Consider the following 140084-nt stretch of genomic DNA (forward strand, 5'->3'; position numbering starts at 1 on the left):
CAACAGAGTTCAACACTAATTCAACAGAGTTCAACAACAGAGTTCAACAACAGAGTTCAACACTAATTCAACAGAGTTCAACAACAGAGTTCAACAACAGAGTTCAACAACAGAGTTCAACAACAGAGTTCAACAGAATTCAACAGAGCAGAGTTCAACACTAATATTATAATATTAGTGGGGCAGATTTGTGAAATGATTGTGGGTTTTGTGGTAAAAGCACCAAAATTGGCATATATGATGTTAAGGACCTACGAATTGATTTTAGATATAGTACCAAGCAGGATTTTTTCTGAGAAGCCCATAAAGTGGAAAAATCCAAAATGGCCGCCGGCCGATTCGAAATATCTGTTAATTGTCATATCTTTATGAATAGTCAACGCAGAAACCTGAATGAAGTGTCTTTTTGTATGTTTCTGTACATGACGAATCCAATGGAACCATTATTTGCTTTGAAAAATGCATATAAATCAATATAATGGTCAATTTCAGGTTGAAATTCAAGATCGCCACCATTCGATTTGTCGATATCGAGCAAATGTCATATTATACACAGTAATTCATATCACACCATGGATGAAGTATGTTGTAGATTTATTCACATATGTCAGACAAAATGGCACCACTAATTAAGAAAAGCCGAATTCATAGTGACCAATGGCAATGCCAAGTTCTATGATATCGACCAGATACATAAACAGTCGACTTTACTTTATCATATTTTATACTACGAGTTGGAAATTCTAAATCGTATTAAGATGGAGGAAAAAATACCACACAAACTAAGTGACATATTATATAGATCTACACATTTGTATCCAATGCATATATACTCTATGCATTATACATTAAATAACACTTCCCATACCATACATCATTACATTGTTGCCGATTACTTTGAACAACACCATGAATTTTGCACTTTTCAAGTTTCTGCTGGTTCATTTATAGAATATTTACCCAGCGTCGAGCCTTAAACATATTCACACTTCTGTGTTGATTATGACATGTTGGACATTGGGTTTAGATATTAAGTAGTACTTAATAAGTACACTCTGGCTGAAACATTTCCCTCAGTGCGAAAATGTGTATGGTTTTTCTCGAGTGTGGATGTTTATGTTACATTGAAACAACTATTAGTTGCTCTCATTGTGGTCACAATTACCACTGCAACGACAGAGTGATGTACATTTAAGAGCAGCTCTAACACACTTGCATAGTCCCCTACAACCTTTCTGGCACCCACACCTGAGCAACTCGGAACAAGATGCCACTGCCTCTGGTAATACCGTCCATAATGGTTGCCAACCCTGTGTGGCACTCTTCTGCCAACCACATGTCTCTGGTGATGGAAGTACTGGACAACGGACAAGTGCCTGTCCCCACACATGTCCACCTTGGTATACTGCCCGTTTTGTGTGCTGTAACAGTGCTCCTATGGTGTCGATGGACCTCGCTTTTGTAGTGAAGATGTGTTTCCTAGCTGAATCAACGTTAGATTCTGTGCATGTGCGGTTGTACAACAGGACGACATACTTCTCGAGCACAGACATGCAATCATTGAGCGACGTCGGGTCCGTTAGCAAGGTAGAGAATACTGGTGTCACTTCAGTGAAGGACTTCCTCGTGTCGAACGCAGTCTTTTTCCCCCGACCAGCGAATGACGACACCGTATCACAACCAGTGAAGGCGTGAAACATAGGAAGTGCACGTGCCTTCTCACTACCAAGCTCAGTGGCGATATCGTGGGCAGGAATGTACCTCAGGTGCTTGCTTTCCAGTGCCAAAAGCAACCCAAATTTCAGTGTTTTCAAGGCGTGCCACAGTAGACACTGCCAGGACGAGCACGTCTGTATCCACAGTACGCAACATGATTCGGCGATACCCTCTCCTTGCTGCATCAACTGTATGAAGGAGCATCCGTGTGTCTGCCTCCTCATGCGTACATGGTGCTAGAGATGAGATGTCCTGGTGAACTCTCGTGCAGAGCACATTCTGACCGCATGTTGTATACACATCCTTTTCCGCAGAAAGATGTTCTACAACCTAAATTGGCAAAGAAAAGAAGCTAGACTAAATTTCATGTCATTGATATTGTGTAGTTTACAATCGATTCTACATGTATATGGTTTTTTAAAAAGCCAGTGAAATACTGAAAGCTTACCTGGTGTGCCAAGAAGTCGAATAGTTCTGTCTTGTTGTCTGCCAATCTCAAGAACTCTTGCCAATTTCCTGGGATCATGTTGGATGGTGCAACACGCCGCCGAACACCTTTTCCTCGATTCTCTCTCGCAGTGGTCTTCAGACTCTCTTCCAGGTACACATCCCAAATTATGTCAATTCTCATCATGTTGCGCAGCTGTGCTTTGACATAAGGCAGAAATACCTGTGTAGCATATTCTTGGAACGTTTTGATGCCAATGGGCCTGAGCATGTTGATGATTGCAGCACCATCCAATATGATGACATCAACTAATGGAGCATCCCCACATGATGTGCAGCACCTTTCCAGGCATTCAACAAGATCAGACTTCGACCCAAACCTTAGTTTGCCCAGCTGCGACAATGACGGAGGGTAGGCATGATTCTCATGCTGGAAGAAATTGTCCAAGTCTCCGTCACGGGTTTGACAGGCAATGTACAGTCTGGAAAACAATGCACAGTCACTCTTGAGTGATGTCACGATCTGTTTCGCTTTGGACGGAACTCGACATGGTGGTCGGCTGAACAAAGGCATCTGATTTTTACATATGGGATCAGATACTGGTGTAATTCGCTCCATCACTCGCTCAGTCATGTACTTGTCATACTGTTCCTGGCCTGTCTTCTCTATCGCACGCACAGTTTGGACAACAGCTGGATCAGCAACATCTCGGCTGTCAAGTACCAGGAGGTCATCACTCTCTTCCATGAATGGATTTCCCATGTCTTCTATTACTCGAACAAGAGCAGCAGTCTCCTTAGCAAATGCGACTTGTGCCGAAGCAGTATGCTCGTGGTTAGGTCGATATTCTCCTTTACACCATCTTCTGTCTTCCTGCTGCTGGCATTGTATAATTTGACAAGGCAATTTGAGTGGTACTTCGCTTCCTGGGCCACAAGGTCACGAGGACTGATTTTCGCAATCGACCTTTGATCCTGTATTTTTAGTGCACATTGCCTAACCCTATGTGTTAGTTTTGGTGTCATCGCTTCATGCAGAGGCGCCATCTCCGTTCCAGATTCATCACAGAAGAAGCATTTTGAATCTTCTGGAGAATCTCTGTGTTCAGCCTGCCTTAACATGTATGGTATTTCTCCAGGGGTATTGGTACATGCAGTTGGAAGTGAAGCTAGTTCAACTCTGGCGAGACGACTGGCACAGCACTTCAAGCGGCATGATGCATGCCATTGGGCATGATTGCGTGCCAGTGTGTGTCCAATACCATCTCCTTCATGAAGCCTACTTATGTCGATAGGTAATGGCTGGCTGTCCAAATTGAGAAAACTGTTCAAGTTATCACCGAGAGTAGGATATCCAGCACCGACGTCGGGACGTTTTGATTTGGCTGGACAGTTCAATGGTTTGTCTGAACGTTCCTGGCATAAAGCACAAAGACTCCAGTCAATAGGTTCATTTGTGGCCGCAGGTGATCTTAATGTCTCTCTATGAACAAGCTTGCACTTCTAGCGTGTCGACATGATTTCAGTCACTTCTGTTCAGTCACCTACAACGAAAAAAACATTAATATTATAACGACAATAACCTATTTCGTTTTCCCACACCTAATCACTACAAGATCCTGCAAGGCACGATGGACAATCTAAGCCAAACGATGATGCAATGAGGTGAGGGTATCATTGTATTCCTCCTGTTTGGAAAGACATATTCATACGATATACATATTTTGGGGAAGATATGACACTCGGTATGGGTGCCGCATGACACAAATCACAACCATGAAGGAGCTGGGGCTCCCACGTCGATCGGAAGAATGGACGCGACAAAAAGCTGGAATTCATCCGAGTTGCTTTATTCAAACCAAACACTCAGGCACTCTGAAAAGCCCGTTTATCGGGCAGCAATATATATACATATTATCCCGGAGCGTTTGCCCAGGAAAGGCGAGAGGGGGCGTGGCCCAGCGTCCTGGCTGCGGCCTGGCAAGTTGAGCGCGGGCCTGCCCGGGCGTCCTGGACGAGCCCGGCATGGTGATCACTCCGCGTCCTTGATAGGTGCAAGGCGATTGTGAAAACCCAGCGGTAGCCGCTACACACGTCCCCCCAGAATCGACTTGCACCGGCAGGGTCAATTTGAGGGGGGTCCTGATGACCCGGCCGAAGCGACCCCTGGCGGGTCGTGGGAGGGGGTCCGGTGTGGTGGTGGGCGGTCGAGTGGGGGGCACCGTGGACGGGGGGCGGCCTCGCCGCGGCGGAAGGGCCACCCGTGGTGGGTGGTCGACGTCCACGTGCGCTGGCTTGAGGCGGTCCACCGCAATCCGGTCCGACCTGCCGCCGATGTCGATGACGAACGACTTGTCGTCCCGTCGCAGCACCCGGAAGGGCCCGTCGTACGGCGGCCGGAGTGGCCCCCGATGTGCGTCGTGACGCACAAAAACATACTCCGCTGTGCGAAGTGCTGGGGGGACGTAGGACTGGGGTCACCGTGGTGGGATGTTGGCACGGGGGCAAACCGTCGGGCGGCCTCCTGGAGGTCCGAGCGCTGGTGAGCTGCGGACCAGGGACTGGTAGCGTCGGGCACGAATTCGCCCGGGAGGCGTAGCGCCTGGCCATAGACAAGCTCGGCGGTGGATGCCTGGAGGTCCTCCTTGGGGGCCGTGCGGAGGCCCAAAAGGACCCACGGCAGCCGGTCGGCCCAACCGCCGTCTTGAAGGCCGGCCATGAGCGCGGCCTTCATGGAGCGGTGGAATCGCTCGCACAACCCGTTTGCTTGGGGGTGGTAGGCCGTAGTACGGTGGAGCTTGACCCCCAGGTTGCGGGCGACCGCGCCCCACAGCTCGGAGGTGAACTGTGGTCCGCGGTCTGACGAGATGTCCGCCGGTGCGCCGAAGCGGGCGACCCAGGTGGCGATGTAAGCCTGCGCCACGTCGGCGGTGGTGGAGGAGACGAGGGGAACGGCCTCCGGCCACCTGGTGGTCCTGTCCACCATGGTGAGCAGGTGTGTGAACCCCCGTGACGGGGGGAGGGGGCCCACCAGATCCACGTTGACGTGGTCGAAACGTCGTTCGGGCACGGTGAAAGGTGCCAGCGGGGCCTGGGTGTGTCGGTGGACCTTGGCCCGTTGGCAGGCCGTGCAGGTGCTGGTCCAATCGCGGACGTCCCGACGAAGGCCGTGCCAGACGAATCACGCCGACACCAGCTTCTGGGAAGCTTTCCAGCCCGGGTGGGAAAGGCCGTGGAGGGAGGCGAAGATGCGGCGTTGCCAGGTGACGGGCACGATGGGGCGAGGCTGGCCTTGGGAGACGTCGCAGAGCAGGACAGTGTCCGCGAAGGGGATGTCGGCCAGGCGGAGGCCCGTGTCCGCCGCCCGGAGGGCTTGCACCGTGGTGTCGGTGGTTTGGTCTGCCGCCATAAGCGCAAAGTCCACGCCCAGGTGGACCGCGTTCGCGCTGGCCCAGGAAAGACAGTCGGCCACGGCGTTGTTTTTGCCGGCGATGTGCCGGATGTCCGTGGTAAACTCCGACACGGCGGAGAGGTGGCGCTGTTGGTGGGCCGACCACGGCTCCGTGACCTTGGCCATGGCGTAAACCAACGGCTTGTGGTCGACGAACGCCGTGAAAGGTCGGCCCTCCAGGAGGTGGCGGAAATGGCGGACGGCCAGGTGTAGACCGAGGAGCTCCCGGTCAAACGTGCTGTATTTGAGCTCGTTCGGCCGGAGCTGCTGGCTGAAAAAAGCAAGTGGCTGCCAAAACCCCGTTCACCCATTGCTCATGTACGGCGCCCACCGCGTAGTCGGAGGCATCCGTGGTGAGGGCGATGGGAGCGTTGAGCACCGGGTGAGCGAGCAGTGTTGCGTCGGCGAGGGCCCGCTTTGAGCTTTGGAAGGCCGCATCCATTGCTGCGGACCATGCGATGTCGTGCTTGGCCGGCTTGCCCCGGAGGGCTTCGTAGAGGGGCCGCATGAGTTGAGCAGCGCGGGACACGAAGCGGTGATAAAAATTCACCATTCCCAGGAATTCCTGCAGGGCCTTTATGGTGCGGGGACGCGGGAACGTGGTGATGGCCTCGACCTTGGTTGGCAGCGGCACGGCCCCGTTCTTGGTGATGTGGTGGCCCAAAAAATCAACGGCCGTCGTGCCGAAGTGGCATTTGGCCGGGTTGACGATGAGGCCGTGCTCGCTGAGGCGCCCGAACAGTGTTCGGAGGTGGAGGAGGTGCTCGGCCCGGGACGTGCTGGCGACGAGGATGTCGTCCAGGTAAACAAAAAGGAACGGCAGGTCACGCAGCACGCCGTCCATCAAGCGCTGGAACGCCTGAGCCGCGTTCTTGAGACCAAACGGCATCCGCAAGAATTCGAATAAGCCGAACGGCGTGATGACTGCCGTTTTAGGGACGTCGGCCGCCCTGACAGGTACCTGGTGATATCCCCGTATGAGATCAATTTTCGAAAAAATGACCCGTCCCGCCAGACGGGCGGAGAAGTCTTGGATATGCGGGATCGGGTACCTGTCGGGGGTGGTAGCGTCATTGAGACGGCGGTAGTCGCCACACGGGCGCCATCCACCCCCCGGCTTTGGCACGATGTGCAGTGGCGAGGCCCACACGCTATCGGAGCGCCGCACGATGCCGAGGTGCTCCAATGCGTCGAATTCGGCCTTCGCCACGGCGAGCTTGGCTGGGTCGAGGCGGCGGGCCCTGGCGTAGACCGGCGGGGCCGTGGTTGGTATGTGGTGCTCGATCCCATGCCGTACTGCGACGGCCGAAAACGTCGGCCGCGTGAGGGCCGGGAACTCCGTGAGCAGGCGAGCAAACTCGTTCGCCGCCGGGACGGCGCATGCCAGCTCGGTCGGCGCGGAGCTGCTCAATGTGCATACCAGGGAGCTGAAGGTTTCGGCGTTGATTAAACGACGCCGTTGGACGTCCACCAGCAGTCCGTGTGTGCAGAGGAAGTCGGCGCCTAGCAGAGCCATGGGCACGTTTGCGGTTACAAACGTCCAAGCAAAGCGTTGGCCGCCGAAGCAGAGGGTGACGTTGCGCGGGCCGAAGGTGCGGATGGTCGATCCGTTGGCCGCAACCAAGGAGGGGCCGCAAACCGCGGATTGCCTGTCCTGGTCAGAGGCGGGTATGACGCTCAGTTGGGCGCCGGTGTCGCACAGGAAGCGCCGTCCGGACGCTTTATCCGTGATGAACAGTAAGTTGCCCGTGTGGCCGGCGCTCATGGCTGGTAATGAACGCCGGCCCGGCCGTTTCCCGGCCTGCCGAAGGTGCACGGGGGTCGGCATGTCCGGGCCTTCTGTCCGAACCTGGCATGATAGTAACACCACGCTTGGTCAGGTGGAGGCCCCGGTCGTCGTGCTGGAGGTGGTCGGCTCGGTGTAGCGGCCGCCAATTGCGTCGGCAGTTCGGTCGTCGACCGTGCCGGGTGCTCGGGCGCCATGGGTGTTGCGTCGGACAGCGGTGGGTCCCATGTCACCGCTGCGATCCGCTGACCTGCGGCGGAGATCTTGTCGGCTTCTCTGGCAAGGGCCCGGGGATCTGTGATCGTCGTGCTTGCCAGGGCGAGGCGTACCGGGTTAGGCAGCTGACGGAGGAACAGCTCCCGGAACAGGAATGCCGGAGAGTGCTCGCCGAGCAGTGAAAGCATGTAGTCCATTCGCTCGGAAGGGCGCGTGTCGCCGAGCTCGGGCAGGTCGAGCAGGCGCCGTGCGCGTTCCGCCGATGGGAGGGCGAAAGCATCGAGGAGAAGCTTCTTAATCGCGCCGTATTTGTCAGCGGCTGGCGGGCTCTCGAGGAGGCTCAGGGCGCGGGCCGCGGTGGCCGAACCGAGCGCTGCTACCACATGGTGGAAGCGGGTGTCGTCGGCCGTGATGCCTCGCAGGGCGAACAGGGAATCCGCCTGTGCGAACCAAACCGCCGCCTGAGCCTCCCAGAAGGTAGGCAGTTTAAGGGCGACTGCCGTGTCCATGTCGGTAGGTCACCAATGAAGGAGCTGGGGCTCCCACGTCGATTGGAAGAATGGATGCGACAAAAAGCTGGAATTCATCCGAGTTGCTTTATTCAAACCAAACACTCAGGCACTCTGAAAAGCCCGTTTATCGGGCAGCAATATATGTACATATTATCCCGGAGCGTTTGCCCAGGAAAGGCGAGAGGGGGCGTGGCCCAGCGTCCTGGCTGCGGCCTGGCAAGTTGAGGGCGAGCCTGCCCGGGCATGCCCGGGCATGCCCGGGCGTCCCGACCGAGGCCTGGCAAGTTGAGCGCGGGCCTGCCCGGGCGTCCTGGACGAGCCCGGCATGGTGATCGCTCCGCGTCCTTGATAGGTGCAAGGCGATTGTGAAAACCCAGCGGTAGCCGCGACAACCATGTTATTGTTTTTTTTATTGATGGTGCGACTGTGGCTGAAATATGTATACTGTCTAATATATAAAATACTGTTACAGACACGACTTTGATGTTAGGGTGGGCCGAGCGGAATGGCCGCCGTGTCCGCACAAGTTACCCGATTATACTCGAACGTTGACTAAATCGCGCTATGCTAAATCAATGATGGAAAAGACACAACGGCTGGATTAAAATGACACGACACCAAGGGTTCAGTTCTCAAGACCTCCGGAGGAGGTTATATTAGGGCGGAAGGTCAGATTACAACTACAAGAGGGACAGCATAGAAAGACAGGCACTTAGACACACTTATCTTATTCCCTGACAGACGACAGATAAACAGGACAAAAACTGACTCACACGGGGATTGATGGCAAGGAAAGCGGGCAGTCGATGGCTCAAGGTGCACCGTTCTCGGAGGGGGGTGCACCGTTCTCGGAGGTACTGCAATACCGGGTCGATGCGTGGAGCTCGCTCAGCGCTTGGAAGGTCGCGACTTGTCTTCTTCAGTCGGGGGCGCATCTCACGTCACGTCCGGTAAGTGGCCGCGTATATCCGGCGGGGAGTGACACGCCCTCGGCTCGTTAGCTCCGCCCCAGATGGAATCGGCCCGTTGCTTCTCATTGGGTGCGTGCGGGGGGGGGTTACCTGCTCCGCCCTTGACGAGGGGCTGACAGGGAGCCCCTTCGTGGTAACCCCGTCGGAGCGCACATGGGTAATGGCGGCTAACCGAGCCGGAGTGAGGACGCACACTCCCCGCGCGCGCCGTTGTTGTAGTTGTTGTAGTTGCTGTTGTAGTTGTTGTTGTAGTTGTTGTTGTAGTTGTTGTTTGGGGAAGAAGATGGGAGGAGGTATGGGAAGGTCCTAAACTCACTACTGGTGCCATATAATCACATTCTGGTGCAACGAAGAGTCAGAATTAATGGAAACTAGTCCTTAACTGACATAGACTAAGAATAACTAGCAAGATGTCCTATAGTTGTCTACGTGAGATGCGGTGGACCTGGGCACGACATTTAATGGGGGAAAAAGGGGCAGGTCGGTTCTACAGAGTGTTATTTACAGGCAATGGGACTAGGGAATGGGGGATTGGGGATAGTTGGGGAGTATTGGGGAAATAGGGGAGTATTTACAAGCGGATATTGAGGCCAAGTCCCATATCCGCAACATTGCACCCTTCTCTACCCTCGGGGCGTCCCGACCCGATAAATTTTTACCTACTTTAGTGTGGCACTCAGATGTAGTTCCCTCTACTATTAACTCTACCCTGAGTGCGACAGTTTTACAAATATTCACAAATTAGTAAATATGTCCCCCTGCGACGTTGCACCCTTCTCCTCACAGAAACACGCCCACAGGATAACCGAATCCGGAAAGAATTCGCAAACTAAACATACAGCCGGTAGGGAGCATTATTTACAAGACTACGCTGCTATTTACACTACGATCCAGGACCTGTTTTTGGAGGAACACATGCAGATGTTATGCATAGAGAGAGCACGCATGCCAGCATCGATACACCAACCCACGAGTGCTCTGTGGCCTTACGGCCTTTAATAACGTGCAGAGCACCCCTTCCCAGCACCAAAAGCACCACCCCATCACACAGTCAGCACCATCCGGTGCAGTCACCATTGTTCATTAAAATAAAAACAACAACCCCTAACCCTGCAGGTGTCTCTTGCTCTTCGTGTGGTGCACTTGGCCTTCTGGCTTCTTTCAAAATAAAGAAAGGCGCCAACCGCGTCCATTTCCTATTTGTGGCCGTCAGGGGGCCAACTATTAGTGGTTCACCTTGTATGGCATAGGTGCCACGTTGACCCAGAGGTCCATCGACGGGTGGTGCTTGGCCGCATAAGAACTGCGGTCCATGGTGGGTGGCCACAAACATTGCGGTCCATATGGTGTATCGATCCAGGCAGCAAGCAGCGAAAGTGCAGGCCCACAACTGCGTAGCCAGCACCTCTCTCTCCTCTCTCTCTGCCCCAAAACCAGATCCTCGGAGGTGGGAGACAAAAGAAGAAACAAGTGAGTAAGGTGGTAAGGGCGCAAAAGTGCACGCAATACAAGGTAATGCACACTGGGGGCACATGGGAACCAGGTGAGACAGGTACGTTCCTACCGTACGCTCCCCCCCCCCCCCCCCACCAGGTAACCTACATGGCCCCTCCCTTACCCCTTACTGTATCCACAAAACACAACACTACCCATAAACATCTATTTTACTAATCAACAAACGTCCCTACTGTCTTCCCCGTTCCTCCCATAAACCAAATTCGTCTTCTCTCCCTCCTAACCAATCAAATTTGCCATTTTCAACTCTCATCAAAATTTGCCATCTCCAACTGAACATCATAATTTGCTATCACCAATTCATCATCAGTCCCTCCTAGGGAGGGAGAGATGGAATCACCCCAATGTCTCATCCACGTCGTGATGCGTCTCACAAATCCACAGCAATCTCATTTCCTGCAACAAAACAAAGAAAACACAGGTGTGGAGTCATCATCATCACCACAGGTAAGTGGCTGCGTATGGTGCGACAGGTTCATCAATCCTAACTATTTCCTAAATGACTTTAACAACTTTACATTACCCGGGGTCTTTCTCCGGCCAAACCATTGGCCCTCTTACACTATGGGTTCTAAAAACCAATTCCCATTGGCCAAACTGTGGTGCTTTTCAATTTGGGGTCTCACTCCCCCGATTCATCTCCCGGTGCCCTCGCACAATTTCTGGGCTGTGGCGTGTACCTCTCCCAGCGGGTCTACCCACCTGCACACCTCCACCACTGCAGTTGCCTCCGAGCTTACCTGCTCCTTACCCTAACCTAACTACCTGGGGAAGGCCCTCTGGCGCTCTCCCCACTCGGTGCCCTCTCTGGCACTGGGCTACCCGGGTCCGTCCTCCGGATCCTCGGGCCCCATCCACAACTCTACCGGCTCCCAGAGCCCACCTGCGGCCTCACCTGGCCGACATCCTCACAGTGGTGGAGTGCCCAACCAACTACACACACTAACAGGCTACACGCCCAGCCATTTCCACAACACTAATGCACCCATCCACAATACCATTCTGTCACCCGCACCACAGATGCCAATATCCAACCACAATTTACCTGTACCCTCTACCTAACACTTACACTACCCGCCCCGGGTATCCGTGATGGGGGTCCACTCTTCCCCCATTCACACCTTCGCACCATGCACACCACTCCGTACCACTTACTCCAACTCTCTCCACACACCTGTACCTGCACACCTGTGCTCTCACACCTGGTGCCACCTGCACCCTTCTCTCCCCAAGCGCATTCGCGCTGATCCACAACACTCACTACTCACACACTGCTCCACACACCTGTCCAGTTGCACACCTGTGCAATCACACCTGTTCCATTCTCACACACACGGCATCATCTCAGCTAACTACTCCCTTCTGAAACTTGCGCTTCCCAGTCGTCCCTTTAAACTATTGCGCTCCCTCGTCATTATCATCCACACTAAACTACCTGCGTCCCCACTACAGGTATCAGTCACTACCTAACCTTATCGTCACCTAATGTCATCTTCTAGGGCCCTACACACATATAACCTAACCCACCCGGGCTAGTTTTCACTGCCATACACCCCATAAGCTATTGCTCCTTTGCCCCCCCTATGGGAAGGGGTGGCAGGGATGCCAGCCTTACCCACCGGGCCCATCGCTCACTACCAATTTTGCACATCAAATTTCGACAAATCAAAAATTTGCCAATCCCACTCCTGACACCAATTGTTACAGACACGACTTTGATGTTAGGGTGGGCCGAGCGGAATGGCCGCCGTGTCCGCACAAGTTACCCGATTATACTCGAACGTTGACTAAATCGCGCTATGCTAAATCAATGATGGAAAAGACACAACGGCTGGATTAAAATGACACGACACCAAGGGTTCAGTTCTCAAGACCTCCGGAGGAGGTTATATTAGGGCGGAAGGTCAGATTACAACTACAAGAGGGACAGCATAGAAAGACAGGCACTTAGACACACTTATCTTATTCCCTGACAGACGACAGATAAACAGGACAAAAACTGACTCACACGGGGATTGATGGCAAGGAAAGCGGGCAGTCGATGGCTCAAGGTGCACCGTTCTCGGAGGGGGGGTGCACCGTTCTCGGAGGTACTGCAATACCGGGTCGATGCGTGGAGCTCGCTCAGCGCTTGGAAGGTCGCGACTTGTCTTCTTCAGTCGGGGGCGCATCTCACGTCACGTCCGGTAAGTGGCCGCGTATATCCGGCGGGGAGTGACACGCCCTCGGCTCGTTAGCTCCGCCCCAGATGGAATCGGCCCGTTGCTTCTCATTGGGTGCGTGCGGGGGGGGTTACCTGCTCCGCCCTTGACGAGGGGCTGACAGGGAGCCCCTTCGTGGTAACCCCGTCGGAGCGCACATGGGTAATGGCGGCTAACCGAGCCGGAGTGAGGACGCACACTCCCCGCGCGCGCCGTTGTTGTAGTTGTTGTAGTTGCTGTTGTAGTTGTTGTTGTAGTTGTTGTTGTAGTTGTTGTTTGGGGAAGAAGATGAGAGGAGGTATGGGAAGGTCCTAAACTCACTACTGGTGCCATATAATCACATTCTGGTGCAACGAAGAGTCAGAATTAATGGAAACTAGTCCTTAACTGACATAGACTAAGAATAACTAGCAAGATGTCCTATAGTTGTCTACGTGAGATGCGGTGGACCTGGGCACGACATTTAATGGGGGAAAAAGGGGAAGGTCGGTTCTACAGAGTGTTATTTACAGGCAATGGGACTAGGGAATGGGGGATTGGGGATAGTTGGGGAGTATTGGGGAAATAGGGGAGTATTTACAAGCGGATATTGAGGCCAAGTCCCATATCCGCAACAATACACTTCATCCATGGTGTGATATGAATTACTGTGTATAATATGACATTTGCTCGATATCGACAAATCGAATGGTGGCGATCTTGAATTTCAACCTGAAATTGACCATTATATTGATTTATATGCATTTTTCAAAGCAAATAATGGTTCCATTGGATTCGTCATGTACAGAAACATACAAAAAGACACCATTCAGGTTTCTGCGTTGACTATTCATAAAGATATGACAATTAACAGATATTTCGAATCGGCCGGCGGCCATTTTGGATTTTTCCACTTTATGGGCTTCTCGGAAAAAATCCTGCTTGGTACTATATCTAAAATCAATTAGTAGGTCCTTAACATCATATATGCCAATTTTGGTGCTTTTACCACAAAACCCACAATCCTTATGGATATTTACACAAATCTGCCCCACTATATAACAAATATCATGAAACATTTACATTTTGTAGTCCATTGTATAATTTAAATAAACATAAATGCAAATTTCGCATGTGGAAAAAGTAAGTACACCCTTGGCTCTAATAGGTGGTATTGCCCCCTTTGGCAGAAACAACCTCAAGTAGGCATTTCTTATAACTGTCTACCAGTCTCTAACATCGACTGGGAGAAATTTTTGCCCACTCCTCCATGCAGAATTCTTTCAGCTGTGCGATGTTTGAGGGGTTTCTTGCATGCACAGCTCGTTTCAAATCCCCCCACAACATCTCGATGGGATTTAGATCCGGGCTTTGACTTGGCCATTCCAGAACCCTCCATTTCTTTCTTTTCAGCCATTCCTTGGTGGAATTACATGGGTTTTTTTAGGGTCATTGTCATGTTTCAAGGTCCACCTTCGGTTGAGCTTCAACTCTCCGACAGATGGCCTCACATTTTCCTCAAGCACCCTCTGGTACAATGAAGAATTCATAGTGGATTCTATGATGGTGAGCTGCCCAGGCCCTGATGCAGCAAAGCTGCCCCAAACCATAATATTTCCAACACCATGCTTTACAGTTGGTATCAGGTTCTTGTGGTCAAATGCTGTCTTTGGTTTTTGCCAAACATGTCTTCTGGTACTGTGGCATGTATGTATGTATGTATGTATGTATGTATGTATGCATGCATGTATTCATGTATGCATGTATGCATGTATGCATGTACGTTCGCTCTACACCCATTGGTTGGACAGCTGACCTGACGCCACCCACAATTGTATCCTGAAATACTTAACCCAAAGTACCCAGAGGACCCAAAACACTCCCTACCCCTCCCGGAAGACCCAAATGACCCCAAGGACCAAAAATACCTCAACGACCCAAAAGACCATGAGGACCCAAAATACCCAGAGGACCTAAAAGACCCAGAGGACCCAAAAGACCCCAAAGTCTCAAAAGACCCCCAGGACCTTAAAAGACCAGAAGACCCAACAGAACCCAAGAGCCTCAAAAGACACAGAGGACCCAAAAGACCTCGAGGACCCAAAACACCCAGATGACCCAAAAGACCCAAAGACCCCAATGACCCAAAATATCCAAAGGACAGAGGACCCAAAAATGATGTAGACCCTGAGGACCCAGAAGACTCAAAGGACCCAGAGGAACCAAAAAACCGAAAATACCCCCGAGGACTTAAAAGACCCCGAGGAACCAAAAGACCCCAAAGACCCAAAGGATTGAGGGAACCTAAAAGAACCCGAGGACCCAAAAGACCCCTTGGAACCAAAAAGAGCCCAAAGACCCAGATGACCCAAAAGACCCCGTGGACCCAAAAGACCACCAGGACGTCAAAAGACCCAGAAGCCATCTAAGGACCTTAAAGAACCTAAGACATTTTAGACCCCTTTTGCCTTTAATTAAGACCCCTAGCTTTTACCTTTAAGACTTTTTCAAAACTTTAGATATTTTATATCGCTTCAGGCCTTCACCCTTTATGTCCATTTAGACCAGCCCCTTAGACCTTAACACCATTTTGACCCCTTACACCCTTTAGTTTAGACCAAGAACTCCCAAATCCATATGTCAATGTAACTACGATTCGAACGTTCCCTTTCGACCTTTAGACCATGTAGACCATTTTAAGGACACACCACACAAACATCTAGACCCTTTCGACCATTTTAAGGACCCACTACACAAACATCTCGATGTTTAGACCATGTAGACCATTTAAGGGCACATCACACAAACATCTAGACCTTTTCGACCATGTCGACCATTTTAAGGGCACACCACACAAACATCTAGACCTTTTCGACCATTTTAAGGAGATACCACACAAACATCTCGACCTTTAGACCATGTAGACCATTTTAAGGGTACACCACACGAACTTCTCGACCTTTAGACCATGTAGACCGTTTTAAGTACCCACTACACAAACATCTCGACCTTTAGACCATTTTAAGTACCCACCACACAAACATATCGATGTTTAGACCATGTAGACCATTTTATGGACCCACCACACAAACATCTCGACCTTCAGACCATGTAGACCATTTTAAGTACCCACCACACAAACATCTCAATGTTTAGACCATGTAGACCATTTTAAGTACCCACCACACAAACATCTCTTGTCTTCTTACAAAACACAGACAATACTTAATTTTTTAGAAGGTGATGCGTAAACTCGACCAACCCAGGGTCAGGTTACCTATAGTAATTATAATAGTTTAAAATACGTTGTTGGTTTATACTTCAAGGTCACGTGATCAGTTCGTATGAAGACCCTCGATATTTGGTCACCTTTGCATTTGTACAACGAACCAGTCACCACATCGCAGGTACTCCATTTCGGAACAATTTTTTAATTGAATACACGACGTGCGCAGATTTGGTAATTTAACACGGCGTGTGCACCGGAGTGACGTAGTGGCCACGTGACACGATCTGCACGCCGTCATTGGTTCCCGCGTGGGGATATCGGCAAGGACAAGGAGCATCCGGAGGGCGGTGGTTGATGAGTGAGCAGGTTGCTTGGTACAGGTGAGGTCGGTCATGGCGACTCTGGATTCCGTGGATTCACCTGGAGATGGGAGCGAAGTGGGAATTCGGAGTTTATAGTTTGAGTGGGAAGATTATATTATATTATTATTATGAAACGTCTGAAGGAAGAACGGGGCTCGTTTCGTCTCGTCGGGACATTGAACATTGTCATTGATCTGATCGATGATTCATTACATATTGGTGTATTTACTGTTAATATATCGATGATATGTTTGAATTATTTGCTTATTTCTAATGGTTTTGTCGTTGTTTTTATCATTTTTCTGTTTGGAAGTTGATGCCGCATTGCGGCGGTTTGGGACAAATTCAAGGACGAAGGAGGAATGAAGAATGAAGGGGTTTGGGATAGAAAGGGAAGAGTGGGAGTGGTGCGGCAATTTGGGTAGGGATACTACATGAGTAGGGGTCTATGGGGGGAGGATTGGTGTGTTGACGGGGGGGGGGGGGGGGGTGGCTTTAGCTTTGGTTGGGAAGGTGGTGGGGTGTTAGCTTGGGTAGGGATGCATGTGTAGGGGTTTGAGGGGGTGTTTGAGGTTTGTGAGGGGGGGGGGGTTGGTGTGTTGGCCTTTGGGGGAGGGAGGGTGTGGGGTGTTAGCTTGGGGGGAGGGTGTGGGGTGTTGGTTTTTGAGGGGGGGGGAGGGTGTGGGGTGTTAGCTTGGAGGGAGGGTGTGGGGTGTTAGCTTGGAGGGAGGGTGTGGGGTGTTAGCTTGGAGGGAGGGTGTGGGGTGTTAGCTTGGGGGGAGGGTGTGGGGTGTTGGCCTTTGGGGGAGGGAGGGTGTGGGGTGTTGGCTTTTGGGGGAGGGAGGGTGTGGGGTATTGGCTTTTGGGGTGGGGGGAGGGTGTAGGGGAGGGGAAGGGTGTAGGGGGGGGGGGGTGTTATCTTTGGTTGGGGAGGTGGTTGAGGGTGGGGTGTTGAGTGGCAAATGTCCCTCTTGTAGTGCCCATCATAAAGGATTATAGCAAGTTGGGGATACCTGGTGATGTGAGCTATGATGGAGGACTATTGAAGGTTTTTAAGAGTCAGACCTCCTGCCCTTTTTGGGAGTCACCTGTGGTGCTATACACCTGTTTGAGCACCATGTAAATGTGTCCCTGATTTGCTCCAATCAGTTTTGTTTATTTAATTTGTTTCCCTCGTACCAATCCCAGAGACTTTGGTTCCATTGTGATTGCCTTGCCTCGCACTTGCTCCTAATCATTCCACGTTTGTGACGACATGGCAGAGTTAAAGGTTGGCATCAATGGGTGAGTCCAACACCGAACGTGCGAGTGAACTCGGTTTTTTAACCTTTACTTTGTTGAAATCGTGAATGAGAATGCAGGATTGTACCTTTGGGTTCGATATGTTATTTAATAAATATTCAGAGCCACTTTACGATGGTTCGTCCGCCCGGCTTTGTCCGCTGTTGTCCTGTAGGTTCGGCAGGATCGGGCGCCTTGTCCTCCGGGCGTGTCTCCTGAAGGGCATAAAGGTCGTGGCCGTCAATGACCCCTTCATCGGCCTGGATTACATGGTAGGCCCATCCCTGATGCAGACCTACATTCCAGAGGAGCGGATGTTTACCTTGTACGCATTGTCATGTGACTTGCTGATCGGTGTGGATGGATCCGTGATGGGGGTAGTGCTGTTTGGGTGTTGCCTAGGGAATACGGTTGTTGCCATAAATTTGACAGGTGTGCCACCCTAGTCCACCACCGTCAAATACGGTTACATTTCGCCAAATGAGTTGTGGCAGGTCGTAAGTCGGGTCCAAAGCACCTGGCTCGAGGTGGTTATGCGCGTCCATTTTTAGACGGGTATTGTCGTGATATTACCTGTTTGTGTTGGTAACGCAATGCGAGTACCTGTTCATCCGTTCACTCTGAGAGCAGATATTGGTGTAAAGAGGTGTTAACCCCAGGTGAGGATTGTAAACACGTGACATGCCATGAAATTAAATCGAATATTTTGAAGTGATCATCCCGCTTACCCTAAAGGGTACTGGCACACAATGGCCTGCTCTTGTCAGAATTTAGATGTTACGTGCAATTGATTCCAAATTTATACCATTTTTGGCTTTCCCACCACAGGTGGACAGAGGTTACGGTTTCGTGTTTGTCTGTGAGGAGGATGTCTCGTAGTTACGGGCAAATTTAGATGAAACTGGACAGGTTGGGTGTGACGCGGACGAATGGATTAGATTTTGGTGAAGATCCGTATGCCGCCCATCAGTGGTATACGAAACGTAAACCGTTCGGCCTGGCGGAGGTATGCGCTCTGCGGTGCGCCGTTCTTGTTTTAACCTTATAAATCGCTTTTTGTGCTTTTTCGGGTTACCTTTTGTGGAATGACCCTCCAGTTGTGCGATGTTTTTAATCCCTCCGCAGGTCTACATGTTCAAATACGATTCCACCCACGGGCGGTTCCCGGGGAAGGTGGAGGCTGAGAACGGGCAGCTGGTCGTCGAGGGTCACCCCATCGCAGTCTTTCAATGGTGAGTGTTACGGGCCAGTTTCCACATCGGTTCGGCCTCCTCTCGCAATAGTGTGCGTGGGTCACGTGATGGGGCCTTGATGTTTTCTATTGCACGGCGGTAATGATGGTGTACGAGCTAACGCGCCATCCCACCATCGTGTGTAATGCGTGCGATCGCATTCCCTTGTATAGTTTGAACCAGGATGCTTTGTTGGAATCTTGAGGTCTCATTGCAGGCCATGCTTGTTTATTCTGGTTTTAATCAACATTTTCACTGTGGGAGGAGGTGTTGCATGGGGTGTGTGGAGGGGGCATGCAATAAATACATCGATTACCAAGGGGCCTACACTATGATGGTTATAAAGACCCGTCACATGCATCTCGTGATATTTTCATTAAAAAAAACAAAAACCCCGCCATCTTTGTAACCCTCACGTGTTGCTGATCTTTCACCTATTGAGAGAATGACGAACTCGCGTGTGCTCTGTTACCTCATCGCTCATTTTTGATTTGTTGGCTACACACCGCATCACTCACTCTTGATCTGTTGTCATCGCTCATTGTTGGAATTTGCTACACACCGCATCACTCACTCTTGATCTGTTGTCATCGCTCATTGTTGGAATTTGCTACACACCGCATCACTCACTCTTGATCTGTTGTCATCGCTCATTGTTGGAATTTGCTACACACCGCATCACTCACTCTTGATCTGTTGTCATCGCTCATTGTTGGAATTTGCTACACACCTCATCACACTCTTGATCTGTTGCTTCATCGCTCATTGTTGGAATTTGCTACACACCACATCACTCACTCTTGATCTGTTGTCATCGCTCATTGTTGGAATTTGCTACACACCTCATCACTTGCTCATCTGTTGCTTCATCGCTCATTGATTGGAATTTGCTTCACACCGCATCACTCACTCTTGATCTGTTGTCATCGCTCATTGTTGGAATTTGCTTCACACCTCATCACTCCCTCATCATTTGCCTCATCGCTCATTGATTGGAATTTCTACACACATCACTCACTCATCTGTTGCCTCGTCACTGATTGCAATTTGCTACACACCATCACTCCCTCACCTGTTGCCTCATTGATTGGAATTTCTACACACATCACTCACTCATCTGTTGCCTCGTCACTGATTGCAATTTGCTACACACCATCACTCCCTCACCTGTTGCCTCATTGATTGCTATTTGCTTCACGCCATCACTCGCTCATTGATTGGAATTTGCTTCACACCTCATCACTCCCTCATCATTTGCCTCATCGCTCATTGATTGGAATTTCTACACACCTCATATCTCCCTCTCGATCTGATTGGATGTGTTTGTAAAATGTAACATCGTTAACTCGAGTAGTGACCGTCTATGTATTTCGCAAGTCCGCAAGAGTCGAGCCAAGCATTTGCTTTCAGACGACGTGAATCGGAATGAGGATTCATTTGGTGAATACAAAATGGCCTTGGCATGCACTCTAACTGCAGAAAGCTTTCATTCACGTGTTTGTACCAGCGAGGCAGACTTAAGTTTATCCACTTGTTCCGCAGCATGAAACCAAGCGAGATCCCTTGGGGAGACGCCGGTGCAAAGTACGTCGTGGAATCCACTGGGGTCTTTCTGACCGTCGAGAAGGCTTCGGTGAGTGGTTTGGCTTCGGTGAGTGGTTTGGCTTCGGTGAGTGGTTTGGCTTCGGTGAGTGGTTTGGCTTCGGTGAGTGGTTTGGCTTCGGTGAGTGGTTTGGCTTCGGTGAGTGGTTTGGCTTCGGTGAGTGGTTTGACTTCGGTGAGTGGTTTGACTTCGGTGAGTGGTTTGGCTTCGGTGAGTGGTTTGGCTTCGGTGAGTGGTTTGGCTCACCTGCTGTTCTCGTCCCTTCGTTGGTCGAGTGATGGATTACACCAGTTGGGGGGGGAATTCTGGGTGCTGCCTCAAGCCCTGGCCTTGCTCGGAGAATGGACGATGCCTAATAATGTGAGATCAAGTGGCGAGTGTGTGCTTCGCAAGCAGAGACTCTGCCTGGTAATCCAAGATACGGTGCAGGGTTAACCAGAATACATAACTGATAGGATGGCTAGTCTGAGAGTTTCCTTGTATGGCAGTGTCTGTTAACCATGTTGTCCATCATACCTTTGGCCTTCATTGATCTTGTATGAAGGACTCCAGTATGAATCCTGATAAAACTTGGCAAGGGGCATCAGCTGTAAGAATGCCTCGGCCTTGTGGCTAAAACGACCACATTTGGAGTTTATTATTTTGAAGGATGATTGATGATGATCCATAAATAAAGGATGGTCCATGACCATCACCTGCAACTGTGAGCACCCCGAGAAGTGAGCGATGTTTCATTGGAAGTGATGCTCGAGCATCCGAGTTAACGTAGCTTTGTGTGCGCAGGCCCATTTGCAGGGTGGCGCCAAGCGGGTGGTCGTCTCCGCACCATCGCCCGATGCATCAATGTTTGTTATGGGCGTCAACGAGGAATCTTACGACCCCGAAACCATGTACATCGTCAGGTGAGTCACAGAATCGTTCATTTCCATTGTCACAATGTCACATGGTATTTGCACCTGTTTGGTTTGTGAATTAATTAGGTAGGTTATTGTGCTCGGATATTCCCTCTGCTAATGGTCAATAACCTGTGCACGCTGGTGCGACCTTTCTATATTCCAGCGTCCCTATGAGTGCTAGTTATTTAATTAATTTTTAGTATTTTGTTTCCTGATGCAACCACCATTTGATGATTCATTGATTTGATTGATATTGATTTTTGATGCAACATGCATTGATGTTTTTGTATTGATTATGCTTGAATTTTTTGACACCTGATGTTACCTCTGACACTTTTTTTTTTTCTTTTTAAAATTTGCAGCAATGCCTCCTGCACTACCAACTGCTTGGCTCCTCTTGCCAAGATCATCAACGACAACTTTGGAATTGTCGAAGGCCTCATGGTAAGAGTGCTGTTTTGACCATAGCGATGTTTCCAAAGATTGTTGAGAATCGTTCCTCGGAGAACGCTTGGATTCGGAAGAGGGTCAGAGAGCGGTATTCAGGATTGCAAAGCAGATAGCGAAAGAGAGGTGTGATGTGATGGGGGTGAGTTGCTTGAAGGATGAAGTGGGACAAATCGTTGTGGACCCAGATGGAATTAAAGGAAGATGGAAAAGATATATGGAAATGCTGTTGAATGCAGAGAATGAATGGGATGGCAACATGGAGAGTAACCCAGTTTTAGGACCGGCAGAGAAGATAACTGAGAAGGAAGTTGAGGAAGCGATAAAAGCAATGAAGAGTAGAAAAGCGGGAGGGCCGACGGGAGTTGTGGGAGATATGTTGAAGGCAGCAGGAAGTTGGGGTGTGAAGAGAATGACAGATCTGTAATCTGGTGGTGAAAGAAGGCCACATTCCAGTGGATTGGGAACTGAGTACCCTTGTCCCTCTATACAAGGGGAAAGGTGACCCTCTGGAGTGTGGCTCGTACCAAGCAATAAAGTTATTGGAGCATGGAATGAAGGTATTGGAAAGGGTGTTGGAGAGGAGGATAAGGAAGAAGGTGAAGATCGACAAAATGCAGTTTGGATTTATGCCAGGAAGAGGAACGACAGACGCGCTCTTTGTGAGGCAATTGCAGGAGAAGTACATGGAGAAGAGGAAGAAGTTGTTTCTTGGGTTTGTTGATCTGGAGAAAGCATTCGATAGGGTTCCACGCAAAGTATTGACATGGGCATTGAGGAAGTTAGAAGTGGAGGAATGGTTGATCAGAGTTGTGATGGCAATGTACAAAAGAGTGCGCACAGCTGTAAGGACGAAGGACGGGAACAGTGGTGAGTTTGAGGTGAAGGTGGGAGTGCATCAGGGGTCGGTACTAAGTCCACTACTATTTGTAGCTGTGATGGAGGTGCTGGCTCGGAACATAAAGGAGGGTTTACCGTGGGAGTTGTTGTATGCAGATGATCTGGTGTTGATTGTGAAAAGTATGGATGGACTGAAAGAAAAGATGAACAAGTGGAAGGAAAGTATGGAGACAAAAGGTCTGAAGGTGAATATAGGAAAGACGAAGGTGATGGCAAGTGGTAAAGCATGTGGTGAGATGGAAAGAACTGGGAAGTGGCCATGTGCTGTGTGCAGGAAGGGTGTCGGAGTGAACTCCATTCAATGTACAATGTGCGCTGAGTGGGTTCATCAAAAATGTAGTGGTCTGAGAGGGTCATTAATGCTTCAGTCACATTTGGCTCGGCGGCCGTAGGGTCTAACAAATCTACGGCCACTAGCAATTATAGGGCGGCCGCAGTATTTCCACGGTCACACAATGTAGCAGTCACATATGTTTTTATTTTTCGGGTAGCTGCACGGGGTATTTAGAAATTGTGGAGACCGAAAACGTGGGGGTGCCGTACAGTCTTTGATTTGATGTCGCATGGTGACCTTAGGGCGTCCCTGCGGCGGCCATAGAATTTTCAAGGCAGACGCAAGGTAGCCTCAAGGTGCCCGCAAGGCGACCGCAGGGGGGCCCTAAGGCGAACGTGCGGCCAGACGGACGGTAACGAGTGGGTATATATACCAGTTCTTTTTCATATGTATAACAGCACTTACAGTTGTCATGGCTATGGCTTGTCGAATTGCTACGGCCAACCTAGAAATGAAAAAAGTTATAACTCCGCGCTATAATTCCACGGCGACCCCTACGGCCTGTAAAAGATAGCCATACGCCCTAGGGCCACCCTGAGGCCACCTCAAACTCTGCGGCCGCCGCACGTTTCTGTCAATTTAGGGGGGGTATGGCCGCCGTATCCTAGCCGTAGAGCAAATGTGACAGGAGTAACTAGTGTGGCAGCTACATTCAAATGTAAGGTGTGCACAGAGGGAGCTGCAGATGGAGGAAATGTTGAGTTGGATCTTGGAGACGGCGTGAAGCTGGAAGGTGTGAAAACATTTTGCTATCTCGGAGACATGCTGAATGGAGAAGGTGGATCAGACTCGGCAACGGTTGCTCGAGTGAGATGTGCATGGAAGAAGTTTCGGGAACTGAGTGGCGTGCTGATGATGAGGGGAGTGTCGTAGAAGCTGAAGGGAAAGGTGTATGCTGCATGTGTGAGAAGTGTTATGATTTATGGGAGCAAGACATGTCATGAATGTAGAGCGAGACATGTCATGAATGTAGAGCAGCAACGAAGGCTGGAAAGGGTGGAAATGCGAATGGTTCGGTGGATGTGCGGAGTGTCGCTGAGAGAGAGGAAGACAAATGATGAATTGCGAAAGATGATGGGAATAGAGCCTGTGATTGATGCTGTGAAGAGGAACAGGTTGAGATGGTTTGGTCATGTGTTGAGGAAGGATGAAAGTGACTGATTGAGAAGAGTGATGGAAATGAATGTAGAAGGAAGTAGAGGACGGGGAAGACCGAGAAAGACTTGGCTAAAGACGGTGGAAGAAGACATGCGGGCAAGGGGGTTAACAAGGGGAGATGCAGAAAATAGGGCAAAATGGAGAAGATTGTCATGGGGACCGCAAGGCTAACCCCGCTCTTGCAGGGAAAATGGCCTTAAAATGCATGTTGTTGTTGTTGTTGATGTTTCCAAAGATTGTCTGCCGTGACCAGAATTCGTGGTCTCGCTCCTAAATTGATGGTTTCCTTCGACAGACCACGATCCATGCTTACACCGCCACCCAGAAGACAGTGGATGGACCAAGCGGTAAAGCTTGGCGGGACGGGCGCTGCGCAGGCCAAAACATCATTCCGGCCTCAACTGGCGCCGCCAAGGCCGTGGGCAAAGTCATCCCAGAACTGAATGGGTCTGTTGAAGACGCTAAGGCTGACAAAGTCCATTTGGTTTTGGGGAAGTGTGATTGGTGGCCTGTGGTTTTGATGAAATCATCTAGTTTGATGACGTGCAATGGAAGTTCTGAATTTAACCGGAAAGCTTGGTTCCTTATCTGCGCCATACTGTCCTGGTTAACTGTTTGTTGTAAACTTCTTTGTTTTGTAAACTCTCTGCATAGCTCGAGCTGCTCACGAGTTTCTTTTTACCTCCCCTTGTATGATTAAATAAGCCGGGTCACCTGATCAAGATCGGGTTGCTTACACTTTAGTTACCTATAAAAAAGATTGATGTTTAAAGCTTAGGAAACATTGACCCGAGAGTGCGCCACGGCAATAATGGGCCAAATGGCCTCATTTCCTTGTTTGACTTCAGATTCTTGATTGTTAGATGCACAAACGCAGCAAATTTCCTTCGGGGGTTGGAGGGGATTTTGAAGATTTTGCTTGTACACCCAGTGTAAGGATGCAAAATGTGGTAATTGGTCAAGTTGTGTAGAATTGTGCACAAGTCAAGGTACACACCTCTCGTGTTATTAAATTATTTATTTTCCTTTGATAATCACCTGGTCCCTGGTGTTGGGCTAGCGGCTAGGGTGCCAGCTTAGGATCCAAGGATCCTGGGTTCGAATCCCGGTCGATCGCTCAATTAACGCCAGGGGGGTTGACTCAGCCTGTCATCCTTCTGAGGTCGGCAAATTGAGTACCAGTACACTGGTAATTCCCTGTTTATCGTAAAAAGGCGACAAACAGGGTTGGCGGCAGGAAGGGCATCTGGCCGTAAAACATTGCTTCAAAAAGGGGACCAAAAAACAACAACAACCACGGTCCCCGAAAAGGCCAACCCCCGCTATGCGGGGAAAAATGGCCTCTAAACGGTGGTTTTTTAATCACCTCTATCTCATGCAGGAACTTGCACATGTATCACCTGTAGTACTAGGATGTAAAGCCTGGTGTTGGCTTAACGGTTAAGGTGGCTGGTTTAATATGTTAGGGTCCTAAGGTTGAGTTCTTGCCGAGCCGTTGAATTAACACCAGGTGGGTTGATTCGGCCTGTCATCCTTCTGAAGTCAGCAACATCCTTACCAGCTTACCATCTTACTAGTGACGGGGGCGTTGCATCAGTGGCACAGCCTCGCTCCCAGCAATGTCACCAGCAGCCACGAGCTCTACGAACTAATAATAATTATTATAAACAAGGATATAAGATAATAATGAACTTTTACCGAAATTCCAAGAATATTTATGCAATCGATGGATTGGCACAGTATATGGGATTTTAACCTGAGATTCCAGCATTTTGTTCTCAAATGGGACAAACCAAAGGCTGGTTCCCTAAATGGCCTAGTTTGAGAATGTTTTGCTTGATTGATCCCGAACCTGCATCATTTGGGAACGGAACCCTTACTTTGGGAATGTATCGACGATCCTGCTCTGCCCCCTACCCCCTTCCCCCATTCACCCCAGAAAGCTGACTGGCATGGCGTTCCGTGTGCCGGTTCCTGACGTGTCTGTCGTAGACCTGACGTGCAGGATCTCTCGCTCCGCCACCTATGATGAAATCAAACGAGTGATGTACGATGCTGCACACGGAGCCATGAATGGCATTCTGGGATACACGGATGAGCAGGTCATTTGGGATGTGGAGTCTAAAGTGTCCGCATTGATTGGTTTGCTGGAATTTCAGTTGCCGATGCTAATTTGATACGGACACTCATTCGCTTGTTCTGCTTGCCAGGTGGTCTCTACGGACTTTGTGAGCAGCACCTTGTCATGCGTATTTGATGCTGGTGCCGGAATTGCCCTGAACGACAACTTCGTCAAGCTTGTTGCCTGGTTTGTCTCGGGGAGGTTAATTGGGCGTGTTGTGGTGGAGGCAAGGAGGGGCGGGGGGATCATCCGCCATTAACATGTTGACTAACAACTCTTATCTTATCAGGTCATCCGCCATTAACACGTTAACTAACAATTCTTATCAGGTCATCCACCATTAACACGTTAACTAACAATTCTCATCAGTCATCCGCCATTAACACGTTTATCTTATCAGGTCATCCACCATTAACACGTTTATCTTATCAGGTCATCCGCCATTAACACGTTTATCATATCAGGTCATCCGCCATTAACACGTTTATCTTATCAGGTCATCCACCATTAGCACGTTTATCTTATCAGGTCATCCATCATTGTAGCCTATCAGGTCATCCACCACCAGGTCATCCACCAGGTCATATATCAGGTCATCCACCACCTGATTTATCATATCAGGTCATCCGCCATTAACACGTTTATCTTATCAGGTCATCCGCCATTAACATGTTTATCATATCGGGTCATCCATCATTGTAGCCTATCAGGTCATCCACCACCAGGTCATCCACCAGGTCATATATCAGGTCATCCACCACCTGATTTATCATATCAGGTCATCCACCATTAACACAGTTTATCTTATCAGGTCATCCGCCATTAACACGTTTATCTTATCAGGTCATCCACCATTAGCACGTTTATCTTATCAGGTCATCCGCCATTAACACGTTTATCATATCAGGTCATCCGCCATTAACACGTTTATCTTATCAGGTCATCCGCCATTAACACGTTTATCTTATCAGGTCATCCGCCATTAACACGTTTATCATATCAGGTCATCCACCATCAACACGTTTATCTTATCAGGTCATCCGCCATTAACACGTTTATCTTATCAGGTCATCCGCCATTAACACGTTTATCTTATCAGGTCATCCACCATTTTCACGTTAACTAACAACTCTTATCGTATACACAACTCTCGTTCGTCAAGCCGAGTATGCATGTGCATGTACTTTATTTTCAGTTTATCTGTGAGCAAATTCAAGTTAATTTCTCATCCATTACTCTGGTAACCCCACGTTATGAGAACTCCTAGCGGGCAGTGGGACAAGATTTTCGATTCCGTATGCCAGGTACGACCTTTCTGGTCGGACTATTTTAGCACCAAATCGACGTTTGTGCTCAGTTAACGTTGTGGTTAACGTTGGTATTGCCCTCGGTTAACGTTGTGGTTAACTTCTTGAAAATTTATCCTGTAATGATGTAAATATGAGGGGGGTGGGGGGGGGGGGGGGGGTTCGACATTCGATCCATTCACACAAACATGGGTGTTTTGAACATGCTTTCGGGTTCCTTGAGCATTACATGTGGTTTGTGAGTTTGGTCCTTTCTACCTGCTTTGCATCCCAAGCTTCACACGTTTACTTTTTGGAAACCTTTGGGGAGATTAGCTGTGACTCCGCATTTTATTGTTTGGCCTTTGTGAAGCGTCGCTCGGCGAGGTGCATCCATCAAACGTGTTCATGTTGCCCTGAATGTGTTAACCAGGTGTCGAGCCAGTCATGTGACGACGCGTGTGATTCCGTTTCAGGTACGATAATGAGTTTGGATACAGCAACCGCGTCGCCGATCTCATGCTCTACATGTGGTCACAGGAGGTTTGAGCCCCGGAGATACCTGTTCGGCCGCTCCTTCCACGAACCCCGCTTTACCCGTCTCTGCTGCTGATGTTGCGTAGTCTCAACCCTAGGGGCTTTGTGTACCTTCTGCACTAGATGCTGCTACCTTTTGGGGGTGTTACCCTGGTTATTTGTGCCTCCCTGCCCGAGAACCTTAAACATTCCGTTTGTTGTGGATCTAATGTATTAAAATGCACACTGGAAACACTCCGACGCCTTTCCTGGATTCATTTACAATTCCTGATTGTTTCCTTGAAACAGTATTCCATCATTTAAGAGGTTTGTGCTGCTGATTACATTTAGACCCTTTTTGGGGGTTTTTTATTTATTTATTTATAATTAATTTTTTTGGAATATCACGATGGCTGAGGTAATGCACACACTGTTCAGCTGTCTGATCTATGTTCAATTCCCGGCCTGACTATAAACTATGATTGGTGCTTCATTATAGCTGGATTTGTTTTAATATTAAATGGTGGATGTTAAAGATCCCACGTGATCTTTCCATGAAGAGCAGGTGAGTTGTGACCAGCATATTGAACCAATTACAAAATTCCTACCCTTATTCCAAGGTGCATTTGGCCCTGCATCGAGTATGGTGTCATTGTCAGTCAGTGGACTGGACATACCTGGCTGCCTTTTATTTTTTTAAATTATTTTGAAGAAGAAGAAACCTGTTTTTAACTAAAGGAATTTTGAACACTAGGGCATGCCCGTACTATATATATATATCTAAAATTATATCCCCCCCCCTCTATTTACATGAAATGGTTTGGTCCATGAAATGTTTTGGTCCATTCGCAACGCCAAACCGAACGGCGAACGCTTTACATGAAATGGTTTGGTCCATGAAATGTTTTGGTCCATTCGCAACGCCAAAGCGAACGGCGAACGGCTTGCGAGTACAGTGACAATCCCCCCCCCCCCCCCCCCCCCTCTATTTACATGAAATGGTTTTAATTAGTTTTAAAACATAGTTTAACGCCAACATAGCGGCAACATAGTTTGCCAACGTGAAATAAATGAATACGCTCTCAAATGTGCCGTCCGAGGCAGAGTGTGTTCGGCACACGCGATCGTTCGCTGCTCTCTGATTGGTTGAATCGTTTTTTGGACATAGCTCGGTAAGTAATTGTCCGATTAATATGAAACCTTGAAAAGGCACATCCTCGGGTCCCCAGCAATATACCTGGCAAGTTAAAAGTATATCGGACCGGTAGTTGTCGAGAAACAGCGGTCGCATACACACACACAGAGATTACTGGAATTATAGATAGATGGCACACTGGCACAGCTTTATATTCCTTGGTTTTGATGAGTGCACAAGGTTGGCATTTCATGTACGAGACTGCTCGGAGCATTAGCTCAAATTGGGAGGTTCGAACTTTGGTCAAATCATGCCAAAGAATTTTAAAATGTTACTTTTTCCTTGTTTGGCAGAGGATTCAAAACGGATAAAGGAGGTTGGCTTCTGTTGAAGTTCCTTGTGATGGAACTTGCATTGTAAAGTGGAAGTACCACGATCTTTAGATTTGGATCTACTGGGACATGTAAAGTTTGAGGTCTTGACCTTTGTTCCTGTTGTGGTGTGAGGGCTGTTCTTCTGCCTCTGCCAAGAAGTCACCGGAGGCGTTATGTTTTCAAGTTATCCGTCCATGATGGATTTTCGTTGCCACGATAACTTGAGAACAGCTGAAGGGATCCGAGTCAAACTTGGCGCAGGTGTGTATAATGAGGTAAAGATGAACCGGTTCGATTTTGGGGTCCAATGTCAGATATCCCGTCAGGTAAAAATCTTGTTACCGACCTAACTTCTGAACCAGTCATGGGATTTTCACCAAACTTATTATAAATTATGATGCAAAGATGAACCGATTATATTTTGGGGTCAAGAGATCAAAGGTCATGGTAAGTAAAAATGATGTTGCCGCACTAACTTGTGAACAAATGACTTGTGAACCAGTCATGGGATTTTCACCAAACTTATTATAAATTATGATGCAAAGATGAACCGATTATATTTTGGGGTCAAGAGATCAAAGGTCATGGTAAGTAAAAATGATGTTGCCGCACTAACTTGTGAACAAATGATGTTCCATCATTTCTCCCAATGTTCCATCATTTGTTCACAAGTTAGTGCGGCAACATCATTTTTACTTACCATGACCTTTGATCTCTTGACCCCAAAATATAATCGGTTCATCTTTGCATCATAATTTATAATAAGTTTGGTGAAAATCCCATGACTGGTTCACAAGTCATTTGTTCACAAGTTAGTGCGGCAACATCATTTTTACTTACCAAATGAACAAATTTGTTCACTTACAAATGAACAAATTATAACAAACTTGTTATAATTATATATTATGATCCAAAGATGAACTGATTGGATTATGGCATCAACAGGTCGGAGGTCATGTCAGGTAAAAATATGAACTTGTGACCAGCTGAAGGGATTTAAATCAAATTTGGTACAGGTATGTATCATGATGTAATAATGTGGGTGGAGACATATTGTCTGTCATGACGTCGAAGAGTCGTTCTAGTTTTTATTAGTTTTTTTTTTGTGTCTAAGTGGCTCCACACAGTTGGGTCAGTTCATGTGAAGAACCTCCAGGGTGTCTACTGTCCAATTAAAACCCGACCTTTACTTTTCTTTACAAAACAAATTTCCTCTTACCTTTAAAAAAAAAATTTTGGGGACCTTTCTAAGCTCGTGTTGCACCTTTTTGTTTGAACACTTCACCAAATGGCGACTTGTGAAACCTCCAGGCTCGGCCTACAGGTGCTCGGCCTCAGCATGCACGGTGGGCTTTCATCCACAGGTGAGAGAAAGGATTTGCAATCTAATGGTCGGTTGTGATTGCAACACTAACCTATAATTATAGGTTGATTATAATCAACGGTCCTCACCTGACCTTTTTAAGGGACACATATTCTGACATCACAAGTGGCAAAATAAGGTGACAGGTGCGTTTCAGGAAATGATCCTCGGAGAAAGAAAACTCACTCCAGTCTTTCCCATCCTGTTTCGATTTCACCTGAGGGGACCATAGGTTTGGATATCTCGGTTATGGATTTGGGCAAAGTCATCCCATAACTGAATGGGTCTGTTGAAGACGCCAAGGCTGACAAAGTCCATTTGGTTTTGGGGAAGTGTGATTGGTGGTCTGTGGTTTTGATGAAATAATCTAGTTTGATGACGTGCAATGGAACTTGTGAATTAACCGGAAAGCTTGGTTCCTTATCTGCGCCATACTGTCCTGGTTAACTGTTTGTTGTGTAAACCTCTTCGTTTGTTTTGTAAACTCTGCATCGCGAGAGCGCCTCACGTGTTTCTGTTTCTATACAATGTATACATTATTTACTTTACTTTGATAAATCACCTGGGCTAAGGGATTTGCGTGTCATAGAGCAGCTTGCACATGTTGTACAAGGATATCGAGGGATATTGATGAACTTTTATCAAAATTCCAAGGATATTTCTGAAATGGATGGATCGGCACAGTATATGTGATTTTTATTTATTTATTTTGTATACAAAATCGAGGTTCGTGTAAGAGCTAGCGCATTAAACACACAGCACGTAAAACACCAAAAACATAAGCGGACACAAGACATAACTAGCTGGTATTCATTGAATACTTACTCTGCGCAACTTGGTGTGAGCCAACTCTTCTGTTTTTGAACATTTTTTTTTTCTTTGATCAAATATGGCTGCCAGACCACGTGAGCAATGACATCATAAATTTATATTCGCTAATATAGTTGTTGCATAGATCACGCTCTATACATTTCAAACTGATCAGACGAAGTGCTGTCCATGTCAAATTATGACTAATTATGGCGCAAATTCCAAAAGGACATTTTAGTGGACTGACATGCGGAACAGATCTGTGAAGTTTCCTCTCGATTGGATCACAAATGAGGGAGGGGCTCGGTTTTAAAGGTTCATGCTTAAAAACGTCATAACTCTGAAACCATGTGACGCATGACGTCATGCTCGCTGACTTTTGTGTTCGTCATGGGTATGCGATTCTGCCTGCAAAGTTTGGCCTCGATCTGTTCAGCCGTTGCAGAGAAAAAGGGGTTTTCGTGTTGTCACGAAAAACAATATGGCGCCCGAACCACGTGACCTGTGACGTCATAATTACCATTAAAATATTCCACAGACCGAGTCCCCCCTGTGGTGAAAACTTGATCTCAATCCGTCCAATTATTGCAGAGAAATTGTTTTTTTAAAGGAAATTAAAACTTAAAATGGCACTGAGTTAAGGATCATCAGAATTATCAGAATTACCAAAGTTCAAAGTGCCATAACTTTGTCAAAAATGATCGAAACGTCGTGAAGTTCGAACTTGATCTGTAACTTATCATGAGGAAACCATGTGCCAAGTTTGAAACCATTAGCATTAAGAGTTTAGAAAAAAAAGTCCGGAAAACTGTTCTTTGCGTGACGGACTGACGGACTGACGGACTGACGGACGGAGGGACGGCGTGCAAACCTATCTATAGACCCCTCCGGTGTACACCGGTAGGGGACTAAAAATACTTTAAGACCAACCTCGTTCCCCAGGCCCTGGTTATCTTCAACGAAAATCGTCACCAAACACCAGAACCAATGAGATTGGAGCATTTGAAAAAATATTTCAAAAAAGCTTATTACGCGTTTCGGAGGCTGAAAACGGCGTCAAATCTATCTATAATTCCAGTAATCTCTGTGTGTTTGTTTGTTTGTACGTTTGTACGTTTGTTTGTCTGTGACCGCTGTTTCTCGACAACCACGGGTCCGATATACTTGAAACTTGCCAGGTATATTGCTGGGGACCCGAGGATGTGCCTTTTCAAGGTTTCATATTAATCGGACAATTACTTACCGAGCTATGGCGATTTAGCCGTTGGCCGTTCGCTTTGGCGTTGCGAATGGACCAAACCATTGCATGTAAATAGAGGGGGGGGGTTCTGTGGTCGTTGCGAATGGACCAAACCATTCATGTAAATAGAGGGGGGGGGGGGTTCTGTGGTCGTTACTGCCACGTGGTTTCAAAGTTTTTTTTTGTTGTTGTTGTTTGCACGCATGTTTTTTTGCACCCACGTACGGGCACGCCCTAGGATGTTTACACACACACACCCCTACACAAATTTTTTTTTTTTTATTTTTTTGGCAAGGAACGGGCACCCACGTACGGGCACGTCCTAGCTTATATATAGTACGGGCATGCCCTAGTATTCTAAAATCGACGAAGAATTATTTTTTAGAAATCTCGCAGCCGTAGGGGATAGTTTTTCATGGCCGGAAATATCCGAAGTTGAGACGGAATTCACCGAATTAATCAAGAAGGAAATTATATAAATTTTAATCTCATCCAGAATGCAAATGGTGTCATTTTGAACGAGGTACGGTACCTACTACACCTACCTACTACCAACTACCCAACCTACTGATGCCATAGTGATGGGTAAAATATAGAGTCCCTGTATAAAGAGAGTTGCGCCATGCGCTGACCCGAGATTTCTGGTCACGTGATTTCGTGGCGCCATTTTGTGTCTAACTTCACCGTGCGTGAACGTCAGCTTGGTACGGGAATGTTGTTTATTGCCAAACAAAATGACTGGTTGTTCTGCTTTTGGTTGTTCAAACCAATCTGGGAAATATAAGATGTATAGATTTCCAAGTGATAAAGTCAGAAGACAAATTTGGGAAGCGAAAGTCAGACGAAAGAGCTGGAAAGCGATCGACTCCTCGAGACTCTGCCAGGTAGGCCCACGCCACTTGATGATCGATGTTCAAAAGCAATTCTATCTGCTCGGTTTTTTTTTGGTTGTCTGTCCGTTGAAAACCCTTTTAAAGGGAAGTGATTTATGTTTGTTTATAATCTTCAAGGAGCTGACCAAAAATGCATTTCCGTGGGAAGAACCCTGCTCAATTTTTTTCGGGTAGTCCTAGCGGACCGCATATTGTCATTGATTGATGAAATGTCCCGGTACAGTGCCATTGCCTGGTCTGCGGTTGGGTAGTCTGCGGGCAATGTCACTGTACTGTTTCAGAGGGAATTAATTTTGATTTTATAGGGGTGGGAAACCCATGGTCCGTTTTGTTTTCAGTTGTCTGTCCGTCCATTCAAAACTTATTCCGAGGCAAGTTATTTTTTTGGTTTAAAATCTTTAGCCTAATCGGCAATCATAAAAGCAATTTTAGGGGGGGACCTGCTCAATTTTTTTGCGGGTTGTGCAGCCATCCATACGTCCAAAATTTGACGAGTTATTGTTTGCTTTGTACAGTGCTCATGCGTCTTGTGGCATATTTGCTCAAATATTTCCCACCCCGGGATTTATGGCCAAATTGTAGTGATGGAAGATTTTGCACATTGGACAATCCCTATATATTTAACCTGGTGACAGCTATCGTTCCCAAAACATACAATATGAGAGTAGTGAACAGAGTAGTGATGAGTCTCACTTGTGAGGAGTGAACGGAGTAGTGATGAGTCTCACTTGTGAGGAGTGAACGGAGTAGTGATGAGTTTCACTTGTGAGGAGTGAACGGAGTAGTGATGAGTTTCACTTGTGAGGAGTGAACGGAGTAGTGATGAGTCTCACTTGTGAGGAGTGAACGGAGTAGTGATGAGTTTCACTTGTGAGGAGTGAACGGAGTAGTGATGAGTTTCACTTGTGAGGAGTGAACGGAGTAGTGATGAGTCTCACTTGTGAGGAGTGAACGGAGTAGTGATGAGTCTCACTTGTGAGGAGTGAACGGAGTCGTGATGAGTCTCACTTGTGAGGAGTGAACGTAGTGGGATGAAGTGTTGGTCTGGTCAGAGTGTTGTATTACGGGCAGAGTTTTCTTACGGTCTGAATGTATGAATCATGTTCTGTACTGAATGTATGAACCAAGTTTTGTACTGAATGTTTACTGTGTTGGCCTCATCGTGTTCCTGGTGAAATTAAACAAGTTATGGTGAATACGACGTCTTATCTGTGCTTTTCCATATCTGTTCGACTAGACGAACCGTGCACACTGTAGGTATTTTTTAAAGTTTTTTCTCTGTTTAATTACGGCTTGGCGCAGTCGAAAATTAAGTGTTAATTAAGTCGCCAGCTATGAAACATATTAATCGATCAGGCAATATCCATCAGAGTTCTGGGCAAAGGTGTAGTAATAAATGAACGTTTCAATCTTACGAGATGCCGATGACGTTTTCCTTATGTCAGAGACAGAAGCTGACTTGCAGCTTGTTAAATCATTACAATGGAAATTGAATATAAATGTCGATAAAACTAAAGTTGTACACTATAGAAATATGGCAATACCACGTACAGAATTTGTTTTAAGTGTGTTAGACTATATGTCGGCTGGAAGTCCTACACCGGAATTGCTCTCGGCACCCTTTAAAAAATATTGGATATGCCCACACTCCTTTCTAAAAGTTATTAAAATTCAGAGAACGACAGCATTGGTTTGTCTTACTTATAATGTTAGCTCTTATATGCAGTGTTGGCTTGTAATATGCATTGCCATACGACTTTTAATATCACCACACAGCTCTTTTTCACGGCAATAGCTGAGTTTTTGACAAAACAAATATCACCTGTATGTAATAATAAGACTAAATATGTGTAGTAATTTTTTTTTCGCAGGTTTAGAATATATCACCCCATATCGCGAATGTACATGTATATCTAATCCGACACACTTAGACACAAAATGGCGTCCAAATTTGAGTTGACACAATTCTCTATATACAGGGACTCTAGGTAAAATAGTGGCAAGAGGCTTTGGCTTCGCCGGCTCATTGCGCCTTTGCAGTCGGGTACTCGTAGGGACACGGGTTGAATCCCTGCTTGAGAGAATTCCAACCCCCTCCCCGCCATCACGGCCGTCTCTCCAACTCACAATCGCACGAGATATGCGGAACGGACGACCCAAAACCAATATAAACATCATTAAACATCATTCGAATATAAACATCATTAAAAGTAAATAACGACCTCGGCCAAAGTTCAAACGACGTTTAATCTCGACGTGAGAGAATGCCACATAGCTATTTGGGCGGTGTATACGCTGGCAGATCGTGATCACGATTTGAAACACGATGGAATAATATTTACCGATATGAACAGTGATGTGGTTTTATTGAAATTCTAGAAATACTGTTTAGATTTTGATGATTTGCGTGTGATATGATTTAACGGATGTTTATATGAATCGTTTAAAATAAAAAAAAGCCTTCAATTTTTGATATTTTACCTTTTCATTTGGGCCTCCCAATTGAAGCCCCGCCTCCCAATTGAAGCCCCGCCTCCCAATTGAAGCCCCGCCCGCAGGGCGGGTACCGTTGCTCGTGTTAAAAACCGTTTTTAATAAATAATTTAAACAGGAAAAGTTAATTAACACCTTAAATGAAGGTGCGCTGCAGGTGTTTTACGATTTCCAAAACATTGGCACGAAAGGAATATTTGGGAGCGGGACATTCCCAATGGAATGTCGAATCAGGATAAACAGACTACTGACTACGTCATAAAACAAGGAAAGAACATGCGATGGGGACGTCCGCGATTATGACGTCACAAAGGGCGGTCTGACGCAGCGCACCTGTTCGCGAAGCGCGGTGCGATTTCTCCGCACTAACAGCAGTAGCGTGCACCTTTCGTGCACCAGGTGCACGATCATGGCGGCCGTGGTGATCGACAACGGATCTGGTCTGTGCAAGGCCGGACTGGCGGGGGAGAAGGAGCCCAAAGTGATCTTCACGAACATCGTGGGACGTGCCAAGGCGAAATCGGTGCGTGTCACGTGATCCACGTTCACTTCACACACCTGTTGGTTGGCTTTGTGGGACGTTCATCGGGAGGGATTGTTGGTGGAAACAAATCATGACGGTGATAATACCTGAATTATACCTGTATCCATAACACCTACCTGGTGGGGTTCCGGTCGTCCTGCCGTGGGTTAATGGGCCACAGAGACCTGGTTGTAGTGGACAGACGCTCATCTCCCAATGGGGCGCGGTGGTAGTTGTGGTACATTGGGTGATAAAGTTGATTTTCACGCAATTAAAACGATGCCGGATGAGCAATTCCTGAATTGATACAAAACGTTCCATTGTCCAATAAAACGACCTTCCAACCCTTTTAGACCCTAAGGTGGTGCAAAATGGTCTAAGCAGTGTCGGGTCTTAAGGACTAAACAGGTCTAAAGGCCGACAGGGTGTAAAGATCTGAAGGGTCTATGGGGGTTTGAAGTAGTCTATGGTATCAAAGAGGTGTGAAGGGTATATTACAATAGTAGTTAAGCTCTAAAGCGTTGAAAGGGTCTGAAAAGGTATAAATGCCAAAAGGGTTTACAGGTGTGAAGGGTCTATAGGGATTTAAATGGTCATAATAGGGTCTAAAGCTTTGTGGGGTTTAAAGGGTCAAGGGGTCTAAGTATTATATTGGGTCTGAGGTGCCCAAAGGGGTCTTGATGGTTTTTAAGGGGTCTAATAGTCTAAAGCTCCAAAGCATACAGTCCTACAGTAGTTGGGGGTCTATAGGGTTTTAAAAGGACGAAAAGGGAAAAATAAGTAAGAAAAAAGGACAACAAAGGACTGTCCTGTCCCCCCCCCCCACGGACGTCTGCGTTGACTTATTGTACCCGAGGCAAGCCACGACCGTTTGATAAATAAATAAACAACATTCATGCAGGTGAACGATTTTTCTGCAAGGGGGTGAAATGTGCAAAATGCAGGTGAGTTGGAAAGCCTGGGGTTCACGGCAGGTTACCTTTTATACACAGGTACCCGTAGTACTTAAGTAACTATGTGAAGTCGAACACAGGACATTATTATTGAGTATATTTGACCCCACAACCTGAGTGGTGCCGATCCAGTGCGGCTCCAGTGCTGTGGTTACGGGTCTTGTGAGCACATGCGGCCCAGGTGGTTAACCTTCACCATGTACATCAGGTCATGATTGGAGCCAAACAAAAGGACTGCTACATCGGTGATAAAGCCCAGGCCAAGCGTGGGGTCCTCACCCTCTCATACCCGGTCAAGAACGGTGTGGTCGAGTCCTGGGACGACATGGAAAAGATCTGGCGATACGTGTTTGACGAGCAACTCAAGGTTCTTGAGATAAACACATTTCATGCGACCCGACCATAGACACACTCCACACAATTAGAGCGACCAGAGACACACTCCACACATTCAGAGCGACCAGAGACACACTCCACACAATTAGAGCGACCAGAGACACACTCCACACAATTAGAGCGACCAGAGACACACTCCACACAATTAGAGCGACCATAGACACACTCCACACATTTAGAGCGACCATAGACACACTCCACACATTTAGAGCGACCATAGACACACTCCACACATTTAGAGCGACCATAGACACACTCCATCCATTCAGAGCGACCATAGACACACATCCACACATTTAGAGCGACCACAGATACACTCCACACATTAAATGTGACCATAGACACTCCACACATTAAGAGCGACCACAGACACCCTCCACACATTCAGAGCGACCATAGACACACTCCACACATTTAATGCGACCATTGAAACACATCCACCCATTTAGAGCGACCATACACACTCCACACATTTAATGTGACCATAGACACACTCCACACATTTAATGTGACCATAGACACACTCCACACATTTAATGTAACCATATACACTCCACACATTTAATGTGACCAAAGACACACTCCACACATTTAATGTGACCAAAGATACACTCCACACGTTTAATGTGACCATAGACACACTCCACACATTTAATGTGACCATATACACTCCACACATTTAATGTGACCATAGACACACTCCACACATTTAATGTGACCATATACACTCCACACATTTAATGTGACCATAGATACACTCCACACATTTAATGTGACCATAGATACACTCCACACATTTAATGTGACCATAGATACACTCCACACATTTAATGTGACCATAGACACACTCCACACGTTTAATGTGACCATAGACACACTCCACACATTTAATGTGACCATATACACTCCACACGTTTAATGTGACCATAGACACACTCCACACATTTAATGTGACCATAGACACACTCCACACATATAGAGCGACCATAGACACACTCTACACATTTAATGTGACCATAGACACACTCCACACATTTAGAGCGTCCATAGAAACACTCCACACATTTAGAGCGACCATAGACACACTCCCCACATTTAGAGCGACCATAGACACGCTCCACACATTTAGAGCGACCATAGACACACTCCACACATATAGAGTGACCATAGACACACTTCACACATTTAGAGCAACCATAGACACACTCCGCACATTTAATGTGACCATAGACACACTCCACACATTTAATGTGACCATAGACACACTCCACACATTTAATGTGACCATAGACACACATCCACACATTTAGAGCGAACATAGACACACTCCACACAATTAGAGCGAACATCGACACACTCCACACATTTAATGTGACCATAGACACACTCCACACATTTAGAGCGAACATCGACACACTCCACACATTTAATGTGACCATAGACACACTCCACACATTTAATGTTACGATAGACACACTGCACACATTAAATGTGACCATAGACACACTCCACACATTTAATGTGACCAAAGACACACTCCACACATTTAATGTGACCATAGACACTCCACACATTTAATGTTACGATAGACACACTGCACACATTAAATGTGACCATAGACACACTCCACACATTTAATGTGACCAAAGACACATGCCACACATTTAATGTGACCATAGACACACTCCACACATTGAATGCGACCATAGACACACATCCACACACTTAAAGCGACCACAGACACACTCCACACATTTAATGTGACCATAGACACACCCCACACAATTAATGTGACCATTCACACACTCCACACATTTAATGTGACCATAGACACACACATCCACACATTTAATGTGACCATGGACACTCTCCACACATTTAATGTGACCATAGACACACTCCACACAATTAATGTGACCATAGACACACTCCACACATTTAATGTGACCATAGACACACTCCACACATTTAATGTGACCATTCACACACTCCACACATTTAATGTGACCATTCACACACTCCACACATTTAATGTGACCATGGACACTCTCCACACATTTAATGTGACCACAGACACACTCCACACATTTAATGTGACCATAGACACACTCCACACATTTAATGTGACCATAGACACACTCCACACATTTAATGTGACCATAGACACACTCCACACATTTAATGTGACCATTCACACACTCTACACATTTAATGTGACCATTCACACACTCCACACATTTAATGTGACCATAGACACACACATCCACACATTTAATGTGACCATAGACACACTCCACACATTTAATGTGACCATAGACACACTCCACATTTAATGTGACCATTTCCACTCCACACATTTAATGTGACCATCGACACACTCCACACATTTCATGTGACCATAGACACACTCCACACATTTAATGTGACCATATACACTCCACACATTTAAAGCGACCATAGACACACTCCACACATTTAATGTGACCATAGACACACTCCACACATTTAATGTGACCAGACACACTCCACACATTTAATGTGACCATAGACACTCCACACATTTAATGTGACCAAAGACACATGCCACACATTTAATGTGACCATAGACACACTCCACACATTTAATGTGACCATAGACACACTCCACACATTTAATGTGACCAAAGACACACTCCACACATTTAATGTGCCCATAGACACTCCACACATTTAATGTGACCAAAGACACACGCCACACATTTCATGTGACCAAAGACACACTCCACACATTTAATGTGACCAAAGACACACTCCACACATTTAATGTGACCAAAGACACACGCCACACATTTAATGTGACCAAAGACACACGCCACACATTTAATGTGACCATAGACACACTCCACACATTGAATGCGACCATAGACACACATCCACACACTTAAAGCGACCACAGACACACTCCACACATTTAATGTGACCATAGACACACCCCACACAATTAATGTGACCATAGACACACTCCACACATTTAATGTGACCATAGACACACTCCACACATTTAATGTGACCATTCACGCACTCCACACATTTAATGTGACCATAGACACACACATCCACACATTTAATGTGACCATGGACACTCTCCACACATTTAATGTGACCATAGACACACTCCACACATTTAATGTGACCATAGACACACTCCACACAATTAATGTGACCATAGACACACTCCACACATTTAATGTGACCATAGACACACACATCCACACATTTAATGTGACCATGGACACTCTCCACACATTTAATGTGACCATAGACACACTCCACACATTTAATGTGACCATAGACACACTCCACACATTTAATGTGACCATAGACACACTCCACACAATTAATGTGACCATAGACACACTCCACACATTTAATGTGACCATAGACACACTCCACACATTTAATGTGACCATTCACACACTCCACACATTTAATGTGACCATATACACACACATCCACACATTTAATGTGACCATTGACACTCTCCACACATTTAATGTGACCATAGACACACTCCACACATTTAATGTGATCATAGACACACTCCACACATTTAATGTGACCATAGACACACTCCACACATTTAATGTGACCATAGACACTCTCCACACATTTAATGTGACCATAGACACACTCCACACATTTAATGTGACCATAGACATTCTCCACACATTTAATGTGACGATAGACACACTGCACACATTAAATGTGACCATAGACACACTCCACACATTCAGAGCGACCATAGAAACACTCCCCACATTTAGAGCGACCATAGAAACACTCCCCACATTTAGAGCGACCGTAGACACACTCCACACATTTAGAGTGACCATAGACACACTCCACACATTTAGAGCGACCATAGACACACTCCACACATTTAATGTGACCATAGACACACTCCACACATTTAATGTGACCATAGACACACTCCACACATTTAATGTGACCATAGACACACATCCACACATTTAGAGCGACCAGAGACACACTCCACACATTTAGAGCGAACATCGACACACTCCACACATTTAGAGCGACCATAGACACACTCCACACATTTAATGTGACCATAGACACACATCCACACATTTAATGTGACCATAGACACACATCCACACATTTAGTGTGACCATAGACACACATCCACACATTTAGAGCAACCGTAGACACACTCCACACAATTAGAGCGACCAGAGACACACTCCGCACATTTAATGTGACCATCGACACACTCCACACATTTCATGTGACCATAGACACACTCTACACAATTAATGTGACCATAGACACTCCACACATTTAATGCGACCAGAGACACACTCCACACATATAGAGCGACCATAGACACACTCTACACATTTAATGTGACCATAGACACACTCCACACATTGAATGTGACCATAGACACACTCCACACATTTAATGTGACCATAGACACACTCCACACATTTAATGTGACCATAGACACACTCCACACAATTAATGTGACCATAGACACACTCCACACATTTAATGTGACCATAGACACACTCCACACATTTAATGTGACCATAGACACGCTCCACACATTTAATGTGACCATTCACACACTCCACATTTAATATGACCATATACACTCCACACATTTAATGTGACCATCGACACACTCCACACATTTAATGTGACCATAGACACACTCCACACATTTAATATGACCATATACACTCCACACATTTCATGTGACCATAGACACACTCCACACATTTAATGTGACCATAGACACACTCCACATTTAATATGACCATATACACTCCACACATTTAATGTGACCATAGACACACTCCACACATTTAATATGACCATATACACTCCACACATTTAATGTGACCATATACACTCCACACATTTAATGTGACCATAGACACACTCCACACATTTAATATGACCATATACACTCCACACATTTAATGTGACCATAGACACACTCCGCACATTTAATGTGACCATAGACACACTCCACACATTTAATGTGACCATAGACACACATCCACACATTTAGAGAGACCGTAGACACACTCCACACAATTAGAGCGACCATAGACACACTCCACACATTTAGAGCGACCATAGACACACTCCACACATTTAGAGCGAACATCGACACACTCCACACATTTAATGTGACCATAGACACACTCCACACATTTAATGTTACGATAGACACACTGCACACATTAAATGTGACCATAGACACACTCCACACATTTAATGTGACCAAAGACACACTCCACACATTTAATGTGACCATAGACACACTCCACACATTTAATGTTACGATAGACACACTGCACACATTAAATGTGACCATAGACACACTCCACACAATTAATGTGACCAAAGACACACTCCACACATTTAATGTGACCATAGACACACCCCACACAATTAATGTGACCATAGACACACTCCACACATTTAATGTGACCATAGACACACTCCACACATTTAATGTGACCATTCACACACTCCACACATTTAATGTGACCATAGACACACACATCCACACATTTAATGTGACCATGGACACTCTCCACACATTTTATGTGACCATAGACACACTCCACACATTTAATGTGACCATAGACACACTCCACACAATTAATGTGACCATAGACACACTCCACACATTTAATGTGACCATAGACACAATCCACACATTTAATGTGACCATAGACACACTCCACACATTTAATGTGACCATGGACACTCTCCACACATTTAATGTGACCATAGACACACTCCACACATTGAATGTGACCATAGACACACTCCACACATTTAATGTGACCATAGACACACTCCACACATTTAATGTGACCATAGACACACTCCACACATTTAATGTGACCATTCACACACTCCACACATTTAATGTGACCATTCACACACTCCACACATTTAATGTGACAATAGACACACACATCCACACATTTAATGTGACCATGGACACACTCCACACATTTAATGTGACCATTCACACACTCCACACATTTAATGTGACCATTCACACACTCCACACATTTAATGTGACCATAGACACACTCCACACATTTAATGTGACCATAGACACACTCCACATTTAATATGACCATTTCCACTCCACACATTTAATGTGACCATCGACACACTCCACACATTTCATGTGACCATAGACACACTCCACACATTTAATGTGACCATATACACTCCACACATTTAAAGCGACCATAGACACACTCCACACATTTAATGTGACCATAGACACACTCCACACATTTAATGTGACCAAAGACACACTCCACACATTTAATGTGACCATAGACACTCCACACATTTAATGTGACCAAAGACACACGCCACACATTTAAAGTGACCATAGACACACTCCACACATTTAATGTGACGATAGACACACTCCACACATTTAATGTGACCAAAGACACACTCCACACATTTAATGTGACCATAGACACTCCACACATTTAATGTGACCAAAGACACACGCCACACATTTAATGTGACCAAAGACACACTCCACACATTTAATGTGACCAAAGACACACGCCACACATTTAATGTGACCAAAGACAAACGCCACACATTTAATGTGACCATAGACACACTCCACACATTGAATGCGACCATAGACACACATCCACACACTTAAAGCGACCACAGACACACTCCACACATTTAATGTGACCATAGACACACCCCACACAATTAATGTGACCAGAGACACACTCCACACATTTAATGTGACCATAGACACACTCCACACATTTAATGTGACCATTCACACACTCCACACATTTAATGCGACCATAGACACACGCATCCACACATTTAATGTGACCATGGACACTCTCCACACATTTAATGTGACCATGGACACTCTCCACACATTTAATGTGACCATAGACACACTCCACACATTTCATGTGACCATAGACACACTCCACACAATTAATGTGACCATAGACACACTCCACACATTTAATGTGACCATAGACACACTCCACACATTTAATGTGACCATTCACACACTCCACACATTTAATGTGACCATAAACACACACATCCACACATTTAATGTGACCATTGACACTCTCCACACATTTAATGTGACCATAGACACACTCCACACATTTAATGTGACCATAGACACACTCCACACATTTAATGTGACCATAGACACTCTCCACACATTTAATGTGACAATAGACACACTCCACACATTTAATGTGACCATAGACATTCTCCACACATTTAATGTGATGATAGACACACTGCACACATTAAATGTGACCATAGACACACTCCACACATTCAGAGCGACCATAGAAACACTCCCCACATTTAGAGCGACCGTAGACACACTCCACACATTTAGAGTGACCATAGACAAACTCCACACATTTAGAGCGACCATAGACACACTCCACACATTTAATGTGACCATAGACACACTCCACACATTTAATGTGACCATAGACACACATCCACACATTTAGAGCGACCAGAGACACACTCCACACATTTAGAGCGAACATAGACACACTCCACACATTTAGAGCAACCATAGACACACTCCACACATTTAATGTGACCATAGACACACATCCACACATTTAATGTGACCATAGACACACATCCACACATTTAGTGTGACCATAGACACACATCCACACATTTAGAGTGACCGTAGACACACTCCACACAATTAGAGCGACGAGAGACACACTCCGCACATTTAATGTGACCATCGACACACTCCACACATTTCATGTGACCATAGACACACTCTACACAATTAATGTGACCATAGACACTCCACACATTTAATGCGACCAGAGACACACTCCACACAATTAATGCGACCATAGACACACTCCACACATTTAATGTGACCATAGACACACTCCACACATTGAATGTGACCATGGACACACTGCACACATTTAATGTGACCATGGACACACTGCACACATTAAATGTGACCATGGACACACTCCACACATTTAAAGTGACCATAGACACACTCCACACATTTAATATGACCGTGTACACTCCACACATTTCATGTGACCATAGACACACCCCACACATTTAATGTGACCATAGACACACTCCACATTTAATATGACCATATACACTCCACACATTTAATGTGACCATAGACACACTCCACACATTTAATATGGCCATATACACTCCACACATTTAATGTGACCATATACACTCCACACATTTAATGTGAGCATAGACACACTCCACACATTTAATATGACCATATACACTCCACACATTTAATGTGACCATAGACACACTCCACACATTTAATGTGACCATAGACACAATCCACACATTTAATGTGACCATATACACCCCACACATTTAAAGCGACCATAGACATACTCCACACATTTAATGTGACCATAGACACACTCCACACATTTAATGTGACCAAAGACACACTCCACACATTTAATGTGACCATAGACACACTCCACACATTTAATGTTACGATAGACACACTGCACACATTAAATGTGACCATAGACACACTCCACACATTTAATGTGACCAAAGACACACGCCACACATTTAATGTGACCATAGACACACTCCACACATTGAATGCGACCATAGACACACATCCACACACTTAAAGCGACCACAGACACACTCCACACATTTAATGTGACCATAGACACACCCCACACAATTAATGTGACCATAGACACACTCCACACATTTAATGTGACCATAGACACAATCCACACATTTAATGTGACTATTCACACACTCCACACATTTAATGTGACCATAGACACACACATCCACACATTTAATGTGACCATGGACACTCTCCACACATTTAATGTGACCATAGACACACTCCACACATTTAATGTGACCATAGACACACTCCACACATTTAATGTGACCATAGACACACTCCACACAATTAATGTGACCATAGACACACTCCACACATTTAATGTGACCATAGACACACTCCACACATTTAATGTGACCATAGACACACTCCACACATTTAATGTGACCATAGATACACTCCACACATTTAATGTGACCATTCACACACTCCACACATTTAATGTGACCATAGACACACACATCCACACATTTAATGTGACCATGGACACTCTCCACACATTTAATGTGACCATAGACACACTCCACACATTTAATGTGACCATAGACACACTCCACACATTTAATGTGACCATTGACACACTCCACACATTTAATGTGACCAAAGACACACTCCACACATTTAATGTGACCATGGACACACTCCACACATTGAATGCGACCATAGACACACATCCACACATTTACAACGACCACAGACACACTCCACACATTTAATGTGACCATAGACACACTCCACACAATTAATGTGACCATAGACACACTCCACACATTTAATGTGACCATAGACACACTCCACACATTTAATGTGACCATTCACACACTCCACACATTTAATGTGACCATAGACACACACATCCACACATTTAATGTGACCATGGACACTCTCCACACATTTAATGTGACCATAGACACACTCCACACATTTAATGTGACCATAGACACACTCCACACAATTAATGTGACCATATACACACTCCACACATTTAATGTGACCATAGACACACTCCACACATTTAATGTGACCATATACACACTGCACACATTAAATGTGACCATAGACACACTCCACACATTTAATGTGACCATAGACACACTCCACACATTTAATGTGACCATAGACACACTGCACACATTAAATGTGACCATAGACACACTGAACACATTAAATGTGACCATAGACACACTGCACACATTAAATGTGACCATAGACACACTGCACACATTAAATGTGACCATAGACACATCCGTAACTACACCACTGGTTATTGGAGGGATCGATGCCAGGTGTACCTCCAGAGACTGACCTTTGACCCTTTGTTACTTTACCTGCTCCACGATCCTTCAGGTCAAATCAAAAGACTTCAAGTGCATGGTGACAGAAGCTCCGCTGAACCCACTCGCCAACCGGGAAAAGATGGCACAGGTAAATGGACGGACGGACTAGTCATTGGTCATTATATACTGGCACGTGCATTGTTTAGTCTCCATCCTTGTGAAGGTCCTCTCCTATTCTGACCCAACACCTGTTCATGTTGCAGGTGTTGTTTGAGAAGTTCGAAGTCCCCAGTCTGTATGCGGCCATACAGGGGGTGCTCGCTATGTACGCGGCCGGACGAATCACGGGACTGGCTCTGGACTCTGGGGACGGTGTGACCCACACGATGCCCATATACGAGGGTTACTGCATCCCTCACGCCGTGCTGCGCCTCAACATGGCCGGCAGGAGCATCACCAAGTACCTGGTGCGCATCCTCACGGAGAGTGGGCACACCTTTACCAGCACGGCGGAGCTCGAGATCGTGCGGAACATGAAGGAGACCCTGTGCTTCGTGTCGGTGGATATCAAGGTGGATATTCATTTAAGGGTCTTTTTGAGAGTTTTTGTAACGTCTTCTTGGAAAGGATTGTCTTTGTAAACAAGCCCTGTATCTCCACCTGCCCATATACCTTCAAACTGCAGCTCGAGATGGTTACCTGTGTTGGCATTCATGATATACCTTGTTCAACAGGGAGACATGGCCAAGAAGAAAGAGGAATTCGAGAAGGAGTACAAGCTTCCGGATGGGAAGGTGATCAAAATCCACAACCAGGTGTTCCGAGCACCTGAAACTCTGTTTCAACCGCAGAACATCGGGATGGAGGCTGCACTGGGTGTGGATAAGATCGTGTACAACAGCATCATGAAGGTGAGTCTACACCTGTTGCTCGCACACCATTGAATGTAAACCACCTCCTCGTCCCTCTTGATGAACACAAGGACAACCTGCGTTTCAGTGCGACATCGATGTCCGAAAGGATCTGTACGCAAACATCGTCCTCGCCGGAGGTTCGACCCTGTTCCCGGGGATGGACGACCGTTTGACCAAGGAGGTCACAGCCAAAGCACCCCCGGGGACGACCGTCAAGTGTCATGCCGCTCCAGAGCGCAAGGTAACTGTACCCGACGGGTAATCATACTAACCGGTAACATAAGGGCACTGCACCCTAATGGTAACCATACCCGACGGGTAATCATATTGACTGGTAACATAAGGGCACTGCACCCCAATGGTAACCATACCCTACGGGTAATCATACTGACCGGTAACATAAGGGCACTGCACCCTAATGGTAACCATACCCTATGGGTGATCATACTGACCGGTAACATAAGGGCACTGCACCTAAATGGTAACTGTACCCCACCTGAGACATAAGGGCACTGCACCCTAATGGTAACCATACCCTATGGGTGATCATACTGACTGGTAACATAAGGGCACTGCACCTAAATGGTAACTGTACCCCACCTGAGACATAAGGACACTGCATCCTAATGGTAACCATACCCTACGGCTACGGGTAATCATACTGACCGGTAACATAAGGACACTGCATCCTATTGGTAACCATACCCTACGGGTAATCATACTGACTGGTAACATAAGGGCACTGCACCTAAATGGTAACTGTACCCCACCTGAAACATAAGGGCACTGCACCCTAATGGTAACCATACCCTACCTGTAACATGAGGGCACTGCACCTGAATGGTAACATAAGGACACTGCACCCGAATGGGAACCGTACCCTACTGGTAACATAAGGGCACTGCACCCTAATGGTAACCGTACCCTACCTGTAACATAAGGGCACTGCACCCCAATGGTAACCGCACCCTAACATAAGGGCACAAATCAGAACATAATAGAATCATTTCGTCTGTGTCACATCCCCAACATCTCCACCAAATTTCGTCTGTCACATCCTCAACCTCCACCGAATTTCGTCTGTGTCACATCCCTAACCTCCACCAAATTTCGTCTGTCACATCCTCAACCTCCACCGAATTTCGTCTGTGTCACATCCCTAACCTCCACCAAATTTCGTCTGTGTCACATCCCTAACCTCCACCAAATTTCGTCTGTGTCACATCCTCAACCACCACCAAATTTCGTCTGTGTCACATCCTCAACCTCCACCAAATTTAGTCTGTGTCACATCCTCAACCTCCACCAAATTTCGTCTGTGTCACATCCTCAACCTCCACCAAATTTAGTCTGTGTCACATCCTCAACCTCCACCAAATTTTGTCTGTGTCACATCCCCAACATCTCCACCAAATTTCGCCTGTCACATCCCCAACCTCCACTAAATTTCGTCTGTGTCACATCCCCAACACCTCCACCAAATTTCGTCTGTGTCACATCCCCGACCTCCACCAAATTTCGCCTGTGTCACATCCCCAACCTCCACTAAATTTCGTCTGTGTTACATCCCCAACCTCTCCACCAAATTTCGTCTGTGTCACATCCCCGACCTCCACCAAATTTCGCCTGTGTCACATCCCCAACCTCCACTAAATTTCGTCTGTGTCACATCCCCAACCTCCACCAAATTTCGCCTGTGTCACATCCCCAACCTCCACTAAATTTCGTCTGTGGCACATCCCCAACACCTCCACCAAATTTCGTCTGTGTCACATCCCCAACCTCCACCAAATTTCGCCTGTGTCACATCCCCAACCTCCACTAAATTTCGTCTGTGTCACATCCCCGACCTCCACCAAATTTCGTGTGTCACATCCCCAACCTCCACTAAATTTCGTCTGTGTCACATCCCCAACATCTCCACCAAATTTCGTCTGTGCCACATCCCCAACATCTCCACCAAATTTCGTCTGTGTCACATCCCCAACATCTCCACCAAATTTCGTCTGTGTCACATCCCCAACATCTCCACCAAATTTCGTCTGTGTCACATCCTCAACCTCCACCAAATTTCGTCAGTGTCACATCCCCAACATCTCCACCAAATTTCGTCTGTGTCACATCCCCAACATCTCCACCAAATTTCGTCTGTGTCACATCCTCAACCTCCACCAAATTTCGTCTGTGCCACATCCCCAACATCTCCACCAAATTTCGTCTGTGTCACATCCGCAACATCTCCACCAAATTTCGTCTGTGCCACATCCCCAACATCTCCACCAAATTTCGTCTGTGTCACATCCCCAACACCTCCACCAAATTTCGTCTGTGTCACATCCCCAACACCTCCACCAAATTTCGTCTGTGCCACATCCCCAACATCTCCACCAAATTTCGTCTGTGTCACATCCGCAACATCTCCACCAAATTTCGTCTGTGTCACATCCCCAACATCTCCACCAAATTTCGTCTGTGTCACATCCTCAACCTCCACCAAATTTCGGCCGAATCCGTCCACTACCTTTTGAAACATCTTCTTCACCAACAGACAGACAGGGGTGAAAACATACCCTCCATCCACCTTCGGTGGCGGCGGTAATAAGGTTCTGGGGCCAGATAATATGTACCTTAGTTTTGAAGTATATTGAAGGAGGTAGCTGAGTAGGTAAGCGAGATGTTATCGGATATTTTTAATAGCTCACCTGAGTCAGGACCGGTACCGGATAATTGGAGAGTAGTAAATATAACGCCGTTATTCAATAAAGAATCCATCGAAGAATTTGAGAACTATAAACCTGTTAGTTTGACTTGTGTTGTGAGGAAGGTGTTGGAGACATGAATTTGCGACCAGATGAGGAATCATATAAATATAAGCTAATTAAAGGTACTCAGCCTGGGTTTACCAAAGGTAGATCTTGTTTAACAAATATTTTAGAGAATAATGAAGATAGAGATTGCATGATACCATACAAGGGGCAATTTTGGAGCGTGTCACATGGGAGGATCTGGGGGTGGGTAAGAGATGTGGGGGGTAGGTAAGCAAACAGGACAATGCCAGGTAGCCATAGGTAAAGCAAACAGGGTTTTTTAGGTTGTATTTGCAGTGGGATAAATTATGTATAAATCAAACGATGTGGCTTTAACATTGTATAGGAATTTAGTGAGGGCCCATCTAGAATAGTGTGCAGTGTTGGTCACCACAACTGAGGCATCGTGAGGGATCAGTCCAGGGCTACTAGATTGTTTCCGGGCCTAGCTAGACTCAGCTATGAGCGGCTACTAGATTGATTACGGGCATAGCTAGGCTCAGCTATGAAGAGAGGCTACTAGATTGATTAAGGGCCTAGCTAGACTTAGCTATGAGCGGCTACTAGATTGATTACGGGCCTAGCTAGACTCAGCTATGAGCGGCTACTAGATTGATTACGGGCATAGTTAGGCTCAGCTATGAGCGGCTACTAGATTGATTACGGGCATAGTTAGGCTCAGCTATGAGCGGCTACTAGATTGATTAAGGGCCTAGCTAGACTCAGCTATGAGCGGCTACTAGATTGATTACGGGCATAGCTAGGCTCAGCTATGAGCGGCTACTAGATTGATTAAGGGCCTAGCTAGACTTAGCTATAAGCGGCGACTAGATTGATTACGGGCATAGCTAGGCTCAGCTATGAGCGGCTACTAGATTGATTAAGGGCCTAGCTAGACTTAGCTATAAGCGGCGACTAGATTGATTACGGGCATAGCTAGACTCAGCTATGAAGAGAGGCTACTAGATTGATTACGGGCCTAGCTAGACTCAGCTATGAGCGGCTACTAGATTGATTACGGGCATAGTTAGGCTCAGCTGAATGGCTACTAGATTGATTACGGGCATAGCTAGGCTCAGCTATGAGCGGCTACTAGATTGATTACGGGCATAGCTAGGCTCAGCTATGAGCGGCTACTAGATTGATTACGCGCATAGCTAGGCTCAGCTATGAGCGGCTACTAGATTGATTACGGGCATAGCTAGGCTCAGCTATGAGCGGCTACTAGATTGATTACGGGCATAGCTAGGCTCAGCTATGAGCGGCTACTAGATTGATTACGGGCATAGCTAGGCTCAGCTATGAGCGGCTACTAGATTGATTACGGGCATAGCTAGGCTCAGCTATGAGCGGCTACTAGATTGATTACGGGCCTAGCTAGACTCAGCTATGAGTGGCTACTAGATTGATTACGGGCATAGCTAGGCTCAGCTATGAGCGGCTACTAGATTGATTACGGGCATAGCTAGGCTCAGCTATGAGCGGCTACTAGATTGATTACGCGCATAGCTAGGCTCAGCTATGAGCGGCTACTAGATTGATTACGGGCATAGCTAGGCTCAGCTATGAGCGGCTACTAGATTGATTACGGGCATAGCTAGGCTCAGCTATGAGCGGCTACTAGATTGATTACGGGCATAGCTAGGCTCAGCTATGAGCGGCTACTAGATTGATTACGGGCATAGCTAGGCTCAGCTATGAGCGGCTACTAGATTGATTACGGGCATAGCTAGGCTCAGCTATGAGCGGCTACTAGATTGATTACGGGCATAGCTAGGCTCAGCTATGAGCGGCTACTAGATTGATTACGGGCATAGCTAGGCTCAGCTATGAGCGGCTACTAGATTGATTACGGGCCTAGCTAGACTCAGCTATGAGCGGCTACTAGATTGATTACGGGCCTAGCTAGACTCAGCTATGAGCGGCTACTAGATTGATTACGGGCCGAGCTAGACTCAGCTATGAGGAGTGAGTACTACATTGATTCCGGTCCTAGATAGACTCAGTTGTGAGGAGTGAGTACTAGATTGATTCCGGTCCTCGATAGACTCAGTTATGAGTGAGTACTAGATTGATTCCGGTCCTAGATAGACTGTTGTGAGGAGCGAGTAGTAGATTGATTCCGGGCTGAGCTAGACTCAGCTATGAAGAGAGGCCACTAGATTGTTTCTGGGCCAAGCTAGGCTCAGCCATGAAGAGAGGCCACTAGATTGTTACTGGGCCAAGCTAGGCTCAGCTATGAAGAGAGGCCACTAGATTGATTACGGGCCTAGATACTCAGCTATGAGCGGCTACTAGATTGATTACGGGCGTAGCTAGACAGCTATGAGGAGTGGGTACTACATTGATTCCGGTCCTAGATAGACTCAGTTGTGAGGAGTGAGTACTAGATTGATTCTGGGCCGAGCTAGACTCAGCTATGAGGAGTGAGTACTACATTGATTCCGGTCCTAGATAGACTCAGTCGTGAGGAGCGAGTACTAGCTTGATTCCGGGCCGAGCTAGACTCAGCTATGAGCGGCTACTAGATTGTTTCTGGGCATAGCTGGACTCAGCCATGAGGAGCGGCTACTAGATTGATTCCGGTCCTCGATAGACTCAGTTATGAGTGAGTACTAGATTGATTCCCGTCCTAGATAGACTGTTGTGAGGAGCGAGTACTAGATTGATTCCGGGCCGAGCTAGACTCAGCTATGAGCGGCTACTAGATTGTTTTCCGGGACTAGCTAGACTCAGCTATGAGCGGCTACTAGATTGTTTTCCGGGACTAGCTAGACTCAGCTATGAGGCTACTAGATTGATTACGGGCCTAGATACTCAGCTATGAGCGGCTACTAGATTGATTCCGGGCATAGCTAGACTCAGCTATGAGCGGCTACTAGATTGATTCCGGGCCTAGCTAGACTCAGCTATGAGAGGCTACGAGATTGATTCCGGTCCTCGATAGACTCAGCTATGAGGCTACTAGATTGATTACGGGCCTAGATAGAGTCAGTTGTGAGGAGTGAGTACTAGATTGATTCCGGGCCGAGCTAGACTCAGCTATGAGGAGAGGCTACTAGATTGATTCCGGTCCTCGATAGACTCAGCTATGAGGCTACTAGATTGATTACGGGCCTAGATAGAGTCAGTTGTGAGGAGTGAGTACTAGATTGATTCCGGGCCGAGCTAGACTCAGCTATGAGCGGCTACTAGATTGTTTTCCGGGACTAGCTAGACTCAGCTATGAGCGGCTACTAGATTGTTTTCCGGGACTAGCTAGACTCAGCTATGAGGCTACTAGATTGATTATGGGCCTAGATAAACTCAGCTATGAAGAGGTGGTACTCGATCGATTCCGGGACTAGCTAGACTCAGCTATGAGGAGCGGCTGAAGGAGACGGGGCTTCATACATTAGAGAGGAAGTGATGACGCGGGGTATGGCAGAGATGTTTAATATAATTAACGGTATAAATAAAAGAAGTGAAGAATAGTTATGAAATACAGGAGAAACTGATAGTGCCAGGGGGCATAGCCTGATAGTAAAAAGAGAGGAGAGTTAAGACGGCAGTAAGACAAGGATTTTTCACTCCGAGTAGACAATGCATGGAATGGTTTCCCTTGAGTGGTTGTGGCAGCAGACAGTAGTTAAGTTTACATCAGAATTAGATATGTACCTGGATGCATGAGAGATAGAAGGGTATCAGGATATTGGCAGGTATTTTCGGTAGCTCGAGTATGGATGGGTGATTCTGTGCGGAGTGTCATGTCTGTAGTGGGGTCTCGTCAAGATGTGTGTGGTGTGTGGTTGATAATTCTCACGCAAGAAACGCCTTCACCCACTCTTCACTCGCCCACCCTCTCCTCCCCCCTCCCCCCGGGAAATAAAAATTAGAAATAAAATAAAAACCACAAAAAAATTGCATTTTTCTTTTTTATTTAAACCATTAAAATAAATATATTTCCCATTTTAATTTTGCCCCCCTTGGGATATCCCACATTATCTCAACCATATTCCTCCCCTCACTCCCCCAATGAAAGTCGTTTTAACAGATAGTTGGTCTTGTGTTGATGTGGCGCAGGCATGATGGGTCAAATGGCCTCCTCCTGCGTCTAGTTTCCTTGTGTATTCCGTGCAAACCAAAGTACATTGCCTCGTCCCCTGGTGTGTGCACGACCCAGACTTCGGCGTGGTCCGGTGGCTCCATACTCGCTTCCCTCTCGGGCTTTGCGGACCAGTGGGTCACGGCGGCGGAGTACAAGGAGGTCGGGCCCAACATCATATTTCAGAAATGTTTCTGAGCAACCAATCGAACAGCAAGTGCTCACTGCAGAAACTACAACTTTCACAACATACAAGACATGGACAAAGCTGGGACATGGAAGCTTCGAGGTTTGGAACTAGGTATGAAAACAAGGATCACAGCCATCTGATGATGTCACTAGCTAGAGGCCTGCAAGCCTGAAAAAAAGCACAAGGTACTCAGGAAATGTGACACAAACTTACAAACCCTTTTTTTGTTGTTGTTCAAAAAAAGTCACTCAAACATGACGGTTTTTCAAAAATTCAAAATAAAGCTCAAATTACCAACAGCGGATGTTCGACCCAAATTCTTGGAATACTGCACTCAAACTTTCAATTACTCTCCAGAACACTGGAATTGCCTCACTACAGCTCAACTGCGGTGGATGTGACCATCTTTCTCGGGACAAGAAGGTACTCCAAAGAGAGGCCCCTAAAGTAAACTGGGCTATCCCACATCCAGGGGTAAATTAAATGCACATAAATATAATCTTTTCAAGTCGAAGAGGTAAAGGATGCCGACGCCTCCCTTTGGTAAGCTTTCACCAATGGAGGGAATACCATATTATGGTAAAATTTTGTGATGTCGGCCATCCTGGGCTGGCAGGATTGGCTGGAGGCATGCACTGAAATTGTTTGAAACAATTTCAAACAAAATGAAACTGAAACAAACCTCACCCATCAGGCCTGGGTTTGAATCTCGGCCCAGCTACAAACTGCCATCCTGGTGTCTCGCAGGCAGGGCGAGGTATTGATGCGTTTGCCGTCCCTCGGATGGACGTTAAACAGGCATCCCATCGCCACCATTAGTGAGTGAATGTTCAAGATGGTCTGGTGTCCTTCACGAAGGGTAGGTGAACTATGTCACCCTGAACAAAACACAAATTCCTGCCAGAACCGATGGAGGGTGCTGCGTCAGCGGCACCCTCAGCCAATGATGCCGCTCAGCTTTGTGCTACATACAAAATAGAACGAAGAGGTCAGACACCTTTGTACATCACGGATAACCGTGACCGCCTGTTACCCTCGTACTTTAGGAAAACGTATGTTACCAGAAAATAACTTCACTAAAAGTCACTTAACTTACTGAATAAACAAATCTATCCAGATGATCTCACCAAGCTGTGCACGCAAACCCGAGGACAACCCTTCTTTCTATAATCTCTTCCACACCACGACTGTTGGGCCCACATGCCCAAAGCCAAGCAACACTTTGCCCACAACTAATGTCGAGTTTAATCTTCGAAAGATGTGAAAGATGAGACCCCATCCTCGTTTTCACGGCTTTGCTCCTCACCACCCAATTGTGGATGACCTCTCATCATGCCACTGAGCTCTTCCACAAACAATTTCGAAATAAATAAAAAAACACACACCACCTGGTTCGGTACCCAATTAAGGGTTCTGAGAGCCGCTCTACGATGATCAGAGAAACTACACCGATGACTTTACTCCATCACGAGGAAAGGTCTAAACATGGCCTTTAGAACGTCCAGTAACAGCGGTTTATTAATCATACGAGCATCATGGGGGTAAAGGGATAAGGAAATGGGAGAGGAGGGACTGAGGAACAAAGCGTGTTCAGTCAATATCGCAGGCATTCAAAAAAGTAATTTGGAGAAAATTTAACTTTAAAAAACTTGGCATCACCACTCCGACTTGTATAAAAATAATAAAGTTATTCACATTTAAGTGTTTTTTTTACATGTTACTACGTCTCAACCAATCACGCATTGGCCCAAACGGGTTCCCAAAAACTCACCCAATCAGACGTAGGCTTTAAAGCTAAACAGAATCGTCAGCATCCTCCAACAGAGACAGGCCGCAAAAAAATGTGCATTTGCAGAACCTGAAGCGATTCGAAGCAATTCAAAGTGGAGATGAACGAGGAAGGGGAATTGGGGTGGGGGAGAAGAATGCGGAGGAGCACGGGATTAAGGCCAAATTCTGAAGGGGGTGAAAAGATGTGGATTTTGCATTGGTGGAAGGATGAAGAACGGGGAATGTGGGAAGAGAGGAGGGCTTGGGAAGGTGGAAGAGGAGGGCCGGAGAATGTAGATGTGAGGACGACGAGGAAGGTGGAAGAGGGTAATAGAGGAAATGAGAAAATAAGTTCCAGTGAAGTTCATCAGCCCTTGATCTTCTCTATTTCATCGATATCATCTGCGTCAAGCTTCTGGATGGTTCTGTCTGTAAGGGAAATAAATGGGAGGTGAGGTGGGGGGTGCAGGTGTAATATACATTGGAGAGACAAACAAATGATAATGGATTTGAAAATGTTCTTATGACCAAACATTATGATTCGTGAGCTCAGCACGTTACATCAGGACACAATATCAAGATTAGTTACCCACCAAGGACGGGTGATGGGACACTATAGGAATTTATAGGATGGGCCAGCCATAGAACAGCAACAAACAATCCCATAACAAATAGAGCAAACAGAGGGAAAAAGCAATCCCATGAGAACTGGGCTCAACCAGAATTAAAAACGATTTAACAAGTCTACTTACAACTACGCTGAAACAGAATCCCACTATTAATTTTTAATTGGTCACTCGCTTTGTCATCAATACAATTTTTATGCCTCCGCTCCTGAAGGTGGCCGGAGGAATTATGTTTTCAGGTTGTCCGTCCGTCCTTCCGGGCTAAACCTCGTTTTTCTCAGCAACCATATGTCCGATTGAGACGAAACTTTCAGGGTAGGAGTGACACCCATGCAGAATGTTTGTGTGATAATTGTGATGTCATAGGTCACGTGGTATGGCAGCCATCATGGATTAAATGCAAATAATTTAAAAAGTATTTCTCAGAAACCGCTGAATGGAAAAATTTGAAACTTGGCACATTGTCAAGTACTCCCAATGCGGAACAAAAGCATGATAATCATGTCAGGTGAAGGATTTTATTTTTCCCATTATGTCAAAGTGGATTTTTAAATTTTTTTTAGAAAGTTTTACAAAAAATTAAATCCAGAAATATCTACTTTACATACATATTCAACCCCCTGAGTCAATACTTCGTGGAAGCACCTTGGGAAGCGATTACAGCTTCGAGGCTTCTTGGGTATGTCTGTATCAGCTTTGCACATCTGAATTTGGGGAGTTTCTCCAATTCTTCCTTCCAGATTTGCTCAAGCTCTGTCAAATTGGATGGGGAGCGTCGGTGAACAGCAATCTTCAAAGTCTTTCCACATATTCTCAATGAGATTCAAGTCTGGGATTTGGCTGGGCCACTCAAGGACTTTCACATTCTTGTTCTGAAGCCATTCCAGTGTTGCTTTGGCTGGATGCTTGGGGTCATTGTCCTGTTGGAACGTAAATATTCACCGCAGTCTAAGGTCTTTTGCATTCTGAAGCTGGTTCTCCAAAAGGATTTGCCTATATCTGGCTCCATTCATTGTTCCCTGTATTCTTAAAATCTCCCAGTCACTGCCACTAAAAAGCATCCCCATAGCATGATCCCATAGTTTCACCATGTTTGTCACACCGTAGATACACCCACACACCAGATTAGAAGTTAGTAGTTCGTTTATTTTTCAACATATTTCGCTCACAAGGTTAAAACATATATATATATATGGTGGTGGCCATCTTGGATTTTGACGTGGCGACCCAATTTTCAATAGGGTTCTTCCATATGCCCGGTGTGTACCCCGATTTAGAATAGGTACACCGTATCCCTGCGCATCGTAAGAGGCGACTAAGGGTTGGCGTCAGGAAGGGCATCCGGCCATAAAAACATTGCCTCAAACAGGGAACCATGTTTGTCATGGGGCCCGCAAGGCTAACCCTCGCTATAGTGGGGGAAATGGCCTTAAAACGATCATTCATCATTCATTCATATGCCTAGTTGCACCCACACAACAAATTATAATTCGGTCCTTCGCTTACGCACGCACGCACACACGGACGGGAAAACCATAGTCCCCCTTTCGCTCCGCAGTGCGGCGGGGGACAAAAAAAGGAAAATTCCATTTTGACATCATGGGGCATTTATGTGTAGCGGTTATGTGTTATGTGTAAATCGGTGACAAAAAAAAAATCAATTTAATCTATTTTAAATTCAGGCTGTAACACAACAACATGTGAAAAAAGTCAAGGGGTGTGGATACTTTCTGAAGGCCCAGTATATCCACCAGTTTCAAATGGAGCACCTCGCCGCCATTACGGCATTTAAATTGCATCGGATGTGCCGCTCGATGATGGAAGACACCATTTGCATATTTGCTGTCTCCATTCCTACTCCACTTAAGATCCCGTGTTGACAATGGTAACCTGCTTGTAAGACAAACTATAGAACTTCTCCATGGTTGATCTAATTTGCCACACCCACTTAGCACGTCGAGCAAATGATGGTTTATAACATTTCAGGCCAGTAGTTGAAACTACTGAGATATTGTGCGTAAAGTGTGACCAATGTTGCTATTTTTGCAATGACCTCAAACACACATTTTGAACCAACGTTGGTCCTAATTGACTTCAGAAAGTGAGTTTGGTCTTCCATGAAAGCCGAGACGTAATCCTATCCATTACATTTGAACTACTTTTTGGACCAAAGATCACCTTCACTGACCTATGACTGGAGGTCACCAACACAAGTCACCTTCGATTTTGACCAAATTTCCTCGGTTTAACGCCTTGTTACGTAGCATTATGGAGCATCAGCTTACCCATAAATGCAATGTATTTTTTTCTTTTTAAATCACTCAGTACAGGGGATGAACACAGAAGCATAATTAGATGTATGTGGTGGGACAAGGATAGTATTCAAACAGAATGTGAAGCACGGACTAAGTTTCAGAGCTGTGACAGACAACCTATAACAGTAAGCATCTCTAAAAGCATTCAACATGTTATGGATAAGGTTTACTGACGCAATAAGAAAACAAGAAAGAGCAATCAGAGATTGCAAACCCCCGCCAGGATGTATTTTCAGTGGTTTTTAAAGCTTTTGTGTTAAAACAAATATGGCGGCCGAACCACGTGACCGATGACGTAATCATTATTTTTTTTCCCTAAACTAATTTATTCCTAGATTATGCTCAAGAAATTTCATCTTGATCGGATGAAGTTTTGTACTTGTCGAATTATGACGTCATAATGGAGGTACCTATGACATCATCATTAACATATTTTATTCCCCATGGAGAGTTCTTTACAATGAGCCATGTCTCAATTTTTTCGATTAAGCACTTTCGGAGATATAGAGGTGCAAAGTTTTTCGGTTTTTCCAAGATGGCGGCCGAACCACTTAACCGATGACGTCATAATTATCATTTAAAAATTCTACAGGTGTAGTTGCACCTATGGTGAAAATTTCCTGTCAATTGGACCAAGGGTTGCAGAGAAAATCATATTTTTTTCTGTATGGACAAACAAACAAATAGACTAAAATGCAATACCCTCTCCTTTGGCGAGGGTAACAAGTACAGAGTTTGCAGGAACAACAGAGAGGGACGAGAGTGGTAGCGTGAAACAGGTGAGGGAGGCGGGGCAGGGAAGGGGCGGAAGGACACCGGTCGTACTGAAGTGCTTTTCAATGTCGTGCAGTATATGTTTCCCATTCTCGCCCTCCACCATGTTGATGGCGAGACCCTGTTTTCCGAAGCGCCCAGTGCGGCCAATTCGGTGCAAGTAGGTTTCTGCATCGGCCCGACCTGACCGATCCACTGGCAAATCAAAGTTGATGACTGCAGTCACTTGTGCCACATCGATACCTAGAAATAGATATTAAAAATACATTAGCAAAGGGAGGGAGAGGTGAACAAACTGCACACCAGCCAAAAGTACACTGCTATCCACAGGCACTCGCAGTTGTATTTCATTCAGCCGATTGTTCCAGTTTAAAACTAGAACTGAACTCGGTAGAGCGCACACCTCCACCTGGTGAACAGTTTACGTTTTGCATCCCACTGATAGACCGGATCTGGATTCGCACCTGAACCAAAATCTAATCGGCTTGTTCTCGTCACCAAACCAACTCGTCCACCAAGTTTAGTCATAACTCGTCCATAACCTTTTGAGCTATCCTGCTATATGTCTGTTTTTCACCCGATCTCTCATTGGTGAAGAATCACTTAATAAATTCTACTAGCCGGATCCGAATCCGGATCTTCACCACAATCTAATTATTTCGTCCTTGTCACAACTACTTCACCAAATCATTGTCACAAAATGTCACAATACGCTACCTCTCTGCCAAATTTCGTCCAAATCTGTCTACAACCTTTTGAGATACATATCTTGTTCACAAACAAACAAACGAACAAACAGACAAACAGGGGTGAAAACATAACCTCCATCCACCTTTCGGTGGTGGAGGTAATTATCCTGTGACCTGCCAATTTAATCAGCCATTAGAAATGGTAACATCCACTCAGGGTAACATACATTAAAGCTAACACTTCATGGGGTTTGTTACATTCCATGTTTAATTTCAATTCAATTTCAATGTTCAATAAATGAATGAATGAATGATCATTTAAAGGCCATTCTTAAGGTTCAATTAATAAAGTGAATTCAACTAGGAGAAAGTCCTCAAGTAAATAAATTCCAGACAAAGTAAAATCCGACCAAAGGCCAAGTCCGAATTAAATGTACATTTCACATCAGTTGCGATCATCAACAGCGATGACACAAGTAAGGCCATAGTTAGGACTTGCCGAGCATAAAGAATGCACCAATAGGAAGGGTGTATACAAACCAGGCTCACCCCTGGCACAGACGTTGGTCGTGATGAGAACCTTTTCCTTCCCCTCCTTAAATCGCTGGATAACAGCTGCACGTTGCTCCACCGTCAGCTCACCGGTGAGCAAACCCACTTGATGGCCCTCGCGAGACATCTGCTCCACCAGCCACGTGGCCATGCGCCGTGTCTAGAGCACACACGTCAGGCGACGATGGTTTCGTGGATTCTCGCAAGAATAGCCTGATAAATGCAAACTATACAAAACTTTAAATGGCAATGCCAATGTTTGATGGTGGAAACGAATCAACAAATCAACATCTCGGTCGAGGTACCACAACCTGCAAAAACCTCAGATTCAGAATAACAGAATTCCACATCGATTGAGTGTACAGGTGCGTGGATACCTGGCACGGGATTTCTGTAAAGGTAAGTGCCAACCCGACAAGGGATTTCTGGAAGGGTGTGCAGCAACCCGACAAGGGATTTCTTTAATTATTATTTCAGCATTTCAAGCCATTGTTGCCCCTGCTTTTTCAGAGTAAACAATTTATTTTCAATAATTGATATAAATGATTATCCCTGGTGTTGGGCTAGCGGCTAGGGTGCCAGCTTAGGATCCTAGGATCCTGGGTTCGAATCCCGGTCGATCGCTGAATTAACGCCAGGGGGGTTGACTCAGCCTGTCATCCTTCCGAGGTCGGCAAATTGAGTACCAGTTCACTGGTAATTCCCTGCTTGTCGTAAAAGGCGACAAAAAGGGTTGGCGGCAGGAAGGGCATCCGGCCGTAAAACATTGCTTCAAAAAGGGGACAAAAAAAACCAAAAACCACGTTTCCCGAAAAAGGCCAACCCCCGCTTTGCGGCGAAAAATGGCCTCTAAAGGTGGTTTTATCTATCTATAATTCCAGTAATCTCTGTCTGTACGTTTGTACGTTTGTACGTCTGTTTGTCTGTGACCGCTGTTTCTCGACAACCACGGGTCCGATATACTTTTAACTTGCCAGGTATATTGCTGGGGACCCGAGGATGTGCCTTTTCAAGGTTTCATATTAATCGGACAATTACTTACCGAGCTATGTCCAAAAAACGATTCAACCAATCAGAGAGCAGCGAACGATCGCGTGTGCCGAACGTGGCGGACACACTCTGCCTCGGATGGCACATTTGAGAGCGTATTCATTTATTTCACGTTTGCAAACTATGTTGGCGTTAAACGATGTTTTAAAACTAATAAAACCGAATTTGCGATTCATTCGCTTTCCTGCGCGTTTGTGCACGCGATGGCGATTTCTTTACCAAACTCCGGAAGCCGTTCGCTTTGGACCAAACCATTGCATGTAAATAGAGGGGGGGGATTGTCACCACTCGCAAGCCGTTCGCTTTGGACCAAACCATTTCATGTAAATAGAGGGGGGGGATATAATTTTAGATATATATATAGTACGGGCATGCCCTAGTATATATAATTGATATAAATGATGCATAAAACGTGCAGGAGAATGTGGAGCTGCATTGAATTACATCCATTCAAAATCCAAGCCTTTAATCAGTGGCGTAAAGCCTTGTGCCCACACAAACCAAAAGTGTGGCATGGGGGATATAAATCGGTGTTTATTCATCAGTGGAAAAAATAAAAGTAAGATGTGGGGGAAACCCTCCAAACCAAACAACACGACGAGGACACACCTGTTATGCCACAAAATGATGTCACACTGGCACAACGTGGAACGATGAGTTCAGGGGTGCAAAAGTTTGATCAAAACAAAACTGCCTTCATTGAAAGTATGCAGACATCATGTATATATATATATTTATTTTTTTAATTTTTTTAATAAACAGGAAGTAAATTCCTGCGTTGGGCTAGTGTGAAAAAATTCTGACTCAACCCGCGACCCGAACCCACAAACCTCATCACTTATGCGGAGCCCACTGAGCTATTGAGTCTCCAGGATATCCTCAGAGATTTCTCACACTAACACTGCGAGCTTTAGAATGGCCGATGTCTTATGTGCCTGCTAGGCAGACCCCAGATGTGAGTGTATGTATGTGTAATTGTTACGTGTTCCTCTACGATCTCCTGGTCTCGGTACACCTCCGAACCCCGAGAGGAGCCACGGCAGAAAAATATGTTACTCTGTTAGAAATCAATAGTGAAACCACACCAATGATTATAAATGAACAAATAATATATTGAAAATCACACAGGAATAACAGTACAACAAATGGCAATTAAGAGTGCACTCTATATCTATCTATAATTCCAGTAATCTCTGTGTGTATGTATGTATGTCTGTATGTCTGTGACCGCTGTTTCTCGACAACCACGGGTCCGATATACTTTAAACTTGCCAGGTATATTGCTGGGGACCCGAGGATGTGCCTTTTCAAGGTTTCATATTAATCGGACAAGTAGTTACCGAGCTATGTCCAAAAAACGATTCAACCAATCAGAGAGCAGCGAGCTATCACGTGTGCCGAACGTGCCGAACAGACTCTGCCTCGGACGGCACATTTGAGAGCGTATTCATTTATTTCACGTTGGCAAACTATGTTGGCGTTCAACTATGTTTTAAAACTAATTAAAACTAATTTGCGATTCTTTCGCTTTCCTGCGCGTTTGTGCACGCTATGGCGATTTCTTTACCAAACTCCGCAAGCCGTTCGCTTTGAACCAAACCATTTCATGCAAATAGAGGGGGGGGGGGATTGTCACCGTACTCGCAAGCCGTTCGCTTTGGACCAAACCATTTCATGTAAATAGAGGGGGGGGATTGTCACCGTACTCGCAAGCCGTTCGCTTTGGACCAAACCATTTCATGTAAATAGAGGGGGGGGGGATATAATTTTAGATATATATATAGTACGGGCATGCCCTAGTACCATCAATAAAGTCAGATAACTCACTGCGCTCCCAGCGAGTGAAAAGGACACTCCTCAATGTCTCTATAACCTTTTCCAAGGCGAATGTGTTTCGCTCCAGCGGTCGCTAGAACGATATCCAGTCGAAGCCCGTATCTCGCTCTCCAGTCGATATTCGAATCGTGTACAGTTGACAATGGTGATCGCCCCGCCCAAACTGTACAACGGCGCCCTTCAGAGGGTCACCTTCACCGTTCACTCAGCGAACCGCAACGTAATTGGAGACGAAGCGGTCGCACACACACATCCCCGACAAACGGTAGGATGTTGGGGTGAAGATGACGCGAGGCAAAACCTTTGTAGGTGTCCGAAGCGCGGGGTTCAAAATGGCCGACGGCTCTTACTTGAGCCGATGCGACTAGGCGAGGATTCGTTGAAATCTCAGCGCCCAAATCTGACCGCAGATTTTCCACTCAAGTGATAATTCCTATCGCCGGATGTCCCTTCAAGGAACTCAAAACTCCCTCGCGACTTTCGGTAGACCAGGCTCGCTATGGAGCCTTGACGTCACGCGTCTTCTCCAACTTTGCTCGCGCCGCCTCTTCCTCTTCACCTCCTCGTCTTCCGGTTCGGTTTCCTGTATCATTTTAAATTAACCTTTTAAACTTTAGATAGCTGTTCCTGAATAATAAACCTTTTGAGAATAATAATAGTACATAATATCAGAAATATGTCAAGTGGGTGAAAACCACAACAGCGGAAGTGACGAATCCGTAACACTTCCCCCCCCTCAAGAAAGAAAGTTTGAACACAGCGAAAAGTTTCTTTGCATGCAAACTCTTTCAACAAACAAAAATAAACTCACAACCCAAATCACCAATTCCCATGGGCAACAATAATAATCAATATCTCCCAAAAAATAAAGCAACAAAACTTCAAACAACTTACAGAGATTTCCAAAGTTAATTCACTCTGGACAAAGCGTCAACAACGACATTGTCCCTGCCCTTTACAGGTTCAATTTCCCAGTTGGACTCCTGCAAAGCCAAATTCCATCTCAGCACCCTCTGATTTTTTTTCCGTAGTTTCTTTTGAATGAAGGTTAAGGGGCTGTGATCAAAATCCAAAGTCAAGCAAGTCGACAGCACTTTCCCCTGGGAGGCCGAGCTGAAAGCCAGGTTCCATGGTGGTTGGGTGGTGAGGCCTGGAAGTATTCACTACATGGACGCCTTTAGGAACGTGGAGTTCACGGTTAGTCCGTGCAGGAAAGTTCACTACATGGACGCCTTTAGGAACGTGGCGTTCACGGTTAATCCGTGTAGGAATTTTGGCTCGGCTGCTCCGCGGTATTCAGTGCTTCAACTCTTCCGAACTTTCATAATAATCACGGTTGGACCGCTTGACACTGTAGTCACATGAATAGCGGTCTCCTTCTCGGCCACTACTCTGATAATCCTTCCTTCGGGAGCTGCCGTAACTCTGGGAGACTCCATAATAATATTGATTGCGGCCACCCCCAAAACTACTACTCCGTTGTCCTTCTCTGTAGCCCCCTCGACACCTATGAAATGCCTTCCCTACTGTTATGGTCCGACCCTCCAACTCCTTGCTATTCAGATCCTTTTCTGCATCTCTGGCGTCCTTTGGGTTTTCAACCGTGACAAAGCCAAACCCTCTTGACTTTTGTGTCTCCCTGTCCTTTATCAGCAGCACTTCCAGAAGCGGTCCATATTTGCTGAAAGCAGACTCCAGAACATCTTCCTTTGTTTTGAAGTTCAGTCCCCCTACAAAGAGCTTGCCAATATTGCCTCCATCCCTGACTTGCGTGTGCTGACACTTAGTTTCAGGGTACTTCCTCTTCTCTTCAGGGCGCTTCCTACTCGGCTTTTCAACAAACATCGGGTTCCCAGAAACTTGACCACCGGCCAAATCATTCCCGATAACCAGAGATACTCCCTCTACAAGAAGAGTGGCTTGTAAACCTATGGTGACCGGTCCTGACACCAAATCAGACTCCAAATAGATGACATGAAGTGGAGCTCTAACACAGCCACCAATCCCCTGTAAACGAACACTATCACCAGTTGCCGTTTCCTCTGACAATGGCAAAATGCCTTCAAGCATCAAAGACTGATGTGCTCCTGTGTCCCTCAAGACCCTAACCGGTTTCTAGTTAGTCGAGTCTCCATCCAAGGACACCAACCCCTCTGAAATAAATGGTTGGTAACCCTTTTGAGGGCGATTTCTCACATTTGCCATTGCATTCGGAGTTGTACTAGTCGAACTCCGCTCCTGATTTTCCTTTCCCAGAGCATAACCGTGGGACATCAAGTGTCCCGGTTTATGGCAAAAGCGCAAGTAGGCCCGGAGGAGAACCTTGTGGTCTGCCTCAAGCCCCCCGGAGGATACGTCTGCCTTGGAACTGTTGTCTTCGGATTTCTAGAAGTCGTGGTATCAGAGTGGTCCTCGACTCCTCATAGTCATCTCGAGGCCGCACCCATGAATTTTCGTTCTCCGCCCCTGATGTACCATAGCTCCCCTAGCTAAATCTAGGCGAGTAGTTAAGTTTGTGGAACCCCATCCTGTGTGTTAAGGCATAGTCATCTGCCATGGTTGCTGCCTCATACAACTTTTGTACTTTCCTTTCCTCCAGATGTACTTTAATGTCCTCGTGGACACACTGTTGGAATTCCTCCACCAGGATCAATTGTCGCAATAGTTCGAAGTCTTTCCCAACCCCTTTTGAATCACACCACCTATCAAACATGGTTTCTTTCATTCTGGCAAACTCCACATGGGTCTCACTCTCCCTCTTCCTGGCGTTCCGGAATTTTTGCCGGTAAGCTTCAGGGACCAATTCATAGGCTTTGAAAATAGTTTTCTTCACTATCTCATAATCTGCACATTGCTCAATCGGTAAAGCCGAATAAATATCCTGAGCTTTACCAACCAGAACACTTTGCACTAACATGGTCCAGGACTCCTCCGGCCATTTTAGCATTCGAGCCACTTTCTCAAAGTGTAAAAAAAACTTGGCTACCCCCTTTTCATTGAAGAGTGGAACCAGCCTAACATGTCTGCCAACATCCCAGGTGTTCTGACTAGTTGTCGAACCCGTCGGCATGGATGGAACCTCTCCCCGTTCTCTCATTAACTCCAGCTCCTTGACTTTAATTTCCTGCAGAAGCCCCATTTCACGGTCCTTTAACTCCCTTTCGGCTTTTCTCTCCTCTGCTTCGAGTTCCCTTGCCGCTCTCCTTTCCTCTGCTTTTTCCTCTTCTAACCTTTCCTGGAGTTCTCTTTCCTGTGCTTTTAACCTTTCCTGGAGTTCTCTTTCCTGTGCTTTTAACCTTTCCTGGAGTTCTCTTTCCACTCTCCTTTCCTCTGCTTTTTTCTCTTCTAACCTTTCCTGGAGTTCTCTTTCCTGTGCTTTTAACCTTTCTTGGAGTTCTCTTTCCTGTGCTTTTAACCTTTCCTGGCTCTGCAATTGCATCTCCGTTTTTTGGAGCTCCACATTTTCTTGTTCTTCTGGTAAAAAATCCAAGGCTCCCTCTCTCCATGTTCCTAGCTCCACCCTAGATTCTATCACCACTGTCTGCATCTCTGTTTTCTTCATTTTAGCTCGGACCTCCAAGCTAAAATGTTTGGCCAATCTCAAGAGTTCCGATTTTAGTAATGCTCGGAACTGTGCCTCACTAGGGGTCGCTGCAAACTTCTCTGCGTCAAACTCCATGGTGACTATCCGTTAGCACCTGTTAACCTTCACACAAGAAATTTCCCAAAAAAAAAATATATATTTTTTTTTTTTGAAAAATTTGGGAATGTTGGAAAATATTCCAAAATTGGAAAATTTGGGAATGCTAGGGAATTCTATCCCGGACAAACCCCCAATTTCTGTTACGTGTTCCTCTACGATCTCCTGGTCTCGGTACACCTCCGAACCCCGAGAGGAGCCACGGCAGAAAAATATGTTACTCTGTTAGAAATAAATAGTGAAACCACACCAATGATTAATAAATGAACAAATAATATATTGAAAATCACACAGGAATAACAGTACAACAAATGGCAATTAAGAGTGCACTCTATATACCATCAATAAAGTCAGATAACTCACTGCGCTCCCAGCGAGTGAAAAGGACACTCCTCAATGTCTCTATAACCTTTTCCAAGGCGAATGTGATTCGCTCCAGCGGTCGCTAGAACGATATCCAGTCGATGCCCGAATCTCGCTCTCCAGTCGATATTCGAATCGCGTACAGTTGACAATGGTGATCGCCCCGCCGAAACTGTACAAAGGCGCCCTTCAGAGGGGCACCTTCACCGCTCACTCAGCGAACCGCAACGTAATTGGAGACGAAGTGGTCGCACACACACATCCCTGACAAACGGTAGGATGTTGGGGTGAAGATGACGCGAGGCAAAACCTTTGTAGGTGTCCGAAGCGCGGGGTTCAAAATGGCCGACGGCTCTTACTTGAGCCGATGCCACTAGGCGAGGATTCCTCGAAATCTCAGCGCCCAAATCTGACTACGCAGATTTTCCACTCCAGTGATAATTCCTATCGCCGGATGTCCCTTCAAGGAACTCAAAATTCCCTCACGACTTTCGATAGACCAGGCTCGCGATGGAGCCTTGACGTCATGCGTCTTCTCCAACTTTGCTCGCGCCGCCTCTTCCTCTTCACCTCCTCGTCTTCCGGTTCGGTTTCCTGTATCATTTTAAGTTAACCTTTTTAACTTTAGATAGCTGTTCCTGAATAATAAACCTTTTGAGAATAATAATAGTACATAATATCAGAAATATGTCAAGTGGGTGAAAACCACAACAGCGGAAGTGACGAATCCGTAACAGTATGTAAGTGTGTGAAAGTGCATTGAAGATAAACTCATCTAACAATTTGAACAGATTGCATGAACATGGGTTCCAAAGCTCAGGTAAGGCCAGAAAAAGACAGGCAATTGTAGCTCTGAGAAAAGAAGGAGTTGCAAACTTGACAAGTTGCAAAAAAATTACAAGTGTCAGTAAATGCAGTTGCTTGTGCAATTAAACGACATAACGAAACTGGTAAAAATGCGGATAGAAAACATTCTGGTGACCAATAATCGCATCAAGCAGTACAAGTAATCCGAGTCACCAGTCTGCGCAACAGACATCTTCCAGCACCGGAAAATAGAGCCCAGCTAAACGGCTCCAGCATTGCAACTGTTTCAAGGCCTTCTTTTCTCAAAGTTACAATTGCCTTTCTTTTTTCTGGCGTTAACTGAGCTTTGGCACCCATGTTCATGCAATCTGAAACACAAAAACACTCATTAGATTGTATGTTTGGCCTTTCTGTAAACATTTTTTGCAACACCTGTCAATAATAGACATTGCATGTGATGAAGAAACCAAGCCCAAACATTCATTCCACACAGAGCAGAGTATTTGCAAACAGTTTTTGCTCCTGAGATGAAACGTTAATAATATTAACTTGACGTTTCAGTTTGGATTAAGTCCTGCACTTTTCGACCTACATCCAAAAATTGCTTTAAACCTATGTTTCGCACAAGTAAGATGCATTGAAGCACAATATATTATATATCAGTAGATAAGCAGATATATCTTTGGTAAGAATGTTGTTCACATCTTGTGTTCATTTTGCACATTAAACACGTTATGTTGTTGTTATGTTATGCGGTGTGTATATGTTTGTGTGCATGTGTATATGTTTGTGTGCATGTGTCTACGTGTGCATGCATGTCCTCCATAACTCCAAAACCATGAAGCCTAGTGGCCACAAACCTCACATGTATACTAAGGGAGCTCCAAGGGAATGTATGAATGAATGCCAAGGGAATATATTGTTGCGGTTTTGTGTTTTTGCAATAAAAGGTTAATTTCCCCTCATAGTTAGTCACACTACAACATGTAGCCTCGTTTAAGCTCAGTTAGTTCTTAGTAAGTGTAAGCGTAGACTTTTCCTATGTGTAGTTTTGCGTTGAGTAGAATAATGAGAGTTAGATCTCCTTCCAATGCTTTATGCCGCCTCGATGCTTTGAGTTTTGGCGCAAATTACCACGAGGCCGGCCTGACAAGTCGAGGCAAGCCGAAGGAAGGCGGAACAGGAGAAGTTGGAGTGACTGGTAAGCACTAGCCGCCAATCAGGGCTCGAGGGGAGTGGCTTAGCACTGCGTCAAAAGGCGTGTTCTGAGGAGAGGTGCGCTGAAACAAGAACCGTGGCGGCAAAGGCAATCGGCGAGGTTCAAGGGGAGGTATGAGATTTCGGAGTCACGCATCCTGGCGGTTGCGGTTCTCCGACCGTGGGCGGTTGGGTCATCGTGCGTGGGACCACGAGCCCTCCCTCGGATCGTCCATGCCGACCGAATGAGACCCTACACAGGCGAACAGGCGCCCTCATGGATCGCCTTGGCGCCTTAGAGGCCGAGGCAGGACCCAGTACCTCCAATGACGGGGGGCTCATAGTTCAGAGGACTGGGGGGGGGGGGGGGGGGGAAATGTTGGGAAATGGTACCCTACGTGGGGGAATGGTAGTTTGACCATTCCTCACACTAACAGGGCCCATGAGCATTAGTTTAGGGGGGTGGCAGTGATAGGCACATGGAGTTTAGTTTGACATGGAGTCAGCAATGGTTACCTACATGGGGGCACCGAAGCTAGCCGAGGGAGGGCTAGGATAATGTTAGGGAATTAGCAGACTGCAGAGACAAAAGATTTAAGTAGTGACACTGTACTGTAGAGGGGACGTAGGTAGATTAGATGGTTGATAATGACAAAGGGAGTGCATAGTTTAAAGGGATGACGGGGAAGCACGAGTATTAGGGGAAGTAGTTAGATAGATGATGCTGTGTGTGTGTGAGGAATTGGTGTGTAAAACAATGGAGTTGTGTTGAGGTGTATGGAAAGTAGTGTGTGAGACAAAAGAGGTGTGTGAGCACAAAAGGTGTGTGAGGAAAGTGGTGTGTGAGCACAAAATGTTGTGCAAGATATTTGATGAGTGGAAATAATTGGTGTGCGAATAAGTGGTGTGGAATGCTTGGTGTGGGAATAAAAGGTGTGGAATGCATGGTGCGAAGGAGTGAATGGGGGAGGTGGAACCCATTCACGGATGCCCGGGGTGGGTAGTGTAAAGCCAGGTAGAGGGCAGAGGCAAAATTTGTATGGATATTGACACCTGTCGTGCAGGTAGTGGAAAGAAGTGCTTTGTAGGGTGCGTGAGACTGTGGAATGGCTGGGCGTGTGGTTTAAATTGGTGCGTATGGTTATTGGGGCACTCCGCCACTGGTAGTTTGTCGGCCAAGTGAGGCCGCAGGTAGGCCCTGGGAGCCGGTTAGGGTAGTTGTGAGTGGGGCCCGAGGATCCCAGGAGAGGACCCGGGTTGCCCAATGCCAAGGTGGGCATCAGGGGGTAAAGTGCCAGGAGGGGCCTTCCCCAGTTAGGGTAGTTGTGAGTTGTTGAGTGGGGCCCGAGGATCCCAGGAGAGGACCCGGGTTGCCCAATGCCAAGGTGGGCATCAAGGGGTAAAGTGCCAGGAGGGGCCTTCCCCAGTTCAGGTAGTCGCAGGAGCAGGTAAGCTCGGGTGGCGACTTCAATGGCGGAGGTGCGCAGGTAGTTGGACCTGCTGGTGGAGCCACACGACCCAGCCCCAAAATTGTGCAAGGGCACAGTGAGAAAATTCGTTGGGAGTGAGACCCAAATTTTGAAGAGCACCACAGGGTGGACAATGGGAATTCGGGTTTTTTGTACCATATAGTTTAAAGAGGCTGATTGGCAGGGTACGACCCCCGGGCAAATGAGTAAATGTCAGTAGTGTAGTTAGGAGATGAGAAATCCCTTCGCACCATCCACAGCCAATCACCAAGGAGGACAAAGCTCCACACCAGGGCTTGGTAAACTGTTTGAGTAGTAAAGACGCATCATGACGTAATGTGACGTTGTGTTTTGTTCCATTCCTTCCTTCTTGGGAGGGATTGGGAGACGAATTTGGATTAGAGGGGGATATGGGAGACAAGACGTAGAGACGAATTTGTAAATACAAGGGAGGGGCTAGGGTAGTGTAAGCCGACGGTGGGGGGTCCGGACGGATAGGGACGAGCTTGCTCTGCTCGCTCTTCCGCGCCCCTCGCATTGCATTACTTTGTTTTGCTGTGTGCCGTTGCGCCCTTTCCGCTTTGCTGGTCGTGCTTTGTCTCTCCCCCCACCCCAGGACCATATTGGAGGTGGAGCTGTGCAGCACCCTCGACATGTGCAGCATCTTGCTGCATCTGTGCAGCCAAACAGCGCAGCACTTTGCTGCTGTATCCTTCTGCTGCACCCTTGTTACATCTGTGTAGCCGAACTGCGCAGCATTTGCTGCCATATCCTTTTGTTATAACTTTGCTGCACCTTACACACTATGGACCACAAGCTTTGTGGCCTTGCACCTCTGCTGTGCAGCACCTTGCTGCAACATCATCTTGCATCTTCGGACCACTTGTTTTGAGTGGCATTAATGTCACGCATTCGGACCACATGTTGGCCCCGCCTGGCAAAGAGATGAAATAAAAGCATTTGTTGTGCATTTTTATTATGGTGTACTAGGAACGAGAAGATGTGTAAGTTAGATAGCCCTGAAGATCAAAAATGGCCTGTATGCTGGTCTGGGGGCTAGCTGGTTTGATAGGCACACAGAAGAAGCAAGAAGCAAGATGCAAGAAGCAAGCAGCAAGTGTTATGATTTATGAGTGTGTTGTGTTTTTGCTGCGCTTTCTCTCCCCTCCAATCTTCTCTTCCAAAAAGGACAGGTCCTGGGTCATAGAATTGTAAATAAATTAAGTTTTTGTGCTTGTAAATATAAAAATGCTGCCCACCGGCTATGTGTTTAGTTTGACAAATTCCGGAATTCGGTTAGTTGTGGGTGCGAATCTGATATGTAGCTACTCAACGCAATGGAGGGACATATTTAGTGTTTTAAAACTGTCGCATACACGGGTCAGAGTAAATGTTAGGGGGAACCACACCTATATGTCACATGTAAAAGTAAAGTTAATTTTGCATGTCATTCTCTAAACCGGTCGTTTCATTTGTTGGTTTCGACTCGGGGACGAGTCTGACGAGGCAGGGGGGTAGTGTTGCGGTTTTGTGTTTTTGCAATAAAAGGTTAATTTCCCCTCATAGTTAGTCACACTACAACATGTAGCCTCGTTTAAGCTCAGTTATTTCTTTGTAAGTGTAAGCGTAGACCTTTCCTATGTGTAGTTTTGCGTTGAGTAGAATAATGAGAGTTAGGTCTCCTTCCAATGCTTTATGCCACCTCGATGCTTTGAGTTTTGGCGCAAATTACCACGAGGCCGGCCTGACAAGTCGAGGCAAGCCGAAGGAAGGCGGAACAGGAGAAGTGGGAGTGACTGGTAAGCACGAGCCACCAATCAGGGCTCGAGGGGAGTGGCTTAGCACTGCATCAAAAGGCGTGGTTTGGAACATTCGAGACAGGCCATGGCGTGGCAATATAACCATGTGCCCAGAGCCCCCCCAGGTCAGTTATGCGCCGGGGTCCTCTGTTGAACGAGTAGTTCTGAGGAGAGGTGCGCTGAACCAAGTCAAGAGTGGAGAGTTCTGAGAGTGCGCGGTGTGAATTGCGTTACAAGTTGAATGCTCGGTTGAGCTTGAGGCAGATCCTCCGTGGAATTATGCGAGTGAAAGCGCGCCGTTATATTAATCGCGCTGTGAAGAACCGCCGAGCCGGGCGAGAGACGCGCATATTCGCCTGCCTGCCTTTGTTCGAGATACGCGCTGCGAGGATCCCTCCCGCCTGCCTGCCTGCCTTCATCGAGGGACATGATGTGACCGCAGAGGGCCACGTCGGGCGAGCTGTTCCTGAACAACAAAGCCGGCGCGTTCAGCGCATGAACCATCCTTCCTTCATTCCCCCTGTGAGTGTGAACGGGCCCATTGTCTGGGTAATAAGCTAAGACTGCTTAAGTGCCTGCTCTGTGTCTCTTCGCCTTGTATAGCTGTAAATAAACCTGTGTTCTTCCTTCTATTTGATCGTTCCCATTGTTTCCATCTATTGACTAAGCGTGGTACGAATAATATCGCTCTAATCGGGTTCCAATAATAAGGTAACTGCACGGACCACGTGGTACGCCATCCGCTCGGACGTACTCAAATTACGCGTGGTTCGTGCGAGACTTGATCCCCGCTTCCACGGCGGCGTAGGTACTTAGGTACATGCGAGAATTGTCCCGAAACCCTGTCCTGCGTCTGCCCGGGAGTGGCGATAAGTTTCGCGGATGCGACAACCCAAAAAGAACAAGGGGCTTAATCTCCCCTTGGTAAGGGAACGAGTGTTGCGCAAAACTGTAACAATATCATATATCCCAAATCAGTGATAGCAGTGGCAGGGAGCGTTTATCCAGGAGCTTAAGCATCAGTTGTGGAGTCCTGATGGTATTCCACTGAAGGATCACTTACTTCACAGAATATCATGACTTGCGCGATGGTGATGGCACCGTAGATGTTGCAAAGTGCCTGGAACTTGGCATTGCGGTCTCTACACATGATGAAGTATTGCTTTATATTAACAAGGGTCTCCTCATCACGCCGAAGGCGAATCACGTTGGGATCAGGAACAATACGCTGCGCAAAGGCCCAAACAGAATCTTCAAAGGTGGCCGAGAAAAAGAGCATCTGGCAGTCACTTGGCAGCAACCTGAACATGGAGGAAAGTAAATAGAACTAAATATGGGGGAAGCAATAAACTCAAGACTAAATATGGACAAACTTGAACAGGTTTGAATGGACTGACTCAACCACGGAGTTCGAGCAAGTCTAAAAACAATAGTTGTGTAACAAATAGGCAAGTAAATGGAAAAATAAAGATCTTAATCCCACTAAAGGTCATAAAAAATCCATATCTACAATGTCCATACTTTTTGATACGAATGCTCTGGTCCTTGTGTCCCTGGGTGGCGATCATGACATCCGCTTCATCCAGCACAAACACCTTGATATTCTGCGGGTCCACGATGCGTAGCTTCGTACACCAATCGAGGAGCGTGCCCGGAGTACCAATCACAATCTGCTCCTCACAATGCGTGCCACGTTCCACTGAATAAAAATGGGTATAGTTTTAACTGGGATTGGAGGGAAAGTCTTTGAATGCCATGAACATTCTTCATCTGCAATTCCAACATCCATAGACTAAAAGGATCAAAATAAATCCCGTGCAAAGTTCATCATTCAATCAAATGACCCTTCCTCACCCCCTGACCTCCCTCCACCCTTCAATTTGCACTCACATCGGTTTCCCCGTATGGCGTACAAGAGTCTGATGTCTGGGCAGAACTTGCTCATTTGCTCGATCACCGTCCCAGTCTGCAGCGCCAATTCAAAGGTGGGTGATAGGCACAGGCACTGGGGAAGAAAGAATGTATTTTAAATGTTGTTTACCAAAACTACAAACCCACACCATGATGGTTTACATGCAACCTACAACCAGCAACTCCTACCTGTGGGTGACGCTTGGTAGCATCCACTCTGCTGAGCATGGCCAGTACGAAGGCAGCCGTTTTGCCCGTTCCCGACTGGGATTGTGCTATAAGGTTGTGAAAGCTGTGGTTTGGGTGTGGAAATTTAAAAGCAGAGATGAAGAAAACCACAGAAAAGGAGGGGGGGGGGGGGTTGGTGTATCAGCATGCAGGTGTACGTGTGCAACACTTACGGTTGTGCGAGCATCAATGGAAGGGCGGTTTCTTGTATTCGAGATGGTCGGTTGAAACCCATGTTGTAAACCCCCTTTAGGAGTTCTGGCATTCTTTACGGGGGTAGGGGGAAGGGGGTTGTGTTGCAATAAACAAAATATTTAGCATCTTACAAGTAGTAGTAAATAGTTTTATTCAACCAATCATAAACATTCAAACAGAAGAAAACAGAAATGGCAGAGAAATAGTACATTACAACAAAAGAGAGAGAAAATCACACACGGATTTGATCACTGCAAGTCTAAAAGGCTAAACCATCTACATTATACATGTGTCAGTGATACGAAAAAAATAAAATAAAAAATAAGAGCACTTGAAGAGCCTGTCATCTACACATACTGAGGTTAGGGTTAGGAATAACTAATATAGGAACAACATATGGAATATGTTAGGAATAACAAGGAATGCAAACAAATTTCATTGTAAAATAACATGACCACAAGGCAGGATAAACTAAAGGAGGGTACATATAGCAAAACGCAGAGGAAGGATTAGAGAATAGGTGCGTAAAAAACAGCAGAATGTTATTACAAAGATATACAGTCGGACCCCGCCATTCGCGATTCCGCGTATTCGCGGCTAAAAAATTGCGACCTGCTTCTCTATTCGCGGGTTTCCGGTTTCCGGTTCCTCGAGCGAGTGAAGCGTACTTCGAGCTCTCCATGGCATCGAAGTTTAAGTGTTTTCCCATTCTTGTCTTTGTCAAATTTCCACTGGTTATTTTGCTGTGTACGTGTTATTGTGTGTTTCTGGTTGGTATTGGTTTGTAATTCGTACAAACTTGTGTGTAGTTAATCGTTTTCTGGGTCGTACCTCGTGCGCGGCCTGGTAACTTGGGGCTTCCCTCCCCTCGTCGGTGTTTTGTCGGTTTGGGTTATTTTCTTTGCTGTATTGCTTGTTTCTTTTATTTTATTTTCTCCCCCTCACCTCACCTCCCTAGACAAAGAATTCTATATTGATTCTTTCTCTCCTCCCGGACACGTGCTTGTTCGCTCTCCTCCTCGTCTCGGCTTGTGCCCCGCCCCCTGTATCTCGTTTCTCTTCCGCCTCTGCTCCTTCCTTCTCAAATCCACGTTCTCGCTTGGAGACTTTTCCCAGATTGTTTTTCATGGTTTTCATGGTTCTGTTTGGATATTGTTGGAATATGTTTAAACCGCAGCCGTGATGCTGACGCTGCCGCCCCCCCCCCCCCCCACTCCCCCCAGAATTTCCATGTTTTAAACGTTTCCCAGTGTGTACCCTGGTCAGAATAGGTACATCGTATCCCTGCGTGTCGTAAGAGACGACTAAGAGGGTTGGCGTCAGGAAGGGCATCCGGCCATAAAAACATTGCCTCAAAAAGAGAACCATGACAATTACAACTACATATTGGCAGGGTGCAGCCCGAAGTGGAGATCGGTTTCTGAGGTTTGGGACATGGAATGTAGGGACAATGACAGGGAGATCAGGAGAAGTGGTGGAAGTATTGGTCAGAAGAAGAGTGGACATATGTTGTGTGCAAGAGACGAGATGGAAGGGAAGTGGTGTGAGAATGGCGAAGGGTAGGCAGGGACAGAAATACAAGTTTGTGTGGCAAGGGTGCCCGGAGGGCATGAATGGTGTTGGTGTCCTGTTTTCTGAGGAGTTTGTAGACAGTGTGGTGAGTGTGACTAGAGTGAGTGAGTGATAGGTTGATGATGGTGAAAATGATGATTGGAAAGCTCTTGGTGAACGTCATCTCGGGATATGCTCCGCAGGTTGGTCGAAGCAATGAAGAGAAGGACAAGTTCTGGTGTGCGATAGAGAAGCTGATGGAAAACGTGAAAGATGAGGAAGTTGTTGTGGTGGGAGGAGACCTGAATGGACATGTGGGAAAGGGTATGGATGGTTTTGAGGGAGTTCATGGGGGTTACGGATATGGTGTGAGAAATGGAGAAGGTAAAAGGCTTTTGGAGTTTGCTGATGGAGCTGCTTTGTTGATTTGTAATACTCAGTTCCAGAAAGAGGATAATAAGCTTGTTACATACACGTCAGGTGGGTCGACGACAACCGTTGACTACCTGATGGTGCGTAGGCGAGATAGGGGGCACCTCCGGGACACAAAGGTGACCCCGGGGGAGGAGGCTGTTTCACAGCACCACTTGGTTGTCTGCGACATAAGGGTGAAAGGTGCGAAGAAAGCTCGGCGGGTGAAGTACCAACCAAGAATGAAGGTGTGGAGGTTGAAAGAGGTGACAGTAAGGGAGGCATTAAAAGAGAGGCTGAGTAGGGTAGAGGATGATGTGGTTGAGCTTGAAAGTGGTTGGATGTCAATGAAAGCTAGTCTGTTGGGAGCCGTTGGTGAGGTATGTGGATGGACAAAAGGACCACCGAGGCACTCGGAAACATGGTGGTGGGATGATGAAGTTGGAAAGAGGATTGACGAGAAGAGGAAGAAGTTCAAGGAGTGGCAGAAGGCGAAGGGTACGGAAGCAGAAACAGCAGAGCATGAAAGTTATAAGGCAGCCAGGAAGGCTGCAAAGAAAGAGGTAGCAAAGGCGCAGGAGGCATGTAGGAAAATGTTCGGAGAACGCTTGGATTCGGAAGAGGGTCAGAAAGCAGTATTCAGGATTGCAAAGCACATAGCGAAAGAGAGGTGTGATGTGATGGGGGTGAGTTGCTTGAAGGATGAAGTGGGACAAATCGTTGTCGACCCAGATGGAATTAAAGGAAGATGGAAAAGATATATGGAAATGCTGTTGAATGCAGAGAATGAATGGGATGGCAACATAGAGAGTAACCCAGTTTTAGGACAGGCAGAGAAGATAACTGAGAAGGAAGTTGAGGAAGCGATAAAAGCAATGAAGAGAGGAAAAGCGGGAGGACCGACGGGAGTTGTGGGAGATTTGTTGAAGGCAGCAGGAAGTTGGGGTGTGAAGAGAATGACAGAGATCTGTAATCTGGTGGTGAAAGAAGGCCGCATTCCAGTGGTTTGGGAACTGAGTACCCTCGTCCCTCTATACAAGGGGAAAGGTGACCCTCTGGAGTGTGGCTCGTACCGAGCGATAAAGTTATTGGAGCATGGAATGAAGGTATTGGAAAGGGTGTTGGAGAGGAGGATAAGGAAGAAAGTGAAGATCGACGAAATGCAGTTTGGATTTATGCCAGGAAGAGGAACGACAGATGCGCTTTTCATTGTGAGGCAGTTGCAGGAGAAGTACATGGAGAAGAGGAAGAAGTTGTTTTTTGGGTTTGTTGATCTGGAGAAAGCATTCGATAGGGTTCCACACAAAGTATTGACATGGGCATTGAGGAAGTTAGGAGTGGAGGAATGGTTGATCAGAGTAGTGATGGCAATGTACAAAAGAGCGCGCACAGCTGTAAGGACGAAGGACGGGAACAGTGGTGAGTTTGAGGTGAAGGTGGGAGTGCATCAGGGGTCGGTACTAAGTCCACTACTATTTGTAGCTGTGATGGAGGTGCTGGCTCAGAACATAAAGGAGGGTTTACCGTGGGAGTTGTTGTATGCAGATGATCTGGTGTTGATTGTGGAAAGTATGGATGGACTGAAGGAAAAGATGAACAAGTGGAAGGAATGTATGGAGACAAAAGGTCTGAAGGTGAATATCGGAAAGACGAAGGTGATGGCAAGTGGTAAAGCATGTGGTGAGGTGGAAAGAACTGGGAAGTGGCCATGTGCTGTGTGCAGGAAGGGTGTCGGAGTGAACTCTATTCAATGTACAATGTGCGCTGAGTGGGTTCATCAAAAATGTAGTGGTCTGAGAGGGTCATTTACCTGTGTGGCAGCTACATTCAAATGTAAGGTGTGCACAGAGGGAGCCGCAGATGGAGGAAATGTTGAGTTGGATCTTGGATCAGACTCGGCAACGGTTGCTCGAGTGAGATGTGCATGGAAGAAGTTTCGGGAACTGAGTGGCGTGCTGATGAGGAGGAGAGTGTCGCTGAAGCTGAAGGGAAAGGTGTGTGCTGCATGTGTGAGAAGTGTTATGATTTATGGGAGCGAGACATGGGTAATGAACATAGAGCAGCAACGAAGGCTGGAAAGGGTGGAAATGCGAATGGTTCGATGGATGTGCGGAGTATCGTTGAGAGAGAGGAAGACAAATGATGAATTGCGAAAGATGATGGGAATATTGCCTGTGATTGATGCTGTGAAGAGGAACAGGTTGAGATGGTTTGGTCATGTGTTGAGGAAGGATGAAAGTGACTGGTTGAAAAGAGTGATGGAAATTGATGTAGAAGGAAGTAGAGGACGGGGAAGACCGAGAAAGACTTGGCTAAAGATGGTGGAAGAAGAAATGCGGGCAAGGGGGTTAACAAGGAGATGCAAAAAATAGGGCAAAATGGAGAAGATTGTCATGGGGACCGCAAGGCCCGCTCCCCGCTCTAGCAGGGAAAATGGCCTTAAAATGCATGTTGTTGTTGTGTTGTTGTTCTCTATTCGCGGCCCTATGTCCTGTGTATTCGCGGTTGATAAATTACGACCTGCTTCTCTATTCGCAGCCCTATATCCCATATATTCACGTTTTTTTGCGGGTGCAAAAAAAAATTCAGCCGCAAGCATGACCTGCTTCTACATTCGCAGCACTGTGCTTCGCGTTTTCACGACCAAGCTAACTTCGTGGGATATCCCGCCGTTCACACAGTAAACATTGCTTTGCGGAATATCCCACCATTCACACTGTGAACAGCATCGCGGGATATTCCACCAGCTGCATAACACGTGTGGAAGCAGAATAATTATTCTACAATGTTTCTTGTTGAAAAAGAGAATTTTGACCATACAAGGTAATGCCGAGCCCTAGAGACCATGTGATTGCCTGCGAAGCATTTTTTGGTAATGCTGAGTATAGCGAGAGGGAAATGCTGAGCATCTCTGTGTTAAAGAAATGTTATAATGTGAGAGCTGTTCGTGAGAAATAACAGATCACAGAGTCTGCAGTGTGCTAATATCAAATCAAACATCTGGTGTTTACTCGTTAAAATCCTTAAACTCAACATGTGTGGAAACAACTGAAATGGTGTCTTTCACAAAGAGTAGGCGAGTTATCGCCGACTCAATCTTCCCTCCACCTCGTAAATCAGTATATATTCTGAATGTTCCAAGGACTGAATTACAGGCAACTTCATGCGACTGTATGTGCGTGTTGCACCTCTCCGTGCACGTATCTATTTTCCTTTTTGGTGCTGTCTACTCTACAGACGACGAAATTGTACTTTGAACCTAAATTGAAGTGTTTATTCTTTGACACACGTCACCCCACAAGTTATTGTACAGAATGAAAACACTCCACCATATCTATTAGTGCAATTAGCTGTCTCCCTTTTTCCCCATTGAAACAATGGCACAGCATACATTCATGGATTTTCATCGACATTCGCGGGATTTCCCTCGACATTCACGGGATTTCCCTCGACATTCGCGGGATTTGCCTTGACTTTTGTGGATTTTCGCGATTCGGGAACCAATCCCCCCCTTTTTCCATTGAAGCCACGAATAGCGGGGTCCGACAGTACATGTAATTACTTTCTACTGAAAAAATATTAGTAGAGGGCATCGGTAAAAACGTCACTTTGGGGTTGTCCGTTTGATGTACTGTACTTTACACGTGTTTATGCTTTGATTGAAGATTTTCAAGTGCATTGGTCAGTCAACTTTGCTATTCTGTCTGTCTGTCTGTCACTTGTCACTGTCCTTTTTTTTTTCTGTCACTTGTCTACAAGTCACAATTCGAAACCAGTCGTCATGAAACTTTACGAAGTTGTAGAGGTAGTCACAACTGAGAAGCCTATCGATTTTGAGGTCAAAGGTCATCTTAAGGTCACATTTCTAAAATCGTCAATTTTCATCTGATTAGCCTGAAAATTATAAAGCAATTGCATAGTGCATCTCTGAATTGGGAAACCAACTATTTGAGGTCAAAAGGTCAAAGATCAACTCAAGGTCAAACTTCTAAAATCATCAATTTGTCTGAAAAATCATCAATTTTCATCTGATTGATCAAACAACAACAACAGGCATTTTAAGGCCATTTTCCCTGCTAGAGCGGGGGTTAACCTTGCCGTCCCCATGACAATCTTCTCCATTTTGCCATATTTTCTACATCTCCCCTTGCTAACCCCCTTGCCCACATTTCTTCTTCCACCATCTTTAGCCAAGTCTTTCTCGGTCTTCCCCGTCCTCGACTTCCACATTCATTTCCATCACTCTTCTCAACCAGTCACTTTCATCCTTCCTCAACACATGACCAAACCCTCTCAACCCGTTTCTCTTCACATCCGATTGACCAGAGCTATGATTAAGATCGTCAATTTTAATCTTAATGGGCAATTTGATGTCTCCATGGCAACTTTTTGGGGGGTGGGGCGTGGGGATGGAATTTGCAAGTATAGTTCTTTGCACGACGTCTTTCTTGTTTGTCCGTCATTTATGCACGCAGGCGCATTAATTGCATTAGACCCCTATATACCTTTAGACCCCTTAAGACTTCTAAAATCCCTTTAGACCTCGTAGCTAACTAAGAGATATAGACCCCCTTCAACCTCGTTACATCCTTTAGAACCATAAGACCTAAGACTCTCTAGATCTCTAAGACCCCATATACCCTGTTAGAACATTTAGAACCTCTAAGACCTTTCAGACCTTTACAACTTTCAGAGCCCTTTTCAGCTCGCGAGACAATTCCGACCCTTTACACCTTAAATTACACCCTTTAGAACCCTTCGACCTTTTAACACCCTTTAGAGTTTAGACCATTTGAACATTTTCAAGCCTGTACAACTTTTCAGACATTTGACCTTTACAACTAGACCATTTGGACCTTTCCTATGCAGTCAATGACCTTTCATTTAGTAAATCCTTCCATTTATTTGCCACACAAAATACACCATACAAAACAGGTCCTGGCAAGGGTCTGCAATCTCTGATTGACCAATATCTTTGTAATTACAAATGTAAAACTACACCGATGGCGACTAATGCCTTTGTCCTGAATGTGATTTACGTGCAAGCTCATCCCTAAACCCAACATAAAAACTTTCCATCCACAGTTTCATATAACTCACAGGTGTAGCTCTTCAAAGGAGTGCACAGAGTAAAGAGGTGAGCTTGGGTCTCTTTGCTTCACTTCGATGTCATGCCGAGACTCCGCAAGAGACTGTCGTACAAGCTTATTCAGTAAAGACACCTCTGCCTTATTGACTGCAAACACGTGCACACAGACGTGAGAAACATGCTCAATCAGTACTGTACATGATATTGGATGTACAAGATGATGCAAAACCACCACACAAGGTATATCAATGGCTGGGTGGTATCTTCATCACAGTTTCAATACATCAAGACCAGAATCCCTCAGTAACAATGGAAGCACGAGAGCGAATGCAACTGTAGAACAAGGCTGATTTAATGGACTCAACAAGGGACATCGAAAGTCTGTTGTTTCAGGTTCAAACAAGAGTAGATCCGTGGCAGGTGTGGGGAAACACCCACCATCTAATGCCGGCAGATGAGTGGAAATTGATATTGTAATGGTCGTCAGTCACTCCAATTGCCCGTTATAAGTCTGATGCGCCATATCAACACAACCGCATCGGTCAATCACTTTGGAATCTGCCTCGCCAGATCACTTGTCCAACAACCACGACACCATGCAAAATGGACAAGCGTTACGCCTAGGTCCCCCGTCGGTGAAGTGATGTGAGTTGACAAAGTGGAAGACCCAAGGCGGCCATCTTGGATTTTGAGGTGGCGACCCAATTTTCAATAGCGTTCTTCCTTATGCCTAGATACACCCACACACCAAATTAGAATTCGGTCCTTCGCTTACTTTTATAAAGATATTGCAGTGCACGTACACACGGACGGAGGGGAAAACCATCGTCCCCCTTTCGCTCCGCGACGGGGGACAAAAATGTGATTCTGAATGTTATACAGCATCACACCGATGAGGCGTCACACGTCATATGCAAATGAGGCCAAGGGAGCCTGACGTGAGTCGCGATCTGGGTGTGCAGTGTTGAACGACAGTAGCCAATTACTCTGTTATGGGTCTTTCTTAATCACCTCAGGCAAACCTGTGACGTTCACTCCAGGAAACCCCTTTCTCCACCTATATATTGTGCTCGCAGAAATTCAAATTTAAAAAAGGGGTGAAAACAACCTCCATCCACCTTCAGTGGCAGAGGTAGTAACTCTCAACCCAAACCCTAACAACTACCCTACCCTACCCTAACCCTTATTCTAAAATATTCATTAAGGAGATATCTGTTCTCTTTTATGCATTAGTAACCCCAAGGTACAATTTCAAAAATACTATACACAATCTACATAATTTGCAATCTTAAATATACAAAATAATAATAATCAGGTTTGGCAGGGCTGACAAATCATCAGGAAGAACACACAAGCACGAATGATGGATATAAACAAACAAACTCTAAACTTGTCTGTGCAAGCATAACCTTGTAGAACTGCCAAGGGCAGCTTTGTCCAACACAAATCCCAGCACATTCAAACACACCGCCTGCATCACGTAAACCACCCGTTCCGTTCGTGATCTTTTCAAACCTCGTGATAAAACCACCTCTGGTCAATTATTTTGCATGACCACCAGAACTAGGTTTATTTTCCATCAAAACTTATACACTACCAGTGCATGTTAAGAAAAGTTGGGTTTTCTTTATTTCTGCGGCCATTTAAAATAATCCACATCATCCCACCGGCCTAACCCGGCAGGCAAAAATAGTCTAAGCCCCTTATGGTTTCAAACAAAGGGCATCAACTTACTTGTAAGGTCATTGTCTTCATCGTTTTTCTTGCAGTCATTTACGGCGCCTGCAGGAGGGGAGAGAGAGCATCGGAAAGAGAACGAGTACACATCTGTGGCTGCAGCATGCCACACGTAAACCACCAGGAACATGGCCGCATCTCATGGGGCATGTCGGCTGCCTCACCAACCTGAAGACGTGGCGAATGAGGGTGCCGCCAGACAGACACGTGATGGTGAAGGGTTGCCTTCGCAATTTTCATTTTTGTCCAAAATAACACGCCGGGGTCCCCAAAGGTTGACAACCAATTGGAATGTGAGCAGACACACTTGTGATAAAGGCCAAATCTAAATGACACGTTTCGGGTTCATGCTGCGGTAGAAAGTAATTGACGTAGCTTTCATTATCACAGGGAAGTAGAGCCCTTGTACAATGTAACAATGTAGCCTCACCGTCCAATTTTGGAGAAGAGGTGACAGACACGTCGGGGGAGCTGTGGACGGTGGTCGGGACTGGAGTGCGACAGGCAGAAGTGGGAGTTTGAGGAGATGCTGAAGCCGATGCAGGTTTCGTGTCTCTCTCGCCCAATGTCATGGTTCCCAAAACATTGTTCAGACTTTTCTATGTGACACACAAGTACGCAGACACAGAAAATCACCAAATCTGCCCCAGGTATACTCATCACGCACTACTGGAATCCCACCATGGTGCATTTGACATCCTCATTGCAAAAAAACATCGAGCACACACTACATTCAAATACTGTAACTGACAAATAGGCTTGCAATTAATTTATATCAGAACATGAATCCTCTATATCCACCAAGGCCTCACCATGCCAGCCTTACTTTGTCTGACTGATGAGGAAACACAAGGACCTTGGAGACAAGAGGAGGCCATATGGTCCATCACACCTGTCCTTCATCTACATTCTACACCTCAAAAAATCAATCCCTTGAAGGAACTGCGCTCCAACGCGAGTCGAAAGAATTGACGCGACCAAAGACGGAATTCGTCCGAGTTGCTTTATTGAAACAAAACAGCTCAGGTATTCTGACAAGCCCGTTTATCGGGCAGCAATATATATACACATTTATGTCGGGAAGTTTGCCCGGCAAAAGCTATACCGGGCATGCCCGGGTGTCAAGGGCGAGCCTTGGAAAGGCGAGTCTGGACCTGCCCGGGCGTGTTTGGCTGCGGCCTGGCAAGTCGAGGCTGGGCGTGCCCGGGCGCTCTGGGCGAGCCCTGGAAAGGCGATAGCGGGCATGCCCGGACGCTCTGGGCGAGCCCTGGAAAGGCGATAGCGGGCATGCCCGGACGCTCTGGGCGAGCCCTGAAAAGGCGATAGCGGGCATGCCTGGACGCTCTGGGCGAGCCCGGGAAAGACGAGACCGGGCGTGCCCGGGAGGTTCGGGCGTGCCCGGGAACAGTGAGTCCGGGCATGCCCGGGAGAGGCGTGTCTGGCCGTGTTCTGGCCGGTGCAAGGCGATTGTGTGCATCCAGCGGTAACCGCTACACCCTCAGTCATTCGAACCCATGAAACGAAATGCTGGTGAAGAGTCCATCTATGTTCAAATGCAGGCAGGTAAGTCGACTTTCCGTCTTTTCCACCTCCTTTTGAGTCTCTCACCCCTGCCATTTCTATGCTACCCCACTCCCTCCGTAATCCCAAACCCACCCACACCCTAACCCTTCCCCAAAGCACACATGGTCCACCATTAACCACCTTGGGTGAAACTACCTCAATCCAGACTCACTGCTAACCTCCACTCATTTGTTCCTCTTTTCTCACACCAGTGGAACCAACTTCCTCAGTCTGTTCAATCTCATTCTTCAAGACAGTTGCTCGCCACCATCTCAGATCATCACCGACCCACAACCATGATCTTTTCTACCCCATCAACCCTGACCCCAGACTCGGCAACGGTTGCAGGAGTGAGATGTGCAAGGAAGAAGTTTCGGGAACTGAGTGGCGTGCTGACGAGGAGGGGAGTGTCGTTGAAGCTGAAGGGAAAGGTGTATGCTGCATGTGTGAGAAGTGTTATGATTTATGGGAGCGAGACATGGGTAATGAACGTAGAGCAGCAACGAAGGCTGGAAAGGGTGGAAATGCGAATGGTTCGACGGATGTGCGGAGTATCGTTGAGAGAGAGGAAGACAAATGTTGAATTGCGAAAGATGATGGGAATAGAGCCTGTGATTGATGCTGTGAAGAGGAACAGGTTGAGATGGTTTGGTCATGTGTTGAGGAAGGATGAAAGTGACTGGTTGAGAAGAATGATGGAAATGAATGTAGAAGGAAGTAGAGGACGGGGAAGACCGAGAAAGACTTGGCTAAAGATGGTCGAAGAAGAAATGCGGGCAAGGGGGTTAACAAGGAGAGATGCAGAAAATAGGGAAAAATGGAGAAGATTGTCATGGGGACCGCAAGGCTAACCATGGGGTCATGGGGCTAACCCCCGCTCTAGCAGGGAAAATGGCCTTAAAATGCCTGTTGTTGTTGCCTGTTGTTAGCTCTTACATGAGCCTCGATCTTGTACAAAAAAAAAAAAGTTGGCTGGTTAGGCCTGAGGTTTGACTTGGTAGTTCGGGCGAGAGTTTGTAATAATAGTCCCCTCCCGGTGTACACCGCAGGGGACTATAGGTTTGCACTCCGTCCCTCCATCTGTCAATCTGTCCGTCTGTCACTGTCAGTCCGTCACGCAAAGAACAGCTTTCCGGACATTTTTTTCTAAACTCTTAATGCTAATTATTTCAAACTTGGTCCATGGTTTCCTTATGATAAGTTACAGATCAAGTTCGAACTTCACGACGTTTCGATCATTTTTGACAAAGTTATGGCACTTTGAACTTTGGTCATTTCCCCCACAGTTTTCCGGACGACAGACTGCCGGTAGAGGACATGTAATGCAGTGCAATACTCAGATTGCTTGTTTATTCAGGATCCTGGTGAAAGCTCCTGCTCTTCCCGAAGGATACCAATCATGGAAACCCAACGAATGCTAGCAGACGGGATGCCCGGCTTAACGTTCATCCGAGGGACGGGGCACACACACATTGATGAATCACCCGAGATGACGGTTTTCTAACTGGGCCGAGATCGGATCCCAGGCGGCAGGCACAGCGCGGAGACACCGCACAGTGCGGCCCTCACGGGTTAGGCCGTCGTGACAAACCCAATAAAAACCCTCACAATTTGCCGAATTAGACATTACTGATGATAATTAAAGAACACGGAGTATACGAACCGTCGTTTCGGTGAGTTGTCGCGACTCCTGGTCGTCAACGGATTTGGACCACGAATCCATCATGCCTTTGAGGTGGAACACGTTAGTTAAACAAACCACGCTTCCGTTACGTTGTCAGACGTAGGAAAATGTCCGATACGTGATGGCGTCAGACCGGTGTGTACGTTCTGCGTCATGACGTCACGAAAGCGCACATTTACTACCGGAAGTATATTGTGTGAAAACAGTTATGCTTATGCCAATACACAAATCATTCGTCCAAAGTTTATTATAAATGTATAATATAGAAATAATAAAGACAAGTAGAGACAAATACAAAGTACACCGACCCCATCCCAAATAAATAAATAACATATCCTCCAGCGCGAGACATTTCTGGCGATGCCGCCGTGCAGCACATACATAGAGATGGAGTTTGTTAGGGTTAGGGTTAAGGTTGTTGTTGTTGCAAAGTACATCGACCCCATCTATATATATAAAACACAGTTTGTGTGTGTGTGTGTGTGTGTGTGTGTGTGTGTGTGTGTGTGTGTGTGTGTGTGTGTGTGTGTGTGTGTGTGTGTGTGTAATGTTACCGATAGACTCCTAAACGGAGAGGCTTACGTGCTTGATATTTGGCATAGACATGCCCATTGAGCCTGGGACGAACATGGCCGAACTCAAAATATTTGACGATCCATATTTTTTATTCATATTTACCTCAGCGCATTTCAGCGCACGGAATCAACGGAATCAGAGCAGGTGGGCGCTGATTCGCTCAGAGCGATCACGTGATGACGCTATGACGCTATGAACGATATGAAAAAAAAAATCGCTATGACGCTATGAAACGCTATGAACGCTATGACACTATGAACGCTATGACGCTATGACGCTATGAAAAAAACAAATCGCTCGCTTTGCCAAGGGGCTCGCTCCCCCCCCCCCACCCCCCCGTTCCCCTAACATATCCTCCAGCGCGAGACATTTCTGGCGATGCCGCCGTGCAGCACATACATAGAGACGGAGTTTGTAGGTACGTGTACAATAACTGATTGATTAATTGCGTAATTAAATTTAAAACTAGAGCGCCACTCAAACCTCAGTAGAGCGCGTACTCCCGCCGTGGGTCAAGTTGGAATAATACGTTTTGTTTAACATCCCCTCTCCCCAAAACAATACATGAAAAAGAAAGTAGGCCCTGTCAGATAATTTATTTCGACATATCTCGGAATTAGAGGAGAAAAACATCATTTAAGAATGAGAATAAAAGCTTTAATGCAGTAAAACAGAAAAAAAATTCCCCAAAAAATTTCCTGGATCCAGAATAATATCCTGAGCTTCACCAAAAACTAATCAATTCTTCCTTATCCCAAGGCCAATCATCCCACCAACTTTCAGCCAAATCTGTTCAGAACTTTTCCAGATATCTTGTTCACAAACACACGAACACACACACGGACGGACACAATCGAATGCATTACACCCTTGCGGGAGTAATAAATATATCAGGTTTCTATTGCTCAAAAGAAACAAAAATACGTTTTGACTTGAAGCTTTAAATTGACACACCCAAGTTTACTGCTGCTTCCATTGTACGAGATAAAGAAGAACTTACAATATGAAATTTCCTTCGGCCATCTCAAATCGAAAAAACAAGTGTAATCTTGCAGAACCAAAAGCAAATACTATAGTAGTTCATCGACTTACCACGAGGTGATCAAACACGATAGACATCTATGTTAAAGGAGTGAGTGTTACCATGTTAAAGGAGTGTTATACGAAGGGAATTGACTTACCTCCCCCTCTCCCTCATATTGCTTGGTCGTCTGTTTCTCTGTCTGTCTGTCTGTCAATCGCCTCCAGCTCACAATTTGAAGCCGATCTTTACGAATCATCACCAATCGATAGAGTTAGTCAAAAGGAAGAAGCCTATTGATTTTGACGTCAAAAGGTCAACATCGGCCAGAGGTCAACAAACTGTCGAATTTCAAAAATCCTCAATTTTCATCCGATTTACTTGAAATTTGAAAAGGATTTTCATATCAGGTCAGTGAATTCAACAAGCAATTTTTTTTTCGGGAAACATAGGCCAAAAGGTCAACAAAGGCCACAAGTCAACAACTTATGTGAAAAATCTGCCAAACCATCACATCCGCCAAATTAACGCATCCTCCAAACCAACGCATCCGCCAAATCAACTCATCCACCAAACCAACTCATCCACCAAACCAACTCATTCCGCCAAACCAATACATCCGCCAAACCAACACATCCGCCAAACCAACACATCCGCCAAACCAACACATCCGCCAAACCAACACATCCGCCAAACCAACACATCCGCCAAACCAACACATCCGCCAAACCAACACATCCGCCAAACCAACACATCCGCCAAACCAACACATCCGCCAAACCAACACATCCGCCAAACCAACACATCCGCCAAACCAACACATCCGCCAAACCAACACATCCGCCAAACCAACACATCCGCCAAACCAACACATCCGCCAAACCAACTCATCCGCCAAACCATTACATCAGCCAAACCAATACATCCGCCAGACCAACCCATCCACCAAACCAACACATCCACGAAACCAATACATCCGCAAAAACCAACACATGTGCCAAATCAACACATGCGACAAACCAACTCATCCACCAAACCAACACATCTGCCAAACCAATACATCCGCGAAACCAAAACATCCGTAAAAACCAACACATATGCTAAACCAACACATCCGCCAAACGATAACATGCGCCAAACGATAACATGCGCGAAACTAACACATCCGCCAAACCAACGCATCCCCCAAACCAACACATCAACCAAACCAACACATCCGCCAAACCAACACATCCACCAAACCAACACGTGCACCAAACCAACACACCCGCCAAATCAACACATGTGCCAAATCAACACATGCGCCAAAGCAACTGATCCACCAAACCAACTCATCCGCCAAATCAACTCATCCGCCAAAGCAACACATCCGACAAACCGACACATGCGCCAAACCAACGCATGCGCCAAACCAAAATATGCGCCAAACCAACACATCCGCCAAACCAATACAACCGCCAAAACCAACACATCCGCCAAACCAACTCATCCGCCAAACCATTACATCCGCCAAACCAATACATCCACCAATCCAACACATCCGCCAAACCAATACAACCGCCAAAACCAACACATCCGTCAAACCAACACATCCGCAAAACCAATACATCCACCAACACCAACACATATGCCAAACCAATACATCTGCCAAACCAACTCATCCACAAAACCAACTCATCCGCCAAACCAACACATCCGTCAAACCAACACATCCGCAAAACCAAAACATCCGCCAACACCAACACATATGCCAAACCAATACATCCGCCAAACCAACACATCCGCCAAATCAACACATATGCCAGACCAACACATCCACCAAACCCACACATCCGCCAAACCAACGCCTGCGCCAAACCATAACATGCGCCAAACCAACACATCTGCCAAACCAACACATCCGCCCAACCAACACATGCGACAAACCAACACATGCGCCAAACCAACACAGCCGACAAACCAACATATGTGCCAAACCATAATATGCGCCAAACCAACACATCCGCCAAACCAACACATCCGCCAAAGCAACGCATCCGCCAAACCAACACATCAGCCAAACCAACACATCCGCCAAACCAACACATCCGCCAAACCAACACGTGCACCAAACCAAGACACCCGCCAAATCAACATATGCGCCAAATCAACACATGCGCCAAACCAACACATCAGACAAACCAACACATCCGCCAAACCAACACATGCAACAAACCAACACATGCGCCAGATCAACTCATCCGCCAAAGCAACTCATCCGACAAACCAACGCCTGCGCCAAACCATAACATGCGCCAAACCAACACATCTGCCAAGCTAACACATCCGCCAAACCAACACATGCGACAAACCAACACATCGCCAAACCAACACAGCCGACAAACCAACATATGTGCCAAACCATAATATGCGCCAAACCAACACATCTGCCAATCCAACACATTCGTCAAACCAACACATGCGACAAACCAACACATCCACCAGACCAACACATCCGCCAAACCAACACATCCGCCAAACCAACACGTGCACCAAACCAACACACCCGCCAAATCAACACGTGCGCCAAATCAACACGTGCGCCAAATCAACACGTGCGCCAAACCAACTCATCCACCAAACCAACTCATCCGCCAAATCAAAACATCCGCCAAACCAACACATGCGCCAAACCAACATGTGCACCAAACCAACACACCCGCCAAATCAACACGTGCGCCAAATCAACACGTGCGCCAAACCAACACATGCGACAAACCAAAACATGCGCCAAATCAACTCATCCGCCAAAGCAACTCATCCGACAAACCAACACGAGTGCCAAACCAACGCATGCGACAAACCAAAATATGCGCCAAACCAACACATCTGCCAAGCCAACACATCCACCAAACCAACACATCCACCAAACCAACTCATCCGCCAAACCAACTCATCCGCCAAACCAATACATCCTCCAAACCAACGCATGCACCAAATCAACACATCCGCCAAACCAATACACTCGCCAAATCAACACATGCACCAAATCAACACATCCGCCAAACCAACACATCCACCAAACCAACACATCCACCAAACCAACTCATCCGCCAAAGCTAATTCATCCGCCAAACCATTACATCGGCCAAACCAATACATCCGCCAGACCAAAACGACCACCAAAAGCAACACATATGCCAAACCAACACATCCGCAAAACCAACAAATCCGCGAAACCAACACATCCGCGAAACCAACACATCCGCCAAACCAACACATCCGCCAAACCAACACATCCGCCAAACCAACACATCCGCCAAACCAACACATCCTCCAAACCAACACATCCACCAAACCAACACATCCGCCAAACCAACACATCCGCCAAACCAACACATCCGCCAAACCAACACATCCTCCAAACCAACACATCCACCAAACCAACACATCCGCCAAACCAACACATCCGCCAAACCAAAACATCAGCCAAACCAACACATCCGCCAAACCAACACATCCGCCAAACCATAACATGTGCCAAACTAACACATGCGCCAAAAGAACTCATCCACCAAACCAACTCATCCGCGAAACCATAACATGTGCCAAACCAACACATGCGCCAAACCAACAAGTGCACCAAACCAACACACCCGCCAAATCAACACATGCGCCAAATCATCACATGCGCCAAACCAACACATCTGACAAACAAACTCATCCACCAAACCAACACATCCGCCAAACCAACACATCCGACAAACCAACACATTCGCCAAAAGCAACACATATGACAAACCAACACATCCGCCAAACCAACACATCCGCAAAACCATCACTTCCGCGAAACCAATACATCCGCCAAACCAACCCAACCACCAAACCAAAACATCAGCCAAACCAACACATGCGCCAAACCAACACATCCGCCAAACCATAACATGTGCCAAACTAACACATGCGCCAAAAGAACTCATCCACCAAACCAACTCATCCGCGAAACCATAACATGTGCCAAACCAACACATGCGCCAAACCAACAAGTGCACCAAACCAACACACCCGCCAAATCAACACATGCGCCAAATCATCACATGCGCCAAACCAACACATCTGACAAACAAACTCATCCACCAAACCAACACATCCGCCAAACCAACACATCCGACAAACCAACACATTCGCCAAAAGCAACACATATAACAAACCAACACATCCGCCAAACCCGCACATCCGCAAAACCATCACTTCCGCGAAACCAATACATCCGCCAAACCAACCCAACCACCAAACCATCACTTCCGCAAAACCAACACATGCGCCAAACCAACACATGCGCCAAACCAACACATGCGGCAAACCAAAACATCCACCAAACCATAACATGCGTCAAGCCAACACATCCTCAAAACCAACACATCCGGTAAACCGACACATCCGCCAAACCAACACATGTGTCAAATCAACACATGCGCCAAACCAACACCTCCACCAAACCAACACATGTGCCAAACCAACACATCCGCAAACCAAGACATTCGCCAAACCAAGACATCAGCCAAAGCAATGCATGCGCCAAACCAACGCATCCGCCAAACCAACGCATGCGCCAAACCAACGCATGCCCCAAACCAACGCATGCGCCAAACCAACTCATCCGCCAAACCAACATGTCCGCCAAACCATCACGTCCGCCAAACCAACACATCCGCCAAACCAACACGTGCACCAAACCAACACACCCGCCAAACCAACACAGCCGACAAACCAACGCATGCGCCAAACCAACGCATGCGCCAAACCAAAATATGCGCCAAACCAACACATCTACCAAATCAACTCATCCGCCAAAGCAACTCATCCGCCAAACTAACTCATCCGCCAAATTGACACATCCGCCAAACCGACACATCCGCCAAACCAACACATCTGCCAAACCAACACATCTGCCAAACCAACACATCTGCCAAACCATCTCATCCGTCAACCATTACATCCGCCAAACCAATACATCCACCAAACCAACACATCTGCCAAACCTGGTGGTTTGGCATGTCCACCCTGTTTGTCCACCCTGTTTACACATACACACACACACATACACACTCCCCGAACACACATCCACCATGCTTACACATTCACCCTAACACACATTCACCCCTAACACACATTCACCCCTAACACACATCAACCCTGTTTACACATCAAGCCATAACACACATCCACCCTGTTTACACATTCACCCCGAACACACATTTACCCCGAACACACATCCACCCTGTTTACACATTCACCCCGAACACACATTCACCCCAACACCCATCCACCCTGTTTACACATTCACCCCGAACACATATTCACCCCTAACACACATCCACCCTGTTTACACATCAAGCCATAACACACATTCACCCCTCACACACATCCATCCTGTTTACACATTCACCCCTAACACACATTCACCCCGAACACACATCCACCCTGTTTACACATTCACCCCTCACACACATCCACCCTGTTTACACATTCCCCCCGAACACACCTCCACCCTGTTTACACATCCAGCCATAACACACATTCACCCCTAACACACATCCACCCTGTTTACACATTCAATCCTAACACACCTCCACCCTGTTTACACATCCACCCTATTTGCACATGCAGCGATAACATACATTCACCCCGAACACATATCCACCCTGTTTACACATTCACCCCTAACACACATTCACCCCTAACTCACATCCACCCTGTTTGCACATGCAGCCATAACATACATTCACCCCGAACACATTCACCCCGAACACACATCCACCCTGTTTACACATTCACCCCTTAACACACAACCACCCTGTTTACGGGTGGCCGCAGTCAGGTTCACTATGTCAATAAATTATATTTCGTTCAAAATCATGGTAGATTAGCAAACCTATACATTTTTGGAAAGGTTATAGCATAAGGAAACTAAAAATCAATGTTTACATTTGGAGAGATACCTGTATGGCGGCCATTTTAGATTTTCAAAATGGCCACTGTAAAATACATATTTTGTTCTATTTCTGCCTCTAATTACCCTAAAAACTTTTTAAAATATACGAAACCTATATTTTCAGGGACAAGGAATCCAATGAAAGTATCAAATTAGTGCTATGGGGAATGGTAAGACACGAATCAAAGGTTTTGAATTGCAAAATACTGTCTTTATATTCGCGATAAGTTGCATAATCAAATACATGTTATCATTTTGTACAGGCAGTTAATAACATCAAAATGTGTCACAATAATTCATATCACCAAACATACACAGGCAGTCAGCAAAATCATATATACACATGCAGTCAGTATAACTTCACATCCACACAGGCAGTCAATGACAAAATATACACAGGCAGTCAATGGCATCAAACATACACGATTACAGAATATGCCATTTAGAGTTCGTCATCACTGTCCTGTGTGTCGTATCCGACAATATAGTCCGCATCGTTTTCACAGTCCGTTCCACACAAGCAAAGGTCGGTCAAATTGATTGGCAAATCGAATTGGTCGAATGGTCGATCGAATCGAATTCGATGAATCGAATCGAATCGAATCGATCGAATTGGTCGAATGGTCGAATGGTCGATCGAAGCGATTGGTCGAATGGTCGAATTGGTCGAATGGAATTGGTCGAGGGTCGAATTGGTCGAATCGAATTTGTCGGAATTGGCAAATGTAAACATTGATTTTCAGATTTTCCATGTAATAACGTTTCCAAAAATGTATAGGTTTGCTAATCTACCATGATTTTGAACGAAAAAACATAGTGAACCTAACTAACAAAGCAAAGTCATGGAATCCATCATTGCCTCGGATATGAAATCTTTCCTCTTCTCCAATGGCTTGATCTCTGATCATCAATTTGGTTTCAGACCTGGTCACTCTACTCTGGACATGCTGCTTCTGCTTTCTCAACAATGGATGGAGGTCCTCAATGCCAAACAGGAAATTAGAGCTGTCTCCCTTGACATATCACGTGCCTTCGATACGGTCTGGCACCCCGCTCTGCTCAACAAACTCTCCTCCTTTGGTATCCATGGAAATCTCCACGCATGGCTGGCGGACTTCCTCTCTAGTCGTAGTCAACGTGTGGCCCTGAATGGGTTTCTCTCATCTCCTCTTCCTGTTCAGGCTGGAGTTCCCCAAGGCAGTGTTCTGGACCCTGTACTTTTTCTGGTCTTCATCAATGATCTCTCTGACTCTCTTGAAAATCCTCTCTATCTCTTTGCTGATGACTCTACTCTCTGTCGCTCCATTCCTCATCCCTCAGATCGGCAGTCTGCAGCCTCCTCACTCTCTGCAGACCTGGACAAAATCACAGACTGGGCAAACAAGTGGAACATGTCTTTCAATCCTGACAAATCTCACACTCTTACGATGTCTCTCCGAAAAGACCGACTGGACAACCCTCCCATCCACTTTCTGAATAATCCTCTCCAAGAAGTTCTGTCACTCAAGCTTTTGGGTCTCACTCTCTGCCATGATCTTTCCTGGGAAAACCACATTTCAAATCTGGCCTCCAAAGCCAGGCACTGACTGGGCATCCTCCATTGTGCGAAGTCCTTCCTTGGCACACCTGAGCTCCTCACCACATACAAGGCTTTCATCCGCAGCTCAATGGAATACTGCTCTTCCCTCTGGGCTGGTGCTCCTGCCTCACACCTAGCTCGTCTTCACGCTGTTGAAACCAAAGCGTTCAGAATCATTGGAATCTCCCGCGATGAAGCTAAATCCAAGGGCCTTTCACTCACTCATCGCAGGCAGGTTGGTGGTCTTTCCGTCTTCTACCGACTCCTCTCCGGCCTTTCCCCCCCCCCCCTCCCCCCAGCTCTCTCTGGGCTCTGTCCCCCAAATATTCCTACAGGTCGCACAAGATCTGCCTGCAACCCTCTTATGGTTAAAACTGCCAAAATCAAGACTCTCTGCTCACCTTCACTCCTTCATTCCTCTTTTCTCCCGCCTCTGGAACAAACTCCCTCACTCTCTTCAATCCCACTCTTCCCTCCAGGTCTTTAAAACAGCTGTTCACCACCATCTCTTATCTTCCCCCATCCAAAACCTTGATCTTTTCTACCCCCGCTAATTTCACCCCAAATCCACTTTTTTGAAATACGAACTTCTTTCCTGGAAGTCCTTGGTGTCCTTGAGTTTTATACTTCTCCCACCCCCCCCCCCCCTCCCACGCCTCCTACCCCCAAGCCCTCTCCCTCCCACACATCTCCCGATGTCCCTGCTCTCAAATGTTGTGTTTGTGTGCTTCCCCTTCTCTCCCCATCTTGTCTACCGCTCCCTCTTTTCATATATTTTGTTTGTCTGTTTGATTTGTTTGTGAAATAAATGTTAGCTCTTTCACAAGCCTCGATTCTGTATACAAAAAACACACATCCACCCCCCTGTTTACACATTCACCCCTAACACACATCCACCCTGTTTGCACATTCACCCCAAACACAGATCCACCCTGTTTACACATTCACCCCTAGCACACATTCACCCCTAACACACATCCACCCTGCTTACACATTCACCTCTAACACACATCCTCCCTGTTTACACATTCACCCCTAACACACATTCACCCCAAACACACATCCACCCTGTTTACACATTCACCTCTAACACACATCCACCCTGTTTGCACATTCACCCCTAACACACATTCACCCCTAACACACATCCACCCTGCTTACACATTCACCCCTAACACACATCCACCCTGTTTACACATTCACCCCTAACACACATTCACCCCTAACACACATCCACCCTGTTTACACATTCACCCCGAACACACATCCACCCTGTTTACACATTCACCCCTAACACACATCCACCCTGTTTACACATCCAGCCATAACATACATTCACCCCAAACACATTCACCCCGAACACACACACACCCTGTTTACCCATTCACCCCTAACACACATTCACCCTGTTTACACATTCACCCTAACACACATCCACCCTGTTTACACATCCACCCTGTTTACACATCCACCCTGTTTACACATCCACCCTGTTTACACATCCACTCTGTTCACACATCCAGCCATAACACACATTCACCACTTTTCATCCCTCAGCCCAAATTGGGCTAAGGGGTATTGTCGTCATGGGCGTCGTACGGTCGTCCGGGCGTCCATCAACTTTTGGTTTCCGTCAATTTTAAGGAGAACGGCTTGTGCGATTAAATCCAATTTGCAGTGTGTGTTGAGGTTGAGTGGAGGAGGGTTCTTTTCGAAAATGGGCGCGCTGCGACTTTCAATAGGCCCGTCACGGTAGCCATCTTGAAATTGGTTTCTGTCAATTTCGAGCAGAACGGCTTGTCCGATTAAATCCATGTTTGCAGTGTGTGTTGGGGTTGAGTAGAGGAAGGTGCCTTTCCAAAATGGGTGCGCTGCGATTTTCAATATGGCCGCCACGGCAACCATCTTGAAATTGGTTTCCGTCAATTTCGAGCAGAACGGCTTGTCCGATTAAATCCATTTTTGCAGTGTGTGTTGGGGTTGAGTAGAGGAAGGTTCCTGGGTGCGCTGCGATTTTCAATATGGCCGCCACGGCAGCCATCTTGAAATTGGTTTCCGTAAATTTCAAGCAGAACGGCTTGTCCGATTAAATCCTTTTTGCAGTATGTGTTGGGGTTGAGTAGAGGAAGGTTCCTTTCGAAAATGGGCGCGCTGCGACTTTCAATAGGGCCGCCACGGTAGCCATCTTGAAATTGGTTTCCATCAATTTCGAGCAGAACGGCTTGTCCGATTAAATCCATGTTTGCAGTGTGTGTTGGGGCTGAGTAGAGGAAGGTGCCTTTCCAAAATGGGCGCGCTGCGATTTTCAATATGGCCGCCACGGCAACCATCTTGAAATTGGTTTCCGTCAATTTCGAGCAGAACGGCTTGTCCGATTAAATCCATTTTTGCAGTGTGTGTTGGGGTTGAGTAGAGGAAGGTTCCTGGGTGCGCTGCGATTTTCAATATGGCCGCCATGGCAGCCATCTTGAAATTGGTTTCCTTAAATTTCAAGCAGAACGGCTTGTCCGATTAAATCCCTTTTTGCAGTGTGTGTTGGGGTTGAGTAGAGGAAGGTTCCTTTCGAAAATTGGCGCGCTGCGATTTTCAATATGGCCGCCACGGCAGCCATCTTGAAATTGGTTTCCACCATGCATGGGCTGAGGGGTTACGCCCACTTTGCGGTGCTATTTATTTGATATTGGTCGCGAATGAGTTGCGCTTCCCGGGAAAGGGAATGCCCGCGACATCGTCACATATTGCGATTGGAATTAATTGAAACAAGTCTGGAGACGACGATTGTTCACGAGCGAGCGGTATTCAATGACAAAGGACGGACTATAACCGAAACAGGCCCGGACAGGCCAGGCCCGGAAATGTCAAAACGAAGGTTACTGACCTTGAAATGAGATAGAAAATAATGTATAATCAGTTATGAGGTTAGTTAGCTACACAATACTAAAAATTCGGTGAAAAATAAAATGAAAAAATATATAATATACAGACGGCATTTAATATGGAATTTTTTTTTGTGGGGTTGAACTTACTTTTCAAGATGTCTTAGAACCAAAAGTTCATTGGAATTATGTTGAAATTATTCTAGATTTTGTTAATGTGACCTTTAAAAGAAACAAAAACCACATTTGACATTTCGAAACAAATAAATTGATCCTTGAAAGTGATGTAAACTGATGTCGAACTCAATTCATGGACAGTACTGTGTTAAACTTCTGTACGTTTTCCAGAAGTATCTCTTTATTTTGCACATTAGCCAAAATTTTTTTTAACAAAAACAAAAGTTAAATTACGACTGGGATTACAGACAGTAAAATTACAGTTCAGTACTTCATGTAACCCCCACGAGCATTCAGGAGAGCACGTACACGTTGAGGCATGCTGTTCACGAGATTTGCCAAGGTTTGGACAGGAATCGCTTGCCATGCAGTGACAATAGCCTGCTGCAATTCACGCACAGAGGTCGGCTGCTGGTCCAAGTGGTCGATTTGACGCGTTAATTCTGCCCACATGTTCTCTATCGGATTCATATCTGGGGACATGGCAGGCAACTCCATATTCTCTACACCACGGTCAGCAAGAAAGTGTTGGATCATGCGAGCACGATGAGGCCGTGCATTGTCATCTTGGAAGACAAAGTTTCCTCGAAAGGCTGCTCGAGCAAATGGAAGCAATGTTTCTTCCAGAATGGACCTGTACTTGAACTGGTTCAGGTTTCCATTCAGAACAACCAGGTCAGTTTTGCCCCCTGCATGAAAAGCAGCCCAAACGGTCACCCCACCACCTCCAGCTTGGACTCTTGGCACTATACAATCTTTGTTGTAGGCTTCATGTCTGCGCACTCGGACATGGCCATCTTGACGATAGACCAGAAATCTAGACTCGTCACTGAAGATCACGTGATTCCAGTGTCCTGGCTGCCATTGACGGTGCTCTCTGGCCCACTGCAATCGGCGCTGGCGGTGTTGTCTGGTCAGACGTGGCTTTCTCAGGGGACGCCTGGCACGATAGCCTGCTTGAACCAGTCGTTGGTTGACTAGCCTTCTGGATACAGGCACATTTGTCAGTTGCTGCCACTCAGCCCTAAGCCGATTAGCTGACTTGGTACGGCCATTGCGGACTAACCGGTGCAGCTGGCGATCATCCCTCCTTGTGGTTCTGTTGGGACGTCCTGGCCTCGGTATTGGAGTAGGGACACCCCTCTGAGCATTTCGTTTCAGGATCTTTGACACCTGACCTTGAGTGATGCCATACTGCCGAGCAATAGCACGCTGTTTCATGCCGGAATTTCGTAAAGCCACCACTCCATGACAAACAGCATTGTCGAGTTGACGGACCATCTCCAGAGGAAGCGGCAATAACTTTTGGAGACGTGCAGCAGTTGTTTTCCACTAATACAGAACGCAACAACCCTTGTATACCCGACTGTGAAGCCAATCATCAAATGCACCTGTCCGTACATTTTGCCACGCCACCTGTGATATAATCCTGTTGTTGACTTCTTGCTGCGACAGACAATCAGTGACATGGTTCTTTTAACAAATAAATCACCAAAGTGTAAAAGAAACTCACCAGATTGATATACTGAGTTAAGAAAGTAAACCCAAGTCAAGAAAAAAAAAAATTCCATATTAAATGCCAAGTTTGTATATGAAAAAATGGAGAAAAAAATGAAAGAAATAATAAAATGAAAAATGAAAAAATCCAGCTCAGTGGGGCTAGACACGTGACATTGGCCTCACCAAATACCGAAACCCCTGTCAGATTCCACCAAACCCCTCGGAGAAGATGCAGCTTGAACTCGATTACTCCATAAAAAGACATCTTTTCGGTCGTGGCTCCGCCCACAATGGGCTCAATACGCCCACTCTAAGCAGGACACAACGAGATCATGATATCAACCTCCCACCCAAGTTTCATCAAGATCGGATGATATCATCGGGTAGTTATGCCTCGGACAGACAGACACACACACAGACAGATGCACACACATGACGAATATAGTGGTCACTTGAACATGACGAATATAGTGGTCACTTGATAACTCGTGAACCAACAAGTCAGGAGACGACGATGGTTCACGAGCGAGCGTTATTCAATGACAAAGGACGGACTATAACCGAAACAGGCCCGGACAGGCCAGGCCCGGAAATGTCAAAACGAAGGTTACTGACCTTGAAATGAGATAGAAAATAATGTATAATCAGTTGTGGGGTTAGTTAGCTACACAATACCGAAAATTCGGTTCGATTCCGACAACTTTTGAAACTTTGACCTTTGTGACCTTCAAAGGTCAAAGGTCGAAGATTCTGAAATTTGTTGGAAAACTTGTATTTCATGATGTATGTGATAATATAAGATCATGTACGACATTTCACCCTACCGGGAAGCGAACAATGTAATAAAACCATCAAAAATCGACTTTTCTAAATGTTGTGACCTTGTGAACTGGACCTTGGGGCGAAAATGAAAAATGGAGCTCAATGGGGCTAGACACATGAAATTGGCCTAACCAAATACCGAAACTCCTGTCAGATTCCACCAACTCCCTTGGAGAAGATGTAGCTTGAACTTGATTACCCCCTAAAAAGACATCTTTTTCGGGCGTGGCTCAGCCCACAATGGGCGCAATACGCCCACTCTATGCAGGACATAACTAGATCATGATATCAACCTCCCACCCAAGTTTCATCAAGATCGGATTATATCATCGGGTAGTTATGCTGAGGACAGACACACACACAGACAGGCAGACAGACAGACAGACAGACACAGAGACAGACACACACCCATGACGAATATAGTGGTCACTTGATAACTCGTGAACCAATTACACGACTGCTGGCATGTATAGGATTTTCTAGTGGCATTTGTAAAGTGGCGCAATTGAAAACCGATGTACCGTGTCTGTGACGCACCGCCATGACATGATGTACCGTGTCTGACGCACCGCCATGACATGATGTACCGTGTCTGTGACACACCGCCATGACACGGTGTACCGTGCCTGTGACGTCAAACTTCCTAAATAATTTGAGTTTTACACAATACAACCCTACCAATGCCTACCATAGTATGCTCCATAAAGGATGTTCCCTGCCTCAGTGCACATATTATGTGCGACTTATCTTTGACAGATCCCAAACACAAGAGTAATTGTACCCTACTCGAGCAAAATAACCAAGATAATCTTACCACATTCTAGCTCAGTGAATGGTATCACCTTACCACATTCCCTTACCTTTTTCGGTGAATGGTATCAGGGTGTTTGTATTATAATTATGTGTTCGTTTTGACTGTCTGCAACTGTACAGGATCCCAGGTCTGGTTTGGAACACCGAAGATCTTACCTTGTGTGCCTTTCTTGGGTGTTTCTTGAATAAACTTTAATGTGCATTGTGCCCTTTGGACCCTAAAGGCTTCGAGGAGAGCTGAACTCATGTAGTTTGAATACCATAGTGTTACAACAACGCCCATCCTAATCCTCTGAGCCATTTATTGTTACCTCCGCCACCAAAGGTGGATGGACGTTATGTTTTCACCTGTCTGTCTGTTTGTTACTTGCAAAATCGCAGATTTTTCAACTGTATTGGTTGGTCTTGTGCGTTATTACTTGGAATTTTTTTTTTGGACAAGTATGTTAATCACTCCAGTTTGAGTGTTTGTGTGTGTGTGAGTGTGTGTTTGCTTGTGTGTGTGTTTGTGTGTGTGTTTGTTTGTCTGTCTGTCCGCTCACTTATACTTGCCTGCAGGTCACAATTTTTAACCGATCTTCACGAAACTTTACCAAACGGTAGAGTTCGTGGTCCGACAAAATCCTATATATGTTTTAGGTCAAAAGGTCAACATAGACCAAAGGTCAACCACTTTTCCCATATTTCTAAAATCCTCAATTTTCATCCGATTGACTTGGAATATGAATAGGATTTTCACATCAGCAAACTGAATTCAACCACCAACTATGTTTGAGATCAGCATAGGCCAAAAGGTCAACATAGGCCAAAGGTCAACAACCATTTCTATTTTCTAAAATCCTCAATTTGCATCCGATTGACTTGGAATATGAATGGGATTTTCACATCAGCTAACTGAATTCAACCACCAACTATTTTTTAAATCAACATAGGCCAAATTTCTAGAATCCTCAATTTATATCCGATTAACTTGAATTTTGAGGAGGACTTGCATATCTGATCACTGAATTCAACCACCAAGTATTTTTTTTAGGTCATCATAGGCCAACAACTTATTTTAGGGATTTCGCAAGTATCGTGCTATGCACGACAGATTTCTTGTTCTTGTATGTTTGTCTGTATGTCAGTCGCCTACAGGTCACAATTTTCAACCGATCTTCACGAAACTTCACCAAGTTGTAGAGGTCGTCACAATTGAGAAGCCTATTGATTTTGAGGTCAAAGGTCATCTGGAGGTCAAATTTGTAAAATCGCCATTCTTAATCCGATTGACTTGAAAATTGAACAGCATTTGCATATTGAGTCACTCCGTTGGGAAACCAACTATTTTGAGGTCAAAACGTCAAAGGTCAAACTTCTAAAATCAACAATTTTCATCTAAAAATCATCACTTTTCATTCTATGGACCTTGAGCTTTGATCAAGATCGGCAATTTTGATCTTGATGAAATGGGCAATATGCTGGATCAATTGCAACCTTTTTTTAATGGGGGTGGGGGAAAGGGAGGGCTGGATTTTGCAAATATCGTGCTCTGCATAACGTCTTCTTCTTACTTGCAAAATCGAATATTTTTCAAGTATATTGGTTGATCTTGTGCGTTATATTCTGTCTGTTTGTTTGTTTGTTTGTCTGACCAAGTATGACCAAAATCGGTCCATACATCTCCGAGATATGGTTGCGGACGCATGCATGGACTGACAGATGAGACCCAATCCATTAGACCACGTTTCGGACTAAGTCCAACGGGGGCTAATAAGGCATGGCAGATCATTTTCTATTTCTGATTAGATTTGGAGTTCAGTTTGGAAAATGTCCACCCAGGAGAAAATGTGGCTTGTGGTGATAACCAGGAGGTTCAAGCTTTGGCCTTCTTCCAGAGGTTTATGGTGGAAGCTATTCAATTTTTATAGCTTCAAGGTCTAGGCTCGTGGAAGAGCTAAGATACAGAACAGATCAGGCCACAACATAGCAAAAGGAACAGCAGGAGAAAGGGGAAATGCCAACACCAGGAGAGAGGGAGAAAGTCGGATAATCAGGGGATGTAGGTAACGATGAGTGGTTGTGGGGAAAGCAAAGGACGAACAAGATGGATGATAAGCGTGGGGGTGGTTTAACGGGTGTAGAAAAGATCATGGCTTTGGATGGGGGATGACGCAAGATGATAGTGAACAGTTGTCTTGGAAGGTGAAGGTGAAGGTGTCAAGGTGAAGGTGAAGGTGAAGGTGAAGGTGAAGGTGTCAAGGTGAAGACCTTGAGGGAAGAATGAGATTGAAGAGGATGTAAAAGGTGGTTCTGCAGGGGGAGAAAAAGAGGAATAAATGAGTGGAGGTGAGCGGTGGTTCCGGATTTAGGCAGTTTCACCAGGTGGGGGTTGCTGGTGGATCGAGTGCGTCCTGAAGATACTTGGGGGGACAGAGCATAGAGAGGGCAGAGTAGGCTAATGGTGAAATCTCAAAAGGGGCCTTAAAATGGGTCTAACCCCTCCCCATCTTAGAACAAAACACAACCTATTGTTTCTTCAAGGGGGATGTCTGGGGAGTTAGAAAATCATGGTTGTGAATATGAAAGCATTGCACATCACTCCGAGAATCACATTTACATATATATATAATAGGTGCTGATGTTGACGCCAAGAGCCTATTTGACGTAACAGGTTTTTTGCCTTTATAGACGTCAATATTGATGCTATATGCACAAATATGGTATCAAAATGTGCAGGAAGATAAGACACACTCAATAAAATAGGATTGAGGCTTAACAAATAACTTTTATTGGATAGAAATGACAAAATGTTGAAATTAAATGCTGCAAATTCACTTCGGTTTCATCGATAAAGTGGGACAAATACATTGTAATTTCAGAAATATTAGCTTCATAGTCATAAAGTTTATGTTCAAATTTCCCCTGTTCATTCGTGTATTTAACATTATTAACCAAAATGTTAATATCAATAATACTGATAATTATACTGTTAAAATCAAATGTCACCCCCCTAATATTTTATTGAAATTCACAAATCGCAATACCGTCAAAACATCAAGTAGTGGGGCAGATAAGGTCATATATGGAAGGTATTGTGCATGGCAGTTTCAGCATATAATCTACATACCCCAAGGTTTTATTTCAGACATGGAGGCAATTTGTTTCTGACCTGTGGTGACCTTGAGAGGTCATTGACCCCAGCATTGCATGCTCCATTGACAGTTTGACCTTGATCCCTTGTTCCAAGGTCAAATCTGATGGTGGCAAATGATTCCCCATATATGATTTCCTATTAGTGCCTAATACATACCTAAATTGTCTGACCATTATTTAAAGAGTTACAGGTACTTGAAAGTAAAAGCTATAAATAACTTCGGGACATCCCCTTATGTCATGTGACTGATGACACAATCCTCTCAGCTTTCAACTGTCTCCATGTCATAAAATGCAATTGGTTTGCTATATTTCTTTCCAGATGGACTTTTCTGACAATGGTCATCACTAACCTTCTACCATGGATTTGGAAGCACTAGCTGTGAAACGTCGAAAAATCGATACGGACCATTGTATCATATGCTCCAAAACTGTTGACCCGAAAAAGGACCATGTGGTTAAGAACCCAACTGCTGATGGCTTGAATGCAATTCTAAAAGCAAGTAAGCTGAGACAAGATGATGTTTATGAAGCACTCTGGCCTTTGCAACAAGAGATTTTAAGCCTGAATCTGAAAGTGCCTTTCCATAAATCATGTCGTGCCAATTACACCAGCAAGTCAAATTTGCCTAAATGCCAATCTACCGATACTGAACAACAACCGTGTACGTCGGAGTCCATCTCTACGGAACCTTCAAGGCTCATGAGAAGTGAAACAAGCGGGTTTGACATCAGCAATGATCGTTTCATTTGTGGCAAACGGAACACTTCAAATAGAAAAAAGCTTACACAAATTTCCACAGGCATCGGACAGACCACCAGAGAAAAGGTTCTTGCAGCGGCCCACAAAAGAAAAGACGACACCATTCATATGCGAATGCTCTTGTATTCAGATTTGTTTGCCTGTGATGCCAAATACCACCGATTATGCTATGGACATTATATAACAGACCTCAACATAGCTGCTGCGCAAAACAAGTCAGGAGAGTCAGCAGCAGTTACATTACACGATGTAGCCTTTGATGAACTTAAAATTCATTTGGACCAAATTGTCTTCTCCAAAAAAAAGACTGTGACAACCCTTGCCAGTTTGAAAGCACAGTTCATCAACTATTTAGTTGAATTGGGTGCCAGTAATGCGCAGCAGTACACCGCCTGGAAATTGAAGGAACGATTAACCAAACATTGCAGTGATCAGTTGGTCTGTGTTACATTATGTGGTTGTACTGACATCGTGTGCTCCTCTTCTGTGACCTTGGGTGATGCACTAAAAAAGGCCACTGCTCTGCAAGATGCAAACGATGATGATGACTATGAAGAACTGGTTTCTACAGCACAAGCAGAACCAGTGAATGAAAACCCTATCTTGCACACTGCTGCTGGCATACTGAGGAAGCACATGGCTGACATCAAGCATGCAACTGGTGTCTATGCACCAGCTGAAGACACAAACATTGAGCAGTATGCCAAATTCATTCCAGATGCTATGTATGACTTCATTCAGTGGTGCTTCAGTGAGAAGTCATACACGAATATAACTAGCTGTAGCAACGAGGGTGTTTCAAAGAGCAACCTGAAAACGATCGCCATATGTCATGACATAATATCACAGAACCAAAATGTGTACACAGCAAAAACCCTGGACCTAGCCTTAAAAGTACATCACGAATTTGGAAGTAAGAACATCATTGACTTACTTCATTCACTGGGTCACTGTGTATCATACGACGAAGTACGGCGTTTCCTCACATCTGCTGCCATTGATCAGACAAGTAGATCAGAGGATGTTTACATACCAAAAAGACTCCAAAACCTGAGGGTCATTGATGATTATCCTATCATCGACGGCGCCATTGATAACTTTGACCAAAATGAAGCAACTTTGGATGGAAAGTCAACTACTCATGCCATGGCAGCCGTACTGTTCCACAGAGGAGTCGCCCAATGCGAAGGCCAATCCATCCCTAGACTGCCAAAGAAGTCGCTATCTGCCCCTGATAGAGTTCATCCAGGCTCTGATGTTCTAGAGAGGTACCTAATAGATAAGCTATATATTTGAATTTAGGAAATTAATGTCTGTCATAGTAGTATTAGTTGCTAATCATGAATGGTATTTTATTTATTTATTTTAGTAACTGTACTTCGGTACTTGCAGCTTATTCAGTGTTTATACTGGAAATTTGAATTTGGTAAGAAGACATTATGGTGTTGGTTTGCTTGGTTGTGGGTTTTAGCGAGCTTTTCAAAGTAGTCAACTTATCATTGTAGTTATAGATTGGTGGAATTTTGTACACATATTACTGAAACTAAATTATGTGCAATATCAATATGATGTGTCTCTTTTAGGTACAACAAACCTGCCAAACGGCCAGAGCCCCCATATATCAGCGATTCATCAATACTGAATATTGACAAACACAGCCCAGAAATCAAAACAGCCGAATGTAAAGATTAAGGGTGGAAAGTTTCTCGCAAAACAAATGATGGTAAACAATGTGTTCCATCATGGACAGCATATAATGCATTCTTATCACAGCGAAATTTGCCTGTCGCCACCACATGCTACTTACCTTTCATTCGTGCCCCTCCAACAGACCTTACTACCATCTATACAATCCTGCTTAGATTGGTCCAGATTGCTGACAAACATGAGCAACCTCACATCCTTGTCACTGCTGACCTTGCTATATACAGCAAGGCCCAACAGATCCTGTGGAACAAGCCTGCTCTTTTGGATGGAAAGCTAACAATGAGGCTTGGTGGTATGCACTTAGCCATGGCATATATAGCAAGCATTGGAAAGCTATATGGGGATGGGGGTCTCCTTCCCATGCTAGTCGACTCTGGTGTCTACGCTCCTGCAACTGCAAGGCTCATGCTTCAAGGAAAACAGGTGTCCCGAGGCAACAGGGGCATGAAGCTGGTACTGGAGGCATTGTACCGGTTATACCAGGAAGCATTTTGGGCATGGCTACAACAGCAGGATCACACAGTGCTGCAAAAAGATGACATGTGCAAGCTTGTGGGAGAAATCCAGAATGCTTTCCAGGTTGGAGACAGGGAATCGGCTCAAACACTCACCGAACAGCTGGAGGCAGAGCACATCAAAACATTACATGCACTCCAGCAAGAGTTCACAACCACTGGAAGGAGACAGTCTGCTACCTTCGTGTACTGGGACACATTCATGCAGGGAGTGGGCACCCTGCTGCGACCTCTGAGAGCAGAGCGGGATGGCTTGTTCGAGCTGCATCTCATTGCCGTCTGTGAGACTATACCTTGGTGTCGAGCTGCTGATAGAGGCAACTATATCAAATATTTGCCTGGATATCTGAATGATATGATATCACTGCAAGACAAACACCCAAAGTCCTACCAATACCTGCTAGATGGAGGATTTGTTGTCTGCAGGTCTTCTAGACGGTTCAATGCAGTTTCTAGTGACCAGGCACTTGAACAGACGATAAACCGCGAGGGGAAGAGCCAGGGAGGTGTCATCGGGTTTACCTTACGGAAAGGTGCCCTCACACGCTGGATGGTGACTAGGCACATTACTGCACAGTACTCAGAGGCCTTTAAGGAAGTGTGTGACAGCAGCAAACAAACAGCTATCAAGAACCATGCTGAGCACGGCAGGACAAGGATGGCAAGGGATGAGCAAGACGTCATCAAGATCGTGCAATACTGAGAAAGCTCGCAGAATCCATTTGACCTTGATGCGGTACCTGATGAGCTAGTAAATGTCACAACTGGACAAGTAGCATCGCAAGAAGTATCCAATGGACTGGGACATTTCCTGGAAGTTGCCCAGAAACGTAACATTACCTTTGTAGAAAAGCGTCTCCTGGTTGACAGGACCATCAGCTTCTGGGACACAGAAACACGGTCGAAGACTGTAACTTTCACCAACATGTCCAAGCCCCTAAAATCCAACAAGACAGACAAGATGATGGTGGATTCGGAAGTACTTTTCCGACGGCTGCTGGCTGTGTCAAAGCACCGTGATGTCAGCCTGGAAGAGGTGCTGACACATGAACTAGCTCCTGTGCCACCTTCTCTCTTCAATGATGACGGGACAATGCGAAAGACAAGCAAGGCAGATTTAGCTAAGAAGTTAGAATCTAATTCTGAAGAAATCCAGGTGTTGCAAGGGTCTGACCAGCATGACACTGCATTTGTCATCGATGGGATGGCGTTACTTCAGGCACTTGATGAAGCACAGTTTGACACATTTGATGATCTAGGACTTGCAGTAATGCAAAGAATTGAATCACTGTTAGCCGGTAACCTAGGAGTGGCATCAGTAACTCTGGTCTTTGATCGCTATGATGCGCAGCTCTCCATTAAGCAGCTGGAAAGAGACCGCCGTACGTGTGGAGAGACAACCCCATGCTATGTCATCAGTGGACGTCGCCGAGTTCCAAACTATAGAAAATTCCTGAAGAATGCCAAAAACAGCACTTGTTGAGTTCATCTGCGAATATTTGACACAAACTGCTCCACAGCTCCTCGGGGAACACCAGTCGATTACATTGGCAGGAGGTTTCGAAGATGGTCAGCTGGTTAAACTTGTTGAGCAAACAGGAGTTCAAGAAAAACCTGAATTGTTCAGCACCATGAGGAGGCCGACACACGGATCCTGCTACATACCATCGATCTCGCTAAATCACACTCGAGGATCATTGTTAGATGCGATGATACTGATGTATTAATTCTTCTAATATACTACTGTGGCAAGGGCATGCTCGGCAACTGCAATGTGTACATGAATGCCGGTCATTGTAGCAAAGCAACGAATCGCCAGAGGTTCATTCCTGTCAGCAGCATAACTGACAAAATTGGGCAAGACATTTCACTGTGCTTACCAGCATCCCACGCTCTTAGCGGCTGCGATAGTACCTCCTCACTCTTCAGGATAGGCAAGCGAACTGCCTACAGCAAGCTCTTGCAGAACATTGGAGACTTGCTACCACTGTCACAGCTGGGTCAGTCCAGTGATGTATCCGAGGTACTCCTCACTGCCACGAAGTATGCACTACTGCTGTATGGATCGAAGAGCAAATCGTGCCACTCTCTGGACCAGCTACGCTATGATTATGCATGCAAAAGTGATAAGGCTGCATGTCTCTTCCCACCCACCGATGATGCATTTGAACAACACGTCAGACGTGCCAATTACCAGGTGGCAATATGGGTTCACAGTCACGTAGCAAAGCCAGTTCTTTGGAAGCCTGATGGCCATGGATGGCAGCTGAGAGATAACAAACTCGAGCCCGTCATGTTCAAAAAAGAAGCGGCCCCAAAAGAGGTTCGGGATCTCACACATCTGTATTGCATGGATGAGGACTGTTCACAGACCAGAGCCTGTCAGTGCCTGAGAGCGGGGCTGACATGCACTGAATTTTGCTCCTGTAATGGTGATGGTTGCCCAAACACAGACAATTCTCTAATCTTCAGTGACAGCAGCGATGATGACAGTGACTGAACATAGTTCGACTTCATTCAGAGCATCATCAGAATGACATGTATATACTACTGCGATTTCTGGATGTTGGTAAAATATTAGGGGGGTGACGTTAGATTTAGACAATATAATGATCAGTATTATTGATATTAACATTTTGCTTAATAATGTGATATACACAAATGAACAGGGGAAATTTGAACATAAACTTTATGACTATGAAGCTAATATTTCTGAAATTACAATGTATTTGTCCCACTTTATCGATGAAACCAAAGTGAATTTGCAGCATTTAATTTCAACATTTTGTCATTTCTATCCAATAAAAGTTGTTTGTTAAGCCTCAATCCTATTTTATTGAGTGTGTCTTATCTTCCTGCACATTTTAATAACACATTTGTGCATATAGCATCAATATTGATGCCTATAAAGGCAAAAAACCTGTTACGTCAAATCGGCTTTTGGCGTCATCAGCACCTATTATATATACTAGGGCATGCCCGTACTATATATATATCTAAAATTATATCCCCCCCCTCTATTTACATGAAATGGTTTGGTCCATTCGCAAAGCCAGTAACGACCACAGAACCCCCCCCCCCCCCTCTATTTACATGAAATGGTTTGGTCCATTCCCAAAGGCAAAGCGAACGGCGAACGGCTAAATCGCCATAGTTCGGTAACTACTTGTCCGATTAATATGAAACCTTGAAAAGGCACATCCTCAGGTCCCCAGCAATATATCTGGCAATTTTAATTGAATTACTATCCGTAATGGCGCACGCGCTCACATGGCGCACGCTGGCGTAATGGCGTAATGGCGCACGCTCACATCGGCCACGCCTACGCAACAACGTGTTCTGTGATTGGCTGGCCTACCCCGCAACCTGTTCTGATTAGTTTGGTAAATAAATCGCCATAGCTCGGTAACTACTTGTCCGATTAATATGAAACCTTGAAAAGGCACATCCTCGGGTCCCCAGCAATATACCTGGCAAGTTGCAAGTATATCGGACCCGTGGTTGTCGAGAAACAGCGGTCACAGACAAACACACAGACACACAGAGATTGCTGGAATTATAGATAGATATATATATGTAAATGTGATTCTCGGAGTGATGTGCAATGCTTTCATATTCACAACCATGATTTTCTAACTCCCCAGACATCCCCATTGAATAAAAAATAGGTTGTGTTTTGTTCTAAGATGCGGAGGGGTACTCGACCAAAAGCACCCTACACCGCTCGCCTAGAGGGTGCAAGACCATAAATGAGGCGGAAGAAGACAGAGAGACCACCGACCTGTCGGAGATAGTGAAGTGATAAGTCCATATAATCAGCTTCATAGTGAGAGATTCAAATAATCTTGAAAGCGTTTCTATGGCATCAAGCTGAGCAAGATGTGAAGCAGGTGCACCGGCCCAGAGGGGAGAGCAGTACTCCATCAAGCTGCAGATGAAGGCCTTGTAGGTGGATAGGAGCTCAGGTGTGCCAAGGCAGGACTCTGCACGACAAAGGATGCCCAGTCGGCAGCTGGTTTTGGAGGCCAACTTTTAAATGTGACTTTCCCAAGAAACATCATGGCTGAGAGTGAGACCCAAGAGTTTGAGTGACAACCTCTTCGAGAGGGTTGTTGAGAAAAGTACATGGGAGGATTTGCGGAATGGTACTTTTGGAGAGAGAGAGTGATTGTGTGGGATTTCTCAGGATTGAATTTTTTTTCCAAGTGTTTGATCAGTTTGTGATTTTGTCAAGGTCTGACGAGAGGGAAGAGGCTGCGGCCTGTCTATCAGAAGGATGAGGGATGACACGGCAGAGAGTGGAGTCATCAGCAAAGAGATAAAAATGATTTTCCAGAGTCGGTGAGATATTTAATGAAGATTAGGAATAGGATGGCACCCAGAACACTGCATTGGGGCACTCAAGCCTTGACAGTGAGAGTAGAAGAAAGGATTGGTTGAGCCGTTGAGAGGCACATGTTGGCTACGGGAGTGGAGGAAGTTGGTAATCCAAGCATGGAGTTGGCCTTGGATTCCATAGGCAGACAGTTTGGAGAGCAAGGCAGGATGCCAGACTGTATCGAAAGGTCGAGATTTTCAAGAGAGACGGCCCTGATTTCATGTCTGACATTGAGGGCCTCAATCATCCATTGTTGGGAGAGTAGAAGCAGCATGTCCAAGGTAGAGTTGCCAGACTTGAATCCAAATTGATGATCTGAGATTAGGTTGTTGGATGAAAGGAATGATTTTATATCAACTGCGATGATGGATTCCATGACCTTGCTGATGAATGGAAGTAAGCTAATTGGTCTGTAGTTGAGGGGATCCGTTGTTGCACCTTTTTATGTAATGCTGGGAATGTTGGCCGATTTCCAAGCAAATGGAAGATGACCTGTGGTAAATGACAGGGTGAAAAGGACAAGAGAGGAAGTGCAAGAGCAGAGCAAGTTTTTAGGACACGCGAGCTGATGTCGTCTGGTCCAGTTGCAGAGGGGGAGTCGAGGATTGCCAGAAACGTTTCCACCTTCTCAGGTGCAAGAGACACAGAGTCCAGGAACAGTTGGGAACGACTGAGAAGGGTGAGTACAGAGAGAGGGGGAGAGAGAGGGAGAGAGAGAGAGGGGATAGGGACACAAGCGTTTGAAGCAAACAGAATCGGCATTCGGCCTTCTCAGAAGCGGAGTCGGCTGTTGTGCCATTGGAGGTGAGAGAAGGAATGGAGGGGGAGCATACTACAGAGATCGACTTGACAAGGTGCCACCCAGTTTTACAGGAGGGAGACAAGTTTAAAAGCTCATTCTTGAGATTGGACTGATGTTTTCTGGCTCTCCTAAGAATGGACACACACTTGGGATAAAAGAGGAATGAAAGAGTGAAGGTCAGCAGAGAGTCTTGATTTTGGCAGTTTCACCAGAAGAGGGTTGCTGGCAGATCTTGCGTGTCCTGTAGGAATATTTGGGGGACAGAGCACAGACAGAGCTGGGGGAGCAAGGCCGGAGAGGAGTCGGTCGAAGACAGAAAAAGACCACCAACCTGCCTGCGGTGAGAGAGAGAAAGGCTCCCAGAATCAGCTTCATCGCGGAAGATTCCAATGATTCTGAAAGCTTTGGTTTCAACAGCGTGAAGCCAAGCTACGTGTGAGGCAGGAGCACCAGCCCAGAGGGGAGAGCAGTATTCCATTGAGCTGCGGATGAAAGCTTTGTATGTGGTGAGGAGCTCAGAAGTGCCCAGGAAGGACTTCGCACGATGGAGGATGCCCAGTCGGCAACTGACATGATTACAGTTTCATTAAAAAATGCTAACAAATGAAAAAACGACAATGCCAGGTATCATTTCCAATTTATTGAAGGAATGCGCTTACAGTTTATTAAAAGTGTCTAACCAGCTTAACCATACCGCACCGTGAAGCTAAAACAAGACCGAAAGTCTAACAGCGGCGTAGCCGGGCTTGTTTGATAAATTATAATTTATAATATAAATTATAAAGATAAACAACTAAATTATAATTTAGTTGAAGAGGATTGTATTACCTGGGTGGAGATACCAGTTAGCAAATAATGTGAGTATTAAATTATTTTGAAGTACTCCAAGTCTCTAAGCTGTGTGTCACCATGGAAGTGAAGAGATTACATTGAGACTGGTTTATTCTATGTTTGTCAATTAGTCAACACAATCAAAGTGACCTCGGCACCATCCCGACACACACCACTGTGTATGTTACGGAATGAGGTGTTTTACTGCGGCTGGAGTCCAAATCCTGCCACCAACCTTCTTGAGAGAGGACCCAGTGAGTTGGTGCTCATTTTGCCGACCTGGGAAGGATGACAGGTTGAGTCAACCCCACCTGGTGTTAATTCAACAGCTGACCAGGATTCAAACTCTGGACCGAGGATCCCAAGCCCTCCACCCTAACCGTTAAGCCAACACCAGGCAAAGGGTGGCTGGAGGTAGTCATAAGAAATGCTTCAATGTTTGAAGAGCTCTTAATCAAAGTTTTATTATATATGACCTTGGGGGCATACACCCCTTCCTGTCCCCCATCATATATCATCACCCTGTTGTCATAATTCCAGTTCCCCCCAATCATTAAGTGTGATAATTTGCCCAAACCAGGTAAATGACATAATATATGAATGTTCCCTAAAGTGTATTGAAAGAAACATAACTGGCAAAGCCAAATGGCATTACATTCTACCTTTCAGTAATTGTCAGCTATAAAACTCACCAAATATGGAGGATAAATATGTGAGGGACATACATACATACGTACATACGGAGAGACAAACACTGTTCTAGACAGCTTTTCCCGATGGGCTATGCCGTAAAAATTATGCCATTGTAGTGGTTACCTTATTAGTCTAGTAGGAAGACTAGGTCCCCCTGCACCCCCCGGAGATATACTTCTAATCAGTGTTTCTAGATTGGAAAAAATGTGTAGAAAATGACTAGCTATGGCCCCAAGCTGAAAAAATGTCCCACATACCATTTTTATGCAAATTACTGCTGCCATTATCAAAAAAACGATTTTTGACATATCTCAGCCAATATTGCAGATAATTGAAAAAATAAGGTGTCTAGACTCATGTTTTGACGGGTGTAGATCATGATAGAACTATTCATAACAAGATCACCTGTGTCTATGGTTTGCTAGTATGCTAATTAGTGCTTTATTTACAAAATAATCACAGTTTTACGAAATAATAGACTCATATTAAGGTCCGTCTACACAGACGTTAACACAAAGTTTTATTTTTCTAAATATTACAACTGTCAAAATAGTCCTAGCACTCAATGTGACCACTCTTCTCTTGCTTGTTTTAGATAAACATCATTAGCATTAGTGATTCTACACTGAGTCAGTCATCATCATTTTCATCGAAATCGTCAGAGTCAAACTCTTCTTCTCCTTCCTCTTCCTCCTCCTCTTCGTGCTCTCCTGTGTTCAGAAGATCCACCAGTGAGGTTGGTAGGATGGGACCACTGGACCACATTGGTTTCAACAGTCCTTCATCAGTCCTTATCCATCCTTGCTCCTCATAAGGTTTTGGCTTTTCGATGATAGGTTGATCGGCTCTTTTGTACAATGCTACGCGGTGGTTCACACGCTGGATGTGCGGCTTCAGGGCAGACTGGCATGGAGGAAGGCGAGCCAGATCAACCTTGGACTTGGATGTGAGGGTCTTGTCCTCTCCCACCATTTTTCGTAGCAGCTTGGCACGGACAATGTCCACTGATGACTCGCGACTCTGGCCGTACATCACACAGGTGAATTTTTCTAACTGCCTCTCCACCTCAGGGTTGGCATCCCAGTTGTCACCCAGTTCACCGAATGCCCTGTGAAACCTGGGATTCTTCTCCAGCTTTTTCAAGGGCCCGACTTTTCCCTTCCCTTTGAAGGCACTGGTGCAGTCTTCTCCGCTGAACACATAGTACCCCAGGAGAGTGGCACAGTAGTCCTCTCCCAGGGATTCTGCCAGCTCAGAGACGTTGACAAGTTGGCGATGCTTCCCTGACCCTGTATCCAGGTACACCGTCAGCTTGATGTTGTGGGCATGGTGGAGCAGGATCAGGAGGATGTCTGTGTCCGGTGTTCTGACTACAGCGTTCTTGTATCCGATGGTAGCAGCATGATGGAGGTACAGAACCACCCTGGTATCAGTCTCTTCCTGGTTGCTGTAGATCGTGGGGAGTTCACGTACCTCGACCTGAAACACAAAAAGGCACCGCATTTCAATCACCAGTCACTGCCAGTTTCAGATCTAGACAAACATCACAGGTAATCACCTTTTTTTCAGGAAAAATTACAAATTGAATCGCCATTCACGAAGGGCTTTCAATTTTACCTTGCCATTCGTTGAGGCAAGTTGGTGGGCCTTCCCCTCCACGATCAGCACAGCCATCTCTGTTCTCTCCAGCCTGGTAGCTGCCTCTTGTCCACTCCACACTTTCAGAAGAAGCTGGCACATCTGCTTTTTGTTGTCGTCATTTGCAAGGAACATTTTGAAGTCATATGGCTTCCTGGTTGCTGGTCCAGCCAGAATGATCTTCTCTGAGCTGCCCCGCCTCAGCCTTTCCTGCGCTTTGATTGACTCAGGATGGTAACTGTCAGTGGAGAACAGAAAGTGCTGCTTGGCCACCATCTGATCAAGCACCTGCAAGCATATCTCACCACATGTTGGGGGAACTTTGGTCTTTGGTCTTTGGTCTCAAGCATCTTTGGTCTCAACTTTCTCACAAAATATACACTCTGGCGGGAAGATGGGTTCAGCAGAACCTCCTGGTTTACGAGGAGAGTGATGCCATGATGAGGTTGATGGCCCTGGTTCTGTATCATCTCCCAGACGATGAAAGTGGCGGACAAAGTGCTTATAACACTTGCTGTGATATCCTACTCTTTCTAGGTCATCAGGAAGAGTTGCCGGGATCTGATCACATACTGATTGCATACGACATGGGGAGTCATGCGGTTGGTTGAGACGTCTATCCCGGATCTTTTGAAGCAGTTGCAGTTTTTCTGAAGCAGATCCTTTAATTTTACGGAGGGGCGTGAAATCCCCATGATCAGACATGGATGGTACATGAAGGATGCATGTAGGAGGAGAGCTTTGGGCTGCAGGTTCTACACTCCGTTTTCTTTTGGGCATGCTTGCTGTCGATGTCTACCATCACTGTTAAATGACAAATAAGAAATCACGAATGATGTTAAAAGTGCCTGTGAAAGGAGGCTCTGAGTTTTCAGTGAGGTAACAGAGGTTCTGAGTCATGTTCTACACTAGGGTACTTTTTAGCTGACTAAACCATGTTTAGTGGCATCAAAAGTGCTAATAGCTAAAACATCTAAATTCTTCCACACTAACGTTAGCTATCTAGGCCAATGAAACATTGTGCTAAGTTACTGTAGCTAGCTCAGCTGTCGTGCCTCTTTCTGGTTCAATTCATATACAGAAGTCAACAGATATGTCTCATGTTTGGCATTAACAAAAGTTTAAGTTACACCGACATTAGGAACATACTGTACATAGATGAGGCTAGCTTTAACGTTAGCTAACATGGTGCTAGCTGGCTCAGCTGTTATTCTGCCTGTTTATGATTTCATGCAGAAACTGAAGTCAAGAGTGTGAGTAACATTATAGTTAGCATCTTACCTGGCTAGATTGGAGGATGAATACCAAGAACAACACACAGATGGAATGGAAGACTGAACTTTCAACTGAGGTATTCAATAACATCAACGTTACCAATTGATACGAGCGCGCGACATTACCAATTGATACGAGCGCGCGAGCGCGCATGTTACATGGATGGAAATGTAAAATGGCAGCTATAGCAGCACTAATTTGGATCTCTAGTCTGTCATTTCTGCACTGTGATTGGATAACATAAAAAAATATGTTTGGGAGTTAACAGCAGGAGTTGGTAGATTTTACGTGGGCTGGGTGAGAAACCTTTAAATAAGCAAGTGAAAATCTCTCGCAATACAAAGTCAATGGTGGGAAGAAAAGTTGAGTGGTACCAATGTTACTGCCAATGTCCCGCCCCTATGCAAGACTCAGGAGCATCTTGTTGACATTTAACCTTGAAAATACCTGGGTTTAGACCCCTTATGTACCATGTTAAGTTATCTGCAGTATTAACGTATCCTTATCATTTGTAAAACTGATTATTTTGTAATTACAGCATTAATATGCATACTAGTATACCATAGACACATGTAATCATGTTATGAATAGTTCTATCATGATCTATGCCCTTCAAAACATGGGTCTAGACACCTTCATTTTTCAATTATCTGCAATATTGGCTGAGATATGTCAAAAATCGTTTTTTTGATAATGGCAGCAGTAATTTGCATAAAAATGGTATGTGGGACATTTTTTCAGCTTGGGGCCATAGCTAGTCATTTTCTACACATTTTTTCCAATCTAGAAACACTGATTAGAAGTATATCTCCAGGGGGTGCAGGGGGACCTAATCTTCCTACTAGACTATATGCACATGTCGCGGTTACCTTATTCACTTATCCGCATGTGACGGTTACCATTACGATGGGTTTGGTCTAACCCACGCACACGGACGTTTGGTTGTGTCGTCATGACGCACACGCGGCTGTTGGAGCCACGCCCTCCGAAGAGGGTGCTTGTTTTATATAAGCCGTTACGACTTCCGTTCGTTAGCAGTTGCTGGAGATTTCTGTACAATAAACTACCTTTTGTACCCAACGAAATGGCCTCTTCTTATCGTCTTCGGCAACCGCTAAACTGGTGACCCCGTTGCCCCCAAACGTATTCGGGGGCCACATGAACACGGCAGGATTGCGACCGCAATGTCTTCCACAAGACCTCAACTCGAACTGCCGGAGTTTTAGCAGCGACGAGCGGCCATGTGGTTCGCGCATCGCGCTCGGTTCCTCCTCTACGACTGGAGGGGCGAACCAGCTCCGGGACCCTCCGAAGGAACGCCGTTACGGGGCGTTGGTGGCACGGCTACTTCGTCGCCTTCGCGCACACAGGCCGAGTACTGCTACTTCGTCGCCTCCGCGCACACAGGCCGGGCACGGCTACTTCGTCGCCTTCGCGCACACAGGCAGAGTACTGCTACTTCGTCGCCTCCGCACACACAGGCCGAGTACTGCTGCTCGCCACTCCTACTACTGCTCCTACGGCGGATCCCGAGGCTGATGCTGCTCATCTCTTGCGCACGCACGGCTGCTTTGTTACCTTCGCGCGCACTGGCGCTTGCCACTCCCGCAATTCCTACTACTGCTCCTACAGCGGATCCCGAGGCTGATGCTGCTCATCTCTTGCACACGCACGGCTGCTTTGTTACCTTCGTGCGCACTGGAGCCTCGTTGTCTTCGTGCGCACCGCTGCTCGCCGCTCCCGCATTTCCTACTGCTGCAACTACAGCTGCTGCCACTGCTCAGCACCCGCGGCCCGGCTCTGTTCCACCCGCGGCCCGGCTCTGTTCCACCCGCGGCCCGGCTCGGTTCCACCCGCGAACTACGTACACACCCGTGGCGTGCCTTCTGGGGGGGCGCATGTAGTGGTTACCTTATTCACTTATCCGCATGTGACGGTTACCATTACGATGGGTTTGATCTAACCCACGCACGTTTGGTTGTGCCGTCGTGACGCACGCGCGGCTGTTGGAGCCACGCCCTCCGAAGAGGGTGCTTGTTTTATATAAGCCGTTACGACTTCCGTTCGCTAGCAGTTGCTGGAGATTTCTGTACAATAAACTACCTTTTGTACCCAACGAAATGGCCTCTTCTTATCGTCTTCGGCAACCGCTAAACCATTATAATAACGGTAATCCCATAATCATAATGCAAACTCGCGCAAACACCTTAATCGGCGCCCGCGGAACTACGTAACTTCCGGTTAGTGCACCCTTCGCGACAACAGTCACGTGATTGGATACGTTGAAAACAAACCAGAAAAGCAACGTGTTACAGCTTACTTCCGGTCGTCCCGCCCTCACCTATATGCAGATGTCCCATTGTCAATGAGCTTGTCATGCTAGTTAAACAAGAATGTATCAATTGAATGCAGGTTTATTAGCAACAACGATGAACAATCAATCTGCAAGACAAAGAAAGTGATGGTAGATATTAGAATAAGATAATAGATACAGAATATGCAAATAACAATGCGCAGTATTACACAAGATGAGAACGCAATAGAGAACAGCACCATACAAGAGTTGTCTATCTCCCTTTCCCAAAAACGTTCAATTGTGACACAGAATAGAACGAAAACTGGAGACCGAGAAAAAGGATCACATGAGTTTATAATTGATATTCTTCTGAATTGAATCGGGCTGGTGGTTTGATAATTCGCTTCGGGCGGCCCGTCACCACCCGATCGATCGTCGGAGTCCTCTGAGGGCAGTTCGTAATTTCCTGGTCCATTGTGGGAGTCTTCGGTGGGTGGTTCACTATCGCCCTGTCCGACGCCGGAGTCCCCTCCAGCTGGTCCATCATCACCGGAACCGTCAAGGGGGCAGAAATAGGCAGTGACTGTGGAGGTGTGGCGGTGGTCTGCACATGTGGTTGGTTAGCGACTCTCGCGGGTGGTGTCATCGCGGTGGTGGAGCGGAGTGTCTGTGATGGTAAGCCCGGCGCAATGACATGTTGGGGTTCACCCTTCTGGGGAGTGGTAACAGGATTGAGACAGACTCTTGGAGCGGCGATGGGTTGGGTACCAGACATTAAGTATTTCGGTACGATTGGCATAACACTTGGCATAACGCTTGGCAGCATGCCACTTTTGCCAGTCGTAGTGGGAGTTGTCATGCTGAAAGGCGTAAAACGTCGCAGGAACTTACGATTCCGGAGAGTGATTCTTCCGGAGCCATCCACCTTGACAACGTATTGATCGAATTGTTTTACCTCAATCACGGTTCCGGTCCGGTCCCATTTTCGTGGTTCCAGGCCGGTCTGGTTCTGGATCCGGACATGGTCCCCGACGGCCAGTGGAGGTAGTTTTGTCGTGTGTTCAGAGAGTCTTTCGATCTCCCTGGCATGCCGAATGCGCAAGGCTTCCTCACGATTGTTGCGTGTTTCCCGCCAGGTGTCCGATGGCAAGTATCTGCCTGGGATGATGGGTATGAAGTCTTTGACTGGCCTCTTGAAGATGATCATGGCTGGAGACAACCTAGTGTCCTGATCCGGTGCATTCCGGTACTGGAGTATTGCACGTTGGAACCGATCAGTGTCTAGTTCACCATTGGAACCAGTGTTATCGGTGATCATTCTTTTCGATGTTTTGACTGCGATCTCGGCACGACAGTTGCTGTGTGGGAAGGCAGTGGATGACAACCGATGGTTAACGCCCCACCGACGTGTCGTGGAAGTGTGCAGGAACTCAAGACGCCAATGGTCGGAAACAGGTTTTACAAAAGGTCATGACTTTATTAACTAATAATTCACTTGTTTCAATATATTAAAGAACTACAATACTATAACGAATCTAGTAATTCAAGTCGTTGGTTCCTCTTCGTTCGCCGGTGATCTCCTGGTGCTGTTTCTCGTTGGTACTCGTTCGTTCCGTCGGGCAGAGCTTCCGATAACAAGTGCTGCTGACTCCACGTTTGCTCTCGCTTATATGGCCAAACTGGACTTAATCCTCTGTCCGCTAATGCCCCGAGGTCATGCATGTACCAAGTCCTGGCATCAGCTCGCTCCCCTCCTGCTGTGATTTCCATTTACACAGTGGGAGGGTGCTTTAGCCCAGGGCTGTACAGGAGGTGGACAATGGACTCCCAGCTTTAACACACCTGCTCGTACCTTGGTTCGTTACTAGTATTAATTAATAAGTTACCAGTGCCAATTACTAAGTTACACTGAGTTACGCTTCCACAATTCCCTCATCTTTTTGTTTTTGTTTATATTAACCATTAATCTAAACATCAATATAAGTAAACAATCACAAACTACAAGTAAACATCATTACAAGTATAAGTAAATAATCAATCACTTTGGTAATCAAATTCCCTTGGGCATACACCGTCGTCCTGCAAGAATCACAAAACATTTCGTTGGTCATTGACTCCTTCCATATCGTTTGCATTTGCATCACAAATATATTTTCAAAACAACACTTCACCATCACCAAGATACAACAATTTCACTTCATTTTCAAGTTTTGTAAAGCATCTGCACCATCTGGCACAAAAACGTTTGCCTCCACACAAATGTTGACTTTGTTTGAAAGGAAGGGCTGATCACTTGTGTTTGAATCCTGGTATGAAACATTTTCTCCTAATGTCTTCATAGCTCCTGCACTACTTCGTGTAGGATTTCGCTGTTGTGGTAACATTGCGGAGTCATAGACTGACCCTGCTCTCCTTGTAGCATTCTTGCCACTTTTTGCTGTAAACCATAGTAATTCCTGAACAAGGCCTTCACCCAGTTGTAGTCGACTTGCCTCCTCCCTCATTGTGAGTGGGCAGCAAGTATTGGTGTGACGTTGATTGGCCAGCAAGATGTGGAACAGGGATGCCGGATGCATCCACAACGATGTTGGGACCATGGTGTTCAGGTCATTCATGGTCCTTACCAGGAGCAACCAGCAGAATCGTGCACAGCTGTTGTGACAAGGGCACAGCCGTTTTTTGCAGCTCCATGCTGGTTCCCCCGACGTTGGTGAAGTAATAACATATGTCCCCGCATTTCACAGAGGTTGCAGGTAAAATGTCGTTGTCCTGCAACTTCTGATGTGGTGAATGTTCGAAGCCTTCGAACAAGAGTAAGTGATCGCCTTTCTTTCATATGTTGCAGTGTGATCCAGGCAAATGGTCACATAAATTTCCTTGGTGAAGGTAAGCATTCATCTCCAAGTTACACGGGAGAATGTCTTCATCATTCTTTGAGAAAGAGGGTGTATGCCACGATTAACTTCATTTTTTTAGCCACAAATTTTCTTTCTCGAACTTCTTCCCAATTCCGTTAGCACTCCCTTCAAAATGTGATCTCGTCTTATCCTTATGCTCAGTCACATCTGAATCTGCTTTCCGCACACACTGAATCAGATAGGGTACATCTTACCATGAAATCAGCATAATCATGTATATCTTCCGACAGTTTCACATTCAACAATTTGTTGTTTTTCCTTAAAACATTCAAAAGTTATATTCATTTATATGCGTCACACAAATAATATTCAATCAGGTATGTATTTCACTACTAAACTAAGAATAGCATCCACAAATGCTTTCAGGTTAATATAGTTCAAAAATTAACTCATGCAGGTATTTTAGCACTACTCTAAGAAAATAAATTGTATATGATTACTATCACAAACGGGAATATCTAATTCCCAACAACAATTTTCCCAAACCAACAAATTAAGCATAATGTATTATTACCATAATTCCTCTCCACTTTTTCTTTTCCCTCTTTTTTCCTAACAGTGTGTCACTCGTGGTGATATGAGTTCACTGATATTGTAATTGACACAACTCATAACATTGTCGTTATGCCATTATCTTAATTCTACTGTTTATGTCGCCATAAAAGTCTTCCTTTTCTGGTTCCACATTTCTTTCCTCATTTGTCACTTCATGCGTTATCATCGTGTTGTTGGTTACCTTATTCAAGCACACCGTCACTAAGGCTTTCAAGCAAGCCACCACTAAAACAATTGCCACTATAACTACTAAACCAACAAACAAGTCTGCTACTCCTTGTATATATTCATACCTATGACATAATTATATGTCGATGACATTCAACATTATATACCAAACTAACAAGCTTCCTAAAAGGTAAATAAAGAAAATCCCTTAATATGTAACATAAATCAGATTATTTGTCTTACCCTGATCCCCCTATCTCCCGGGGTTGAACTCAATCCCCTGATCATGAGTGTAGTTGTGATACATTTTTCACTCATGTTGTATTAATATCAGCAGGTAATTGTATGTCATGTAGGCAAATAAATGTCACTATCCCAAGTAGGAATATCACATGTTGAAAATGTAATGTTTATCAATGCAAGGGGTGTTAAAATGTAATTCAAATGACTGTAAATCACGACTATCATTTATCTGCCACTGAATGTTCTGCTGGGCTGCTAGGTGCAGCCTCATTTTCTGTGGGATCGTCCACCTTAGCCCCATGTGCTTGCTTGCAATGAGAGGCATGAATCCAACTTTCTATTTTGGGTCCATATTCGTTTCTATTCTTATCAATCTCCTATGGTTTATCATTTCGTTCCAAGATACCGCAACCAAAGGTTTTAACCAAAGCTCTACCAAACTATTTCCAATTTGAACTCAAAAATGCTAATTAAACAACAATTCAAAGAATTAACTTCAATGGGTCAACAAACTCATTTTATAAACAGATCTAATTTTCCCATCCAATAATTTTCCTTGCCAAAAGTCATATTGCAACACTTTAATAAACCTTTGTAAAATGTCTCCCAAATCAATAAATTCCCTTTTTACTTCCCCAATACTCATCTGTAAATTACATATTCAATTACAGTTTCTCCCTATTTGTTCGGCCTAAATGGCCACCGAAGTGGCTGCCAACATGCAGTACCGTTTTTATCTACCAAGCAATTATTCGTCCACATAAGATCTCTACCAAAATGTTGTTTGTAAAAAAAACAAATCTGGGATTTCTGATTACATGGATGCACACTCTCAGGACATTTCAGGCTGCTTGTTAACAATCCACTACGATAAATTAATTCCTTTACCCACAATCAAATAATTAGTACAAATTGAGGATATTATCCCTATCACATTCATTTATAGATTCATTATGTTGGATCTAAATTTTCTCCCACTGCTGCAAGGAAGAACAATAGCTCTCATAAGTCTTTGTAATATCTCACTTCATTTACCCAGCATCGAAGAATTTATTTACTATCCATTCCCATCTGTTAACCAGTGACTTTGTTTGAACTCCAAAACTTAATTTGATGAATCCCATGTGCACAGCTACCACTTATTGAACCCCATACTTTTGTAGAAAATATCCAAGTAAGTGTTTTTATTTTAAACCCCGTTAACTGTTGCTCATCCATTTCTATGCACCCAGTGAGTACTACTGACACCAGTATGCCAATATAGGTGTGCGAGTTTAACAAATATGTTGCAGGTACACGTGACATCGCGTTCTGAGTATAAATAACGTAACAGCGCGTTCATGTCTGCCCCTTGGTTTAAGATTCACAATGCATTCCGTTTTAAAACTCACAATAGTTCAAATCAGCAAGATTTTACTATTTTTCCTTATCATCTATGCCTAATACACATCCATACCTACAGCCCAATTTATATTCTGATAAAATTCAAGTTTATATATATAAAATCCGTGAGCAGAGTACTCTGGGAAGTCAGTGTAAGACCTCTCCAAACTTTGGCTAATTTTGTACTCCCACATTTTAATGAAGCTCATATCCATAAATAGCTTTGATTCTCATATAAATTATATCAAGATGGAATCCCAAGATTACTCCCAATTTTACTATCAATGAATGGCTGCTCATAAGTCAGCAAATCAAATCTTTATGCTCCATCTCCCTTGACAAAAGTGATATTTTCATAATCAAATATATTTCTATTTTTTTATTTTATTTTACGAATTCTCTCGATATGTGATCCCATCCGCATGGAACTATCTATTTTCAGACAAGGCACACTGTCGGTGTCAACAATCTTGTAAGATTGATACACAAAACAACAACAAACACAAACATTGATACACAAAACACACACACACGCATGCATTATGCATATTTGTTTGCGTTGGAACCATTATTTACAGATCAGGATGGGTGTCAATTTTATTTCACTTTCATAAAATTTGTCCATCAAATTTAAAATGCTAATACACAAATAGACTAAAAGTCTATTCTTAGAAAAACCCCTATGATGTCACATTGAAATTACCCTTTCAGTTTCCACAATAATTTGTCCAAATTTGACTACACACCCATTTGCATGTCAGTCGACCACTGACCTATCAATCGTGCGGAACAATAGTCCGAAATTCCCACCTGATCATCATGTGACTTGTCACTTGGTTTCAAAAAATTTGCAACGCAATTGTTCCAAACTTTGTAAATTTAAAATTGCTGTGCCCAAAATAGAAGATCCAATTTTGGCATTTGATCAATTAATTATTAATTTGTTAACAAGCAAAAAGAAAAATGAATAATTCTTGCTCCGAAAACTTTTCAGACCCAAGAATCATCGACAGTTATTCATGTTTATCCAGTAATCTAATTTGTTGAGGCCAATCGTCATTTGGGATTTGTCGCAATGAAGGCCTAATCATTGTCTGAGGTATCGGTCAGCACTGGTACCCTTGATCTTGGTTTACCCTATTAACTTGTCTTCCTTTTGGTATACGGGCATCCTCTTTTCCAATGTCCCATCCGTCCACACTTGAAACACCGGTTTCTGTCGTTGTCTGATCTGTGCACCTGTGCACTTGTATTGCTGGGCTGCATCTCTACATCCCTGAGTTGCCACTGCAATCTCTCGTTATCTCCTGAAACACGAAAAAATTCTCTGTACCGTCCTTTTTGGGGAGACACCTGGAAATCTGATGGGACAACTGTCACTTTCATTCCTAATTTCGAGGGCAGTTGTGCATTTGTCTCCTCCACTGTATCCTGTATCCTTTTTATTTTAAATTCTAGATCCGTTATCCGTTCTTGCTGTTCCCGTTGTCTGGATTCACCATCCCAAAGATGGAATGCAAGCCAGTCTACCGTTAGATTCTGTCTCTTCCTGGCTTTCAATCTTTGTTCCAATCTTTCCAATCGACTTCGCTCAAATGTACCATCTCTTGGAAACTCCTCAGCATGTCCCTTTGTCCACAAATACCAATTCTCGACCTGCCTTATAGCTTCGGCACCATAACGGTCATACATATGATGTGTACAAGTACCTTTTTGTGGAATCTCTGGTTGCCCTTGTGTATTCTTGCAGGCTCCATTTCCCATTCTGCCTTTTATCAAAGTAGCGTTGGATGTGTTGTAGTTTGTTCCTCTAAAGCTTCACTCGTACCTCCAGGAAGGATCTCTCCACCTGTTCAAACGGTGATTTCCAGAGAATCTCTCTCACCTGTGGCTTTTGCACAATCCAATCTCACAGATCAGTATTTGCATATGAGCCAGAGGGTCAGTATGAAATGGGTGAATCCTCAGGTGTCCGCTCTGTTGAAGGGGAAATCACACAATGGTAACCGCACATATATATCTATATATAAACTCACCACCTTGCTCAATTTTCCAAGGTTGTCTTCACATTGATAATATCTCACAAAGATATCAAAGCTTCTTTCTTGAGACCGCATTTTCATCAATCAAACGATCAATTTATTCAATTCAATTTATCCAGTTAAATTTATTCAATTAAATTCAATCAATTAGATTCAATCAATCAACAATTCAATCAATTATTCAATTTCAAATTAATTCATCAATATTCATCAATAAATCAAATTTATCATTTTGGATGACTCCTTGCATGAGCCCTTTCCCCAATGATGTCAGGACAGGTCCATCCATTGACTGAGATCGAATCTCATCGGTCGTCACCTCTGGTTCGTATCTCATGTCAATTGATGAATCACCGTCCTGTCCTAGGGTCATATCTGACATATTTCCCCATTTTGCCTGGTCTCCACAAATTTTCTTTGCAACCACTAAAGGCAACTCATCCTTCATTCGTGAGACCGCCAAAATGGATGGCAGATATTAAAGTTCTTTGGGAAAAATATCTCATCATTTTTCTTTTACTAGTACCCAAATCTCTTGGCAATATAAATTTCGTAAAAGTCCTGAAATAAGACTGTAAAATTCCTTCAATCATGCTAAATTTTGAAACTCCATCGCTTGTAACACCCAATTTATCCCATAGGGCTTGAAAGTTCTTTCCCAAGTTCATGCAATCATTCTGCATTTGAACCCTATGATATCATTCATAATAATCATCATGATTTTATAGTCATGGTCCTATCATAATCATCTATTTAAAACGAACATTTCCTTTATCACCACAGCTATGTGGTATAATCACCAATAGAATAAAACTGTACATAGCAACAGGCTACCTCATGGCCACTTAGTATACCTGTTGACAATAAGTCATAACAATATCGAATAATCATTGAACAATTAAAATCGCTTCTACTGCTCCAGCCGCAGCATTCGTCATTTTGTCTGCTCATCCTCGTGACCAAAACGAAATAAAGGGAGCTCAACCATTACACAGCGCTTTTAATGGCGCATGCCATAGGAACTCAACGCAATTTCGACTCGGCCAGAAAAACGAGCAAATTTTTGCAGGATGTTAACTGGAATTAGCCGTGAAAATATATACAAAATACAAAAAATACACACCCACAAAATAAACAACAAAACCCAAACAAACCCAAGGTCGACCATCTTACACCGTAAATTACATCATTTCAGCATCGTATTGATTGCTGAAATATTCCAGGGTTTATACACACCTTTAAAAGAGGTATGCGTGGTGTTGCCCCCTCCCACGTTTATTCCAGGGTTTATACACACCTTAAAAGAGGTATGCGTGGTGTTGCCCCCTCCCACGTTAATTACTCATTAAATTACTCATTAAATTACTCATTAATTACTCATTAATTACATTTTACTCATAATTTTACTTTAATACTTTTTTTACTTTTTACTTTACTTTAATACTTTTTTACTTAATACTTTACTTTAATTATAAATTACTTTACTTTACTTTACTTTACTTTAACTTACTTTACTTTAATACTTAATACTTTATTTAATACTTTAATACTTTAATACTTTAATACTTAATAATATTTTACTTTAATACTTTTTAACCATAATTTAATAATTTTACTCATAATTACATTAACTCATAATTTTACTCATAATTACTCATTAAATTACTCATTAAATTACTCATTAATTACTCATTAAATTACTCATTAAATTACTCATTAAATTAACTTACATAGTTTCAGCATTGTATTGATTGCTGAAATATTCCAGGGTTTATACACACCTTAAAAGAGGTATGCGTGGTGTTGCCCCCTCCCACGTTTATTCCAGGGTTTATACACACCTTAAAAGAGGTATGCGTGGTGTTGCCCCCTCCCACTTTTAATTACTCATTACATCGTTTCAATTTAAACAACATCGCTTCTACTGCTCCAGCCGCAGCATTCGTCACTTTGTCTGCTCATCCGCATGACCAAAACGAAATAAAGGGAGCTCAACCATTACACAGCGCTTTTAATGGCACCTGCCATAGGAACTCAACGCAATTTCGACTCGGCCAGAAAACGAGCAAATTTTGCAGGATGTTAACTGGAATTAGCCGTGAAAATATATAGAAAATACACAAAAATACACACCCACACAAATAAACAACATTTATTCCGATCAACAGAACAAACATTTCCTAATATCATGACATGCATGTCTTCAAAATTATATGACCAAGAGAAAAAGTAAAACTAATTAAAACTGCGGGCAGTGATGATCCGGGGACCATACCGCTCCATCCTGATTGGATGGGTGCGTGCTAGAGTCGTTAACAATGACAGTCCAGATCCGATTGTTCAAAATTTCAACTCAATTGATCGAAAAATGAACGCAGGGATGCATTTTAAAGGTGTAGTGGCACTAACTGAGTTGCCACGAATATGGCCACGAAATTGCCAATATGGCCATCACAAAATATTTTTCTTAATCAATTGGCTCATAGCATAACCAATCTGCAAGTATTTCATCCGAAGATGTATCTCTGAGGAATTTTAATTAAATAAGTCATTTATAAATCAACGAGTTAATTTATTATATGATTAATCAATAAATCAAAATTTTCCTTGACAGCCACATCACTTGGTCAGTGTCATGTCCAAATATCAGCTTCCTTACTCAAAAGGTGCCTGAGTTAATGTAATGTAATTACTGTAATAAGATTACTGCAATTACTGTAATGATTACTGTAATTACTGTAATTACCGGAACTGTAATTACTGTAATTACCTCAGGTAATTACTGTAATGTAATTACTGTAATGTAATAAGAAATGTAATTAATTAAATAAGTACTTCATTAATCGCTAATAATTAAATAACTCGTGAATTCTCATCCGATTCACTTAACATTTGAGTGTTCCCAAAACGTTGAAGCAAAACGTTGCAACAACGAAATTGAAACGTTGTAGCGACGTTGTGGAAACGTCAGTAAAACCCAACATTTGAATGTTTCCAAAACGTTGGAGCGAAACGTTGCAACAACGAAAGTGAAACGTTGTGGCGACGTTGTGGAAACGTCAGTAAAACCCAACATTTGAATGTTTCCAAAACGTTGGAGCAAAACGTTGCAACAACGAAAGTGAAACGTTGTGGCGACGTTGTGGAAACGTTTTACAACAACATTATTTCAATGTTGTAGGAAACTAATGTGAAAAACGTTGAAACAACGTTGTGGAAACGTCAGCAAAACCCAACAAACAAGAAAGTACACATTTCCAACCAATCATCTCTCATACTCAACAAACAAGAACAGTACACATTTCCTGTAATTATCTCTCATAATCACCAAACAAGAACAGTACACATTTCCTGTAATTATCTCTCATACTCAACAAACAAGAACAGTACACATTTCCTGTAATTATCTCTCATAATCACCAAACAAGAACAGTACACATTTCCTGTAATTATCTCTCATACTCAACAAACAAGAACAGCACACATTTCCTGTAATTATCTCTCATAATCACCAAACAAGAACAGTACACATTTCCTGTAATTATCTCTCATACTCACCAAACAAGAACAGCACACATTTCCTGGAATTATCTCTCATACTCACCAAACAAGAACAGTACACATTTCCTGTAATTATCTCTCACTAGGGCATGCCCGTACTATATATATATATCTAAAATTATATCCCCCCCCTCTATTTACATGAAATGGTTTGGTCCAAAGCGAACGGCTTGCGAGTGGTGACAATCCCCCCCCTCTATTTACATGCAATGGTTCGGTCCAAAGCGAACGGCTTCCGGAGTTTGGTAAAGAAATCGCCATCGCGTACACAAACGCGCAGGAAAGCGAATGAATCGCAAATTCGTTTTTATTAGTTGTAAAACATAGTTTAACGCCAACATAGGGCATTGGCCGTACGTGGGTGCCCGTCCCGTGGCCAAAAAAAAAAAAAAACGCTACCCGTACGCTCTACCCCGCCCGTACGCCCGTAAACAAAAAAACCAACGCTCTTCGCTTCCGCCCTTCGCTCTGACTGAATTGGGAGAAATAATGCGCATAAGAAATCGAATTACGTACCGTAATGGCGGTCAGCTCGTAACGCGCTCAGCTCCGCTCGTCTCACATCGGCCACGCCTACGCAACAGAGCGTTCTGTGATTGGCTGCCGGAAGATAAGTCGTCACTGTCCGGAAGTTCGCAAATCGCAGTTAGGATGAATCGTTTTAATTTAATCGCAGTTTGAATTCGTTTTAAAACATAGTTTAACGGCAACATAGTTTTCCAACGTGAAATAAATGAATACGCTGTCAAATGTGCCGTCCGAGGCAGAGTCTGATCGCCACGTTCGGCACACGTGATAGCTCGCTGCTCTCTGATTGGTTGAAGCGTTTTTTGGACATAGCTCGGTCAGTAATTGTCCGATTAATATGAAACCTTGAAAAGGCACATCCTCGGGTCCCCAGCAATATACCTGGCAAGTTTCAAGTATATCGGACCCGTGGTTGTCGAGAAACAGCGGTCACAGACAAACACACAGACACACAGACACACAGACAGACACACAGAGATTGCTGGAATTATAGATAGATAATCACCAAACAAGAACAGTACACATTTCCTGTAATTATCTCTCATACTCAACAAACAAGAACAGTACACATTTCCTGTAATTAGTTCTCATACTCAACAAACAAGAACAGTACACATTTCCTGTAATTAGCTCTCATACTCAACAAACAAGAACAGTACACATTTCCTGTAATTAGCTCTCATACTCAACAAACAAGAACAGTACACATTTCCTGTAATTATCTCTCATAATCACAACAAGAACAGTACACATTTCCTGTAATTAGCTCTCATACTCAACAAACAAGAACAGTACACATTTCCTGTAATTAGCTCTCATACTCAACAAACAAGAACAGTACACATTTCCTGTAATTAGCTCTCATACTCAACAAACAAGAACAGTACACATTTCCTGTAATTATCTCTCATACTCAACAAACAAGAACAGTACACATTTCCTGTAATTAGCTCTCATACTCAACAAACAAGAACAGTACACATTTCCTGTAATTATCTCTCATACTCAACAAACAAGAACAGTACACATTTCCTGTAATTAGCTCTCATACTCAACAAACAAGAACAGTACACATTTCCTGTAATTAGCTCTCATACTCAACAAACAAGAACAGTACACATTTCCTGTAATTATCTCTCATACTCAACAAACAAGAACAGTACACATTTCCTGTAATTAGCTCTCATACTCAACAAACAAGAACAGTACACATTTCCTGTAATTAGCTCTCATACTCAACAAACAAGAACAGTACACATTTCCTGTAATTATCTCTCATAATCACAACAAGAACAGTACACATTTCCTGTAATTAGCTCTCATACTCAACAAACAAGAACAGTACACATTTCCTGTAATTAGCTCTCATACTCAACAAACAAGAACAGTACACATTTCCTGTAATTAGCTCTCATACTCAACAAACAAGAACAGTACACATTTCCTGTAATTAGCTCTCATACTCAACAAACAAGAACAGTACACATTTCCTGTAATTATCTCTCATACTCAACAAACAAGAACAGTACACATTTCCTGTAATTAGCTCTCATACTCAACAAACAAGAACAGTACACATTTCCTGTAATTATCTCTCATACTCAACAAACAAGAACAGTACACATTTCCTGTAATTAGCTCTCATACTCAACAAACAAGAACAGTACACATTTCCTGTAATTAGCTCTCATACTCAACAAACAAGAACAGTACACATTTCCTGTAATTAGCTCTCATACTCAACAAACAAGAACAGTACACATTTCCTGTAATTAGCTCTCATACTCAACAAACAAGAACAGTACACATTTCCTGTAATTATCTCTCATACTCAACAAACAAGAACAGTACACATTTCCTGTAATTAGCTCTCATACTCAACAAACAAGAACAGTACACATTTCCTGTAATTAGCTCTCATACTCAACAAACAAGAACAGTACACATTTCCTGTAATTATCTCTCATAATCACAACAAGAACAGTACACATTTCCTGTAATTAGCTCTCATACTCATCAAACATGAACCAACAACTATTTATTCAACATAGGCCAAAGTCAACAACAATTTCAAAAAATCCTTAATTTTCATTCGATCGCCATCTTTCATATCAATTCTGGACCGGCATGAGATGGCGTTGTCTGTCATTAATTTATATGTTGATTGAACGATTTTTTTTATTTAGGTGTTATAAAAATGGCGGGAAAAAATTGGCGAAAATTTTTTTTCTCTCCTCCACCCTTTTTTTTTTTTTTTTCTTCTTTCTTACTTTGGACCCACGGCTTTCGTCCTACACAATTCCGTTTAATTTGTCTAAATCCGACCAGTCGTTCCAAAGATATAAGCCGTTTTGTCGCAATACCATAAATTGGAATGAGGGAAAATATATATATATATAAATATAACTCCATTTCCCGGCTCCCTGTCGCACGCCGAGCAAGTGCAAAAAAAACAAGTGTAAACTACTTTACACGTGTACGGGTGTGTAAACGAGTGTACCGGCCTTACACGACTTGGAAGCAGATGGTCTCATGGTGCACTCACGGGCCATCCGCTCCCAGTTCACAGCAAGGCCCTTAATAACCAGCGTATTCGTGTGACTACGCACTAATCTTCGCAAAGACGCAGTCTCAATTACACAGGCGAATGCAGGCAGACATTCGTTCGCTTCGCGCACATCAGTGGCGCGTGTCAGAAGAATTACACAGCGCAGGAAAAATACGTATTTTACAGAAATCATGAGAAAAAACACGAATAATAGCTACAATCGTTTAAAACGTTCCATCCGTGACTTTGTCCGCTTATTCACTATTCCTGATTCGCCATCAAGGACCTCGATCATTCCCCGGCGTACTAACTTCCGCTTTTGTAAATGAGATTTCAACAGGATTACGACTCAAAGGAAAAAGAACGAGCAGACATTTTGTAGGACGTTACCTCGGACGATCGTTAAGATCGTTACATCTTAATCATACAAAAAAATGGTTCTTTGGGTAGTAGCCACAGCACCCGGGAGTACCAGCTCAGCAATGGTTCTTTGTGATCCACTACCCAGCACCCTAGACCAACTCAAATGGATCTCTGTGTCGCGAGCACATCACCGGAGCCAAAAGGTCTCATCTATATCTTCCTTCTGAGGGCTCTCCTGCACCAATAGTGCGTGGAGAAGCCCAAACACCACTTTCTCCATATACATACAAAATAACTATACACAGGTTCGTATATCATAATGGACAATCCACAAGAAGCCATGCTTACCTTGGCGATGTCCACTTGATCCACGTACGGTAGCCACCAAGTTGTCGTGGAAGTGTGTAGGAACTCAAGACGCCAATGGTCGGAAACAGGTTTTACAAAAGGTCATGACTTTATTAACTAATAATTCACTTGTTTCAATATATTAAAGAACTACAATACTATAACGAATCTAGTAATTCAAGTCGTTGGTTCCTCTTCGTTCGCCGGTGATCTCCTGGTGCTGTTTCTCGTTGGTACTCGTTCGTTCCGTCGGGAAGAGCTTCCGATAACAAGTGCTGCTGACTCCACGTTTGCTCTCGCTTATATGGCCAAACTGGACTTAATCCTCTGTCCGCTAATGCCCCGAGGTCATGCATGTACCAAGTCCTGGCATCAGCTCGCTCCCCTCCTGCTGTGATTTCCATTTACACAGTGGGAGGGTGCTTTAGCCCAGGGCTGTACAGGAGGTGGACAATGGACTCCCAGCTTTAACACACCTGCTCGTACCTTGGTTCGTTACTAGTATTAATTAATAAGTTACCAGTGCCAATTACCAAGTTACACTGAGTTACGCTTCCACAGACGCAAGAAGTCTTGGGTGTCATGTGCCATGAATTCTGGCCCACCGTCAGATGCCAATTCGTCAGGGATACCATAAGTGGCGAAGTTCGACCGCAGACATTTCACTAGGCCTTGTGCTCCACCAGTTGTTAGCTGAATGATTGGCCAATTAGAGTAACGATCAACGGTGACCAAATAACTCCGACCCTTGTGATGAAAGTAATCTGAACAAACGTACTGGAAAGGGTAGGCAGGTTCAGCTGAGGCTGTAGGTGGGGCGCTTGGTTGCGATGGGGCCATCCGATTGCAGTGTGCGCAGCGATTGCGCATCTCATGAATCTGGGGAGTGATTCCAGGCCAAAAGATCGAGCTGCTGGCCCGGGTGGTCATAGCCGTGACTCCTTGGTGAGCAGCATGAAGATTCTCAAGGACAAGCTTCCGTAGCTTCGGTGGGATGATAATCCTCCCCTTGTAGACCACTATGCCATCAATAGTGTAGAGGTGTTCACGGAAGGGAAAGTATTCCAAAATGGACACAGGGAAATCGTCCCGACTGGCAGGTAGACCCTGCTCAATAGAATTGAGTAACTGCAGCATCTGAGTGTCACTTGCTGTTTCGTCCCGAACATTGTCCCAAGTGACGGACCGCACAGAATCGAGCGTCTTGATGGCTGCCATAGAAATAGCCATTTCCATGCCAGTGTCGTCATCTGTGGTCCACAGCCCAGTCAAGGTGTGCTGTCTTAGTGTAGTCGATGTGGCCACATCCATAATGGAGGAAATGTCATCCACCAGTGGCAGTCGTTCCGATGGTCTGGCACCCGACGGATGTCGTGAAATTGCATCTGGTACGCAGTGTCGTTTTCCCGGGATGTGGATAATTCGGAAACGATATGCTAGAGTCCTTTCTTTCAAGTTGGCAAGCCGCGTGTTATGGATGTCCTCTAATCGTCTGTCGCCAAGAAGCTTGATTAAGGGCTTGTGATCGACGGCAATAATCAGGTTCTTGCATCCCAACACAAAATACTTTACTTTTTCCAGGCTGTCCGCCACTGCTAGAGCTTCACCCTCTATCGGAGCATAGCGCGACTCCGCTGCATGGGTGAAGCGGCCTCCAGCAAGGGTGATTTTCCAGCCATCGGGGCAGCACTGTGGGGTTTCACCAGGGCATCTGCAGTGTTTTTGGAGGAGCCAGAAGCCAATCCCATCCTTCGACCAGTCAGTTGCGAGACATGTTGTCCGTTCCTTGTCAAAGATCCGTACCCCATTTGCGACTTCAGATATGATGAGTCGTTTTGATTCTTCGAATAGGGATTGTAGTGTTGCATCCCAGTAGAAGGGGGTGGATGGTTTTAGGAGGTCCCGAAAAGGTCGCATCCTCTCGGTCATGCTGAAGCAGTATGTTACCTGATTGACTAGCCCAAACCAGGAGCGAATGTCAGTAATTGTTTTTGGTGTGGGGAAGTCCTGTATCGCTTGGAGATACCTTTGGCATGGTCGTACACTGTCCATGGTGATCTCGAATCCAGCGAATTCGACCGTGTCTTGACCAAAATGGAATTTCGTCGGATTTTGCGTAATCCCATTGCGGCCGCACAGGTCGAGCCAGTTGCATGTCTGAAAAAAGCTCTCTTCCAATGTGTCGCTCCACATGATGGTATCATCAATACATTTGGACTTGTTTTTGAAGTCCGATACAATTTCGTCAAATCGTCTGGAGTATCCATCACCTGAAGTGATGTAACCTTGGGGAGTGGTGCAGTAACGGTATCGGCCCCATGGTGTGATGAACGTTGTCAGATGGCGGTCACATTCTCTGATTGGAACGCTGTGATAGCCATTCCA

General features: G+C 45.4%; 4 protein-coding genes across 5 annotated transcripts; 2 read left to right on the forward strand and 2 right to left on the reverse strand.

The window, feature by feature from the left end:
* Positions 1-16276: 16276 nt before the first annotated feature.
* On the forward strand, positions 16277-28418 carry LOC137418237 (glyceraldehyde-3-phosphate dehydrogenase 2-like). Its single transcript, XM_068104252.1, has 11 exons — positions 16277-16403; positions 17574-17669; positions 17842-17938; positions 18792-18898; positions 20441-20531; positions 21285-21403; positions 21760-21841; positions 24532-24683; positions 26176-26338; positions 26447-26544; positions 28121-28418. Exons 2-11 carry the CDS (start codon positions 17641-17643, stop codon positions 28191-28193), a joined length of 1011 nt encoding a protein of 336 aa, XP_067960353.1. The 5' UTR covers positions 16277-16403; positions 17574-17640; the 3' UTR covers positions 28194-28418.
* Positions 28419-33679: 5261 nt separating this feature from the next.
* Positions 33680-56654, forward strand: LOC137418243 (actin, cytoplasmic-like). Of its 2 annotated transcripts, none has more exons than XM_078771442.1 (7): positions 33680-33966; positions 38153-38311; positions 48431-48508; positions 48624-48932; positions 49095-49271; positions 49360-49515; positions 56244-56654. In XM_078771442.1, the coding sequence occupies exons 1-7, from the start codon at positions 33817-33819 to the stop codon at positions 56361-56363; spliced, it is 1149 nt and encodes a 382-aa protein (XP_078627568.1). In that variant the 5' UTR covers positions 33680-33816; the 3' UTR covers positions 56364-56654. The 2 variants fall into 2 exon arrangements, with proteins under 2 accessions (XP_078627568.1, XP_067960362.1); XM_068104261.2 differs by lacking the exon at positions 33680-33966 and adding an exon at positions 36505-36991.
* Positions 56655-57855: 1201 nt separating this feature from the next.
* Positions 57856-89791, reverse strand: LOC137418242 (ATP-dependent RNA helicase DDX19A-like). The gene is made up of 12 exons (XM_068104259.2): positions 89651-89791; positions 86855-87023; positions 86422-86469; positions 84699-84834; positions 77615-77707; positions 77403-77505; positions 77193-77307; positions 76824-77001; positions 76366-76603; positions 63079-63241; positions 61892-62083; positions 57856-58554 (listed from the first exon to the last, which is right to left on the reverse strand). The coding sequence occupies exons 1-12, from the start codon at positions 89711-89713 to the stop codon at positions 58493-58495; spliced, it is 1560 nt and encodes a 519-aa protein (XP_067960360.1). The 5' UTR covers positions 89714-89791; the 3' UTR covers positions 57856-58492.
* A 28454-nt stretch (positions 89792-118245) lies between these two features.
* LOC137411613 (uncharacterized) lies at positions 118246-119790 on the reverse strand. The gene is made up of 2 exons (XM_078771454.1): positions 119451-119790; positions 118246-119312 (listed from the first exon to the last, which is right to left on the reverse strand). Exons 1-2 carry the CDS (start codon positions 119745-119747, stop codon positions 118464-118466), a joined length of 1146 nt encoding a protein of 381 aa, XP_078627580.1. The 5' UTR covers positions 119748-119790; the 3' UTR covers positions 118246-118463.
* Between the last annotated feature and the right edge of the window lie 20294 nt (positions 119791-140084).

This window comes from Myxine glutinosa, chromosome 2 (genome assembly GCF_964187855.1).
Source record: "Myxine glutinosa chromosome 2, kmMyxGlut1.1, whole genome shotgun sequence".
Taxonomy (NCBI): Eukaryota; Metazoa; Chordata; class Myxini; order Myxiniformes; family Myxinidae; genus Myxine; species Myxine glutinosa.

What these genes read in the sequence shown, in the direction of transcription:
- LOC137411613 (XM_078771454.1), bottom strand. Translation starts at nt 119,747, where the DNA reads ATGGTGGCCAAGCAGCACTTTCTGTTCTCCACTGACAGTTACCATCCT. An exon ending in TTGCCTCAACGAATGGCAAG is followed by an intron (nt 119,313 to 119,450) that starts GTAAAATTGAAA and finishes TTTGTGTTTCAG; the next exon opens with GTCGAGGTACGTGAACTCCC.
- LOC137418243 (XM_078771442.1), top strand. Translation starts at nt 33,817, where the DNA reads ATGACTGGTTGTTCTGCTTTTGGTTGTTCAAACCAATCTGGGAAATAT. An exon ending in TCGTGTCGGTGGATATCAAG is followed by an intron (nt 48,933 to 49,094) that starts GTGGATATTCAT and finishes CTTGTTCAACAG; the next exon opens with GGAGACATGGCCAAGAAGAA. An exon ending in TGTACAACAGCATCATGAAG is followed by an intron (nt 49,272 to 49,359) that starts GTGAGTCTACAC and finishes CCTGCGTTTCAG; the next exon opens with TGCGACATCGATGTCCGAAA.
- LOC137418242 (XM_068104259.2), bottom strand. Translation starts at nt 89,713, where the DNA reads ATGATGGATTCGTGGTCCAAATCCGTTGACGACCAGGAGTCGCGACAA. An exon ending in TCCTTTGAAGAGCTACACCT is followed by an intron (nt 77,708 to 84,698) that starts GTGAGTTATATG and finishes ACCCCCGTAAAG; the next exon opens with AATGCCAGAACTCCTAAAGG. An exon ending in GACCAACGTCTGTGCCAGGG is followed by an intron (nt 62,084 to 63,078) that starts GTGAGCCTGGTT and finishes ATCTATTTCTAG; the next exon opens with GTATCGATGTGGCACAAGTG.
- LOC137418237 (XM_068104252.1), top strand. Translation starts at nt 17,641, where the DNA reads ATGGCAGAGTTAAAGGTTGGCATCAATGG. An exon ending in TCATCGGCCTGGATTACATG is followed by an intron (nt 17,939 to 18,791) that starts GTAGGCCCATCC and finishes ATCCCTCCGCAG; the next exon opens with GTCTACATGTTCAAATACGA. An exon ending in CCCATCGCAGTCTTTCAATG is followed by an intron (nt 18,899 to 20,440) that starts GTGAGTGTTACG and finishes CTTGTTCCGCAG; the next exon opens with CATGAAACCAAGCGAGATCC.